The following is a 140,232-nucleotide window of genomic DNA, read 5'->3' as shown; positions in this document are numbered from 1 at the left end:
ATATCTCTCTTTTTGTTCTTTTCATTTTTATAACCTTAAACTTTTATAGTTTTTAATTTCTAATTTAACAATAAACCAACAACATTTCCACATGTATTTTGGTACTGAGATCCTGCCAGTGCTTTTCGTACTATAGCATATTACTGTTTATAAAAACCATTGCAAACATGTTCTTAACAAAGACAGAAAATTTGGAACCCGAATACAGAAAATATCAAGAACTAGTGGACGACGATCATTGCCTTCTGTTTTGCGTCTGTAGGACACCAAAGTGAATCTACGTGGAACCTCCATTACCATTTGTCCTTTCCCCCCCTAAAAGGTAGATGTGAATTCGAATTGATATTTTTTACTATTGATATCTTTATGCTAATTTTATTTATGAAAATTTTTATTTGATGAAATCAATAAAATGATTTATAATAAATTCAACATTTGTGTATTATTAAATCTATTTTTTTTATAGCTAAAGTGAGGGATATTATCAAATAATATTACAAACTTTTTTATACTATTAGTATATAAAAAATAAAATACATTAAGAATTAATTATAATGTACATTTACAATAACACTTAAAATCCTACTTAAAGTGAATTTTAGTTGATTAAAAGTATATTTTTAAATATAAAATAGACATATTTATTTTTTAAAAATGTTACATGAGAATAAATAGCACAAAAAAGGTAGGAATATTGAACATAGAAAAGTAATGCCTGTCATTCCATGTGAGATACCCACATAACTATTAAAAAAAGTCAAAGCTTAAATTCATTCAAAAAATGATTAATTACATCCTAATCACATGTAATGAAGAAAAGAGAAGAAAAGAAAAAAAAAATTCTAGTTAAGGGTCTTTGATTGGATATTTTTTTTTTACGTTTAATTATGAAAATATTATATTATTTTAATTTTAAAAATTCATATTAAAACATTGTAATTTTTGTGCAAATTTTTAGATGAGAAACAAAATAAAAATAAAATAAAATTTTTGCAATTTAAATAAAATATAATTTTTTTTCTCAAACGAATTAATTCTTAAATCTTATGAATTAATATTGTAGTAAAAAAATACAATTGATCCATAGATTTTCTTTTCCAATTTACGAGCATATTTTTCATAAATAATATAAAAATAAATAAATCTTCCAATTGATAAATTAAGAAGGACAAATACATCATTAATAAAAATAATAAAACAATTAAAATATATTTGAATTTTTAAAGTTTACGACATTGTGACGAAAAATATCCATTTATGTTTTACTATTTTTAATTATGAAATCAAAAAAAATGTTCAAACTTATATTCTTATAATTACGAAACCACATTCATTCACTTCTTGCTTAAATTTTTTATTTACAATTAAACTTTAATTTTAATAGTTTAATTAATGTATCATATCAAATATTAATAATATAATTTACATTAAATGATGCAAACGTTCCTTTTTGTGTGGTGTTTAGTCCAAACTTTACTCATTAAATTTAAACATCGTGTACATACTAAAAAAAAGTTAATAAATTACAAGCCCTTTTAATTTATGCTTATTAAATTATAATTTTAAAATTAAAATTAAAATCATTATGTAATCAATATAATTTTGGCTTTTTTTATTGTGATATTATCATGAAATATTTAAATTTAGTGTCACGATACTCAAACATGAATCTTTGGTTAAAGGATTCAAATTTAGTGTTATTCAAATTAATAACAAATTAGTGTATAATTTTGACTTTAAATAATTAGATCAAATATTAAAAAAGTAGTTAATATACAATAAAAATAAATAAAAATACTATTATATAATAATAAAAGTCAATGATCTATATTATATTTGATAAAAAATAAGAATATATAAAATCAAGTATTTTTATGAATACTTTAATTATAAAAAATTCTTCAATTTATTACTTAAAATATTTTTAAATATTTATCTAACCTTAAATAACAAAAAAAAACTCATAAATCGTAGCGGTAATTTAACTGTTAATATCTTTGGGTATTATTGTTTTTGGTGAAAAGATGGTGTATTAGCATTAGCAAGAGCATTTGAAGGACGGAGATTTAATCAGGTCGGATCGGACCCAATAATGAACCCCCATCCTGACACCGCCGTTGTCTTGAATTCATTCTTCATGACTAGGAAAAAAGAGATAATTAGTGTCTTTATATATTTTAAATAAAATAAAATAAGTTTTAGAAGTAAAAAAAATAAGAAAAGGAAGTAATTAATTAAAAATTAATGGGATAATTATTAAAAAAAAAATATCAGATAAAATTATCCAAACAATGTGTAGGCTAATTTAATTTGCCATTAGCCCATACTACTAACGGGCTTCTATTGTCAGAATCAGAACTGCTACCTTTCTTCTTCTTCTTCTTCATCTTTCTCTCTGTATAGTTTGGTACCACCGACTTTACCTTACACCACAGAATCAATCTCTTTTATTATTTATTGTAAGTCCTCTTCTCTCTCACTCTTCTTCTCTCGCGCCTTTTTCTGCTCCTTAATTTCTCTTTATTTAATTCCACTTGTTACATGCCAATCTCTTTTATGTTCCTGATGATTATTAGTATTTTTAATTTATGTATTGTACTTTATATTTTCTTCAATCCAAATGAGATTCACCTGTGAGGTTATAAATACGTCCATTGGTCTCTTTATTTACTGGAATTTCACCTTTCGAATCTGCAAATTGTATAGCGTATATTTTGTTCTTTTTCTATTGTGATTCGGTGATTGGAACTCTAAATGGTAATTAATAAATATTTAATTAACGTGTTTTTTTTTTAAATTATTTGACAGATTGGTCGATTTTGTGTATGAGCAGTTGTAGTTTATGTTTTGATTGATAAATTTGCTGCTAAGGATATGTGATTGTTGAAGCTAAAACTATAGCATGGATGAAGACTTTGTTGATGAGGCAACCCAATTAGAAGTTGCCGAGGAATCACAGCGCCAAAACAAAGATTCACCCCACCCGGAATGCCGAAAAATCTTAAAATCCCTAGAAGCCTTCATCCCTGTTAAGCAGGACTACTCCCAGATACCACCTCGGGAATATGATGGCATTCTACATGGTAAAAATGTAGTTGAAGGTATTGATCATGCAGATACATCACAGCATCCTCATGTAAGCCTTTTTATGGATGATGCTGATGTTATGGTTGAAGAGTTAACAGTAAAAAGTTACAATGGCTCAAGTTTGGATATTGGTACATCAAACAACCGAGAGCAGATATATAATCGGCAGAACCATTGGCAAAATCTTTATCAGCTAGCAAGTAATTCAGGAATTGGAAATTCACTAAGTGATATTGGAACCAGAAACAGTGTCCCAGCTACATCTAGTGCTCGGGAGGATATTGGATCCTCATCTTTCCCTGAGATGTTAGCTAGAAAATCTCTCAGTGATGGCCAGAGCAATGTCATGGAACACTTGGCATCTGCTGAAAATAAAGAGGGTGCAGGTGATGTTCGTCAAGGAACACGGAAAAAAATTATATCCCAATCAGGATTTGCTGAGTTTTTCATAAAAAATACACTGAGGGGTAAGGGTATTGTATATAAAGGTCCATCTTCTGATGGCTTCTGTGTTCAGTCCAGAGAGCAAAACTGGATGAAGATTGGCATTGATGCAGATCAGAATAGGATGAAAACTGGCATTGGTGCGGATCAGAATCGGCTGAAGACTGTCATTGATGCGGATCAGAATCAGCTAAAGACTGGCATTGATGCGGATCAGAATCGGCTAAAGACTGGCATTGATGCAGACCAGAATCAGATGAAGGCTAGCATTGGCACAGATCAGAATCAGATGAAGAATCACAGTGGTACTGATCAGAAACAGATGAAGACTGGCATTGTTACTCACTTGAACTCTAATCAATCAGTGGGCTATGGTTCCAAAACTGCAAAGTTTCCTTCTTATTGTGGTGCTATGCCTAGATCTGGCAGGTCTGATTGTGTTGGTGTGACTTTGAGAGAATGGTTGAAACACGGGCACCACAAAGCAAGCAAGGTGGAAAGTTTGAATATATTTAGAAAGATTGTGGATTTGGTGGACATTTGTCACTCTCAGGGAGTTGCATTGCATAACCTGTGTCCATCTTATATTAAATTGTCGCCATCAAACCAGATCATGTACCTTGGTTTACCTGTTCAAAAACAGATGGTGGATAGTGTTGTAAATTCTGAAGTTGTTCACTTAGATAATTCTTTTATTAGAAAAAGGCTGTCAGAGCAAGTAACATTTCCCTCCCTTGATATGGGGTCAAAGAAAAAAAAATTTAATGAGAATGTGAGAGTTACTGGTGGTGACTTGTGCCTCGAAACTGCAAGTGATAGGAAACTTCATAGTCATACAGTTGGATCACAAGATTATTACAATGAATATGAGGAAGGTACCCAATTTTCTAAATATAACATTGGAAGAATGTCTAGCATCCCTCGCGTATCTAATGCAGGTCAAATGCCATTGACTTCATGTGAAAAATTTGAAAATAAATGGTACACAAGTCCTGAGGGAGGTTACACAACATCATCAAATATCTATTGTCTTGGTGTTCTCCTTTTTGAGGTGTGTAGACAAGTTCATGACGCCTCTCCATTTTTTTAATGCAACTTTCATGCATTATTTTGTAACGTTTATTCCTCAAATTGAAATGTGTTTCTATGTATGAACTTAAGAAGTACAAATGGAAATATGCTTTTGTCTGTATACCTTCGAGCTCAATATGGCTTTCTAGCATTAGCGTTGGTTTGGAAACTTGTAAGTTTTTCCTTTGGTTTTTCACTATCCTGATATCTTCCTAGCAAGGCTCAAACCCAGATATAAAGTACATTTCTTAGCAAAGTGGTTGCTTCATTTCAGGTTGAATAAAAAACGTGTGTGGGAGTTTAGTGAAATTCTTTCCAGTCACTAAAATTAAATGATTGGTATAATTGGAAGCAATTTGATGCATAGCAAGTTCAGCAGCTGATTTTATTTGGGTCAATTTTTCAGTTACTTGGTCATTTTGACTCTGAAAGAACACATATTGCAGCCATGTCTGATCTTCGTCATAGGATTCTTCCTCCAATTTTCCTATCAGAAAATCCTAAGGAAGCTGGCTTTTGTCTTTGGTTGTTGCATCCTGAACCATCATCACGCCCATCAACAAGGTAGTATTGAAATATTATCTATCACAGTTAATATCAGATTTAATTCAATTAGCATTATATGAAAAAAGGATTTCACAAACATCTGATATACATATCTCAATTGTTTTTCTTTTTTTCTTTTTGGATATATGCTGTAAAATGGAAGAATGTATATTGAATAATGAAATCATGGCATGCTGTTATTATGTTGTTTTTCAAAGAGGTATAAGCATATGCATAACATGTCATTATTAGATGATGAATTATCTCTCATGTGATTATTTGTGTTATCACTCATAGGAACTTTATGCAAGGATCTCCTCCTCCCCCTTTCCTTGTCAGAGGGTTAATTTAACTAGAGAATGACACCCACATTTTTTCCATTGCTATTATTTATAAAAAAGTGTGTCTATGAAGCTATTATAGATAGAGTTGAAATATTTGTTCTCTGAGATGTCTTCTCTATCCCTTCGATATTACTAATTACAAAGTTAATAATGGTGTTGCTTTTTTTAAATTGCTTTTTCATTGAAAATTTGAAACATGGTGCATTGAAACATAGGAGGTTGCTTGGATGTTATATAGATCAGGGTCAAGGGGAATAAATGGGCCAACCTCTTGATCAGTTTAGTCACAGGAAACACATTTGGAAAATTTATTCCAGGAGGAAGAGGGACATGTATTGAGAAGGTACAGGGCTGGTAATTATGCATGAGTTCAAGGAGGGAGAGAGGGACTTCTGACTTATTAGGAGGGGAACTGGAGGAAGGGAATTATTTAGAAGGAATTTTTGGCATCTGGTTTGTGCCCTAAGCTCTGTGAGCTATGGGATAATATCTTGTCATATTTTTTTTCTGGGTTTTAGATATATTCCAGTGTTCCCCTGTTAATTTGTGATCTTTATCTGCAATATTCAATAAAGGTTACATTTATGAGTGGCTAGTTTTGGAGTCTCATAAAAATGATTCAGAGAATTTTTTAAATTTGATATTCTTCCCTTTCTGTTCTTGAGTACATATTTTTAGTAGTGTTTTAGTTAAATATGCTGGTGGACCAGTTCTTAAAATATGGTCTTCAAACCTGAGTTATAGTCTATTGATATGATTCTCTAAAGTTACAACTTCTGTTGCATAACAGGGAAATCCTTCAATCTGAATTGATTAATGGATTGCAAGAGTTGTTTAGTGAGGAATTGTCATCAAGTATTGACCAAGAAGATGCAGAATCTGAATTGTTATTGCATTTCCTCGTTTTGTTAAAAGAGCAGAAGCAGAACAATGCCTTCAAACTGGTAGAAGAAATCAAGTGCTTGGAATCAGATATAGAAGAGGTGGAGAGGAGGCATGACTCAAGAAAATCCTTGGTTTCCTCAGGCTTGCAGAATGATTACTCTTGTCAGAAAGAGATTATGCCTCTTAAAAAGGAATCTTTGAGTTTGGAAATGCTGCCCTCGATATCCCCAATCTCTAATTCAAATAAAGTGAGATTGATGAGAAGTATATGCCATCTTGAAGGTGCTTATTTTTCCACGAGATCCAAACTTCAGCTTTCTGAAACAGATGCTTCAACTCACCCTGATAAAGATATACTAAGAAATCGTGAGAACCAGAATGTGGCCCAAAAAAGCGAGGAACAACCTAAGAAAGATACTTTAGGGGTATTCTTTGATGGTTTGTGCAAGTATGCACGTTATTGCAAGTTTGAAGTGCGGGGTGTACTAAGAAATGTTGATTTTAACAATCCTGCAAATGTAATTTGCTCTCTAAGCTTTGACCGGGATGCAGATTACTTTGCTTCTGCTGGGATATCTAGGAAAATAAAAATTTTCGAGTTTAGTGCACTTTGCAATGACTCTGTTGATATCCATTATCCTGCGGTTGAGATGTCAAACAGATCAAAACTCAGCTGTGTTTGCTGGAATAACTATATTAAGAACTATCTCGCTTCTACAGATTATGACGGTATAGTGAAGGTATGTTTTGCACATTGAACCATTGTTTAATCATTGGAAGACATTCATTGCAGCATTCATTCATTACCTTTGCAGTATCCATCCATTACTTGTATGGAATTGATGCTTTTCGGATTCAAACTGAAATGGTTTACCTTAAGAGGGTCTACTCACCTTTTCACTTGGATTTTTGGGCTAAAACTGTGCCGCTAAATAGAGAAAATAGTGCTTATTTTCTCAAGATTGGTGGGTCTTGTCTGGAATCTAACATCTAGTCTCCGTTTTTTGTGTTGTGACTCAAACCAATTATCCCAAAAGTTTAGCTATTAGCGAAACTGTGGAAGACTAATGAAAGATTTTATATTACATTATATTTATATCTCTAACACACCCACTTATGCAAGAATTCTTTGGGCTTAAAGCGTAGATAATGCATAGGCCCACCTACCTTGTGCTGAAATTCATTTTTTATTAGAAAAGTGGGGAGACAAGGATCAAACTGTTGACCACTTTGTCATAACGACTCTAATAACATGTCATGAACTAATTGTTCCTAAAGCATAAGCTTTTAGGTGAAGACATGTGAGCAGTTTTATATTATATCTCTAACAATTTGATTAGCGAATTGTTAGTACCTTGACTGTATCATATCTGTTTCCATGATTTTCTAAGTGGCATATAAGATTATATTTTAAATCTGAAGTTTCAAGGGATGTCTATTTCTAACTGAATGGGTTGACTCCTATAAAATAGTACTTTGTGAAACATTGAAGCTGGTGAATATTTATAATACATATACGTGGATAGTGCAGTTTTCTATGAATTTAGAAAAATTGGGATTCTTTTGTTCTATTTTTAGATACAATGCATTCCTAAGTTAATAATAAAATAACCATCAGAATAGAGACTGGTGATCATCATTTACTTAAATTTAGCATGGCATCCATTCACTTGATTGTAAACCACTGGGCCCAATATTATACAGAAATGATTTTTTTTTCGGGGGGCGGGGGTTCTGAAAGAATGTAACCATTTCTTGATAGCTGCCATGCTTTGACTTCCTGCATTAGTCATGACATTGTATGATTTGATGCATTTTCAGTTATGGGATGCTAGTACAGGTCAAGAATTTTCTCAATTCACTGAACATGAGAAGAGGGCTTGGTCTGTTGACTTCTCTGCAGTATGCCCTACAAAATTTGCCAGTGGAAGTGATGATTGTACTGTCAAGCTGTGGAGCATCAGTGAGGTAAACCCCCTTTTTCATGTACAAACGCACACGTACACATTACACTATACATATGCATGTAAGCATGTGGATGTGCAGATTTTGCTTGACTTAAAGTTGGTAACCAGAGAAAAAGAAACTAGAGTTACAATGTAATTGAATGTTTCTTCTTTCTGAGCTTTTATTGTATTTATGACCTAAAACATAATATGAATGTCTGACCTTTTGATATTCACTGTTGATTAGGGGGATCATGGATTGGGTCGACCTGAGTTAAAAATATTGGCTTGGGTTGGGTTGATGAGTTGGATTGGTTTGAAAATAGATGAACTCGAAGCAATCAAGTTGGGTACTAGGTTTGGAAATTTCATACCTGACCCGAACCTTTTCAATCAGTTTGGGTCGTCAATGTTATTAGAATCTTACGATTCAATGCGATTCGGCTGGCTATCTATTCGTGTCATAAGATAAATTTCAAATGATTTTGAATCTTATGGTACATGAATGAGTTGGTGCAATTTCGTATCATTGATATTTGATACAAATCACACAATTCAACAATTCATTCTTTTTTCTTTTTTATCTCTTGAAAGAAATTGAGAAGTCATATATGCGTAAATAGTTAAATGAAAAGGATATAAAAGAGCGCTAGTGAACTTATCCTATATTTTGTTGTTCCGCCATTTTTTATTTGTGATTCACTCATTCAATGCATGCATTCTATTTGGCTGTTTCATTACTTTTGTTTCAAGACTTATAGTTAAGTTGTTCTATTTTGTTTCAAGACTTATGGTTAAGCTGTTCAATATAAATTATGATTCACAATTCAAAAATTAGCTTGACAATTTGCGATTTGAATCTTGATTTGATAACCTTGCTTTGGGTTCAAAATCCCCTCAAACCTGACCTGTGTTCACCCTTACTGTACATGAACATCAAAATTGTGATTTGTGAATTTCCACCCTTAAATAATAGTCCTTGTGATATGTATTGTATCAATTAGTTACTCCTCACAAAGCACTACAGCACTAATTCTGAATGGACTCTATTACCCTCTTGGGCCTACGTGTGTAAACCTTCAAAGGTTTCTCACTTTTGGGCTGATTCTTATCACCTTGATCACCTAATGAACCTTCCGTATTCATATCAGGAAGATATTGAATCTAAGAAAAAATCAGTTTTTGCTAAACCAATAATATGGAGAAAGGTTCCTGGTTAAATTGTTTTTATCTTGAGTTAAATATTTTTTTTAGTCCCTACAAAAAGGGCAATGTTAGCTTTTAGTGCCTAAAATAAAATTGTTTCTCTTTGGTCCTCATTTATGGAGATGTATCGTGTCACTTGTGTGTGGTCCTTATTTTCATAAACTAGGGACCAAAAGGAGATGATTTTTATAGGGACTAAAATTGAAAATTGCCCTATTGTAGGGACTAAAAACATATTTAACCCTTTTATCTTTATTTTTCAAAATAAATAATGTGGCAGTGGAGACCATTAGTCCATGAGCAGGGGGACAAATATGAAGGACCAAGATTTTCTTAATTGAATGGATAGATTTTGCATCACATTGTCTCTTCATAAGCTCAAGATGCTGCAAAAAATACTAGACAATTTCTTCCCAATAACTAATCAAGAGCTAATGCAGTACAATTTTTTTTCTTCCAGAGAAACTGTTTAGGCACAATCAGGAATGCTGCTAATGTCTGCTGTGTTCAGTTCTCTGCTCATTCCTCCCATTTGCTGGCCTTTGGATCTGCGGATTACTCAACATATTGTTATGATCTTCGCAATCTTAGAAGTCCCTGGTGTGTACTGGCTGGCCATCGTAAAGCTGTGAGCTATGTCAAATTCTTGGACTCTGAAACACTTGTTTCTGCTTCTACTGATAATACATTGAAGATCTGGGATCTCAATAAAACCTCTCCTGTGGGTGCATCCATTAATGCTTGCAGCCTAACTCTGTCGGGACATACTAATGAGAAGGTTTGGTTTTAAATTTTATAGCACTGGATGGAATTTAAGTTTTTGAAGTATGTAAGGTTTTCTTTGTCACCGTCTTTCAAATATCCTTTGGAGAATTTTACTTATTTGGTTTTAAATGGAGCATCAGATTATGGTTGATGATTTGAATAGCAAAATCAATTTTACGAAATCCAGATTGTTTTTGACCAAAATGATTTGTTTATTAGCAAACTTCTATGCCTTCATGTCAGAAATTTGATCTGTTTTTGTCATTAAACTGACAAATGTTTATGATTACTTAAATTGGTAAGCTGAAATTTTCCACCTCTTGACAGAATTTTGTGGGTCTATCGGTGGCTGATGGATATATTGCATGTGGTTCAGAAACAAATGAGGTATATACTAGTTTCAGTAGAACAATTATTTACTTGGTTTTAACTTTCTAAAATCGAACACGTTCATTCAATTAGTTATCTCGTTTAATTGCACTAATGTCAAATTATGACCAGAGTCACAGACCTCGAAATGGTCAGTATGCTAATTCTATTAAGCGACTTGTATATGCACCAATTTGTGTTGATAACCGTGACTAGCAACCTTACAATTTGCAATATTCAAAATTCATTTAAGGATAATAATCAAGATGGAGAAACGTATAGGTGGGAGTTTTGAATATTGAGCAGAAAGTTACGTGTGTGTGCTGGCATCAATCACAATTTATGTTCTCTTGCAGGTTTACACCTACTATAGATCGCTTCCCATGCCAGTCACTTCACACAAATTTGGGTCCATTGATCCCATTTCTGGTAAAGACACTGATGATGACAATGGTCAGTTTGTTTCAAGTGTGTGCTGGAGAGGGAAATCGGGCATGCTTATTGCGGCCAATTCAAGTGGATGTGTAAAAGTGTTACAGATGGTTTAAAGAAAAGGTTCCATGTGACGGCGACTTTCTTACATTTGCGAGTTCCTGGAGTTTTGCGCTTGTCACTCAAGCACTCTGGCCAATCCCATCAACCTGCTGGGAGCATATAAAAAAATTCTTTTGACATCTTGAGCTCTGGCTTATAATTTGAAGTAGAAGGGCTTCAACTTCGGCCATAATTGGATGAAGAAATAGATCTGCCATCTAAATCCTGATCTTTTTAAAAGTTGGATTCATCGTGATGTGCAACTCGGATTTCAAACCACAATTTCACATTGTCATATGTAGAAAAGGCTTGTTATACTTAAATATCGCTGGGATCAATCCGAGAAGCAGTTGAATATGAAACAGATTAAGCTCCACTTTAGATAAACTTCTCAACGAGAATTTACTGGAGAAGAAAATAAATCAAATTTCTCTTATGAATTAAAATTAATTTATGTACATCAGTCTTTTTTAGAAGTTCTTTCATTTAATTTTTCAGAAACTGATGTGCGTAATTTAATTTTAACTTTTTAGTAGAAATTTGATTCAATATCTCTATTTCTTCTCTTTTTTATTGATAAAATTATCTAAATTGGGTTTAATATTTTAGAATTGGGATGGCTGGTGCTAAATTGGTTCTTAGCTCGAGAATGTACCCTGTATCTATGCAAAGCTTGTCCGTGCCAATGTAAATTGTATTACTGTCCTTTTCAGATTTTTAAAATTTATGAAGGACAAGCAATTGTACGGTTATAGGAAAAATTGTAAAGCAACTCCATTACCATGAATCGAAAGCATATAAACTTCAGGTGTATACCTCCCGTTTTGTTTTTTGTCTCTGGGGCCACGCTACATCTCCAATGGTTGTATGAATCACCGTAGTGCATTACCTTTTTTTTGTCAGCTAAAAAGAGAATATATATATATATATATATATATATATTAACAAAGTCATATGCTTTTTTAAAGATAGATGATAGATGTAGAAGTTACAAGGAGTAGCTTTGCCATTATTGTGATTTTTAACATCCTAAATGTGTTACCAGACACATACTATTCTTGCAGGATTCACGTAAAATATAACGCAAAGTAACTATTAATTGTTCGCAGTTTACGTAAAGAATCCTAATCGAATTGAACATAATTGAATATGAGAAAGAGTATAACACGAGGGAATTAGAAAGGATAGAAGTTGGGGAGGCAACCTCCAATAATTTATGGCATGAATATATTCACTCAAAATTCAGTTGCTAAAGTAAAAACACAAGGAAAACTCCCCAAGACTGCAAAGAATACAACCAAGCATGAAACTATGTTTCTAACCTTCCCTTAAAAAGCTACATTTTTATGTTTTCCACTTACCTTAAGCAATCTGATCAAGGAAAAAGCCCTAAGGTATGATGTTGATGATGAGAGAGAGGAAAACGGAAACTCTGAGGCAGGTTAATTAATTGGGTTATGGTCTTGGGAGAATAATGCAAATGGCCGTTGCTACTTTTGTCTTCCAGTGATCCATCCCATTCTATTCTATCTTCAATATATATATTAAGTTATTGACAAAGCAAAGCCAAGATGGTCGTCATTCACAAGCTTACGTTTTTAGAATGAAATTAATAAGCCAAGATGGTCGTCATTCACAAGATGGCCGACGTTTAACGCCTATGCCAATTCGCCTAAAAAATTATGCTTTGATTTGTCTCTGGTTTATGGAAGAGGATACCCTAAAAAATTATATACTATCATCTAAGGATATAGTAGTAAGATTTTTCGATCTTGTTATTTAAATTATATTCCTGCTGTAAGTTGAGGTAATATTAAAGATCACATTTTTAAAATGTAGTAAACTGTTTAACGCTGGAAACAAAATGCCATCCATCACAAAACAAAATTTTCCTTAATTAAAATCTTTAATTAGATTGAGCAAAGTAAGCAAACAGATATTTCCTCTTAGATATATGTTTGGTTTTGTTTAATTTTGAAAGATTATTTAATTATTTTTTTATTTAAAATTATATTAGGTACATAGAGTTTTTTCGTACAGACAAAAAAAACAGTTTAATGTTTACTCTAAAACAAACTAAACTCATATAAATTTAAGAAGCTCCACTTTAGCATGTATATGATATATCTCTTTATTATTTTAATATTAAATAAACCGTTTAACATGTTGTAATTAAATATTAAAATTAATTTTAAATATATATATATATATATATATATATTCAATTATTTATTTATTTTTTATCTTCAAAATTTAAACACACTTCAAACATGCACATGATATATTCTTATACTTTTATTTTAACATCAAATGAATTACTTAAATTAATATTTTTTCTTTTTTTAAACTATCATTTTTAATATCTATAATTCTAACTCAAAGATTTATATTTTTTTAAATAAATTATCAATGGTTAAAAATAATAATACATCATAACGTAGATTATTTATTATGAATCTAAAATATAATTTATAAGTATAAAATGTTAATTAATTATAGATTTTAGTTATAATAAAATTTATATATTTATAAATATTTTTTTATTATAAAATTTATTTGTATAAATAAATATTTATTCTATGCAATTTACAAGTTAAAATACTAGTGTTAATATAGAAAATATTAAATTAAAAAAATAAATATATCTTTAAATTAGAACATACTTATTGAATATTTTGTTTTTATCTAAAACTGAAAATGGATGTTTATTTATTGAGTAAATTACTCTTATGTTCTTATACAAACTCCACTAAGATTTCCAAAAAGATTTAAAAACATAAACCTCCAACTCTTGAGAATCCATGTGAGTTAGTAGCGAGGCACCACATTCACTATTCAGTTTCTGCACCAGCTGAGTCTGAATGGATTCTTCCCAAACAAACAACCGATGCTTCTCTCTCTCATCTTCACTCTTTACATACCTCTCGCTGTCCATGCCCAATCCCTAGCTCCAGCAACCAGCCACGGTACGTAATTATAAATTCCTCTCTTTCTAGATCTTAACATGTGCTTGCATTGATTTAATTTGCCTTTTCACATTCATCATGATTTTCTTTGTTTCAGGGGCGTCCATAGATCAAGGGATTGCGTATATATTTGCTGATGATGTTGGCTTTGGCACTCACTTATATCATCCACTCCTCCACCTTCTGAGAAAGAAGGTGTTATGTTTATTATTCTTAATACAACTATTATTAGCCTTAGGAATCCTGGATTTAATTGACAACGTTATGCACAAATTTTTCCAGTGATGTAAGGGTACGTGTTTTTTACTGGCTTCTTAATGTCGCATTCTATTTGGTGATGCCATTATAATTTGTACATTCTTGTCATTGTTTAATTTCCTTTTGGGAATATTTGGTAATTTTCTAATCTTGCTTAGCTTCACGGGCCTTTAGCTAAAATTGATTAACAAATAGCAATCGGGATGAAAACCATTTTTTAAATGTATGCCGATCGATACTTCTTTTTAACCTTGTGAAATTTCGAAAAGAGATTAACTAATAGAGCAGGTTAGTATGCAAAACCCATAAAAATTAGCTATTTATATTGATGTTTTTATTCTAAAAATATATGAGATATATACATGTCTAGCTATTTATTGAAATTCATAAGCTGCAACTTTTTAATTCATTGTTAACCAGAATACTTATCCGAGCAGTAGGAACATGTACATACAGAATACTATAATCTCCACCTTGTTGAAGATCTAATAACTGTTCCAGAACAGTATAACACTGTAAATTGGAAAAATAGGCAATATAAGTCCCCTCTACCAATTACCGTCAAGCTGGGTACGTAGGAAACTGCAAACAACTAGCATAACATCGAATGGTGAAAGCCGTGTTATTATTTTGGTCATTTATTCAATTTTGCAACAAATCAAGCGACACAAATGTAAAAAGTAAAATTAAAAAAACAGTACATAGATGTTTTATGAATTTTATCGTACACTATCGAATTTTAAGACACAAGATAAAGAAAAAACTAATAATATTGGGTAGCAAGTTAACTTCTGTGGCAAAACAGCGACGAAGCAATGATAGCAAAGGAATAGAGTTAAGGAAGGCACTAAAAGCCAACTTTAATTTTAACATCAGCTTACATAATCCAATATATCCCAGTGTAAGTTGGTAGATGAAGGCAAAGTGATGTGCATCAAATCCAGAGAAGACAATTCCATTTATGAAACGTGATTTAGCATGTTTAGTTTTTTGGTGGGATAAATTAAGCCTAGTGAATCATTTGGCTCTTAGCACAAAAATTTATCTTCTTACGCTAACTTTACGCGCAAATAATATAATGACGAATGCAGCTCACATAATGTCACGTTTGTATTGCTTTTATGTGCTGTCCAGGTTTTGGCCATCAATCTTTATTACCATTTACCATTAGAGAAAGGTCAAATAAGGCTAACAAAGCATTTATTTTAACTCATATAAGCAAGCAAAACCTCAATTAACCATCAACAACCAATGTTCTCAACATGAAATATAATAAAAGACAAAAATGGGCTTTAGCCCTCCTCAGTAGCAAAAAATAAAATAAAAGACAGAAGACAAATGAAAATCAATGGACGAAAGACTCACTGGTCATTATTATAATTCTCCCCTGCTCTCTCAAGACAAATTTAACAACTATTTCAAAAGGACAAAAATGTCCTATCCTGACCATAATGTTGTCTCAGTGGGACATTATATACTCATACTAACTCACATACCATGATAACATACTAGAGAGAAAGAGAAGGAAATTTCAGAAGCCCAATTTGCTCAACTGATTGAAAATAAATATTTTTTTATTCATTCAAGCCCATGCAATATACAGCCTATTTCTATGGACAAGGTGAAATAACTGGTTATGAAAATGGTGCCCACGAATTTCATTTTGACTCACAGTAACTGCTCCTCAATCTTTATAACTTATAAGCAAGTTGTTTAATATTTTACCCTCTTATGCCACAAATCCTAACATCAATTTTTAGGGTTGTTAGCCCATATTTTTTGATGAGCTAAAAATATGCTCTAAATACGAATTTTGTTGGATACTGTTCGAATCGAAAAGAAAGAAGAGTCTATTGAAAGGGATTCACAGGTTCAAGGAAGTATTTACGAAATATAAGGCTAAGACAAGAAGGAGGGCTTCGAACCATTGGGCGATTCGAGCTGGTGTATGGTCGAGTCGAAGTCAAGGCAGCAAGATTTCTGGACTTAGCACAATTTCTGACAAAACTTCACAAAATCAGTTTGACTTCGAGCAATGTGGATAACCGTTCTAAGGAGCAGTTATGTGCATGTAAGGTGTACGTAGCAGGACACTTGGCATTAGGATAGTGTTCGACCGTTAGGGCAGTTTATTTTCGAATGTCTATATATAGCAGTTTTTAGTCAGATTTCGAGGTCGCAAATCATTTCTACAAAATCCTTATATACTCAAAGTATCCAGCGCAGAGAGAAACGAGTACGCAAGGAAAATGTATGATTGTGAACCATTTTAAGTTTCTGTAAACTTTACATTTCGAATGCAATGCAATTTACGCTTCACTTTATAATTTCTGTCTTTTAAATGGTTCATTCGATTGAATGAACTTGTTGAGCCTTTTAATTCTGCAATTTACCTTTCCCTTGTCAATTTACTTCCAGCATTTCGATTCTTTCAAAGAATTTTACTTCCTGTAAGTCTCAAACCAGTGAATGTTTGTTGCAATGATGAACATTAAAGGCTTCACATTTAAAGCAAACACATAAATGACATGCTCCTGAGATTCACTAGTTGGTCTCGCAAGCAATTAACTTAGACTAGCGGTTGTTTACCAAATTACAGCGTAAACAAATTGGCACGCCCGGTGGGACCGGTCAATCGTGTGTTTTGGCTTTAAATTATTATTAAAGTTTTATTTAGTGCAGTTGGTTTATTGCATTCTTAATTGTTTTGATCTTGTATGCATTTAAGAAGTGGGAAATCTGTTCCACACTTAACAGAATTCAAAACTCGTACAAGGATGGCTAGACCACCCCCAAGTAATCGAAACAATGACCTTCCAAATATGGAGGGGCAACCAACGCAGACATCTGTCAGTAATGCCAATATAAATTCCGGCATAGGAGCAATTCCTGACCAAACTGTTGGCACGATAAGTTCGACCGCTTCGACGGTTATGAATCAAACAGGGGTAACTTCTCCCATGACCAACATGACGTTGGCAAGTTCGACCACGTCAGCGTCTGCTTTTGCCCCATGGAATAACCCTAGTTTAGGGAATCCCAGTGGAAGTCCCTTTCGACCGCTTCAAAACCCTCTATATGGCATGCCTACATCTTTGATGGCAGGGTTGCAAAACTCTCAACCAAATATAGAGAATCTTAATATGTCCTCTCCATCAGGGTCTGTAGCGGGCAATCAAGGTAGGATAATTCCTCAACATTTAACCAATACATCCGTTTTGTCACTCAGACAACAAATGGATGAAAGTAACCATGATATGGTTAACATGTTAACACAACAAATAGGAACTGTTATTAACCCCTTAATTCAAAATACAAATGACAGTTACCAAATGTTAACAAATCAAATAAGTCGAATTGCTGACTTTTTTGGGGCACCACCCATACAGCAACCACCAATTCGACAGATCCAAATACAGGCGCCTGTCCAAGAGATACAGATGCCTAACAATCCAGGGATGCAAATGGCTCAAGCACCACAACCATTGGCTCGCATAGAGCCACCAGCCCAACAGGTCGAACCAAACCCTGGTATAATATTGGTAAATAGAAACCAAAATGCTGATGAAGTAATAGGGAATGTTCAACAAAACCGTTTCGATAGGCAGAATAACCTGGCCCAAATGGTCGAAACAATTCTAGTACAAAATGGTTTGAACTTGGGCTTACACAGGCCCAATTTTGTGTCCCCATTATCTGAATATGTGTTACAGACAGAATTACCAAGGGGTGTGAAAATCCCTAAGTTTACTAAGTTTGCAGGAGAGACAAATGAGTCCACTGTCGAACACATTGCTAGATATTTGGTCGAGGCAGGGGACTTGGCTAATAATGAAAATTTAAGAATGAAATATTTCCCTAATTCCTTAACTAAAAATGCTTTTACATGGTTTACAACCCTTTCTCCTCATTCCATACATAATTGGAACCAATTGGAGAGGATTTTCCATGAGCAATTTTATATGGGACAGTCTAAGATAAGCCTTAAAGAGTTAGCCAGCGTTCGACGCAAGGCACCTGAATCAATTGATGATTATTTGAACAGATTCAGACTCTTAAAGGCAAGGTGTTTCACCCAAGTCCCTGAACATGAATTAGTCGAAATGGCTGCTGGTGGCCTAGACTATTCGATTAGAAAGAAATTAGATACCCAGTATTTAAGGGATATGGCTCAATTGGCTGATAGAGTTCGACAACTCGAACGATTGAAGGTTGAAAAGGCTAGAAATTCTAAATTCCACAAGAAGGAAAAGGTTGCATATGTCGAAACTAATGACAGTAACCAGGAGTTCGATATTATTTATGAAGATATCGAAGACAATGAGGTTGATTTAGCAGAATTAAAACCTGGACCTCCTTATGTTTGTAAACTCCTTAGACCTTCCAATGGAAAAAACCCTGTTGAACCTAAAAATGATAAATTTGTGTCTAAAACTTATACATTTGACATAACTAAATGTGATGAAATATTTGATTTATTAGTCACAGATGGCCAGATTGTTGTTCCTAAGGGCTTGAAAGTACCCCCAATCGAACAACAGAAGAAAAGGGGTTATTGTAAATTTCATAATTTCCTTGGCCATAAAACCTCACGTTGTGTTCTTTTCAGGGATTTGGTTCAAAAGGCTCTCGACGAAGGGAGGCTCAAATTTGGTGAGAAACCAAAGGTTGTTCAGGCAAATGCTGAAACATCCAAAGCTGCTGAAACTCTCTATGCAGAACCCCAAGAAATAATGATGGTCGAAACAATGGAGTTCTCTCAGGTGCAAGTTCAGGGCATGTCTGAAGAGGATTACAACGAACAAATGAAGGTTGTGTATCCTCAGGCTGAGGAGGATTTAATTGATTTCTTGAACAGATGCAAACTCGGAAACAAGATTGTGATGCTCTGCCCTCGCTGCAGTGCAGTATGTGATAGGGAGGCTACTGAGGGCCTCAAAGAATACCAAGTTGTTAACAAGGGGGCAAGGCAGAACCAACGTTTCGATAAAGGCAAAGGAGTTATGGTGCAGTCGAACACTAATCAGAAGTCTGGTCAAAGGAATACTTTCTCTCCTCCTGGTTCAGTTCCGGTCGAAAAATGGATGCACCAGGGACTCATAAGGTTCAACAAAGGGGCCATGGAAGTAGGTGGTTCGAGTGGAACGAAGCAAATTGGCCCACAGGAGGCTAATAGGTACTCTTATAGGAACAATTACAGAGGAAAGAATCCTATGACGAGGACCCAATGGCGTAGGTTCCAGCGTCAGAAGAAATTGGCCCAACAGAATCTGCAAACGGGCCAGTATAAAGAAGTATCTAGGAGGCCAGTAAAAGAGAGACTCCTGCCTCCAGTGGATGAAGATAAGATGGAGGATGAGGATTTACTGGATTCTGAACCAGACTTTGATGTCATTTGTGTGGTATCTATCTTGCCATCTGAATATGATGTCCAGTCTGAAGTTACTGAGATCGAAAGTGAGTTCGATCATTTTGATATGGCTGACCCAAAGCCAGTATGTTACTATGTTATGAACAATGGCTGTGTGGAAGAACAATTAGCTTATTTCGAAAAGCCAGATTTTCAGATGAAAAGTCATCTCAAACCTCTTTTCATCAGAGCAAAAGTTGAGAATATTGGAATCAACAAAGTGCTCATAGATGGAGGAGCGGCTGTTAACTTAATGCCTCGATCTATGCTCCACAAGATCGGGAAACATGACACTGATCTATCTGCCCACAACATTGTGCTTTTGAATTATGAGGGTAAAACTGGCTATTCTTTGGGAGCCATTCAAGTAGATGTTGCTGTAGGCAGTATAGTTCGACCAACTCTATTCCTGGTGATACAGTCTAAGGCTAATTTTAACTTGCTATTAGGAAGGGAATGGATTCATGGAGTTGGGGCTGTGCCATCTACCCTCCACCAGAAACTCATTATCTGGAGGGAGGATGGGATTGTTGAAAATATAGAGGCAGATCAAAGCTTCTATAAGTCAGAGGTTGATAATGTTACTGCACAAACCTTTGACAAAAAGTTGGCTAACATAGCACCTTGTGGTGACAAGGAGGCTGTTGTCGAATCAAGTGACAATGTTATCCACTCTGTCAAACTCCATCCTACCTATGGGTTTATATGGGAGAGGGAGGAAATTGATGATGTTCCCTCTGAAGATGGAGTCATTCCACCAACTGGGTGGAATATATATGAAGATTAATATGACTGAGGCCACTGCATGGGCCAGAATTACGGCTTATATGGCCGAAAATAGACTAAATACGGCCTTTGAGGCTGAATCTCAACAAAATATGGCAGTTGAAGCCAAGATCGAAGATCATGAAAACAAAGAAACAAAGGATCGAAGACTGGATTGTATTTATGATGATGAGCCGCTGGGTTTTGAGAAAAATCCCATAAGTGAGGTGCCAAAGATGCAGGCTCAAGATCCTTTGGAGGAAATCGACATTGGAGATGGCTCGATAAAAAGGCCAACCTATATCAGTGCCAATATCACCTCAAGTCTAAAAGAAAAGCTGGTGCTTCTTCTTAGAGAATTTAAAGATTGTTTTGCTTGGGATTACCACGAAATGCCTGGGTTAAGCAGAGAAATGGTCGAAATGAAATTACCGATTAAGGAGGGAAAAAGACCAGTAAAACAACTACCAAGAAGATTCGCACCAGAAATTATGTTCAAAATTAAGGAAGAGATCGAAAGGCTGCTGAGGTGTAAATTCATCAGATCTGCCAGGTATGTCGAATGGTTAGCAAATATAGTCTCTGTCATTAAAAAGAATGGAACTCTTAGAGTATGCATAGATTTTAGGGATTTAAATAATGCTACACCTAAAGATGAATATGCGATGCCAGTAGCGGAAATGTTGGTAGATTCAGCAGCTGGCTTCGAATTTTTAAGCATGTTAGATGGTTATTCTGGTTATAACCAAATATTTATTGCTGAAAGTGATGTGTCAAAAACAGCATTTCGATGCCCTGGTGCTTTAGGCACTTATGAATGGGTGGTTATGCCCTTTGGGTTGAAAAATGCTGGGGCTACTTATCAAAGGGCCATGAATTCCATGTTTCATGATTTTATTGACACATTTATGCAAGTTTATATTGATGATATAATCATCAAATCCTCCTCAGAAGATAGCCATTTGGATTACCTTAGGCAATCTTTTGAACGAATGAGGAAACATGGATTAAAAATGAATCCATTAAAGTGTGCTTTTTGTGTGCGTGCAGGAGATTTCCTTGGTTTTGTGGTGCATAAAAAAGGCATTGAGATAAATCAAAATAAGACAAAGGCTATTCTTGAGACGAAGCCTCCTTCGACCAAAAAACAGCTTCAGTCTTTGCTAGGAAAAATTAACTTCTTGAGGCGATTCATTTCGAATCTAAGTGGCAAAGCTCAAATTTTTTCGCCATTACTTCGACTCAAGAAAGATGAACCATTCAAATGGAATGAAGAGCATCAAAAGGCTTTCGATGAAATTAAAGAATATCTGATCAAGCCTCCTGTGTTAATGCCTCCTAGTCGAAACAAGACTATGAAGTTGTATATTGCTGCGTCTGACAAGACCATTGGTAGCATGTTGGCTCAGGAAGACGATGATGGCGTAGAGCATGCAATTTATTATCTTAGTCGTGTACTAAATAATGCAGAAACTAGATATACTGCCATAGAAAAACTTTGTCTTTGTTTGTATTTCTCTTGTGCGAAACTTAAGCAATATATAAAGCCTGTTGATGTTTATGTATATTCTCATTATGATATTATTAAGCACATGTTGTCAAAACCTATTCTACACAGTAGAATTGGAAAATGGGCTTTAGCATTAACAGAATATTCTTTAACGTACAAACCTTTGAAATCTGTTAAGGGTCAAATTGTGGCAGATTTTATTGTAGATCACTCGGTGATCGAAATGCCGCAAGACTATGTCGATACAGAGCCTTGGATTTTGTATTTCGATGGTTCGAAACACAAACATGGAACTGGAATTGGAGTTTTAATAATATCCCCCAATAAAGTTCCAACTAAATTCAAATATAAAATCAAAGGGCTTTGTTCTAATAATGAGGCTGAGTATGAGGCTCTAATTACAGGCCTTGAAATTTTAATTAGCCTGGGGGCAAGAAATGTTAACATAAGAGGTGATTCAGAATTAGTGTTGAGGCAATTAACACAAGAATACAAATGTGTTAATGAACACTTAGCAAAATATTTTGTTATAGCAAGTTCTCTTCTGAATCATTTCGATTATATTAACATTGAGCATATACCTCGACAAGAAAACCAAGAAGCAAATGATTTAGCCCAAATAGCTTCAGGGTACAAAATGTCGAAGGAAAAGTTAACTCAGTTGATCGAAATAAAAGATAAACTGGTGTTACCAGAGCCATTAAGCACTAAATTGCCAATGCCAAAACTTGTGGGGGCAAGTATACCACAAAATAATGAAGATGAAAGCATGAATGATCTCCAGGAAAAAATTCAAATTTTGGCCATTGACAATATGTTAGATAATGATTGGAGAAAGTCCATTATTGAATATTTGGAAAATCCAATAGGCAATGTGGCTCGAAAGATCAAATATAGGGCTTTAAATTACGTGATTGTGGGAAATGATTTGTTTAAAAAGACTGCAGAAGGAGTGTTGCTGAAATGTCTAAGTGAATCAGAAGCATACTTGGCAGTTTCCCATGTTCACAGTGGGGCTTGTGGATCACATCAAGCAGGCCATAAAATGAAATGGCTTTTATTTCGACAAGGTTTGTATTGGCCTTCGATGTTAAAAGACCGTATAGAATTTGCTAAAGGCTGTCAGGAATGCCAAAAGCATGCAGGGATACAGCATGTACCTGCTAGTGAGTTACACTCCATAATCAAACCTTGGCCTTTCAGAGGATGGGCTTTGGACTTAATTGGTGAAATCAAGCCTGCTTCTTCTAAGAACCAGCGTTATATCATAGTTGGTGTCGATTACTTTACAAAATGGATCGAAGCAGTCCCTTTGCCAAATGTTGATCAGGAAGCAGTAATTAGTTTCATTCAAAATTATATTATTTATAGGTTTGGTATTCCCGAAACAATTACCACTGATCAAGGTTCAGTTTTTACTGGACGAAAAATGAAAGAATTTGCCCAAAAAACTGGCTTTCGATTATTAACCTCAACACCATATTACGCGCAAGCAAATGGTCAGGTCGAAGCAGCCAATAAGATTGTAATTAACTTGATTAAAAAACACGTGTCCCACTCTGCCTAGAAAGGTGGAATTAATGATGGGTAGTGGGAGATCGAGGCGACGGTTACCAGTACACGTGCCATCGTGTCGCCGTTCCAGGGAAACTGTTAGAAGAAGAGAAAAAATGTCAACTTCTCATCTTCCTTCGATCTCGAATCGAAGCAGACATTTTTTGGGGGCAATTTGTTAGCCCATATTTTTTGATGAGCTAAAAATATGCTCTAAATACGAATTTTGTTGGATACTGTTCGAATCGAAAAGAAAGAAGAGTCTATTGAAAGGGATTCACAGGTTCAAGGAAGTATTTACGAAATATAAGGCTAAGACAAGAAGGAGGGCTTCGAACCATTGGGCGATTCGAGCTGGTGTATGGTCGAGTCGAAGTCAAGGCAGCAAGATTTCTGGACTTAGCACAATTTCTGACAAAACTTCACAAAATCAGTTTGACTTCGAGCAATGTGGATAACCGTTCTAAGGAGCAGTTATGTGCATGTAAGGTGTACGTAGCAGGACACTTGGCATTAGGATAGTGTTCGATCGTTAGGGCAGTTTATTTTCGAATGTCTATATATAGCAGTTTTTAGTCAGATTTCGAGGTCGCAAATCATTTCTACAAAATCCTTATATACTCAAAGTATCCAGCGCAGAGAGAAACGAGTACGCAAGGAAAATGTATGATTGTGAACCATTTTAAGTTTCTGTAAACTTTACATTTCGAATGCAATGCAATTTACGCTTCACTTTATAATTTCTGTCTTTTAAATGGTTCATTCGATCGAATGAACTTGTTGAGCCTTTTAATTCTGCAATTTACCTTTCCCTTGTCAATTTACTTCCAGCATTTCGATTCTTTCAAAGAATTTTACTTCCTGTAAGTCTCAAACCAGTGAATGTTTGTTGCAATGATGAACATTAAAGGCTTCACATTTAAAGCAAACACATAAATGACATGCTCCTGAGATTCACTAGTTGGTCTCGCAAGCAATTAACTTAGACTAGCGGTTGTTTACCAAATTACAGCGTAAACAAGGATATAATATTTTTTTTATCTTTAAAAATGTACTAAAATTGAATACATTTTTACTCTTTACATTTACTAAAAGTTTAGTTCCTCTTCACAACTAAAAATACTTGTTTCTATTGAAATGTAAGGACTAAAAAAGTTATTAATTTTTATAAAAAAAAACTAAAATAAATATTTTAAAATAATTTGAGAGAAAAAATCATTTTTTTTACCGTTTTTATATTGTTAAATTTTTCTTTACATAGTTTGAACTTGTAACAAAGAACTGGCTGCATTATAATATTTCTTGAGTTTTTATTTTATATTTTTATCAACCATTTTACTATTTCTTGTGTGACACACAATAACTGAGATGGATTGCACCTTCAATCTTTTACACCAATTAACATATTTTTTTATGCTTACAACTTGATTCAATTAACTAACAATTATACAAATTATTTCACTCCTTCGCTGTCATTGAGAAAACATTTTGGAGAATTCATGATTCTCTTGGCTTAATTAAGTTAACTTTTTACCTGTTTTATGCAAAGAACAAGAGTTGTAAAAATAGTTCAGTGCTCTTTGGAGATGAGTGCTGTAATCTCCCTACTTAGCATGATGTGTAACTTTGTTGCATCATTACTGCTAAAACAGTATATTAACTCTTGTCTATCTGTGTTGAGTGTTCATCACAAATTAAGGTTTTTGGAAAAAGGAAAAAAAAAAGTTGAGCTAGACACTTCATGTGATATTTGAAATTATCATACTTATGATTTTTAATGTTTACAATTACTTTTACATGTACGTTTCTTAGGTAATAAATATTTATATTACTAAATAACTAAGGAGATTTATTATAGAGGATGTCAATATAATTTTGCTCAAATATTTTTTATCGGTAACTCATTATATATATATATATATATATATATATATATATATATATATATATGATATCGTTAATATTCTCTTTAGTTGGTATGCATTAACAACAACAAAAAATTAAACTAAAAAATCATGAATTCTTTTATTTTTTAAAATTTAATTTAAAAATATTATCGTATTTTATCAAGACACATGAAAATGCGAGAAAGTATATAAGTATTATTATGAAATTTGCATAAATTTATCAGGAAAATAAGATTTCTTTTTTGTTTCTTAGACCCAATTGGCTGTTTTATATTTCAACTCAAGTCAATAAAATCCCAAATGATTTCAATTAAAAATTCAATTAATATATATATATATATATATATATATATATAAATATATTACATTATTATCTAATTATAAAATGTTACATATAGCAAAATTATTAGCTTATATAATAATTAATTTAAAAATATATTTAAGATTATGTTTAGTTTTGATTATATATATATTTTTTTGTACTAACATAATATACAAATCAAAGTCGTTAAAAATACAATTAAGCCTGATATATATCAACCCAACCTCTGCTGGTCCGTCTGCTTATAAGGTCCAGCGTTACATGACTTTCTAGTCGATGGGGAAACGACACGTCAAATATTTAACAGAGACCATATCAGGAAAAACAAGCAACCGCAAGGATATAAACCCAACACTGTTAGGCCTGGGAGTTGATGTGGCTTCCAAGAAAATTTAAAAATAACTAGGTACACTCATATGAGTATGATGAACACTTGGCTAAAAACTTGACTTGAAACTCGTTTTTAACTTATTTGCGTTGTCCCATTCAATCTTTTTAACGTGGTAGGCCAGTAGTTTCTCACAAAACAATTATCATTATTTGTAACACCCCCCCACCCCCCACAAAAAAAAAAAAAAACATTTTCATTATATGCTATTAAACTATAGTGTATGAATATAATATAAGATTCTTCATTGATTTTCTGTAATAAATCGAATATGCAAGTATGTTTCATTTGTATTTTTTTTCTTATTTTTTAATTGAATCATGTGATTTTCCACTCTTTATGGGTCTTAAAAACAAATCTTTTAAAGATATCAATTAATAAATTAATAAAAAATGTACTGATAATTTTAAATACTACACGTATAAAGAATTCTCAATTTAACTCCTTAACTAATATTAGAATGCTAGTAGTACTATTTCCCTTTATCCATACAAAATGTTTGTTCATTAATAATAGAATAGGCTTAAAAAATTTGTCATTACTGTTGGGAGATCAACAAACAAGAATTGAGAAATTACATTAGATTTATCAAGCATAAGCATTTTCCCACAAATCACACAAATGTGATTATGTGAGTGGTATTTACGGGAAAAAAATAGAATTCTTTAACGTAACTCAATAATGCTAAAAAATGCAGTGTAGTAAACGAAAAACTCTATGCCCGTAATGTTTTCCTTTTCTATAACTTTATATAATCAAGAGAAAAATAGTTAATAAGAAAAGGAAGTGTGGAAATGAGATGAGTAATGTAATAAAAAAAAGATTAAAAAAATATATGAAAAGTGTCACTCCACTCTATCTAAGTATAAGAGTCTTTCAATTAATTTACACTTTTAAAAAATAATTAATTTAATTAATCATATTAATTTGTCAGTTGTTCAGATTATTATTTTAAATTTATTCTTTTTTATCTCTCTATCATTTAATTTTTTCTCACTAATATTTAAAAAGAAAGTAATAAAGATATGTAGAAAAAAAATAATTAATACATCTATAAATTAAAAATAAATATTATAAAAAGAAATAAATAAATTTCTGAAAAAATTAGAGATGAAGGATATAAAAAATACATGTAAAATAACACAACTGATAGTAAAATAACAATGTATATAATGTGAAAAAGTATTTCCATCTAAACTTTAAACTCTTAATCTTTTTTAAAAAAAAAAAAGAAAAGAAAACATCTTATATGCTTAATAAAATAATATAATCCTATTTGTTAGAATATTTTTTGGTAACTCTATTTGTTAGAGTATAAAATAACACAATTAAAAAAATAGATAAAAAGGATATGGAATTGTTTATTTCTGAAAATATAAATGTATATCCGTACAAGCTTAGCGGATAATATATGGTAAAATTGATAACATATTTATAAATATATAAGAAATAAAATAAGGGCAAATGCAAATTAATATCTTAACAAATGAGTTTAAAATTAAAAATATTTGTTAAAAAGTTAAAATTTATTATTAAAATATTTTTAATATCGGTTCCAAGAGAAAACTATATTTTTGTTATCATTTATTAATATATCTCGACTTGGTTTTTAATAACTTTATTTATTAATTTAGTTGAACTAATAACAAGTTCCATAAAAAAATAGGTGGGACTGGGGTCGCAATCACGTGGAGGAAACAATATTGATAGAGGTGGACGAGACGCGTGACACGGGGACCAAATGATCCCTGTCGTGTTGCCCAAAACCGTTAGATTGATTACATGTAAGGCTGCGATTGAGCCTGTAGGGGGCCGCAGAATAACATGGAAGATCCTCTGTATTTTTCTGATTCTCAATTCTGAATCCTTATTTGGCTTTTTACGGTTTTTCTGTTTCTATCTTAACCTGTGCCTGCTTGGACGTTATGATCTTCTTGAAAGAGCAAATTAAATTATAAATCACTATTAAACATACCCATCAGCTAGGGTTAATGACATGGAAAGTGCATATAACGACAGGGTGGGGGACCAAATCTGATTGATCGAGAATGTGAATACATCATTACAGTAAGTAAGCACCAAGTTGCTCATGCTGAGTTTCAAAAATCCCAGTTGTATTCTAGATAAGACAAATTATGCAGGCTAGGCCTTTTTCCGGATATATAAAAAATTAAAAATTTATATACTAGCTAGACAATGACATATCTGCGGCTTAACCTGTTCTTCACACATACACATATTTCAAGATCATAACCTTGCTGCACATGACAATCTTTGTCAAATTAGATGTATAGACCGGCATTGATCAGAGCTTAAGCCATTAAATGTGTCTCATTTATAATCAGGGAAAGAGACGTTTCTTCGTCGAGTTGGAAGAGCATGTTTGTTACTTTGATTTTTTATACTATAAGATCCATTTTCCATAAATTTCAACTTGTTCATCATGCATGGTCCATGGATCATGGATGAGGTATAGCTAGCTAGCTTTTCTGGGTTCATGGTATGGACTGCATGTATATGGGGGATAGGTTACAACAAATAAGACACAGCTTTTTTCGTGAGGCCCAGTCGTCAACAAAGTAATAATTTTTATATATTGAGTACCAACTACCAAGAAGCAATTTCCATATACTATATATATGGCTGCACCACAACAGCGTATACAATGATATGCACATTATACTAGGAAAAGGAAAATACAAACCCTTTGTCCTCTCCATATACAATGTTTTTTCCCGCGAAACAACGGCTTTCCCCTCTCTTCTTTTAAAAAAATAACCGAAAGCTGTTTTACAATCAAACTCATGATCTTATTTTGAAATTAATTGGATGATGCTTACATTTTAAACGGCTAATATGGAAATTGGACGATAATATGTACTGTAACTTATCCTAATTACTAATAAAGCAACATAATACGACAAAGAATTTAATGCGAAATGTGTTTCAGCATAAATGCTGTTCTAAGGTGAAACACTAGAGTTACTAAACAAGTAAAATAAATTTTACTACTATCATATTGGGTAGTTTAGTGGAATAACAATGACCTGTAACGTGTTTCTTCATAAATGCTAACTGTTTCGACCCGAAACATTTTTTTTTAATATACATTAGATGTATCCTCTTGCTCCAGCCACATAAACTAGGATTATATGAGTAACAATATTTTTAAAAATATTTAACGTAATTATCTGTACTCACATTTAAAATAATGACTTGAGTTAAAACAAATCCATGTTAATTGTTCGATGCTATTAATGTTTATATATATGTGGAGAATTTGTTGTGTAAGGTTTTGTTTGGCCTAATTTTATTTGGCTTAAAAATTACTTTAAACATAGTTAAATATAATAGTTTTAAAAATGATGTAAAAATTGTTTGATTTTTTTTAATTTTGAAAAATGAAATGAAAGAGAGAAAAAAATTTAAGATACAGGGACAAGACAGAAAGAGATAGCAGAGAGAGTAAGACTAAAAAATAAAATGAAAAAATATTTTTATTCTGAAATTACTTCATGCATCTTGTTTTTAACTTATTTATTTTATTTTAATAAAATTAAGTTGCTTAAGTTCTTAAGAATTTTTAAACAGTTGTGTTTAGCCAATTTTATATATACATAAAAGCTAAAACAATACTCGATAGTCGAAATATATATATGCTGGTATTATTTGCCTTTTAAAAAAGAAAAACAAAAAGGGGTACGCTCTCAAACTACCGGTCTAACGTGGTCCAAATGCAGTGACTACGAATATCTGCTTTTACCTTGTGCTAGTGCCATGAAAAGTATATATCCAAGTATTGTGCCACTTGCTCCCCTCTGTTTGTGTCAGATATTGGGTTCAATCCAAAGGCCGAAACGCATTTTCATGTTGCCTTCAATCACAATTTTTTTCCTTTTGCTTTTATTGGGAAGTTGGAAACAGGCCTCAATTCGACCGAAACACAAAATGAACTTACGTTTCGGCTTTTGAAGGGGGCCAAAAGTGTTGGTTTTTTCTCTTAATTGCTTTCCGCATAAAAAAGAAATGTAGTAGAAACGATTCATATAGTTGACTTTTCATGTTAGAATTTTATGTAGTTGACTAATTTCGCGTTATTCGTAGCGAACACAACCTTTTCTTTTTTCTGTTAACAGCCAAATTGAATTTGTTTCTTAAAAAAAAAAGTCCTTATCGATAATCTGTGAGATGAACTTTTAGGATCCTAAATCCTAATAAAAACATTGTTTCTTGTTTGTGTTGAGTGATGACCTATATATTAACAATGGGGGATTGTCATTGCACGTACCACAAACCAAATCGTTCCCTACCATAGTTTATTTTATTTTATTTTATTAAGAAAGTTGTTCACAAAGTTTGAATATCTGGTGAAGTATGTAGCTGCCAGGTATAAATTTACCCGAACAAACTCCGCCTAAACCAATACAGCTAAAATATCTCGACTGCATTATTGATCGTACAACAAACAGTTTAATTGTTAACCTTCTCTCAAAAATTCATTTATACTGGGTTATCGTTATACGGGCATGTGCCTGATATATAGTTTTGATTAAATACAACATGCATACCCATGCTTTTGTAGCAAAATACTTTTCGAATTGTGTCGTTATCTTCGTAACAAGAAGATTAAAAATCATAAAAAAGAGTTACTTTGATGATTTATATAAATAATTTAAACTGTTTAATTTTATAATATCTTGCTTGACTGCTCCTTATTTAAAACAGTTAATAGAAGAAAAGTTTCAGTTAAATGCAAACTTTAGATATCAGACGCGAGCCGAAAACATGCAAGAAATATATAGCTCAGTTCTAGCTTCATAAATTGAATATTCACTACCTCTCCATGTATTATATTTGTCTAATAAATATTTTTATTTTTTAGGGATGTGGAAATATCTAAACCAATATAACATTTCTTTAATAAAAAAATCTTAAAAATTAAAACTGAGGGAAAATCAAAAGGAGAATGCTTTTTTAGTATAAACTCAAGTTTGTGAAAATTTACAAAACAATGTGATTGGTTAAAAATGTTGAGCAGATACATAAAATCATTTTTTATAGGAACCCACCGATTATAGTTATTAATTCCTACTCTTTTGTACTTAATTTCATACTAATTTACCCACACTAAATAACATTAATAACGGTTAAATATAAACTATTTTTTATAATAAAAATATCTTTAAAAATATTTATATAACAGTTATTCTTGACTTAAAGATTAGGAATTGAATTTTTCTTATTTATGACTTGTAGATATGAAAAGGAGGGATTAAAAACAAAAACGATTCAAAAAATATTAAAAATATGAATAAGAAAGATTTTTTTTATATCAGACCAATTTCACTCTAACAACTATGAAAAAAGGGAGTCAAGCCAAGGAGAAAAGATATCTTGGAGACTCAAAATTCTATAATGAATATATCCTAAGCCTGAGTAACTATAGTAGATTTATATATCATTTTTTCATCTCTTCTCTTCTATGAGTTCGTAAATCCTTTTTCAAGTGTAAGACTCTTTATGATTATGAGGAGCTAAACCCTTAGTTACAGTTTGACAGACCTAAAAATTCAAAAAAAAAAAAAGTATTGTACACGTCTTATTTATCAATACAAAAAGGTATTTTCTTTTTTATTATTCTTTCTTATTTTAATTTCATGTATCATTCATCCTTACATTATCTTTACAGGTGCTCGATAGAGGGGAGTTTTGAATAGAAATATAAGAAAGGTCTTAGATACATCAATTGTAGAAATTAATCGCTTGACAGAGGATAATTTCTAATAAAACTAAAAGAAATGAATACCTTAATAAAATCATTGTTAGACATAAAGTGATTTCATTATGTCCATGCGTCAGGGCAAACATCTAGAATCATGCATTTTATCTATTGAGGCTTTGGAAAGACATTTGAAAGATATATAGATAAGATAGACTTGTCATCGTGAGATATTAGGGGCAAATATTCTAACAGATGTGGGTAGTAGAAAAAAAATTCAACAAATTGATAGAGAAAAATATAAAATAATACATCTTAGACAAACAAGACAGACTAGGTCCAACATTATCACATTCTTAATTTATCTTTGTCTTTGTCTTTTATTTTTCTTATCTTATTTTTTTTACCTTCTATTTTTTATCTTTATCATTTCTTAATTTAAATCTTTTATCTTATCTCCTATTTTTCTTTTGAATTCAACACTCCAACTTTCATGTAATTTAATACTTGTCACATTTAATACACTTACCAAGGAGTTACCAATCATTACTTAAATCAAAATGGTCAAATTTAAACTAGTCTCAAATGCCATTTTGAAATTACTTTTGTTTTAAACTTTTCATCACATGCAATGTAGGACTTGAACCAGTTACAAAATTGGATGGATGGACCGCACTTCCATTAGAAATAATTTTGTTTGATGCTTCCTGTTTAAGGACCTTCCTTAAAGGTTACAACTGAAAAAAAAAAAAAAAAAAACAGGCAAAACGGTAATTTTACTTTTTATGAATGTTGCCTGACCTGGTATAAAATATTGACTTGTTTGACATTGATGGAATTCCCGTAAAAAAAAATGAAAATCTAAATGTTAATTAGTATAAATATATAACATCATTTTGGTTTAATTACTACAAGTATAGATTTTATTTTTGAAGAAGGGATTTAAAATTAAACGCTTGCATCTTACAGTCGGGGCTCACGTGGGGACTATTAGTCCCCTAATAGAAACGCGTTAAAAAATTAATTGAATTAAATACTAAAACAATAACTTCTTTTTATTTACTGGAAACGAAATATTTCTACAACCGAAAATCATAAAATTAACCCTCAAGATGTGATTCTAGATAACGAAAATGATTTTTACCTTTTTCAACAAATATTATCCTGTAAGTATAATCCAGAAATCAAACCGGTCAGCATGCTAACACATTACTACTACCATAAAGTATTAATCTCAAACGTACTACTACGTACTAAAAAGGAATTAATATTAAAGTTTTAAAAATATTACAATATAATAGTTAAAAATAATTAATATAATAAAATGCAAAGCCTCAACCGTTCAAGGATTGAACACAATTACTACATCACTGTTACAACTCTTACAAAAACGACCAGAACCAAAAAAAACATCACACAATAAAAAAACGATTAGTGTTTACTATACTACTATTTAGTTCCCGCCGATACAAAATTTGCCGATTCTGGAGGCAACACAACGACCAGAAAACTGTGTTATAGAAAGAAGTGAAGAAATCAGAGAGCAAGGAGGGGATCCGAAACAAACAAATCGTCGATATCTTGGAAAAAGTCACGATTTCTGTTGAAACCAAAATCCTCACAAGCAGTGAGAAACTCACTAGACCAATCATCATCGTAGAACAACACACTCTCAGGCACCGGCGAAATACCTCGAAAGTCAAATTCTATTTCGCTCGGAACCGGAAATGGTGACTCAGCCTTGACCCTACTCATCGACACGGAGGAGTACTCATCGTCTTTTCCCCTTACGGACTCAGCTTCCTCGGACAAGGAACAACTGTGAAGCACGGAAGTGGGAGAAAACAGGTTATTGTTGTTGTCATTAGTTTCCTCACCGGAAGCGTAACCGTAACCGTTCGCCACCGGCGGAGGGTCTGTGTTGTGACACGTGGCAGGCGGTGTTATGAAATTGGTGAGCGCGTGGGGTCCACGCAGCCTAATGGCCGCGTTGTCGTACACCAAAGCAGCTTCCTCAGCAGTGTCGTAGGTACCCAACCATAAACGAACGCGTCGAGACGGGTCTCGTATCTCCGCCGCCCATTTTCCCCAAGGCCGCTGTCTCACTCCGCGGAATTTCTTGCCGTTGGACACGAGCCGAGTGTCTGAAGCTCTGCCTTTGGGCGTAGCGGTGCTTCTTCTTCGAATTCTCTTCCTCGAAGCGGCGCCGTCGTTCTCGCTGGCGCACGACGACTCGATAGAAATCTCGTTGACGAACTTTCTGTGTCGGTGGCGCGTGGAAGTATGCTGTTCTTCGTCGCTGGAGGAGTCTGTGGCCTCGGTGTCTGTGACGGTTATTCTGACGAGTCTGGGATAGGGGTGTTTGGGAGGGTCTTCTTCGGAGGGAATGAGTAGTTTGGAGTGGTGAGTGTACTTGGATGGTGGCGCAGTCATGTTGTTAGATTATTGGGGGTAGCATTGACGTTGAAAGGAGTAGTAGGGAAAACGGTGGAGTGAGGGAGTGGGTGAGAGAGGAAAAAGGGAAAAAGGATGAGAGAGAGATATTCCTTTGGGACACGGGGATGGAGAAGAGAATAAATAAAGCTAAGGTGAGTTTATGGATTGAATAGATGTGGTTGAGAAAGTTATTAAAGGAGTCGTAATTTCAAGGAAAGTTACGTTAAAAAGACATACTAGGAGTTAAGGGAGTGCAGAGTGAAGGAGGAGGGGACAGAAGGAACGAAAAAAGTGGAGCCACGTGACCCGACCCGACCCGACCCGACCCGACTCGATATCTGTAGCCTCAGCTCAGCCTGTGGGCCTAAACAAAAGCATCCAAATAAAGATAAATTTTCAAAAATAAAAACAGAGACTATCTTAACAGTGTCTTCTCCGGAAATGAAAAAAGAAATCACGACCTCAGCAAGTGCCTGTGTTTGGCGTACTTTTATATGTGTGGCTTTGAAATAGTAAACTAACGGAACCCTGATTGTTGCAGGAAAATCACAGCCAGTGCTGTACTACACAAAATTGAAAGGGTTGAAATAATGTAAACACGAGCTGAAAGGTAGGCTCAGAGATTGGCAAAGGTAAAGAGAGACTAGTACTCCACTCTGATGTGATTGAAGAATAATTGAATAAGTACTCCTTCTTTGGTTCCCCAAACCTATTTTATAGTAGGATTCAATACCTTCACTAGAGAGGAATGAGACTGAGACTCTTAATCATACTCTCTTTTTAATTTTTATTTTTGCGATTCACTTAAATTTTTAAAAATTATTAATTTTACGGAATCTCATATTTAAATCAAAAGGAAAAATTATTAAATGATAAATATGGCTCATAAAAACTCACGACTTTTAACAAATTGTAACCTATCAAATAAAAAATGTTTAAATTTTTCATTTACTAAATTAAGAGTCATATAAGGTTGGAAAGGGGATTTAAGATGCGTTCGTTTGCATCAAAAGAGAGTAAAATAACATGAGACTCACCTTTATATTATAATTTAATTTAATTAAAATTAAAATTTTTATCTCATTTTTTTTTCATTTCTTTCCTCTTTAAGGATGAAAAAAGAAGAAAGAAAGAAGGAGAGATATCCTGAGTTTGAAATAAAACTTACATACTAACTTTTGTTATAAAAAAATATTTACTAAATTATTTATGTATTTAACTTTAAATAAAAATCAGCTAATGTCTATACTTTTTAAAAATACAAACTATGTTTTCATAAATCAAACTAATACGTACAAGATTGCATAATAAAAAAAAAACCGATACAAGTTTCATTATTAGGTTCAAAAAAAATTCCCAGCGCATGAATTAAACAACACAAAGATTATTTTAACTTAATCATTAATTTCAAATTCAAAACCTAGATATGTTGTTACATCTAATGCTTAACAAGAGTGAAAGTTTCAACATCTATAATGGTCATATTTATCTAATTTGAGTAGGTTTACTTTTCACAAAAAACACATGTAATTTATCTCTAAAAAATATTACATATTAAAATAATTAGCTATATTTTTCACAAAGTACAATAAATGGTTTTTGGATGAAAAGAAACATAAATTAGTCACTTATTTAAAATTTATGATCTTATTAAAAGGGGTTTAATAATTTTCTATTAAAAGTTACAATAACATTACATTATAATTACGATAAAAATATATTAATAACACTTTTTCATAAAAAAGTACACTTATTAAAAAATTTATTTCAAATATATCATGTTTTATTTCAAGAATTATATGGTTGTTATGATAATTTTTTAATTTTTATAATTGATTTTTTTATCTTTCTTTATTGATCACACATTTATCTATGTTTTTTTTTATTTCTCTCGTTATTGTAAAAGAATATGCAACCTCCTTATGTATAAGTTTTCATATTTTAATAGGAGACTATTCTTCTTAACCTAAATTGGAGAATTAATTAGTAATTAGTAGTTCGGTGTACCTTGCAACAGTGCAACTGTTCAAGATACATCTGTTCTTATCAGGCAAATGAAAAAGACGACACGTGGGGTACGACAAAAGCCAGTCCAATCACGTGAGATGAGACACTTGGAACCGTATCAGTCCCCCTTTGACTGAAAATAAATAAGGAGCAGCGAGTTATGCTACTAGTACTTTAATGGAATTAAAAAGGTGTATTAAGGTGTCAATTATTGAAAAAATTACTATACCAAAATGATGAAATACTTCCTCGTTCCACATTATATAATTTTAGAGAAAAAAACATTGTTCCAGATATGTCATTTTAGAAAATTAATTCTATATTAATTTTTTTATAAAGACTATTATTAATAAATATTTAGCGAGAATAATATAGAAGAAAAATAAATAAGTCATCAATTAAAGAGATAAATAATATATTAGAAAATTATCTAATGTATTTTTTTAAAATTCAATAAATTAATTATATTTGTTAATTCTTGTGAAAAACCTTAACTATTATATATTTTAGAACGAAGGTATTTAATAGTAATACTATTTTTAATAAAAATAATACTTTTGATTTATTGAGTACTGTTTTTATTTTTAGTAATGTAAACTGATATGATGACATGAACAAAATGTGTGTTGCTTGCTAGTTTTTGTTTTGTTTTGTTTTGAAGAAATGGTGCACAGCACAAGTGAATGAGCATGATCTCGTAGTCCATGCATTGAGCCACAAAATACAGAGAAGCTCCGGTTCTTGTCATTTTGGAGCTTAACCGCACTCATATGGAAGTCAATGGGCACTGTGCCCAATATGTGCTTTGTTTTTACTTATTATCATAATGTTTCAGACCACCCGCGGATATTTAAACACGCTATTTGCAATCACTGGGATTCCTATTGCGACAACAAATTCACAATTAAACTAGTACTTCATTTGGTATCTATGTGTAAGAAAAAAAAATTAATTTACATTTTTTAAACCAATTAACTAATTTTATTAAATTGTATTAATCTGAATAAAAATAAGTTTTTTAAAAAAATTAATTTTCATTATTAAAACTTGATATTAATTATAAAAAAAGTTTTTAACCATTTTAAATATAATTTCATATAAAAATAATAAGTAATAAGTAATTTTTATTTCTTATAATTGAAACCAAACCGAGTAGATAGTAAATTTATTATATAAATGTCTTATAATTAGAGGAGAGAGTACGAATGTGTTTGATAAGATTTTGGAGAAACTTCTATTTTTTTTAACTAGTTTATAAACTATTTTAACTAAAATATATTTGTTTGATATACGATCGGTCATTTTATTCAAGTTTATTTGTTAAAAAGTGCTTATTTTAATAAAACAAATATTTTTTTAGTGTTTGTCAAAATTGTTTCTGCCAAATAAAAATAATTTTATGTTTCTTTAAGAAGTAAATTTTAAGAAGAAAATTATATTTTCTTATTAAACAAAATATTTTTAAAAAAACACTTATTTTAAAATAATATTTTTAAGTTTAAATAAACTGATCCCTTGTTTTAATAACTTGTAGCTTATTTCCACAAACTACTCAAGTAACCTATGACAATAAGCTAACTTATTTGCTGTTAGGTTTTTTTTATAATTTTATTCTCATTAATTTATTTAAAATTTTCTTTTACTTTTTTCTATAATTTAAAACCCTTTTATATAATTTTATTGTACTTGTCAATTGTCATTACTACATTGTTCATTAAAGTTAAAAATTATTTAAATCATATCAATTTTATAATTATATGTTTGACTTGCATCCAATTATTAGTAAAATATTTAAATATCAAAAATTGATTTTAAACATATAAGTTAAAAATAATTTTTTTAAAAAAAAAGAAAAAATGATTTAAAATAATATTAGTTTATGAAATTTTTTATTTTAAACCATAAGTAAAATCATCAAGTATTTAATATTTTTTATAATACAAAGTTTTAAAAATTATTGCCTTATGTTTTAAGATGAAAAAATATTAGCAATATATTAAAATATTAAAAATATTAAATTTATTATTTTACGTCATTTAATATTTATCGATTCTTATTAATTAAATTTATCAAACATATTAAATTAATATAAGCTTTCAAATTTTCCATTTCTAACATATACTTTATAAGCTTTTAACTAGCATTTATTTTATAGGAGTAGGTTGGTTCAAATGACGTTTTGGTTTTACGGTTATGTCAATTTGCCGCTAATACAAAAATAAAAGTATATATAAAATACGTGCAACAGTAAGTCTGTGCATATTTTTTAGGATTCAATATTGTTTGTTAAGAAAAAGTGAAAAACAACTGCACGAAGTTATATATCAAGGTCAGGCCAATGCTAAGGCGGTCCATTTTTTTTTTTTGTTACTTTGGTGGACAGTAAATATGATCATGTAGTATAAGTATATATGAAATTTGATTAAATAATTTATTTAAATAAATTATGTTGTTGATGACTTTTATGTCCTTATTATTGTAGAAAGATAAATATGTTTCTGTCTAAGTGTTTTATCTTTGTGTTCTTTTTTTGGATTTACGGGTGGTGGAGGCTGTAGCTGTTCGAAAATTGCATATCGAAGAAGTAGAATTGAAGATACTTTGTTTTTGTTGGAGGTTTGTTCGGCACAATAAAGCATTTGGTTGTGAGATAAGTTCTTTGTTAGTGACTTGAAAACTGTCGTATCCAACAACATTTCGGCCAAACCGTAACAGCATATGCCCTTATTACAATACTTGAAGACAAAACACTACAACCAACCTTGTGGTCAATAGGTACGGTGGAAAAGTCAAACCATTTTGAGTTGCGCGAAGATGAAAACCACATTTGAGACTAGTAGTGAATAACAAACATCAAAAGAAACACACCACGAGATACATATCGAATTACAACACTCTCCTATAAAATTACAATATTCTTGTCTACACTCTTTCTCTCTTATAAGATGTAACTAATGACATTATCGTAAACACAACAGACATCATGATCATTTATTTTATTAATAACAAAATAGTCATACACATTTTAAAAAAGTAAAATAATTGTATTATTATTTTATTACAGTTAAGGACTAACACTTTCCACGACATTTTTTCTTATCCACCAAAGACAAGTAAAATGAGTTCCACCGTAGTCCAGCCATCGTATGTACGCATCAGTTCTGACAGACTTTAACTTCTAATTAAATAATAGTAGTAAAATAGATATACACGATAAGTCGAATAGATTCCTAACGTATCTTCTTCTGCCAAACAGAAGAACTGACTATTAATATACATTTATAAGTACAACTTTTTTTAAGAGTTTACGTTAGTTTTTTTTTTATACTATCAACCAATTATATCATATTCTTAATATTAATTTTTATGTAAATATTATAAAGTCAAAAAATTTATTACATATAATTTAACAAGAATATAATTGTGTTTTTTTTTATCGGCAAAGAATAATTTTATTATAAGGTTGTACAAGTAATACCTTGCTGTTACAACACAGAGGCTCTGGCCATGTACAAATACATGTAGAACAATTTATTTTTCCAAAAGTATAACTGTTATTATATATATATATATTCAAAAGTAAGCAAACATAGATACATAGAGAACTAAATTTTTTTAATAAAAAATAGAGAATTAATCCCGTTCTAAAATAATTGACTAGTGTCTTAATTTATTTTATATAAACAAAATAATAAATAAATAAATAATAAACAATAATAATTTTATAAAATTAATCTTACATTGTTATTATTAATTAATTTCTAAATGTAGTAGTTCATTATTAGTATATAAGTAAAAAAAATAATTAATATTATATTAAAAATTTAATATGTTAATTATTATTATTTTAAGATAATTTTTTCTTACACAATATTTATAATTTGTATTCGATACTATTTTTTTTCATTCTACACAATCATTATAATAAAATGAAAAGAATAAATTTTAATAAATTAAAATTAGGACACATTTTAACCTTTTATTTTTGTCGAATCACGTTTTAATTGTGTTTTCCTGTCACACAGTAGTCTTATCTCTCGGGATATCCCATGCCAGCTACCGTACGTGCGTGATGGAGTACCACATAATCACAAATACATTCTCAGGGAAAATGATGACTTTAATAATTTTTATAATTTCTTTTTACAAATTACTTTTTTTATTAAATAAACATGCATGTCTATGTGGCGAATCGGGCAGATCTTTTTCAACAGGAGTCAGCCTTGGCTGTCATTCTCACCGCTTCTCACTTTGTCTCAATTTGGGATCAATAATTCAAATGTTTGTGTTAAACAAGATTATTTAATATTTATATAAAATATCATAAAAACCTATATTTTTTGTCATTTAAATTTATCAGTTGCTTCACTATATAATTTTAACATATACCTATAATTCAAAGGTATCTTAATAACTTTTAACCACCGTCTAATTTTTCTAACACTTTCAACTACTCTTGCCCTGCATAGACCTAACAACAATTTTATTCAGCCTTTCCTCTCGTTATATCCACATTATTTTAATGCATTATCCCAACAAACAAATAAAAACAATATAATTTATATAACTTATTTGTTATGTGTTTATGGTAATATTTTTTATTTATGAAAATACAGTATTTTTTTATACAACGATTGAACTGAAGTGCAAACCTGTAACCTCATATATACTATTATAATTTCTTATCACTAGACCGACCTAAATAAATTATAACATGCGTTTTTTTTTTAAATCACCTAATTAATTTTCTTTTAAAATTATATAATTAACATATTTATATAAGATAAAATGTTATATTTATGGGAGAACAACATCTAGCTAACTTAGTAAGATTTATTTGTCTGAGAAAATATTAATTGAATGCCAGGATGAGGGTTCAACTATAAACAACTCAGTGAATAGTTTTTTCTCCCATGGGATTGGAGGATAACGATGAATTACGATGTCATTTTCTCATGTAAGATTGACCTTTACATGAATAGTAATTTATGTTTGGACCTCCTAGTAATGTCTAACTTCAAGGTTGCCCTAGGAAACGGTAGCAATAAGTATGTTGACAAAAAAAAGGTAGCTTAAGTATTTCTTTTTGGTTTACCAACAGAAAAAAGTCATTTATTACTAGTATTTATAAAATTTATTATTAGCTAGCTTAGCATAATAGTAATTAATTTTTTTCTCTGAATTGCTGTCTCAATTTTTCTCTATATGACGAATGAGTTTTCAGTAATTTTTTTTTCGTTTGGTGACATACTCCTATTCTCAAACTAATATAATAGAAATTTAAAATTATGAACTACGCAACAGCTACAATAATCTCATTTTTAATCGTGTAATCTAGATTATGTTTGTAATCGTATGAGATAGATCATATACACAAGTCTTGGCTAATGCTCCCACACTAACTTTTGCATTTAAGATTAAATGGATTTGGATCCTTTCCATCGTCCCGGAAAGAATTCAGTTTACCTTAAGTAATCTGGTTTAAAAGTTTAAAGCTGATGAACTTTATATTTTTCGGCCTCGATGTTAGAGTAGTCAAATTAATTTAATTTTAACTCATTATTAATTATGACGTTGGACCATGCTTGAGACGTAAAATTAATTAATTGACAATTTTTTTGCAAATGAAAAAGCAGTTTCGTCTTGGAAAAGTAGACAAGAAGCATATCTAGCAACATGCGTGAATTTAGTAATTTTTTTTTTTTACATACAATTACATATATGCTTGATAAAAAATTATTGAGAAATTCACCAAGAAAGAAAAGAGATTTTTGGGGAGACTTACCACATCAAATCCGGCCACAAGTTAAATCCAATGGCGTCGAGTTGTTTTACTTGGAAGTTGGCGCGAAATTGCAACGTACTAAATGCTCCTAAAGAATACAGAAACTTGCATTTATTCTCCAATAATGTGTATATAATCATATTAAAAAAATCAAATACTAGTAATTTACAATCTATTTAAACACTTGACCTTACTGGTAAAAATAGGAGAAAAAAAGTTTTGCAATTAGTATCCAAGTCCTTAATGGTAAGAGTAGGGGCACGTGATGCGCCATAAGCAGTGAATTAGACAAGTAAAGTTAATAAGTCTCTGAGGGACCATGTGCTCCGTCTGCGTACGTAACCAGCCTTATTAGTTGGAGCTGCAAATTGCGCCATCTCATAATAACTACTCACCTCTTCTTGGATTGTTTAACATGCACAGCTTCAAAAATTAAACTGCCAGAGAAATTATATATCACGTTTCTACCTGTGTTTTACTATAAGGACTGTTGATTAACAAATCAACAGCTAAAATTACAATAAAAATCAACTATTTGTTTAATAAGCTTTAAGTATAGTCTCATATTCAATTTTATTTTTTTTAACGATTATCAATGTACTTTGTAATCTTGGTAAGTATAATATTCTCCTTGTTTTAAACAACTAAATCTCTCGTATATTGATTGTGTGAATGGTGGATAAATTAGAAAAACTACAACAACTAAAAGTTTAAGACTGATTTTGATAAGTTCAAAAATAATTTTTCTTAATTGAAAGTAATTTTATTTTGGCAGCCAAACATTATAAATTCGATTGAAACTAAGATTGATTAGAATAAATATGCATGGCTGACTATGATTAATTCACCACCAAAGAGAGATCACTGACTCATATATAATTAGAGCAAAAAACTTTTTTCCCCCACCAATATCATCTTAACTCGCGTGCTATAAACAATTATCAAAAGAAATACTAGTAGTACTGTACTACTATAATCTGTGGAGTTTAATTTTTTTTTGGTCTTATTAATTAATGTAAACTCAATTTATTTTCGTTATTCCCAATTATAACGGACATTGCTTTGGTCTAATGGAAAGTGGCAGGCCAATATATAAAAGAACTTGGCGAATCGGATACCCCTGTAATTTAAAGCGAACTGCATGCTCACCCGCGGCGATCGAACCGCTCAACTCATCAACTTAATTTCGTTTTAATGCTCTATTTTATCATATGATAAAAACATTAAATAGTTAGGAACAGCTGTTTAAATTATACTCCTAAATGTACTGCCTAAAAGCAATGGTGGATTCAAATTTTTAGTGGAAAAAAAATAGTCTAATATTTTTTGAAACAAATAATTATATAAGTATTATTAAAAAATTAAAAACAGTAGAATCTAAAAGGATAAAATGAATAAAATAAGTATCAATTTATTATTTTTTTATCTTTTACAATTATTTATATTCATCTTATTAAAAAAATTATCTTGTGAGAACAAAATTTATTTTTTATGAAGATAAAAAATATTTATTCAATATATTTAAATAAAAAAAATTTACTTAGGGAATAATTAGCCTGTTATCTTCCACGTACATCCGCCACCGCCTAAAAGCATTAAGTAGTACACCTAAATGTTTTACTGGGAACATGAAAAGCCTTCACAAAGAATTCAACGAGTTGAAGAAATAAATTATCATGGGCATGGACTTTTATACTACCTCATTCAACAAGAGTGATAATATAAATCGGAACTGAAGTGTCATATATATATATATATATATATATATATATATATATATATATATATATATATATATACATATAATATATCATTATTATTAAGGATCTTGCCTATAAAAAAACATAATTAAACGCCTTTCAGGTGGGGATGGATCAATTGTTCTGAGACGGCCATTCTCGGTTACTAATTTTGTATTCCAAATTCCATGGTCTCTCCCTTCTGTTGTTTCTGTTTGCTACTGCAAGGGGTAAAAAGAGAGAGAAAAAAAAGAGCTTTTTCTACATTGGGCCAGCCAGCATTTCTTAACTGGGCCAGCAGAAATAAAGCCTTTGTTCAATTTGGACTGTTGCTTCCCACACCTTCGGTTGTTGCGGCATCGAATTCACGGCCGCGCTCACTGGACCAGTTGAAGGTCCATAGCTCTGGACTCTGAGACTATAATGCTATCCATTTGTTTGTGAAGGATTAAGTGGAACTGTTCTCAACACAAAATTAGAACAATAGAAAGTTATTTCTTTCTTTTTAGATATATTTCTGTGATGCGTAGATATATAAATATGGTATTTTAAAAAATAAACACAATTATATATTATGTTGCATTGATATTAATTTTTTATGTTAAAAAATTATCAAACTGAAAATTAAGAAACATTAGATCATTGGCTATTTGGTGCTATTCTCCTACAGTCCTCGAGCCATCACTAACAAAAAAAACCTTGCTGAAGCAAATTGTTATTTTTTAATTCCAAAAGTAAACCAGTTCGAAGAGCAATTCCATACACATTTTCCCGAATTTCCATACAATTAGCTTTATATGACAAGCACAAGTGGTTGAGATCTCTTGCTAGAATTGGTTAAACGTCATTTATCTCGCTAGAGGTTCTAATATTTTGACATGTTACTGAATTTATACATCTTAGGCATAATCCCATTACGAAATAATGAACAAAAAAAGTCATGATGTTCCTTATTACTTAATATGCAGAGCTGTATCGTCATTATTATTGACCAAATGACCAGAAATGCACATACATTGAGTGATTTAAAGGCCTAACTACCAGAGAAAAGGTAGCCATCTACCTCTATATATTGCACCTCAGTATGAATTCATGCATCTATGTCAAAACTTAATGTGCATAGTAGGTGGACAATCAATATGGTTTCAGACACATGAATATTGTATTTGAACGGTTCACTTTTCAGACAGGTTAACAAAATGTCTAAGGAGATCACTATCCCAAGCTAATATTCCCACACGAATAATTTAAACGACAGACATTTATTTGTGGAGTATTGCGCAGAACTCAGCTACTCGGACCCTATTACTCAGTTCTTTGATTAATATTTAATACATGATATAATAAAATCGTCAAACCCTCTCATCGTAAAGGGAATTGAATTAAGTTACTTGTGAGTCCATCTTCTTCTAGTGTACTCATGTTTGCACCAAAGGGTACATGAAGTTTACAAACTATAGTTAAAAGCAATGATATGGTACCAAAACAAGCAACAGGCAACACTCTAGTTGCCAACTGCAATGCTATTGCTAGAAGCTTCCTCAGTAATGCATGAGATCGACTTGAAACTATATTCAACCTACCGAGAACTTTTCCACATCATATCAAATTAGTTTATCTAGTCTCCTTCAATACGTCGAGGCAAATGCTCCACTTACTGTGAGTTAATTAATCTACCAATTAATCCATACGAGTAACTCAATTCACATCAAGATATCCCCAATTATATAATCTACACGTACACGCATAATAGATTTTACACTTTTAAGCAGGTAAGAATTTATGGGTAACACTTTAAGTTTAGAACTTCTACACCACTTACCAAAAGAAAAACAACATGTTATGAGCTGCAACTCAGTGAATTTCCCTAGTGTTCGAAGCCTAGAAACCTCCTAAGAGAAATGTGAGGGAAGAAAAGACTCTATTCAATACATAACTGCTTATATACACAATATAAAAATGTTGTGATACCAAGGAAAATATCCAAAAGATAACAAGATAACAGAAAAGGGAAATTAAAGGCAAGTGACAGATAACATATCCTAAGCTAACCAATGTTACAAAGCCAACTCAGCAATCCTATAATAGAATTGGTTAAATACAATTATCTAAATACTCTCCTTCATAACACAACACGTTACAAAAATGATCACAAGAATTTTTAGCAAGTATGGTCATATTCAAATCAAAGGGCAACAGACTGTTCTAACTTCGATGTGGTACATTAATTAGCTCGTTGTTTCATTCGAGAGAAAAGCATAACTCCAGTAATTGTTCACTTTCCCTTGCGAACTTAGATTTGTGACTCTCTCAGCGCATTGTGTTTTTAGAGGTTCTAAAAATACGAAACAGAAAACACAATAGCAATTTAAGGATATAAATAACTTAGGTGACCAGCTTGAATTGATAATTTAAAGGGAATCAGGGAAATAAATGGTCACCAACTTTTTATGAGGAGAATGACAAAAAATGGAATCATAAATCATTTGGTTGTAGGGAGAGATGGGTCAAATTAAGGAGACCTGAAGCTCCACGAAAGGTGATCACAGTCAGAGAAAAATTGCAAATACAATAACCATCGCCACAATATTAATGAGTTTGGATCTTATCTCTTGTTATTAGCAAGTACTGGAATAATATCTCCCCAGGACAGACAATTAGACAAAAACACAATTACAAAATAAAAAGTTCTGTAAATAATGACAAGTCTGGCAATAGTTGTATCTCTATTTCTTTTTATGTCGTGTTGGAATTCGCGCTTTGATAATATGAGAAGATTGTATACCTCTTTTATAACATGACAACACTACCTGGTGTGTTTAAACTAGTTTTATTATTAACAAAGAATTATATTGTAGCGAATTACGTGTCATTTATTTGAATGGAACTTGACTCAGATATCTTTATAGGTCTTGAGTTTCAACATTATGAATAAAAAAAATCAGTAATAAGAAATAAAATTCTATTAAAAAAAGTCAATTAAATTTTTCAGCAAAATTTAGTTAGTTAAAAAATCGATAAATATTTTCACTAATAAAATAGTGAAAAAATATTATAGCCAGTTGTTTCATTAATAGGTTAATTTGCATGTGATCGGTAAGTGATCGTCACATGCATAGCCATAATGGTTTACAATTAATTTTGTTTAATTATGGTGTGTTCTAACTTCTTCGGCCATCTTATGTTTGGTATTAACATATTTTTCAAAAAAATATATTTTGAGGAGTAAACCATTTACTTTACTAATTATTTAAATATTTTTATCACCGTATTAATCATATAAAACTTAACTATCACAATGTTAATCCTTCAAATATGAAGTTCAACTCTATAAAAAAAGTGAAAATTTAATTGAGCTGGTTGAAATTTATTTATAATTGGTGAAAATCTATCATGTATTCTAATTTTTTTTCTTTTCATCACTTGCATGAATCTTGTAGTCTCATCAGATAGAGGATTTTACTTAAAGTTGCTTGTCGTAATTTACGGTGTCGAGAAGCTCAAGAATCGCAAGCAAATGGACATTTCTTAAGCCTCCACCAAATCACCAAATGCCAAAAGGACATTTAGTAAGCCTCCACAAATGGAAAAATAAAGGTCCATCAAGTTATAGAATGTCAAAATGGAAAATCACAAATATATTTTTAACAACTCGCTGGGGTTACGTAGTTGATTAACGAAAACGGGTCATGCATGCACATATGGCAAAATGAAGGAAACAAGCAAAAGAGGTTTGCATCCATGTCCCAGTTGCGCCCAAGCTAAAACACAAGCTCAAGGAAAAGATCGAAATGTTTCATATCAGGTTAACAGCTAGCAAGACAAATAACCACATGATTGCACCATGATCATGTGGTGCTTCCTTCCCTCCACTCATTAAAATTACAATGATATAAAATCAATTAAATTAGTTTAGCTTTTTTTTTTTTTCTTTTGTGGTAAAAGCAAATTTGCTGAACAAGAATTACAAATGGAAAAGAGGTGAAAAGAACCATGCTCTTGTTCAGAATTTGGAACAAAACATTTTCAGATACACTCAAATCAAACAAAGGGGCAGCAAGCAGCTCTCTTTTTGTGAAGGGGTAGAAATTAAGGGAGTGAGTTGTCAATATCACACTGAGGGGATTCATCATTGATCATTCATGTTAAGTGGTTAAAGGGGTCTGTGTTGAACTTTCCACTTGGTTCTCAGATGATATTGATGGCTGATTCACTACTATCTCAATCTGCCTGACATTTTCTATCATTTTTACAAGTTCTAACATCTTAGGCCTCTGATCAGGAACCCTCACCACACATGACATGGCTATCTGCAACATTTCCACCATCTCTTCCTCTATATTGGGATATCTTATCAGCTCTAAGTCAAACACTTCAGCTGTCCACTCCTCTCTCACAACCGAATGAACCCATCTCACCAAGTGCACAATCTCATCGCTACCAGTTGTGTAGACGGGGGATTTCCCAGTGAGAAGCTCTAGTAACACCACACCAAAGCTGTAAACATCAGAAGGTTGAGTCGCTTTCCTCGTGTCTGTAACTTCAGGTGCTCTGTAACCAGCGGCTCGCGAGATCGGTATGGCAACTGAACTCATTATGGTTGCCAGGCCAAGATCAGATACACAACCATATTGTTTACTATTGAGAAAGATATTTGAGGATCTGATATTGCCATGTACAAGCTTCCCCCCATTCTCACAATGAATACAAGCAAGGCCTCGTGCAGCACCCAAAGCAATTTTCATCCGATTATCCCAATCTAAAGGCACCCTATCCTCTCCTCTTTTACCTGAAAAACTCAAAACATATTAGTCTTTATAAAAGTTTGAACAGTATAGTTATGCGGTATGTACTAAAACAAATTTTTCACGACAGATTTTTTTAATTTGATACATTATCATCTTTGGCACGAAAACAAGGCAAGAGCTTCAAACTTGTACCCCGAAAGCATTGAGCTTGTTCACACAACAACACTCGACTTAAATACAGAACACCAGCAATGAGCCCTCCCTCTGAGAAATTATTACGTGGTCGTGCTCAATCTTTATGTTAAGTATTACCAAGATTTTCAATTTGTAAGAAAATATTATAACACTTACTACATATCATATAGAAGTTGATTAGGACCACCATGGTTCTGGACCATAAATTAATTTATCCCTCTGTAGAGGAAGTAGAGATCTTTTGGGCTTTAGAACATACTTACAATCAGAAACTATATTTCAAACTTCAAATCTTATGTTGTCCATTAAATATTTCCATAGCCGAGAGAGTGAGATGAAGCTTATCCAGAGACAAAATTTTAACTGGTTTAACATACCAAACATGCAAGCAACCTTTCCTTTGAATCAAAACCAAGAAGCAACAACCACATCCAAGCACCAAAAACTGTTGAACATGAATATTAATTTGAAAATGCAGAAAAACAAAATTATGTTACATACCATGCAACAAAGCAGAGAGACTCCCCTGAGTGTAGTAATCATATACCATGAGTTTCTCATCTTTGGAATAGTAATACCCCTTCAGCTCAACAACATTCTCATGTTTAAGATTCCCAACAACCTCCATGAGCTGGTCAAAGTCCTTCTTTCCAACAGCCACCTCCTTCAACCTCTTCACAACAACAGTGGTAGCATCCTCCAGCGCAGCCTTATACGCAGCACCAAACGTCCCCTTCCCCAAAACCTCAGCAGAAGCCCTCAACAAATCCTCCAAGTCAAACGCATAACTACACCCCTCAAAGAAAACAATTTTATTATTTGCATCCAGGTCCCTCGACACTACTTTTTCCGGAGACATATCTACCTTTTGCAACTTCAGAGCAAATGAATCTCCATTCTTCTTCTTTCTCGACCAGCACACAAAGATAAAACCAACAAATGCCGCGAGACCAATAAGAGAAGCAGCAACAATAACCCAAAACACCGTGGCCTCGCCGTGTTTTGCAGATTTAGAAAATGGAGCTAAAGGAGAGGTTTCAAGAGAGACATTGTTTCCAACGAATGCGGAGTTGGGAAACCTCTGGAGGAGAGAGACAGGGATTTGCCCAGAGAGCGAGTTGTTGGCGAGATTCATGGCAGTGAGCTGAGCCAAATTGGAGAGCGAGAGAGGAATGGTGCCGGTGAAAAAATTATTGGACAAGTTGACAACAGAGAGGTTCCTCCAAGCAGAGAAGTCCGGTAAGGGACCCGTGAAGTTGTTATACTGAAGATAGAGAAAGGAAAGGTTTTTGAGATTGGAAAAATCACAAGGGAAATGACCATTTATGAAGTTGGATCTGAGGCTGAGTGTTTGCAACCCCGTGACGCGGCTTATTGTGTTGGGAGGGATGGTTCCGTGAAACCCGAAACCTGGCAAGTGAATGGCTATAACTCGTGACCTATCTCCATTACAGGTTACACCGGTCCAGGAGGTACATGGGGAAGAGCTTGCGTTCCAATTCAGGGATCTTGAAGGAGGCAACTTTTCCAACAAGTCAAGCAATGCTTGCTTGTCTGAGATGGGCTCTGCTGCATTTGCTTGGAAGAGAATGAGAGAAACCAAGTAGATGAAGCACAAAATGCGTTCCATCATCCAGCAGAGAACCAGCTGCTTCTGCTGCACACACTCAAGCCAACCACCACTGGTTTTCTGGAAAACAAAAACAAACAACGAGACGGACAACTTACCTCCAAAAAGCAGAAGCGGACACACAGAAACTTGCATAGAAGATTGTGCCACCTATGTTTGTCACTTTTTGTTCCAGTAAAAAATAAAATAGAATTTCCTAGCACAAAGTTACTGGTAGTTTGAGTAAAATTAAGTTTTAATTCTTTAAATGTACTAGCATCGTATTGGAGTATACTACTTAAAAGAAGAGATTTTATTAAAAGTGCTCACCAGATTTTTCAACTTTCAAGATAGATTAATAATCTGACAAAAATAACATGGTGAAAAAGAAAAAGAAAATCTAAAAATTTATTGGAAGGAAAAGGAAAGTGGAGGCTGAGACTCTGCACTTGGCCCTATTGTCGACACATGTCGTTTACTTTATGTTTTTTTTGTTTTCCTTTCCAGATCTGCCTTCTGTTCCTCAAAAGTCATCCTTTAGCGGCATTGCGATTACCAAAAGGAGGCAAAGCGAAAATGAGTGAGGGAAAAAACGTACTACGAGTTATGATTCAAGAGAAAATATTGGCGATTGGTAGAAAGGTACTATAATATAGCATCCAATGCAAATGCTAACAGAATGCCTGTTTTTAACGGGGTTGGAAAAATTGGAGTTACAAAGTGAGTTATATGTGCTGGATAGTATTGGATTGGAGGTGAATGCCTCTGTTCCCGACCAAAAATGTATGCCGATCGATACTTCTTTTTAACCTTGTGCTGGATAGTTTTATGAATTAGGAGGTAAAATCCGAAAGTTAATGCAAGGGTCATGTGAGTGTGAGAAAATATATGAGTACTTTTAAGTTGAAACTATAAATAGGATTTATTTCATCAGGTGTAGGCAGTGGATTCCTTCAATCACCTCACTAACAAAAAATGGACTCCTTTAATTTACTGTCATCACTCTCGTCACCTGCATTTTATTCATCTAAAGGATGCTTGGATTGTCTTCTGACACGGAGTAGATTGTAACTACATTCATAAACTAATAATAATAATAATAATTACTTCTTATTTATAATATCAAATTAAAAGTGATGTTGTTTCTCTTTTTTGACTGGAAGACTTAATTTGTATTATCTCTTGCATTATTAGAAGAGAGAGAAAAGTTCATAAAAAAAAGGAGAGAAAAAATGTCAAGTAATTATAGTTTGAGAAAAAGATATGAATTTAGAAAAAAATTATTGTTATTTTTTATTATATATATAAAAATTTGTGCCTATATTTTAATTTTAATTATTATTTTTGAAAAATATTATGAATTATGATAAATTTAGTTATAGAATTAAAAATATTTATTTTAAATTATTATTTTCACAAAAATATTTTAAAATAATATATATATATATATAACTAAAATAAAATTAAACATAAGTATCGAAGACGATGTAATATTTTCTTAATATCTAATTGAAGACAATGTAATATTAGCACCTCTCGGAAGAGGAGAGTGTAATTTATTCAAAATGAAATGATTTTATTTGGAGAGAGACAGTGTGTTCTACTTAGGTCTGTCCTACTTGAACAATTTGCTTGATATGAGACATTTCTTGTAAAACACGATGTTAAAATTGAAATTTTAATGATATTATTTTTTTATTTGAACATGAACATGAAATTGTTTTTAAAAAATTCTGAATACACTAATTCACTTTTTGTAATTTAATTTATTATTTTATGTACCCGCTACCTTTGACCCCACCTTTGATCTTTTTCATGTCACCCCTTGTGATTTCAACATCCTCGACAGCAACAATCTTGTGGTCCCCTCCATGACTTATTCTCAGCAGGTTGCAATGCAGCATCACTACTGTACACCATGTCTCTCTTCTGGTTTAGTCTGAAATCAACAACAACACCATCTTGCCAATGGAAAATTACTCCTCCTCCATTCTTGTGGATAGCAAGAGAGACATGTTTCATTCCTTTTGGGGGCCAACAATGAATGACACCATCATGTTTGTGTTTGATGAACCCATTTAAACTGAAGCTGCTATGTCTCTTATTATTTCCCTATTATTTCATATGATTAATTTTATGGAGGGGGAACCAACTTCCACCACAAAGTTGGTGCTTGGGACTCCCTGCAAACTCCTTCTTTGGTGCATGTAAATTGCCATCAGATGAAACTATGGAGACAATATAGCAATACTATGTCTCTATGATAATGAATACCTTACATCACTTAGATAATTAGTCTTTAGATAATTAGTCTTTGATATATACATAAAGATTGTATGTATATATGTATATAGATTTATGATTAGCGAGGTATATATTATTTGTATGATAAGTATGTTTATCTTATAATTAGACTTTGGAGGACGTCCTCTTGATTAGCACAAATCATCTGATATATATTACCAGAATATTATTATAAAGAATATTATCATAAGTATTATATATTACTTACTTTGATGGCGTTATATATCTCTATCTTATACTTTGTCTTGAAAGTTGACTAAAAAAGTGCGCATCACAATTTATATTATATAACTCCTATATCAGTATGTAAGGTAAATAATGCCTAATGTAAATAATACCTACCTATATATAAATAAAACTTTGTCTTGAATTATTTCAAAAAAATTTCTAAATATACTAATTTACTTTCTGATTTTTTTTTTTAATTTTATGTACTCGATAAGCAATCACAAAGCATACTAACAAGTTTTTCATAACCATAAACTTTTCAAAAGTTAACAATTTCATGTACATCACTTACATGTGAAATTGGAAAGGGATTTTATTTTGAAAAGTATCCCTTTTATTTAAAGACATGCTTATGACTTATACTAGATTTACCCAAACTATCACTTGCTAAAAAAACAAACTACCACTTGCTAAAAAAAAATGCTTAGTGGTATTATTTTTGTTAGTATTTGTTTTCAGTCTGCATATAAATCCACTGCAGATCATGAACATGGAAGAACTGAGAGCTCCAAGCGGCCTGTCCATTCTTCTCCTGGTCTCAAGGTGATTGATTTTTCAACTGCTGCACCATCAACACATAGCATCTGTTTGTACTCTTCATCCCCTAAATCTACTATGGACTTGGATTTTCTTTCCCAAGGATTCCAAACAACTATGCAATGCCAAATCAAAAAATGATTTTTTAGTTTGTGTAAGGAAATGAGAGAAACAATCTAACAATAGTTTCTGATTTTGAGTTGGAAGCATTGTTTACAAAGAAACTTACCAACATCTGGAAGTCCTTCCTTTCGTATCACAAATGTTCTCTTCTTTTCATGGTCTAGAACAGCTACGGTATTGCTGGAATCAAGGTAGACCCGGTCTACCTGTAGATGAAAAAAAAAAGTATATTAAAAATGATATTAAATTGTTTATTTCTCTCACCAATTAATTATTAAAATATAACACAACTATTTTATTTTATTGTGAATTATGTTTATAAAGCAAGCACCTTCATGACCATGCCATGAATAGGAATTGACTTGAATTAAACATATGAGTTGTCTCACCTCTGATTCAAATGTCAAAGCATCTCCTTGTTCCGTGAAACGTTCTTTCTGGTGCAGATTGTCAAGATAGTCAAGAGTTTCCAACCCTTCTACCCTCACTTCACTGTCAACAGTAAACACAAGGTTATGTTTATGCATGACTTTCAACTCATTAAATATTCATGATTCTTTTTCACAATAGTCTTTTAGTAAATAGACCAATCCTACATACAATATATTTACAAATTATACAGACCTGATATCTGAGACGGAAAAATATGTATGATATGCAATGGAGAAACTAAAATTCTTGCCATTGACATTCCTGATGCGAGATGTCAAAGTCAAATTTCCATCTGCGGCCAAAGAGACCCTTAGGCGAAACTCGAATCTGATTAAAATAAGAAGTTAAAAAGGTGCATCAAATATTGTCATTCATTGAAACTGGAAAGAAATATCCTGCAATTTTATGTAGAAAAATTAACAATTACTTTGGCATATTGTTTTTGCTATCATATTTGACAAAATTCACTAGTTTTTTTATTCTTGTAGAGAGGTTGGGACTACAACAGAATGGTTTTCAATAAATCTTCCCAATTGATGTAAGACCACTAAATTCAAATGCAAAAAATGGGTCTGTACCTATGTGGCCATATTTTCATATCGTCTTCTGATGGTTTGAGAAGCAAGTCAATATAAACTTTTCCATTGAAATCTCCAGCAAGCGATGGAGGATCTTTCTCAATAAACCAGATTTTGTTCCTCGCAAATCCATGTTGCTCCAGAGTTCCTCGATTCCCAAACTGAAAAAAGTACTCAAATTCTACTTGCTATCTATCTATTTTATGTATTTCAGCGTTATGAAGTATTAATTAAATTTTAAAAAAAAGTTATACCTGTGGAAAACAAATTGGAATTCCTCCCCGCACGGCTTTGGGAGGACTAAAGATTGCCTAATTGAAAAGAAAGAAATATCATCAACAAAAAAATTCACGAAATTGATTCTGAGATTAAGAAATAACAGGGTCAATGTCATATCTTGATATAATGATAAAGAAGGTTATTAGGAGAATGATATTATGAATGAGTGGATTACCTTGTTACTTATAAAGAGTAACTCCTCACGGCGTTCTGTTTTCCAAGAAAGAACCTGGCCTCCTTGCAAACTAACCGTAGCTGAAGCTCCACGGTTGTTTCGAAGAACGAGTAGGGGTATTCCATTCTTGTCTTTGGTAAGTTCAACTCCAGCTGCGGTTGCGGTTGCGGTTGCGGTTGCGGCTGCTCTGTTATCACTTTCTCCGGAAGTGGTATTCATCTTCAATTCAAGGAACGGTGTGTCGTCTTGCCTGTAAGCTATGGACGTGAAAAATGAATTGGCAGAGGTTAGTGAAAGCAAGTTTGACGTGAGGGAAAAGGGTGAGCAGTCATGACTCTTGTGACAAAGCCCCAACTAACTAGTAACTACCTTGAGCGTAGATCCACAAACAAAACTGAAAAAAGACTAATCAATTTTCCGCACCGCCAGTTCCTAACCGCTACCCTTTATATTTCAGTTATCTCTAACGGATCAATAAATTTGGAATCCCAAGTCCAACACCAAGTCAATTCTAACGGGCATGCCTTTAGGAAAATGCTCTTTTGTATAAAATGGTACTATTATATTTACATTAGTATTATTTATCTTGATATAATTTTATATTTCTTTAATCTTATAATTTAAATATATGAATGCTCAGATTAATATAATATGTTAACAAATTGGATTGAACTAATCTTATTTCATCTCATATATTCACTTTTAATCCAAATTTTAAGAGAGTTAAGTGATGTTAAAATTAATAAAGTGTTATTTATCTAAAAATAATTTGTATTTGATAATAATATTTTAGAGCTATTCTTAGAAAATTAACTTTATTTTTTTTTTGGTATTGGAAAATTAACTTTATTTGGATAATAATGTAGCATTAATTTTAAATATAAATATTGTTACAAACTAGTACTCAATAATAATAAAGGGCGGATCTTGAAGAATAATTAAATAGGTTAGTTAAATGAAAAAAAAGTGATATACTGAAAGGGTCATAAACATAATCCTTAGCGTTATGGGTATGACTAGTTTCAAATTAGGCTAATAAACATTTTATAGATCATAAGATTATTTGGTTTAAAAGTCAGCAACAAGCAAGGGATCTATTGTCTATATAGGCGCGTTGAAGGGTTCCATGGACTCTGCAATACCAGAATTAACGACCCAGTTACGTGACAAATCAGAATATGCTCTTTCAAACCCCCAAGAGATTAGACGTGGACCTAATTGCATGTTTGATTCTATGTCTTGGACGTGAGTTTTCACATTTCAAACACGAATTTAATATATATTGGAGTATATCTCAAACATGAATTCTTCTTTCTTAATGGTTAGTTTGAAGTAAAGTTAGTGAATTGTGTGAAACATGTAAATAAGACCTCAAGTCTAGGTAAATATGCCTGTTAGTGCTGGAAAGGAGATCAATATACAATCCGCACTCAAGTCATACAGCAAAAATGGCAAAACATGAGATAGTGACTAGATCATTGCTTTTGTTGGATCTAAGCGCGAAATGAATTCATGTTTCATTTCGTAAATTACACATGAAAACTCAAATAAGATCAAAGTTGGGAATTTATAGTCTTTAAAACGAGGGTTTGGAGTTAGAAAGAAGAGAGCTAAAGGGAGAATGCCAATGGGGCACTTTATCCTTCAGAATAGTCGGGGACATGCTAGGTGCACCCAGCAACATTGCTGGTGCACCCAGCAATTAGGTGAATGGGCAAAATTGCCCTTGCATTAAAAAAGATAATTTTTTCTTCCGGAAGAACCTTCTTCCGGAAGAACAATTTGTGTTCTTTCGGAAGAACCTTCTTCCGGAAACTTTCCGGAAGAACTTTTTTCCGGAAGAACCTTCTTCCGGAAGAACAATTTGTGTTCTATCAAAAGAACCTTTTTTCCGAAAACTTTCCGGAAGAACCTTCTTCCGGAAGCTTTCCGGAAAAACCTTCTTCCGGAAGAACAATTTGTATTCTACCGGAAGAACCTTCTTCCGGAAAGCTTCTGGAAGAAGGTTCTTCCGGTAGAACAATTTGTTCATCCGGAAGAAGGTTCTTCCGGATGAACAATTTATTCTACCGGAAGAACCTTCTTCCGGAGAAGCTTCCGGAAGAAGGTTCTTCCGGTAGAACAAATTGTTCATCCGGAAGAATCTTCTTCCGGAGAAGTTACCGGAAGAACTTCTTCCGGTAGCTTCTCCGGAAGAAGGTTCTTCCGGTAGAATAAATTGTTCTATCGGAAGAACCTTCTTCCGAAAAAATAATTATTTTTTTTAACAGGGGCAATTTTGCCCATTCACTTAATTGCTGGGTGCACCAGCAATGTTGCTGGGTGCACCTAGCATGTCCCGAATAGTCGGCGCACTTTGCTTAGTCAACGTGCATGAATGTGATCGAAAAATGAATAAGGGAAATTAAAAAAAAAAATAACTAATGAATATCATTGCACGCAGCTAGACTAATTACCAACCATAAACCGAAAACTTGTCTCAAGCGTCCGAGGATAGTCCAACAGCGCCGGCCATTTTAGAGAAAAATATCGTATGATTAAAGTTGTGTATTCGTCTAATTAAAATAGTGTTTTTTTCTTTACAAATATATAGTATGTTTTGAAATTAAATATTTTTTAAAATTGATAATAATTTTTAAAGCATTAAATATATTATAATTCTTTACAACCAATTAATAATTTCCCCATTTTGAACGACCAATTAGAAGCAAAATCGAAGATCAGACTAGGTATAATAAAATAACGCGAGGTTGGTTTCGGTTAGAGCTAGGACATCGTAACTTTAATGTTTCGTATTTCTTAGACAGAATCGTAAGAAAAACTCCCCGTTAGATACGCAAATGAAAGTGCACTCTAAAATAATTTTTTGAGAAACTTCCCGGAAGTTGCTTCCAACTACTCCCGTTAACCAATTGAAGTACTGGGGAAAATGCCCAATTTCCACCTGAGAATTTACGAGGAAATTAATCCTTTTCTTTTCACCTCTCGTGCTAGAGTAACTGGGTATAAATAGGGACGGAAATACTTCTTATGATCTAATTCGCATTATTTATTATTGATGGTTTTTTTAAAGACATTATTGATGTTTTTAAAAGCTTACTCAACTATCAAATTTTGAAGTCTTTTAAAAAATCTTTTACACCTAGCAGTTAGTTGAATTTATTTTGTCTCTCAAGAATGTTCTTTAATTGGCAACAATGGACTAATTATTATTTTTTAAATGGGGAAGGAACAGTTTCTCAAAATCAGACGACCATGATGCAAAATTCTCAATACCTTTGAACATTCTGAGGAGCATCTAAGTATGTGTTGTCACAGAGGCATAGCTCCCCGCATTCAAGTGGAAGAATCAACTGCTGGTTGAAATTATCATAACAGAAAATCACCTAAGGTTAAAATGATCATGGAGGAAGTAACGGGTTTCTGTTAGCTATAGATCCTTCTGTCACTCTAATTGTCAGTGGAAAGTCGTCATACTGCTGCACAAATTGCACCTGAAAGATGGGAAGAAAACATTATATATAGTAATTTCATTTAGATGGAACTGTGAAAATCCATCTTTTGTGTACGAGTACATAGTAATTCTCTTTTGCTAAAAAAAAAGAAGGATGCATTAGTTTTAATACTTACCCTTTTCCAGCCTAAAAGCCCCGTTACCTAAGATTAGTACTACTTAATTCGTAACAGTTAACTTAATACACATCCAATGTGATTTGTTTGAGGATAAAGTATGCTTTTGGTCCCTCTAAAATATGTGAAATCTGGAATTGTTTCTTTCAAAGTTTTTCGTCCCATTTCAGTCCCTTTTTAATTTTAACATGTTATCCAGTATGTTAACTTTGTTAGTGAATTTGCTTACATGGTAGACTGGGTTGAACAGTGAACACAACTATCTAGTATATGTGAGAGAGAAGAGGGTAGAGAGAAATTGACCTGAGGACCAGGAGGAGCAGCAAAACTTTGTTTCATCAAGGTATTGTACATCAAGCCCAATAAACCATGATCCAATGCTTACATCATCGTGTGCATATGTACGCAGAATAAATCTGCAAAGTGAACATTTCATATTGATACCGCATTCTAAGGAAATTATTACAACCATACATACACACAAAAAGGAAAACTATACCTGTTTATTGAAACAAACTGAGCCAATGCTTTTGAAACGACATAGACCTCACCTGAAGCATGTCGAAAGTATCTGAATCAAACAAGCATGAATATGAATGTCAATAAAGAAAGTCCAAGAAAATGGAGAGAGAAACAATTTCTGGATCTAATAACATGATTTAGACGAAGTATTTTTATAGGAGTCCTTGGATAAGTTTTTAAAGAACACTTTTATAGCATTTTATTTTTAACTTTTTTTTGAAAGCTGAGGCAAGATCTAAGACAGTTTTTTTAATGGTTTTCTTTTTTAAAAAAACAATTATCTAATATTATTATAATTTTTTTACTTATATTTTAAATATACAATCATATTGAGGAAAACCATTAAAAAAATCTTATTCATCCGAGGCATATGACAATCAAGTGTTGTTTGATACTCATCCATGCATCATTCTCGGTGGAAATTGTCAGTGCGGAATTTTTATACATAAAAATCAAGTTTATTTAGCATTATTGATCAAAACTTTACTGCTGCATAAGCTCACGAAGGGAATTATTATCATGGGAATGAAACATCTTTTAATAAGGTATCAGTAGATTGGGTAAATTTTTCAGAAATAAATAAATAAAAGTGATAGCCTCATACAGACTGGTGCTTAGTAAAAACCAACTGGAAATTTCTTCCAAACACGGTGATATCCGAGAAAGAACAATTTTAACTTTATGATCAATATCTCACATAAAATAAAAAATTTAAATATATTTTTATCTCTTATATATACCTATATATACCTGACTTTTTCATTTGATTCCTCATTTTTTTTAAATAGACTCTCTCATATTTGAACAGTTTTATTTAAATTCCTACTGACATGTTTCATAAATTTCATAAATATTTAATAGCACGAAATTTTAAAAACAGTTAATATTTGTTTTAAAATTAAATTTAAATTTTCTGACACTAAAATTTCTCAGAATTAATTAAAGTAAAAAAAATTCTCTTATCATTTTTTTTAAACCTCACCCTCTCTGTCTCTCACAAGTTCTTCAATGGAGTGGGGCCCGCTGGGGTTCCCTTTCCTCCGGTTCATGAGAGCCGCTGCGATTTTTGAGACCCGCGAGCACTTCGGCCGGCGCGGAGGCCGGAAAGCGGCGCCGCCAGTCCTCTTCTTCCTCACGATCTCGGTGGTGGCAGTGCAAGCCAAGGTGGTCCTGCAATCCAAATTCCGGTAGCGGCAGGTAGTTGCACTCGAAGAGGTAGTCGCAGAGAGAGTTCGTTATTCTGACGAGATAATTTATATGTTTGAAACCAAAAAAAAACGAGAAAAAAATTTGAGGGAATAAACATAAACATAAACATTATTAGAAGACACACATTAGGTGGTCTGCAGAAAGTGGTATGGGTCTTGCTTCTGGTACAGGTGCTGCCTCTGAAGTTCCTTGTTTGTGGCCTTGGGTTTAAAAATACCACTTTTGCGCTGTTGGTTGTGTAGGACTACATGTTGAGAGAGAAACTGAATGAGTGAATTAAATGATTCAGGCGAATTTTAACAGCCGAGAAAATTTAAATTTAATTTAAAAATAAATATGGATCATTTTTTAGCACCATAAATCACACCATCAAATATTCAAAACGGACACATCATTACCTACCCACAGTGAGAATTTAAAATAAAAATTTTCAAATATCAAAAAAACCTGATAAAATGAAAACATTTATCTGGTGTCAAATATAAAATTTATATAACAAACATAAAAAACATACAGTTAACTCTGTATTACTTACGATTTTCCATCGCCAAATTTTCACCAGTCTGGCTCGAGCCATTTATGTGTCCTATAAAATAAGATTCAGACAGAGTGAGAAAAGTGAAGAAATTCTAATACCAAAATAAACTATTCTAATTTCCCAATGATGCATTTTGAAAATACTCACGGCTCAGAGAAAACTTGGCCTGATTTCATACAACCAATATAAACACGGGGCTTGTCCAAATGAGAAGTTAGCACTCCTCCAAGAGCATCTATAGAAGCAATTATTTCACATAATCAATGACACAGCAAAGAACCTACAAGGCTACAACAGCTAATAATGCTAAATCTAATTGGGGATTTAATCAATGCCATCAATTCTGAATCTTCACAATTTTCTAGGAATTCAAGAAATTTCTCTAACTTTGGGGGTGGGGTTCCAGCTCATCAACAAATTATCGGTACCAATAGTTTCCCTTGTTTGTTTTTCATGAATGGTATGCTCTCCAGTCTCTCTGGAGCTATAGTGCAAACTATGGAATTTTATATATGATTTCTTCTAATACTTAAAAACAGCTTTTTGCTTGCAGAAAACCTTGTGTTGTGTATATATACTAGAGAATTGAGATGCAATGATGCATTATATTTTAAAGTGCCCGACAGAATTAAGGACCACATACCAAGATTAACATAGACATCATCATTGACCTTGGCATAAAATTCAGCGTCCCAGTTGCCCACTGCATAAATGAAGAATGATTTCATCTTATTTGCTTTTTCTTCAGGTGCCTCCACTTGATTATCCTTTAAAGTAAATCTAAATGGCATCAGCATATTTGCTTGTTGCATGTATTAAATTATATGCATATAACTTCATGCCAAGCATCTAAATATCAACCAAGAGGCTTATCAAGACACACTTCAAATTTACCACATATATTATTATACTCCCCTGTCTTTGTCGTACCCCAAACTCTAGAAGTTCTCCAATTGGTTTATTGAATTTTCATATTCGGGTGTGATTGTTGGGAGGCATAGTCCTTACTAGCTTACAACTTATTGATTTGGTTTGATAAGTGCAGTATTCTTGTCCCTGACAAATTCGAATGCTTTTGTTTATCAGCCAATGATGTCCTCTTACAACCTGAGGAAACTTTAAATTGTAATTTACCAGATGCAGAGGAAGTTGTGGCAATCACTGAGGCATCACTTTCAGGTTCTGTGATAACATGTGGATCTATTCCTTTTTTTCAATAGCTTGGATTGTTATTATTATTATCAAATCTCAGGCTTATGCTTCATGATCCCACTTGGTGTAGTTGGTTTCTTCTTGTGTCTTAAATACTGAATATAATAAAAAAAGATATAAATATTTACACGTATTTATCTGCTAGGTATATGAATCTTGAGTGACCAAGGTAGTTAAAATCTGCATTTTACCTTAATTTCCGAAGGGAGGTAAAAATACGCAAATTGTTAAGTTGATAGAGATCCAACACGCCATTCCAAAAGTGACCCATTTTGGTGTAGCCTCCAATCCACCTTGAGCTAACTTGATCTCCATCATTAGTCCTTGCAAAGCTTGCTTCACCCTCTTAGTCTTGGATCTATGGTCCAATGTCACACAGAGTGTCTTTGGGATGGCATGTTGAATCTCTATCGCATATTCATAATCCATACTCCATAAAATGTCATGCCTCATAACCTATAAAGTAGTAAAAAACTTGACAATTCCAAAACACAAGTACGTAACACATTACATGGCATATGACTTCAAAACCAAATGCAAATACTAATACTTTAATCCTAGAATCTAGATGTGGCTGTGTTGGTTCGAACAATCAACAGCAAAAGCCGAAAAGTGAAAAAACCCAAACCTGTATAGCAAACTAAGGTTCGAACAGAGGAAGAAGAATGATTGGAGAATAAAGGAAGAACTGTAAAGGAGAACAAAGGAAGAAGAATAGCAATTAGGGTTCACCGGTTCACCAAACAAATAAAATAAGAGAATGCTTCCAACAGTGTCGAGGGTGAGTTGTATTAGAGTATATATACTCTAATAAGTTGAGAGGGAAAACAAAAAAGTGGGTCAGCAAAAAATGAATTTGGTCAAATGTTCAAATGAATCGCCAAAGAAATCATAAAATCCTATGGTTTTTGTAATTTTAGGATTTAAATTTCAATTTTGCTAGGATTTTACCTCATGTTCAATGTTAACTATAATTTGAATTGTTGAAAGGGATAAAATCATAAAATTGTGGGAATTTACGATTTGAATCTCGAGTTTAACTACCATGTCTAGTTTTTTAAATTTTAAGAAGAAATTGATCATTCAGTTTTGTAATAGTAATGTAGACTAGAAAGTAGAAACTAACATCAAATGGATTTTGTCCAGGTAATATAGGAATGGTAAATTTAATGGCAAGGATATGTGGCTAAAGAGATTTGGCCTTTCTGTCGTAATGATTGGAACTTACTCGTGAGTTTGTGCTGTGGTCATTCTGTGACTATTAGTACTAGCAAATCAAATCTAACTACATCAAAACAAGTCCAACTGGTGAATCCATTGTGTGATTTGGAAACACTTTCTGATTACCTTCATTGATTATGATTTATGGATGCTTTCGGTGGTAATCATGACACAAGAATCTTACACGTTGCTGGTTGAAAATGAATATGTCCATCTGCAAACTGCATCTTCTGTGCACTAAAAATGTTTTCTATAAATATTTATGTGCGAATTTAGCTGTCACACTTTGTGATACGGTTCTTATGATTACAGTATTACTTTTGTAGGCGATGAAGCTTCTCATGGCAATGATTCATCATTGGACATGAGTTGGTCAAAAGTTCTTAGAGTTAGGACCATACATATAAGTTCTCCAATTCTTGCAGGAAAAAGTCCCTTCTTTTACAAGGTATGTTGCTGTACTATGCCTTGTGTTGCTTTTCTACTCAAATTCCTTTGTTGTTAATTTGCCTTTTAATTCTTGAGGTTGTTTCCAAGTACTCCAACATTAGATGACTCCTTGCTTTATGCTTCTTGTAATTGTTTTCAAATGTGACAAGAGAGTCTAAGCAACAAAATGTGACTCTTCAAATCCATGATTCTGGTGATTGCAGGATGTGTAATATTTCAATGAGAAGAATATTAAGTTCTTTTTTTCTCTTCTCCAAGAATTGATTGTATGAGCTGAAGGTTTTTGTTGCTTTGTCCACCCTCTCCTTTAATTTGTAGACTTTATAATGCTTGTTAGTTTTTTAATGTACAACTGTCAGCTAAAGCATTTTTCCTTTTTAAATTACCATTGGATCAGAAGAGGCTTCCGTTATAGACCTACTTAATTTCATGTATAGTAATACTTTATCAAGATCGACATCTGCTGCTGCATTGGATGTGCTGATGATGGCTGCAGATAAATTTGAGGTTGTGTCATGCATAAGGTATTGCAGTAGGATGTTGAGGTTAAATTTTATACGAAAGAAAAGTTATTAAAATTTATTAATTTTAAAAACTATAAATCTATCTAATTATATTATCCTTCTACTCTATTGATAGTTTATTCTTTTGTTTAATAAAAACATCAAAACATAATTGAAAGCGTGATTCCTGTGTGCGTGCTTCACTTTAGACTAATTTGGTAACAAATTAAAATTCTGAGAAATTATTTTGGTGATAAAAATTCTTTAGAAAATTAAAGTGATAAAAAATAATTTTTAAAAGACTAATATGCTGAATATAATAACTAATATGGTAACAAACATCAGGAAGCACCACACAGCTTCACTTTTTTATCAAACAAAAACCTCAAACTATATGAAAACGCTACCTTCACTTTTTTTAAAATTTAATCACCATATTAGTCTTTTAAAAATTATTTTTTATCACTTTAATTTTCTAAAGAATTTTTATCACCAAAATAATTTCTCAGAATTTTAATTTGTTACCAAATTAGTCTATAAAAATCTTTTTAATTTTAATAAAGACTTGTACGATGATATTTTAGATTTTTGAAAGAGTAACTCAGTAACATCGTTAAATCTTTGAAAGAATAATTTGGTAATAAGATTTTCGAAAGATTAATAGAATACTAAATTTTAGGAGATTAATGTAATGATACATGTAGTTTTAGAAAACGAATTGATTTTTGGATCGATATAAGTTGGGACCATTTGATGATTGATGCTAGCTATGATTTTTTTGGTCGTGATGAGCAGATGATACTTTTTGACGGATGTCAACTTTGGTTTTTTCCATTTAATGTCGGTCGGTGGTTATTTTTGCCGACTCCAACAATAACGTTATCATTATGCTCTTTTCTTTACTAGTGGAGAACATGGAAATCATACATATGATCTCCTTATTTGGTATTTAATTTCTAAACTTTAGTGAATGGCATTGATTATATCTCTCAAATCAATATTCAAGATGCTCCATTAAGATATGATCCGTATGCAACTACTAGTTTGTTTATTTTTTTATAGAAAAATAACATTTTTGCTCCATTCGGATTTAATTAAAAAATTTAGATATATCTGGTTGCTCGGCCCTTCTTCTTGGTCAAGTTTTTATTTGATAAAGAGGAAGAAATAAGAAAAGAACAAACCTTCGTGGGCAATGCATGTTTCAACGAGGGTATGAAACGTGACCAAACCTCAACCCCACAGATCAGCAATAGACTGTTTAGTGGAGAGAGAAGATGGGAAGAAAATATAAGCTTTCCCAATTAATATTAAAGAGGGGATCTAGACAAAAGTTAGAGAAGAATTTAATATATTTTTTTCTCCATTTTTCTCTAAACCTTTGAACACTAAACAATAGAGGTGTGTATGATTTCTATTTCCAAAAACTCTTCTTAATTTTTAGAAGAAAAAAAAAACAAAGAAAACAGATATTTACACCAAATTCACGTCTCGTTATATGTTGCACTTGCATCCTTAAGCTAGTAACTGTTTCTGTTTTCTTAATTATTTAAACAATCGTTTTAGTTTTTAAAAACGCTTTTGTCTGTTTCGGTTTTTCATTTATTCCAAAAGGAGCAAAAATTTTGAATGCGGAAACTGCAGAGATGACTGCTAAAATGTTGTTACTGTTGACGAATCTATTGCCATTGCAGCGTTGAAATAGAGGATGCAAATGTTGCCCTAGTCGGCTTGTACTCCTCCACATGTAAGCTTATTACTTTTTACATAATCATTAAGGATCTCTTTTGAATAAGATAAATAAACGGTATAATAATATGAGATTACATTTTTATATTTTATTTTAATTTAAAAATATTTCATATTAATTCATTTTTATTTTTTCTACTCTACCTAACGGACCATAAATGAAGTGGAATGGCTTTTACACCTCATCCTCACTAAACGTTGCACTTCACAAAATCATGACAATATCATAAAAAAAAGTAGAATAATTATGTTGTTTATCTTTATCATAAAAAAAACTTTATTGGTAACTGCTTACTCAATTTTATAATCGCATGTCTACATGGCAAGGGTAACTTTAGTCGTGGTATATAGTAGTTTGTTTTCCTTTCTTAGTGATCCAGATTTTTGCTTTAGGAGCGTGCAACCGTTGCATATATTTATTTTTCTCTTGCCATGCGAACTTACTATTAGGATCCATTGCTAGGAACAAAATAAGTTGGTAAGAAACAGGGTAAATGAAAATAAGAAAGACGAATAAAATTATCTAAGAAATAGAGCGAAAATAAAAAACAATTAGTTTAAAAGAAGAAGGGAAAAAGGCAAATATAAAGAAATAAAAATATGAGAAATAAAATATAAATAATTAATAAACTTTACAGCTTTAAATTTTTCTCCTCTGATTCTTTTTTATTTCTCACTTATTTATCTTTTCCACGTTATTTCCCCTTTATCAAACAAGGGTACATCGTGTGTCCCGTTGTGAAAAATTAATGTTGATCTTAAGACCTTTCTAGAACTCGTGGTTGAGTACAAGAATTTAACTTTTCTAAAACTTGCTTTATTCCCTCCTATTATTCTGTATTCCCACGGAAGATGAGATTGTATCTTGTGTGACATAAGGGGTATCTGTGAAGCTACACATAGCTAACGAGTGAAACCCGGATTTTCAAATGGGTTATAATATTTACACAATAATAATTCCTCTTATTATCTACTTTAAAAATAATCAATCGTTTAAATTATATTCAACAATTTATTTTACATATCCAAAATAATAATAATAATAATGCCTTGACGCTTTCTCTCCCTATCCCTCTTTTCTTTTCCTTTTTTTCTAACATTGTTTAGTTGTGAGGAAGAAAAGGGTGAAATGAATAAGTGGGAAAAGAAAGTTAATATTTGAGAAATAGGTTAAAAATAGATATTGTTTTCGGACTTATATATGTTTTTATTCTGTAAGTGTTTTTTCATTTTTAATTCTTACAAGTTTATTTTTATAATTTTAGTTTATATAAGTTTGCATTTTTAAAAAATTTTATCTTTGTAAGGGTTTTTCTTCATTTTTAATTCCAATAAATTTATATTTTTTAATTTTAATCTCTTTAAGATTTTAATTTTTTTTTATTTATAGTCTCAAAAAATTCACGTGCTTAATTGAAAAACAAACTTACATGTTGAATTAATGAGAAAAGGCTCCATTGTTGTTTCTTTTCTGCATTTCCATCAACGGGCTTTCCGTGAGCTATGAAAATGTCGGAGCTGAGACTCTCCCCTTTTTTCAAAACTGGAATCGAAAACGCCTCTCTTGCGTGGCAAGTGCTATAAAACATCATGTTTTGCAGCAGCTTGCGTAAGACCACTCAGCAACTTCATGTACCACATTAAAAAAATTACTATTACATATGAATCTTTTCAACTGATGGCAGAGATTGTATCAGACGCCAAATCAAGTATTAGCACACGAGACATACATTAATCCATAAATATTTCAATCGTTGAGTAATTGCATGGGCAAAGTCTACAATTGAAAGCGTCAAGTTTCAACGTTTCAACAGGGAGACGAAAAATTAAATAAAACCAACAGATGATTTGCTGTCACCTCTAGCAGATATGGATGGCACCAAAAAAACCCATCTACAAGACAGATAATTTGGAGATATCTGGATAGCTTTTTTTCTATCTCCTAATCATTTTGCCTTATTCTCAGCCCTATTGCTTCACACGCTACAATCCTGCTGCTACAGGTCTTGACAAGAGAACATCATCAATTATTGCAAGGAATCCACCATGACAAAAGAGGGTACTGTTGATACTGAATCTCCTATGTTATGTGTATCTTTACACGGGTTCATAGAGGCCTAAGATATGTCCATCAATACACCGCATAGCTGCAACCTGATCACAGGAAAATCACATCAGACCTTATAAGTCCTCAGTAATATCAAAGCTATGAATGAATTACAATACCTTTCCATGGACCTCATATTTGATGGGTCCATCTAGTTCAGCTCCTAACGCCATTAATTTAGTTACTGTACTGTTCATATCAGGAACAGTAAATGACAGAAGCGATGAGTACCCTTTCTGTGTGGCTTGCTCACTGTGGAATTGAAAGTTAATCAAGGGTACTTTGGAATGAACAAATTATCGAACAGATGGAGGGCATGAGAAAAAGGAAGAGTACTTGGGAGAATGCATGAGGGCAAGCTTGAGAGAACCGGATTGGAGTTCGGCCCAACGAAGGCTGCAGACATTGATGCTGAAGTCCAAGCCTTCGGAGTAGAAGCGTGCGGCTTTTGGAACATCCTTGTGTAGTTGTAATATCCACCTGAACGACGCTGCCATCAGAGACACTGTCTGCGTTTCGATTTTCTTCTCAGACACACGTGTGGTCTGCTGTGCTGGATTGGATCTCACTCCCAGTCACGGTCAAGCCTCTTCAATTGGATTCTACCATTGGGCCCGCCCAATTTGGCCCATTTATATATTTTTTTCTTGACGATTATGACAGGACTTCATGATATAGAGATCTTCATGATTATTGATTAGCTTCTATTTTACCTTATTCTTTGTTAATTAATATATGTAAAATCGTTTTTAAAATATATTTCTCTTAAGTTTAAATATCTAAAATAATAAGTTGAGTGTACCTAAATTGATCATAATTAGGAACATTTTTTTATCGACAAATATTAATAATTAATTTATTAATGAAAAGAATTTAAACTCACAATTTTTTTCTCCTTCCATCGGTCATCAAATCAATTCTATAACTCGGAGCACACTTAAAAAAAATAAACAGAATGCTAGTCTATTATTTGAACCTAACCCCACAAATTAATAATTAATAATTGAACAACAAACTTATTTAAATTCTCATTCATATTTAGTTATCACTCGTTTTGTAAGTTTGTTCTTTAGAAACTCTTTTGTAAGTTATTCATACTATTTGTATGAAAACTTTTGTAGATAAAAAAATAACTTCAGATAATCTTCGTGTAAACTACTCTTGTAAAAAAAAAAAAAAAAAAACTACTCATGTAACTTACAAAAGGAAAAATGGTGATGCTGATGCCCAAACCAACATATATAATTATGGATTAATAATATTCATGAATCAATTCATGGTTGATCTTACTAACCCGCCAGCTTGAAATTTTGGAGCAAGCATGTCATAATAATAAAGAGATGAACCAAAAAAACTACTATCCAAAATTGTATATTGTTTTTTCACTTCTCAAAACTCGATCCGATTCTTTTAGCTACATGCGTGACGACATCTACAGTAGTACATATAGAATAATAAAACCCAAAGGAGAAATATGTTACACATACAAAGTAAAATTATGAACAAAGCAAAAGTTGCACCCGAAGGAAGAGACGAGAGGGAAGTGTAATGACCACCATCAACAGGATGCAAATTCCCCACCGCTTAGTACCTTTAGCCCGAATTCTCCAACATGTTATGTTTATAAACCACCTCTAAAAGGAACCTTTCAAGGCTTTTAAACACGATCTCTGCCCCTTGGACCTAGCTTCAAGAAGCTTTGCTTTCAAAGTATTACTCTCCTTTGACCCTGAAGGCACTTTGGAAGCCTCGGATATGTCAAGGTCTTGGGATGCAAGTTTTGCCATCCACTGCTTCACAGGGCTTGCCTGATTTCTCCATCCAGCATTGCTGCAAGAAGCCTCACCGTAATTATTTTCAGCGTGCATATTGCCACCTTCGGATGCCAAAAGCTGACCTCTTATGAGATTATCGATAATGTGATTTTTACTGGAGTTGTTCAATTCAGCGGGGTTATTTTTTCTTTCAGAATCATCATTTTCGTAAATCTCAAAGTGTTCAGACCTTTCAGATACAGTTCCTTCAACTGGCCTAGTATCTGTGATCTTCCCCTGATCTGCATCAATTGACTGGGACTTCTTATTTGAATCAGATGACATGGCCCAAGCCATCTGTTCTTCAAACTTCACTTGCAGGCTAGATGGGCTACGATGTTTTAACCCTTCTCGTGGTATTGGTTTTTTCTTTCTTTGGTTGGTTTTCGATGTCTCCTTAAAAATTTTGTCGACAGGCTCTTCTTCATATACCTTAGATCCCTTGTTGCTTGGCTTATTCAACTCAAAACAATTTGAATCACTGCCCACAGAATCATCGTCATCACCAACCTCTTGTGGTGCACTGACACGATCATTCAATGGTACAGATTCCAAGGAATTACGGCGATTCCTTACTGCAACATTTTCTGAACCCCTACTATTTTGTTTAGCTTTAAGGAAAGTCTCTATTTCAAGACTTAGTTTATCGACTATGGACTTGTCCGTAAAACCATTCTGACCTGCTTCCAGCTGCATTTGCATACGTTCATCCAGCCACGATTCAGATATGTGGAGGATCAAACGATCCTGATCAGCCCCTTGAACCCAATCCTTATCAGACTTGTGTTTGACAGTATGCACCTCCCGTTCGTATTCATTTATTCCCCTGGCAAATTCATCACATAGGTCCTCCAATAGTTTTCTTCTTGTTCTCTCTTGATTCAATTCTTTTACAGCGCTAGTCAGAGATGACTTCACCTCAGAAAGATCCCGAGCTAGTTTCCTGTGTATGCTCTCTGATCGTTTTCTTAATTTCCTCTCATCCTCAAGTTCATCCCTAACTGATTGAACGGCAGCATGGAGTCGATCCTGCTCCTTACTCTTCCGAACCAATTTATCCTCTGCAATTTGCTTCATCAGGTCATCAATCTCATGGCGATCTGCTTGTCGGTCTCGAAGCAACTCTTTGATCCGAACGCGTGCATGATCTAGTTCTGATTTTAATGCTTTTATCAATGAAATGTTAGAAGCATGTTGTTCTTCCAAGCTCCATATTCTATTTAGCACTTTTAGCAGTTCCGTAGATGTTTTGAGACTATAGTGCGGATCCCCAATCCTTCCCTTAAATTCCAAGGAACTAGTAGGAGTGGCTCCAGGATTATAGGGTGTCATCTGCAACTCAAGAAAGGACAAGCACAGGATTCAATAAAGTATCGGATATTTATCAAAACAATAGACAAGCTGCTAGAGTAAAGTAGGGATAAATATTAACTATCCTTCGTACACAACAGATGATGAATGATCAGCCTAGTATTTGCAGTAAATATTTGAGAATACACTCTCTGGCACAAGAAGGTAGTTCTAGCACTAATGTTTAGAAAGACCTACACTTCAGTGGGAATTTATTCTGAAATATATCTACAATTTTGAAATTGTTTCATTCTTTAGACAAACTTCATGATTTATTACATATGTTCTATTTATAGATATCATTCTGAAAAATTATTTTGGCAGCAAACTAAGTACAACATAGCTGTTATTGGTATGTTATTCGTTATATTATATAAAATTAGTTATTGACAGAATTTCTCTGTACGAGGGAAATTGCTTACTCATAATAATTTTTATTTCTCCCATGATACACTGATAGACTATTATCCAGAGAACTCCTAAAGCCTAGTCGATCTTGTACATTGAAATTGTGACTACTATGTATATATCCACATTATACAATTCCAAGATGCCAAATTGGTAGATCACGCAAAAGAAACATGTTTACTTTGAAGGATATTATCATGTGCCTCTTTATATTTAAGTTTTAATAGTGTTAGCCAGTACTGTAGAGAAGAAAAAGGAGGTTTGGGGCAAGGTTGATGCACACCTCCATGGAACTACCGTAACTTGCTGGAGATAAAGGTTGTAGTGCATGATTATTTCTCTCAATTGCCCGATGATGCTGCATTAGAGATGCTGCAACATGCCTCCTCAAACTGCTTGCACTAGCAGGCTGATGAAAGAGCAGAGAAATATCAGTTTAAATGACTTCAGATGTGCCTCTACAAATGATTCAAAAATGTCAATGAGAACTGCTGTCTCCATTACCACTCACAAGGTTAGAGGAAGTGCATGACTTCACATTACCATCTAAACATGTGTCAATGCTTATAGACGCAACACGGAATTAAAATTTTCATTTACAACTACCAAGGCAATTATTATCTGATCTTCAAAGAAGGCATCACGACCATAATCCAAAAAAAAAGTGAAAGCAGGTACTGATTACACAAAACGAAAGAGGAAGTTTTATGGGAAAATGTCCGTTCATAGGCAGCATCAGCATAAAATAAGCAAAAGAAATCAGGTACATTAAAATTCACCCAATTTAGATTCAATGTACCCTGTAAAAAACAGACAAGTGAGGAAGTTTTCCAAATAAAGTATAAATCGCAGATGCTGAAACAACATTTGTCATTAATATCATAAACGACAAGTCAACATAGATACTGTAAAGAGAGAGAGAAAAAAACTATTATTATTTCTTAACCTAGTAGTAGTAGTAGTAGTAGTAAACATAAATCCCCAACAGCCTTCAAGGATCATGAAGTGAATCTTGCATCGCCAAGAGAAAAGAAGGAGTACCTGATCGGGGGAACTGGGAGAAGCATCAGCCAAAAAGTTGGAGATGTCCGGAGCCCTGTCCTTATGAAGGATGTAATGGTGGTGGCGGCGAAGTCTGGGATCAGCGCCAGCTCCGCCGGCAGCAGCAGCGGAAGCGTTGTTAGCAGAACGATGATGATGCATTTGAAAGAGTGGGAAAGAGTGGTTGAATTCCCAGAGAGCCGCGGCGAGCTTTCTAGCAGAAACAGAAAGAACGCTGCTGCTATGGTAGTTGTGAGTGTGAGTTGGAGTGCAGGGGCCCCTACTTTTCCCTACCAATACCCCTCGCCTTAACTTTTCTCCCAATTTTTCCACCTTTTCCGCTTCACCTTCCTCGCTTTTCATCTCTCTCTACCACCTTTATTTATGGCTCTCTCTCTCTCTCATCGACTTACCTTTTATCTTTTCATTTATTATTTTCTTTTCCCTTTTTGTTATTGTTAATACACGTGGGTGCGTCTAATGCTGTGTCTGGCGTCGAAATTCATGATTCATTGCCTCACTGTCATTGAACCTACTCTCTCCTTTAATCCTAGTCTTTAGCTACCTCACCGGCGCATTCAACAATTATTATTAACCCACGCGCTCTCACCACCACCTTGCTTTCTTTTATTTATTTATTTGCTTCATATTAGACAATGCTCCAAGAATATCAATATTCTTTAACAACAGAAAAAATAACTTTAATAATTATAACCTGATCGATCTTATTTTCTTGAGACTCATTAACCTCTTGTTTATTTTGTAAGAAATAAAAATAAACTTCGTATTTACGTTATACTCTTATTTTTATAATTTTTAAATCAAGTCTTTTTATAATAATTTTATTATTAATCTAACTCTTCTTATATCATCTAATACGTGAATCAACTAATTTAAAACTATTCTAGATTAACCAAATATCTCATATTCAATATCAACTGTGTTAAACACTACTAGACAAGAAAACAATCACCTTATAAATTAATTACCTGAACGCGGGTTTTGTTTCCTTATAATACCATTGATGTTCCAGTTGAATGATGCACCCATTACGTTTGACCCTAAAAAAAACGCTAAGAGTTAGAAAACATTAATGACTTGACCGAACTTCTTATTCGTAAAATTACTCAGATAAAGTTTCTTTTTATGTGATTTTATTTGTAAAATGTATGAGAAGAAATAAGAACAACTACTATTTTTCCTAAAAAGGAAAAGAAAAAAACTACTGTTGACACGAGTAAAATTGTGCTTACAAATTTCAAGTTTTAAAGATAAAAAAAATATGGAGAGAAGAATACATCTTACTAAAAGTAACTATTCGAATTTTCTTACATAAATTAGTCATTAGTTAAATTAACATACAGGATGAATAACAGTAAAAGTATACATTGTAAACATATATTTACACTAACATTGTTGAACAATTATACTTATTTCATAGACAACTTTGTATATCTAGTGACATGTCATGTTGCTATGAATGGTAGTAGTAGCTAATTTAATAAGTATGCCAAAAATTTCAAACTTTCATTGGAAAAAAATACATTTATATCTAATAACCTTTAAATGTCATTGAGAAACGGCGGAAGGACCAATATTTATCTCAATAATGTTATTTTTGTTGAGAAGTAGATAGATATGTCAGACTTTAAACCTTGTTAAGAAAATATACATATTATAATATATAAGATTTGTTAACCTAAATCCATTTGTTTTTTATAATATATATGTTAGTAAATTATAATTAATCTTAAAATGTAGTTGAATGTAACTTGTTAACATACTTTAAAAAATAAGTAAGTATATATTAACAAATACCTATGAGATTTGTTAATAACTACGAAATTTAAATTTAAATGATAGTTAATTTTGGCTAAGAATAATTAAAATTTCTTTATTTTAATGTTGTTTTTAATAAAATAATGAGGAATTTAATATCATGTGAATTTTTTATTAGTAGGATTCAAAAGAAATAAATTACAAGTGTTTTAGAGAAAAATTAATGCAAAAACTTGAATAAAAAGTTGAAAACAGAGATAACTCGCATAGCGTACAAATTAGGCTCAGCACACATCCTTACTTAGTGGTCAAGCTTAAGCTTAACGTGGAAAAAAATCCACAAAGAAGCACAAAGGCACCCTTAGCACGAAATCTTGCGCTAAGCGCGTGAACGCCTCGTTAAGCCCAGACATTGTCGCGCTTAGCGCGTTATCATTCTGCTAAGCCTAGAAGGGGTGCGCTTAGCACGAGGTCGCGTGGATTTTAAGCTATCTCGGACCTATAAAATGAGTAGGAAGCAAAGGAGAAAGACACACCGAGACTTAGAGCTTTCTATTAAATACATCCAAAGCCTAAGCATCTCTCATAGGAAAAATCTCTTTCTCTAACCATTCTCTCATCTTCCTTTATCCATCTATTTTCTTCTTCCATCTATATTAATCCCTAAAGTGTAAAGTCTCTCATAACTATGAGAGGCTAAATCTCCTCTTTTGGGAGCCTAGCAACTAACACCCTTATAATGTAACTTCTTTTAATATCTATTAAAATGCAATTTTTGTTTCTATTGTTTCTTTTATGTTCTTCATTGTATTGTATGGTCTGATCATCCATGCATTTGTATAGGGATTATACATTGAAAAATGATAATTTTTAAAGATTTGGGAAATGACATATAAATAACTCATTGTTAGGGATAGAGTGATCTTGTTTTGCTTATGTATACCTCTCCAAACGTCATGTAATTTACTGTTTTGTCTTAATAGATGTGAGTGAAAATTGGAATAGAATTAAATAGAAAAACACATTAATATTGCATCAAGGGTGATTAGGCATGTTAGGCCCCAACATATTTAAATTCTAAAATTATCATTTACATTTAATCTTGTTTATTTTTACCTTTGATTTTCCAATTCCTTCTTTCTTCTTTATATTTCCAATTCGTTATCTTTTACTTGTAAATTGGATATACATAAACTTAAGTACAAATAAAATTCCTCTAGATTTGACACTCAAACTCTCGAGTAAACTTTACTGTTTAAAATGAATTGGTACATTTATCAACAAGTTAACACGTAAACCCATTTTTTTAGAAGGGATACCTTAGTAAATTATAATTTTAATTGTTCTAAAAATACATTTGGGTGCAAGTTGTTAAATTACACCTTCTAAAGAAAAGGGTTAACAAATTTCACATAATTAAATTTAAAAAGGTATGTTAAAGTAATTTAGTTCATCAAAATAGCCAACACGGAGTTGTAATGGACATTATATGGTTAGAATCTATTTTGGTTAGGAGAAAAGTGGAATCTATTTTGGAGAGGAGAATCAGAAATGTATAAAATAGAAAATTATATACAAAATTATAAAGTTATCTTGGTGATAAATTAAAAAGTGCAAACTCGAAAATGGGTATTTGCTGGTTGTAATAATATATTATAGGGGAAAATTGATATTTTTTAAAGCGAATAGAAAAATATAGTTAAAAAAAAAACAAGATTTTAAAATCACCTCAATTACAAGTTTATACGGCCATTAACTAAATGTAAAGAAAAGGGACAAACAAACTCGAAAGGAGAAGAGATGAAGTTTTAAAAGAAGAGGGAGAGTTTTCAGGAATTTCATACATACTATTCTTTTTCGTGATGTAATAGAAAGAAGAAAAAAAAAGAGATAACTTTTCAAGACTGATCAATGTTGCAATGTTTCTATAAAAGAAAAGAAAGAAGGATTTTCATATTTATTTGATTTATGTGAGATATCTTTTTAAATAACAATTAAATGTAAATCCTTATGGAAAAGGTTATAATAATTAAAATTATTCATAATTAAAAAAATCAATTACAGTGTCAATGCGTATATTTCACTCAAATTACAAGAGGTATTCCTCATTTTTTTAACCTTAAAAAATCTCTTTAACTTTTGTATTTTTATTGAAGTGACACCCCTCTATTTTAAAGGGTGTTATTTTCGTCTAGTTTATGGGTCATGTGGTTGAAATGTAATTATTAAGTTTTTTTTTTTCTTCAACATGCCTCAATCTCATCTTTTTCATTAAAACATGACACTTTTAGCATACCCTTCATCTTCCTCCTTTTGTACACACCATTCACACCATTGCGTAGACCTTGAGGGTGGTGTTTGGCCTCTCTCTTTTATTTTTCTCTTCTCCCTTTTCCTTTATTTTTTTCCTTCTTATCTAGGTCTACAAACCAATCCTCCAAACCAAGATGTAAATAAAAAATGAAAAACCCATTTGCAAATTGAATAAACCAAATAAAGTCTTGCATGGGAGAACAACGAAAATGAAACCCTCCATCATCGTTGGGACACGTCAGTGCTATATATGCAAAGGTGAGAAATGTTAACGAAATCTATGACAAAGTCGCGGTGCCATGTTTGCATTATATATAAAAATAATGGTAATGTATACTGATAATCCAAATTTGAAACGATAATGATATATCATACATAAAATGTTTAAAAAACACATGAGAAGATGCATGTGTAATATGTATAAAACACAAGAGGTATCAAATAAATATTTTCAAACGGATGGATGACTTGTGTAATTTTTATGAAAACACATGTAGAACACATCTGTAATGAAGACTAATTTCAAATTTCAACTTTTAAAACTATATTTAACTTAATGTTGTTATATAAAAGGGTGTCAAATAAATGTTTTCAAACGGAGGGTGACTTATGTAATTCTCTTAAATAGATGGGATGTCTCTGTAATTTATTCTTATAAAAGTTACCAATTTCAAAAATGTTAATTAAAATCATTAATTTAAATTCAAATACTATATATGCTTCATAAATAGTAGTTAGGATTTAACTTTAAGTAACACTAAAGATACTAATTATATATATATATATATATATATATATATATATATATATATATGAGAATATTCCAAATTAAATATGAGAATAGTAGTTAGGATTCATAAAAAATGTCAGGATTTTTTTAAAATATGAGAATATTTTAGAAATAATATTCCAAATTAAATATATTATTTACATTGGTTAATTTGTCAATCTCTTTCTTTCCTCTACATTATGAAAATGCTTAAAATTTGTTTGTATTTGAAAATATTTATTATTATTTTTATCTCTTTAAACTCATTCGTGCATAACACATGTAAATTTTCACTCTATTTTTTTTTTGCCTCACATTTCATCCAATAACATTTTTCTATATCTTTAATATTTAAGTCATAATTTAAAATAGAATTTGTCTATGAAAATAATTAAATTTAAAACATAAATAATCATCACAATAGAATAATAAATGAAAAAACTTTAAATATGGAGTGTTTATTTATTTATAAAAATAATAAATGGACAAATATTTTAAATTTTAAATAAAAATAAGTTTTGTAAAAAATTTAATATTAAATTATTTATGTATATAATTTAAAATGAACTTTACTAATGGAACTTAGAAAATGAGAACGAGGAAGCATTTAACAATACATATGGAATGTTCATTTATTTATGAAGATAAAAAATTGACGGACAAATTAATTTTAAATAAAATAGAAATAGATTGAAATAATTTTATATGACATTTATGAAACGTATATTTACATAAAAAGTTCAAACAATTAAATGGTTGCTAATAATAATTAACGGTAGTGAAATAAGAGATGAGATAATATATAAATAATATATTGATTAAAAAGGAAGGAAAAAAATGAAAGGAAAAATTACGCCAAAAAATTGAAACCTGTTCAAATAGTTATAGTCAATAACTATTTTTTATATAATATATTAATAATTAATTAATTTAATCGACTTGAAACTTGAAAGATTAAAATCACATATAAATAATATTATATAATAAAAATAAAATAAGATTATACGAGAATTAAATTAAGTATGAGTATTATCATTGGGTAGGAAATGTCAAAGTGAAAGGAAAGTGACATTCAGTTGAGTGCGAGTGGACGGACGAAACAATAGATAATACCAACGCTGGGCCCACTTTTATTAATTTAAATTTCAACACCGAGGCCACTTCATTGACGAAAAATATTTTATTTATTTATTGCGCTTACTTCCATAGGGTTGGTCGTTCTGTTTATAGTATACACATTTACAAAATTTAGGTTTCCTATTTTATGTTTTGTAGAAATTCTTCCGTCTCATTTTTTTTGGGTTAAATAATAAGGGTACTGAAATCAGATTAATTTCACTTGTGATATAATTGGTATTTATTTAATTTTTTTTATTAAACATATTATTCTTTCACGTGTAAACATAATAAAATTTTATATCATTTCTTAACACAACACGTTTTGAGTTAAATATAAATATTAAAAATATACGTATTTTACAAAAATAATAATTAAATGTATTGATTTCATAATAAAATAATTTTATTTAACTAAAATATCTTTCATGTGCGAAAAAATTTCATTGGACAGATGTATAAGTATATAACCATGTATAATTTTGCCAAAAAAAAATATAACCATGTATAACTATTTGGATAAATCAACTCATTAATTATTGCTTAATCATCATCTCTCGTTAATTATTATTGTCATATAATATGAAAAGAATAATAATACATTAAAGGCTTAAATATTTTTTTAGTTATTATAATTTAATACTTTTTTACTTTTAGTCATTATAAAATATTATTTTTTATTCATTACAAATTATATTTATTTTGTTTTCTATTCTTTTGATGTTTTAAATAATATTTTTTTATTGTGTTATCTAAAGTGTTTTAATAACTAAAAATAAAATAAACATAATTTATAAACAATAAAAATAAAAAAATAATTTTGCAAGAACCAAAAGAATTACAAGAAAAAATGTATTTAAACCTACATTAAAATATTAATAGAAGAAAAACTTCTACATTTATGGCCCCAGTGGGCGTGCTTAAGTGTATTTATTTTGCTCACGCAAGGGTGGGAGGTGGACCTGATCTGGCACTAAAGAGTCACTTTCTTTATACATTAATTAAATTATATAATTTTTTATTTTTATTGAATGTTCCTTCTTACGTAAGAGTGGAGAGTGGACCACAAGGCATTTCCGCCGTTCCTGATCTTAGCATTAAATTTAAAGGCTTACTTTAAAAAGCTGCCGTTCATCGTTAATATGAGAAAAAAATTGGAACGGAAAAAAGTTAGACCTATTTTAACCAATGTTTAACGGGCTGTTTACTATCACCGTCATCAATTATCTTTTATATAATATATTCATTGATTAGTGAAAAGATTAATATGGTTGCATTTGTCTATCTGTATTTTTTTTAATAATTTCTCTTATTACTACTATATTATCCGTAAGACTAAGGGTAGTATGCTGTATACTCCATACGATGGTATAGATAAAAATATGATACACAAAGTTCAAAATGCTACAATGATAAAAAAAAATTAGGTTAATTAAGTTTTTTATTCTCTTTGACTTTTTTTTATGTTTCAATTTTTAATCTTTTATTTATTTTTCATCAAAATTTGTAAACTTTAAAATTATTTATTTATTTTTGGTCTTTTATTTATTTTTATTATTCAAATTAGTCTATATTTTATTTATTTATAGTCATTCATTTATTTTATGCTTGGAGACTAATTTCGAGCAATGAAAATAAATAAGAGACTAAAGATGAAAAAAAAATTAAAAGAACTAAAAGTGCTGACAAAAAATTGGCAGATCACTAAAAATTGTCAAATATATATTTTTTTCATTCCATTTTGTTTAATGTTTAAGATTTTTTATACAGGAATTACGAATGTAATTAATATTTTTAATTTTATAAAAATTATATTATATAAATTCCTAATATATTCTTTATCATTCATGTTAATTAGATTCTCAAATTCTCATTCTCATTATTTCTCATCAAAACCTTTTTTATTATAAAAAATCACTTAAGAGTGTAATAGGGAAAAATTAATGGTTGTTTGATATTGTAAAATGATAATCAAAATGAAACAATTTAGTTTTTACTAAAATGTCAAACAAAATATGACAAAAATAAGTGTATACAAATTCCAAGTCCCCAAACCAAAAAAATGATATCTTGAAGACAACAAGGTTGATTACTTCTTAGGTTAAGAATCGTTTTGCTTGGTTTTGTTATAAGTTTTAAGGAAAACTATCAAAAGGAGGAAACTAACACGATATCAGAGGTTCAAAGATATTAGTGAGGGATTAGGAGAGCGGTTGATAGGTAAATTAGTATGATGTGTACATCAAATGTGGATGGTTTATTATTATTATTATTATTAAACTTTTGTTATAGTGGTAATATTTTAAGGGGATGTTTACGGTGTATTTCTATGGGCACACGTAATAAGAAGTTCATTGAAAAAATATTTATTTATTTCTATATTAAAATTTAAATACACGTGTGAGGTATATGTTAATAATTTATATGTAATAAATGTTTTTAAGTATCAAAATTATAGCATGGGGTTAAGTTCAAGATTAAAATATTAGTAAACGATTAAATTTAAGAATTAAAATGAAAATAAATTATTAAGTTAAGATAGTAAATAAGAAAAAATCTATTATTTTTAGACAAAAGTCTATTACTTTTAGACACATGACAATCACATAAAAATTATATAAATAATACATGATAATTGTCAATTATTATGATATTATAAAAAATACCACATAGACACATATCTTAAAGTTAATAGAGAATAATTTTGTTGATTAAATTCAAATTTTTTATACTTGAGAGATCAATATGTCAATATCACACATAAATAAATCGACAAAATTAATAATTAAATCTATTTATTGTTAAATTTTAATATCTTGCTATAAGTAAGGGTTAATGATATTAAAAATCAAATACACCACTCCATTTTAAAGATTAGAAAAGATATTTAATGTTTTTATAGTATCTCCATTCCTATTTATAAAATCCAATTATATGATACAAAAAGAGAAAGAAAAGTGATTAATTTAATTGATAATAATAAATTTATCCTTAATTTTTATGTTTTCAAAAGGGTTTTGCTAATGAGGACCCTTAGGGAATTAGTTAATGAACCAAAAGAGGAAAATATTTATTTATACACAGAAGAGCTTAAAAAAGATAATGAGTAACTTAAGTTTCAGACTCTAGATAAAAATATTTATATTTTAATTTTCTTAATCAATATTCTTTGAACATTAATATTTACTTTTTTAAAAATATTATTGTCATTAATGTTTTTTTTCTTTGTATGTCTCTCTCTCTTTTTTAAATGCACACCAATATAATATTTCTCTTATTTAATTAGGAATATTTTAATCTACAAATAAATAATGAAGGAACATAATAGATTATGTTTTATATAAAAGATAAACTTCAAAAAATTAAATCTTATAAATAAGAACCAAATAGTACTACTACATATTAGAGTATAAAATTATTTTAACTAATTTACACTCTTTGAAAAAATAATTAACTTAATCTTAGCACCTAATGAATTAATGTTACTTCTATTGCACTATTCTAACAAGAGAGAGGATGTAATTAATTAAAGGTATGATAGGAAATAAATAATTAAAAGAGGATTTTATAAAAATAGACTTATAATAAAGTAAAAATAATCTTATACAGGAACCGGTAACATTTAATGCAGAAAAATGTATTTAAAGATAAAGATTGGGCCCGTGAAGCAATATTCAAGTTTTTAAAGAAGGTCAAATTCACACTACACCAAAAACAAAAAGCGCGTATATGAATAAAGTACGGTGTTCTATTTGGTGGTCAACTCGGTGCTCTCTGTTTCGTAGTCGCAAGTAAGTAAGTTCTCTATTTTGCTTTGTGATTCTCTGAGTTTCTTTTTCCCTTCCCCTTTCTGTCTCCTTTCTTCCTAGGAATCACATCTGTGAACCATTAGGACCCGTACAAGTGAATCCGATTCCTCTTCTTCCTTCACCAACCATTGACGTTCAACAGGTGCTCTTCTTTTATTTGCTTCCTCTCTTTCTTTGGTAATCATTGCCTTTGGTTTAAAATATTCCTACCGATTATGCGCACTACATGCAACTAAATGACTGGTAATGCTGTGCCTCCTTTTTAACATGTTATCGTTAAATTCAGTCACTTTCCAATCAATTTACTTATTATTATTGTTTACACAAGACAAGTTTATTAGTATATTATTATTCAAAGACACTCAAAGGCTTGTGGTTATAAGACTCATAACAAATCGTTGAGAAATGAGTGATGCATTTTTCCAATACGTTCATCTTGCTGGACATGTTTGTGCGTTGCGTGAGTGACTTGTTTTGACTGTGTGGGAGAGGTACCGTCTTTGATAAGACTTGTTACCGTGATTTGGAGTGTGTTTTCAGTGAGGCTTACGGTTTTTATTTAATTTTATTAGTTTTTTTCTTTATTATCAGAGTTACATAATACTATAAGATTAAGATCCCTGTTTCTGCAGAAATTTAGGTGGATCTGCTGCTAGTTGTGGATTTCGGACTGTTGAAATGGCTTCCAATGCCACATCTAAAAATGCTTGCCCACCGCCAATGAAAGCCACATCAAACGGCGCGTTTCAGGGTGACGATCCTCTTGATTTCGCGCTTCCCCTTGCTATTTTACAGATATGCCTTGTTCTTGTAGTCTCAAGGGGACTGGCATATCTTCTTAAACCTTTAAGGCAACCTAGAGTTATTGCAGAAATCATTGTAAGTTCATTTCTTTTCTTTGAATTTTAATCAATCTAATTAACTTAGCTTATATTTTCTGGTTCATAATATAAATAAATAGCCAACAGGATTGACACATCTGATCGAGTTTTCCACTCTTGTGATTTGGATTCAATTCTCAGATTTCTCCGGTTCACAAGTGATATTTAAATTCTACTATAAATCCTCGCTAAGATTAGTGGTCTTCTTTGACCTTGTAAGGAGGTGTGCCTTCCCGGCTTCCCCTAAACTTTTTTCAATAAAATAATAAATATTAATTATTTGTGTTAGTAAGATCTGGTTCTTTTTCTCTGTTTAATGGTTACAAAGGAGTCCCTAGCAAATAGGGCTAAGAGAGAGTAATATGACTCCCTAGGGATGAAACCAATCATCATTTGCTTCCTAATCAAGTTGGATTGCTACTAGTTTACGAGGCAATTGGCATATGACAAGAGCTTTTTGTGTTTCATTTCTATATAATTTCAGTCTCTAGATTTCACTGTGTTTCACTAGTCTAAATGAGTCTCATATTTAATGTGAAAGTCATGGTGTAGAATGCAATATGACTTTAAACAACTCATAAGTCAGGGCAGATGTTAGAGAAACACACATGCCAAAATATGTACAATGATTTTAAAATGTGTGAAACTGCTATCGACAGGGAGGAATAATTCTCGGGCCATCAGCACTTGGACGGAATAAAAGCTATATGCAGAATGTTTTCCCACCCAGGAGTCTTACAGTATTAGATACTTTAGCAAACATTGGCCTTATATTCTTTCTATTCTTAGCGGGCCTGGAGTTAGATCTTAAATCTCTGCGTCAATCTGGAAATCGAGTTCTTGCTATTGCTATGGCTGGAATAAGCCTACCCTTTGTAATAGGAATTGGTTCATCATTTGTTCTAAAACAAACAATTGCCAAAGGTGCAGATAGTGCAGCATTCCTTGTATTTATGGGTGTTGCTCTGTCCATAACTGCATTCCCCGTATTAGCCCGTATTTTGGCTGAGTTGAAACTTCTAACCACAAATGTTGGCAGAACAGCTATGTCAGCTGCAGCAATTAATGATATAGCTGCCTGGATTCTGCTTGCTCTGGCCGTTGCCTTGTCAGGCCATGACCGATCTCCACTCGTGTCATTGTGGGTCTTCTTAGCCGGGTGTGGTTTTGTCATTTGTGCAATCCTTATTGTCCCTCCAATTTTCAAATGGATGAGCCAACGATGCCATGAAGGTGAACCAGTTGAGGAGGTATACATATGTGCTACATTAGCTGCTGTTCTGGCTGCTGGGTTTGTAACAGATGCTATAGGAATCCATGCCATGTTTGGTGCTTTTGTTGTCGGAATTTTGGTCCCAAGTGATGGACCGTTTGCCAGTGCTCTTGTGGAGAAAGTAGAGGATCTTGTGTCTGGTCTATTTCTTCCACTTTATTTTGTGTCAAGTGGATTGAAGACTAATGTAGCCACCATCAAGGGGGCGCAATCATGGGGTCTTCTGGTTTTTGTTATATTTACAGCTTCGTTTGGGAAGATTCTTGGAACTCTTGTTGTTTCACTTTTCTGTAAAGTACCTTTTAATGAGGCTTTGGTGTTGGGGTTCTTGATGAATTGCAAGGGCTTGGTTGAATTAATAGTCCTCAACATCGGTAAAGATAGAAAGGTATTTCAATTTTCTTGCGCTCTCACTATTCCCTATCATCAGTTTAAAAATGGTGCATTTTTCTAATATCATGATGAATATTTAACATATCATGCATTTGCAGGTTTTGAATGATCAGACTTTTGCCATTATGGTTCTTATGGCTGTCTTTACTACCTTCATCACCACTCCTCTCGTGACTGCTGTGTATAAGCCTGCAAGGAAGGGAAAAATAGTTGATTACAAATATAGAACAATTGGAAGGAAAAATGCAAATAGCCAACTGAGGATTCTTACCTGCTTCCACGGTGCAAGAAATATTCCATCAATGATAAATTTGATTGAGGCTTCAAGAGGAATCCGGAAGGGTGACGCACTTTGTGTGTATGCAATGCACCTTAAAGAATTCTCTGAGAGGTCCTCAACAATATTAATGGTACATAAGGCAAGAAGAAATGGGTTGCCATTTTGGAACAAAGGCCATCATGCAGATTCTAACCATGTTATTGTGGCATTTGAGGCTTACAGGCAACTAAGCCAAGTGTCTATTCGGCCAATGATTGCAATCTCATCTATGAACAACATACATGAAGACATTTGTGCAACTGCTGAGAGGAAGGGTGCCGCAGTCATTATTCTTCCATTTCATAAGCATCAAAGATTGGATGGTTCACTAAATATCACTAGAAATGATTTTCGATGGGTTAACAAAAGGGTACTTGAGCATGCACCATGCTCAGTTGGAATCTTTGTTGATCGTGGGCTTGGTGGTACATCTCATGTCTCTGCAAGTAATGTTTCATATCGTGTTACAGTGCTTTTCTTTGGTGGTGGTGATGATCGTGAAGCCCTTGCTTATGGAACTCGTATGGCTGAGCACCCTGGCATCAGATTGCTGGTTATTCGCTTTGTAGGAGAACCAATGAATGAAGGAGAGATTGTAAGAGTTGATGTGGGTGACTCCACTGGCACCAAATTAATCTCACAGGACGAGGAATTCCTCGATGAATTTAAGGCGAAAATAGCCAATGATGACTCCATCATCTATGAAGAGAAAGTAGTAAAAGATGGTGCAGAAACAGTTGCTATTATCTGTGAGTTGAATAGCTGCAATCTGTTTCTTGTGGGTTCAAGGCCAGCTAGTGAAGTTGCCAGTGCTATGAAAAGAAGTGAATGCCCTGAACTAGGACCTGTTGGTGGTTTGTTGGCATCACAAGATTACCCCACAACAGCATCTGTTTTGGTGATGCAACAGTATCAAAATGGGGCGCCAATAAATTTTACTATCTCAGACTCAGAAATGGAGGAACACGTACCTGATCGGGATTCGGAATCTGCTTAACGGTTCTCTAGGATCGCACCAACTTGTTTGGGAATTTCTCAACTCCATGCAGCTTTGCTTTATAGTTGTACTTTATACTTCAGAATTTTATTTTCCTTAGAATTGGAATTGATTTAGAATTATAATTTTTTTGATAGGACTCTGAGTTGTGCAAAGATTTATGGTGTAAAATTAGGATTCTAGCATCAATTTCAATTCTATTTTTTAGTTGTAAAATCTATAATAGTAATAAAGGGATATCCCACTGTATTCTCCACTTTTCTTTAGAATCCTTTACCTTTAATTGTTATTACAAACCACTACACTATTCTATTTCAACTTTCAACATTAGTTACATTGATTAAAAAAAATTGGACATTAGTTATATGAGTGTAACCTCATCCCTTTTCATTTTTGAAATTCATACTAAATTTCTTTTTTTTTTTCTTCAAATTATTAGTGGAATAAAGTTTGGGTTGAATGGAATTTGTTGGGACTTGGGAGTAGGGTAATTCCCTGCAGACTTAGAAAGAGGGAGGCTTTTATTTGGTAAGCCAAATTAAAGAAAGAGGGAGGTAACTGGTTTGATGATAGGAGATTTGAGGAAATTGAATGAGATCGATCAGGATCATGTTTATCTACACACAGAAAAGCTTGCCATCATTTACCCAACTTTCTGACCATCTCTTCGTTATGGTTTCAAACCTGTTGAATTACCAAACGACTAGCTGATGTGACAATAAAACTAATCACGTGATTTTAATCGGACTTGTAGTTGGTGAATGGGGATGCATTCATTGAGCAGAACAATGTTGTAGTGGCTTAAATCTATTTGCTACAATAGCAAGTAGGAGCAGTAGTGTAGTGCATAGTCTCGACCGGATCCTCCACCGCTCCAACCTCCAGTTGGAGAAAAAAGGTTCGTGAGCCATGCAAGAAGTTAGTTTTTTACTTTCACGACATTATATATAATGTTCACAACTCAAAGAATGCAACTTCTGCCATTGTGGGTGCACAGAATCGTCTTGGCTGGGCAGAACCATTTTGGTGACTTGGTGGTGTTTGATGACCCCATCACCTTGGACAACAATTTGCACTCGCCCCAAGTTGGACGCGCTCAGGGATTTTACATTTACGACAAGAAAGGCATTTTCACTTTGTGTTCAATTCCACCATGCACAAGGGTACCATAAACTTCGATGAACAAGACCAGAGACATTTCGGTTATTGGTGGGACTGGTGACTTTTTCATGGCAAGGGGAGTGGCCACTCTGTGGACGGATGCTTTTGAGGGTGAAGTCTATTTCCGGCTTCGAGTGGATATCAACTTATACGAATGTTGGTACGTAGCATAATATTATAAGCTCCACTCTTGTCTCTTGATAGAGGGATTTTTATGTAATGCAAAACTACCACACCAGTGAGTGGACTGAAAAACATGGTACCAATTGCAAGAACAAATTTGCCTACGTATGGTTTAGTTTAATTGTGTTTATTTAAATTTTTAAAAAATTTGTTACTTTGAGTAGGCAACATATATATTTTTTACTTTCAATTTAACCATTGGTTAAGGAACCCGAGAAGGCCACCTTCTCGCCAATTGGTTTCTCTTGATTTCTTTGTATCTGTTATCAAATATGTAAGTGTTTGATGAAATTTGTTTATGTTGGTTAACTTCAATGTGATTATGACAATGATTTGGAAACTTTATTTTTGTTAATGAAATTATTTTCTTTGTCATTTTAAAATGTGAATGAATTGGATTAATTATATAAATTACACATTGCATAATGCGTTATTATTTTGTTTACAAATATAACTATTTATAATTTAAATTTGTAATTTAATTTAATACACGTAAGGTCTAAAAGAATATAATCCTAAATTTTGTACACCCTTATTTAAAACTATATATTTATAGAGTTAAATAGTTTTAATAAATATATATATATATATATATATATATATATATATATATATATATATATATAATTTTTATAACTTAAATTAAGATAAATTCAAACAACATTGATAGTTATTTTTTTAATTATTCATTTTTATAGAGTTAATTTTTATATCATTATTCTTTCATTTAATTATTGGTTTTTTTTATCTATATAAAATAACATAGGACAATAATTATAATGAGATGAAAAAAAATACTTAATATGTGTACCATAGTAAAATGTTTTAAGTGTGGTCATTGAATATTGATGAATAATTATTTATTTTTTCAGTTTTTTTTTCTTCTTCTTAGTTTATTAATAACAAAAATGGATTCTTCTAATATATATAAAAAAATTCCAGTGGCTCTTGCTACTATAACCTCCCCAACCACGATTTTATATATATATATATATATATATTTCTAAATATTCAACCTCAAAATATTAAATTGGATTGATACTAGATATAAAAAAAGATAGTAAGTAATAGTAATAGGGGCGTGCAGCATCTCGAAAAGCCGAAGCCCAAATAAACTATAAGGGTTAGATGAAGTAAAGTTTGGGCCCAACAAATGCTGTAGAAACTGATCGATCAGTGGTTGGAAAAGATCATAAGGTGAATGGTGGCGCGGGGCTTATCCAAGGCAGCAGCAGAGCGAAGGAAGTAGAAATGCACTCTCACTCACACCCACATACCTTGCCACGCCCACATTCACTACTCCCTTCTTCTTTTCTTCTTCTTCTTCCTCCTTCCTCTCTCCGCATCTCCAACACTAAGAGGCTGCAATCCTCAACTTTCGCCCTCTCCCAAAATGAAACAAAATTCCCAACGCAGCCTTACAAGAATTCCAACAATTCGCCTCAATCACTTGCTCACATCTCCAATTGCAAATTCCCCTTGGCTCGGCCCCTTGTTTCTTCTTCTCATCCCCCTAGTACTAATTCATCCACCAAGCTTCTCAACTCTATGCTGCTCTTCGCCTTCCTCACACTTCAACCCTCTTATCCTGCACTTGCTGCTTCTTCTGACTTCTCCACTATATTTGGGGATATTGGTGACTTAAGCACAGGTTTTGCTTCAGTTAGGAAAATCTCCCTGTCACTTTTTTTTTTTTTTTTAATTACAATGCTTTTAAAAAGATAATTAAGCTTAATTTGAATTACCGCAATGGACAATGGAACATGCAGTTTTTCTTTACCATTACTTAAACATTTATTGTTAATTTGTTACCTGTTACTAGTTACAGATTTACTGTGTACTGTTATTCTTTTACTATTTTATGTAGAACCACTCAGAATCTTGGATATAAATTATTGTGCTGCTTACAAGATTAATATACTTTTGCTTCTTTTATGCTCTGTCACAGGCGTTTCTGCTAATATTTTTCTCTGAACTGGGAGACAAGACCTTTTTCATTGCAGTAAGTGTACATAAATCGCCATTATCACCAAGTAAATAGTACGACCCCCGTGATTTGGGTATTTGATGTTTTATGCAGGCGCTACTAGCAGCTAGGAACTCAGCTGGTGTTGTTTTTATTGGAACATTTGGCGCACTTGCGTATGTTTTATAGTTTCATGGTGATTTAGATGCCCTTGCAGTTTATTTTTCTCTTTGAAGAGAGTTTAATTTTCATGAACATTCATTGTTATACTCCAAACCGGTAAAAAATTATCTTAAATATGACTTTTAAGACTAATTGTTACAAAATTCAATTGGACTAATTTATCATACATGGTCATTTATAATTGGACTATAGTACTTTAGCTTCTGAATGCATTCTAATTAAATTCTATGTTTACAAACTATGCATATAAGTTGATGCAAACAATTATGCTGACAATATTTGCACAACTTAGAATAATCAAAATGGTGCATTTATACAGAATTCTTCAGGCTTTATGTTGTGTCTAGAAGTCAAATAACCATGTCAACATTTACAAAATGTCACTTTTATAAATGCCAAATATTTTATATGATGCATATATCTTCAGTTATACATACTCTTCAAATCATTAATATGTAGTATTTATTTGTCATTGGCAGGGCAATGACTCTGATATCTGTTGTCCTTGGACGAACCTTTCATTATGTTGATGAAATCTTGCCATTCAGGTTTTTTCTTTATTTCATATATTTATTTATGAACTGTGTTTATAAGCTGTTCTATGACTTGGTCATACTGGAAGAGTGAAAATAGGTCTGATCATTCTTCACATGTAACAAAATTACATTTTCATGCTAATTTCCATGTAAACAATGAAACAAAACGATGAACATTGTATAGGATTTTTTTTTTGAAAATGACTCACGATGTTGTTTTTTCAACTTGTATGAAACTTTGACCAACCATGAAGCAGTTTTGTCATAATACAATGTCAAATTTCTTTTGAACGCATTTTTAATCATTTGTAAAAATTGATTACTTTGTGATGGATACATGTCTCTAGTTTGTTGAAGTTCCTTGTTTTCCATAAATATCATTACTTTTCTTCCATGCCTTCCTTTGGGTTTGTGCCTAAACCATGTAACATGAAAGCATAATTTGACTACGAATGACTTTTCAAAAACTTTATCTAATAGGTTGCTTTGCACAGGTTTGGAGAAACTGATTTACCCATTGATGATATTGCTGCTGTTTGCCTATTGGTAAATATAACCTTCATGTGTGCTTAAATGCTTATAGACTATTAGTGTTTGTTATGGTGCAAATTATTTACATTTTCTGTTTTTAGATAAGTTATATTGAATTTCCTTCAGGTGTACTTTGGGGTCTCTACCCTGCTGGATGCCTCATCTAGCGATGGCCAAAAATCAGATGAAGAGCAGAAGGAGGTAAGATTTGGTATCTAATTATCGTTTAATGCAGCACAATGAGCTGGATACATGAATACTGGTTAAGCTCAGTTTTTTATTCTTCACTTTGAACTGGTTCACAATGTTTGGGGTTCACAATATTTTATAGGGTTCCTACAATTTAATGTTTCCTTTCTTAACCAGGCAGAACTAGCAGTTTCTGAATTTTCTGGAAATGGTGCTGGGATACTATCTGCTGCTAGCACAGTTGCCAGTACTTTTCTCTTAGTTTTTGTTGCTGAATGGGGCGACAAGTCATTTTTCTCCACAATTGGTGAGTTCTAAAGTTAGAAAGAATTATTGGCTCACAAAACATACTTTTATATATGGACCACTTATAATTAGAACACATCATTTTTGTCCTTATTAATATCATTTTTTTTATGATTTTACCTTGTGATTTTACCATTCTTCGGTTTGAAAGTATAGGAGACAAAAATCTTGCTCTGAAATACCTACTAAACAAACTAATGTATAAATAAATATTGACATTGACAAATCTTGAAGCTAATTTATATGCTTGGCCTTAAAAGAGTTGAGTGCCAATTGATTTGGATCAATACAATTTCAGTTTATATAATTTTCTTGTTGACTTTTCATTTGTTTCAAATACCAAGACATGCTATCTTGCTTCTTGTCATGCACTGAACTCACCACCTTTATCCTGAACTGTTTTTTCCCTACTATTCAGCCCTTGCAGCAGCTTCTTCTCCCCTTGGAGTCATAGCTGGAGCACTGGCTGGTCATGGTGTTGCAACTTTGGTAACTCTTTTTTCAGTAATTTTTCTAAATACCAATTGATACAACTTTAAATATGGTGATCTGCTCTTTCAAAGCAACAGTAAATGCCTTGTTTAACATTGACATGATAGTATTTAATATAAGCTTCTGGAACAGTATATGGAAATTGTATATGCCAAAATCTCCGACTTAAGGGCAACAAAGAAAAAGGAAATATATTAACTGGCAGTAAATACAGGCCTAGTGCAAAATGAGCTGCTGTAATTACTTATACCTATTTTCTAAGTGCTCTTTGAAGTTTAAACAAACACTTTTGAGATGGCTTTTTTCAATTTATTCTAAAACATCTTACTCCATAATTTAATAACCAGATAAAACAGGTCTTGTAAGTCGTAAGCTATATTTTTGCTCCTGATAAGTGATAAGCTATATTTAATACCCACAACAAGCTCAAAATAAATAAATACTGAAAACGAGGCTATCCAAAGAAGACCTTGACAATTTTGGAAGAGTTTAATTCATGTATTTATATTTCTTGGACTGACGGTCTTTTTCTTCCTTATTCACACATTTTATTTGTAAATATCTCTGGGCTCTATTCTCAATGTGTCTTTTATATGCAGCTAGCTGTACTTGGGGGTTCTTTACTTGGGACGTATTTGTCAGAGAAGGTAACTACTTGCTTATAACCTCCATTCCTGATATGCTGTATTTTGTTGGTTCTGACCTCATGGTTCTCCCTATTGAGTAAGCCAACCGGACTTTATAAATGTGAAACTCTCTAGACATATGCTATCATCTCAAGCAGATAACTAACCAATTTAACCAAAAGGACCTAATACTAGGGAACATAGCTGAAATTGAGTTATGGTGTTTAAAATTATTTTCTTAAATATTGCTACTCATAGAATCTGGCTCATCTGGGCATAATTTTCTGCCCTGGAATTCCACTATTCAAGCATAAAATATATATGATTGCTACGAGCAGTTCAGTGGCATGTTAGACGTTCATCTAGTGGGACCTTGTTGGGAGCGAACTTGTTCTTTCACCCGGATAATATATAACCAACTGAAGTCTTCATGCTAGTTTGGTTGATTAAGACTTAAGAGCACCTTATTTTAAGAGTACGAAAATGCTAATGCTCTTCTAACCACATTTTATATTCTGTAGATAGTGCACTACAATTGAAGCTCAGACCTACATTTGTGTTTCTGTTTTGGAATATTACCTTTATGCAGCTATAAACTAAAAACATGGGTTTTCATTCCTTTTGAAGGTTATTGCCTACATCGGAGGTGTTCTCTTTCTCGTCTTTGCCGCAATAACCTTATTTGAAATTGTGCAATAGGGGTTAAAAGAAATGCAATATAATCTCCGTGCAAAGGGTTCAAGAACGTAATGACCTCTAGAGTTGTATGATTCTGCACTCTCCATTTATGGCGGCTACAGAAGGAAAACAAAATGTACTATAATCCTGCATCTGTTTTAGGAATAGACTTTTACCTTTCAATGCAATCCTCATAAATTATGTCATGCTAGTCATTGAAATTTTGTAATTTCATTTTAAACGAACATTTTAATTAACATAAATTATGTGAAACATGATTTAATTGTTGATAATTATTCCGTGTATTATACTGGTATTTGTAAATGGACATGAAATGTAAAAAGTATTATATATTTTAAGAAACTTTTTATCATTCGTAATAAAAATGATCAATTAAAATATAAGAATACAGGTGTTTAAAATTTTTAATTTGGAAAATTTTAAAATTAGTTTAGTTAGTGGAATGTTATTTTAATAATAATTTATAAATGTAAGTCATTATATTTAATGCGGAGGTGTGTTTTACGAACATACTTGGGGTGTCAACTAAGACGTTCTATTAAAGAAAATGAGTTAATATTTAAATAAACTAATAAGAGGATGAAATATAGATTTAGGAACTATTTTTAATTTTGTTTATTTAAAATATTAATATAAGTTGGATTTCAAATTCAAGGAATAAATTTTAGCATTTAGATAGGAGGTATTAAACTTTAGCATTTTAAGCCCGATCGAACTTGGGATAAATCAGTTTATTTTTGATGATGAATTAGAAGCTTAAGACAAACAAAAAACTTTTAACAGTTACAACTTTTAATATTTGATTTTAAAATCTTCAAAATAGTTTGGCACAGATAGAATAATCATAATCAGTTAGGATGCTCCATCACAATTAAAAAAGAAGACTTAATGGATGGAGCAACGTGAATAACAACAAATTATAAATTCAAAGATGTGTTTTTTTGTTTCATTAAATTAGTTACAATAGTACACTTAAAAAAAAAGTTACAATAGTGACTAAATACCGCCAAATTTAAGGATCAAAATGTTAGCTTACTCATTTTCTTGATAAAAATCGTTGACTTTTAAATTGAATAAAATATTAAATTAATGGAAGAATTTTTTAAATTTGTTTGAATTTGGATTATCTTTACAATAGTGATTTAATATAAAATCAAGATTTTTATAACAATGTTTTACAATTTTATCTAATATGACATGTAAATTTTTTAAATAAAGGTTTTTAATAAAATACCCTTTATGAAAATTTTAAATGAAACCAGAGTCTTTTAATAAAAATATCTCACGACAGATTTAAGCTTAAAAGTAGAGACTACATATATTGTTAGCACGAGTAAATCGATTTTTTAAGTGCATGTTTAAAATGACGGCACAATGGAGAAAAAAATATCGTGACTAATCCCAAGTCACAACAACATATTGTTGTTTTTCAAAATTTACAATGATATCATAATTTTTGGATTCAATTCTTTGTCAAATCTAAACATACAAAAATATTAGAAAAATACTCTACACACTCATTCAAATATACTTTCTCTCATCAACTTAAATTTATTAAAAATGATAAAATTTAATAATAATTTTTCTTTTTTGATTTTATAGTTTTTAATAAATTTTAATCAAAAGAAAATGTATAACATACTTAAAAAGTGCATTTCCAACACTTGCACCTCTCTTAAACATCCACTAAGTAAGTTCTATTAACACTTTGATAGATGATTAATAAATATAAGATGAATATTTCTGTTTGATTTATTCTATGCTTAGAGATCATGGATTAATTGATTAAAAAAAGGTTGATAAGTTAAAAATATGTTTAACTTAAAAAGATGAAAAAAACTTGCTTAATTTTCAAGGCTAAAAGAAACTACACCAAATGAGTTGTAAGTGCGGCCAGCCATTGCCTGAAATGATGATGGCTTTGTCGTCCGATCATCAATGTCTTGTGTCGCCCTCCTCCCTTCCTTTTCTTCATAAAAAAATCATAATCCGAATCTGTCGAAAGTCAAAACCCTAGAATCGTTCCCCAAGCTCTGCGGAAACTACATAACTAAATCACTTCAAATTGAGGAATTACTATTAATTACTGCGAGGTATTAAATCTTAATTCCTCTTTAATTCGCCGTTGATCTTGTTCATGTTATGTTTTTCAAATCAATCATTTGTGTGCCTTTTCCATCTCAATCTTATTTATTTGATTTGCTGAATGAACTTGGAGCCGTTAACTGATATATATTGTTTTCTCCGCCTCAGCTCTACGCTTAGTAGGTTATTTATGTTGAGCGAAGGATTCCCAATTTCAAAGTAAGTATGGAAGATACCTGGCTTTCACTTTCCATATAATTTCCTCAAAGACAAACTATATTTTGTGTTAATTCAAATTCTCTGTTTCTATTTTATCTGTTCTGTTTGTGCATGCTTTGTTTGTTTTATTCATCATATGTATGCTTGAGTACTTTATATTTTGGTTTGTTGTTTTTCTGGTGTCCATCTAATAGGTAAGGAAGTTGAGATACTATTGGAGTTAAGAGTCCGTTTAGTTGGTTTCAATCTGTTATACCCACCCTGTTTTAAGTGGTGATTCAGAAGTGCAAAAAGGGAAGAATTCAACCAATATATTTTTCCAGTGCATTAGTCTAGACCCTGTTAGTTTTACTTGTAATGCAGTATCAAATATTTGAGTTGCCACTTTGGGGGAAATTTTATATAACTGCCACTGTAGCATTATCCAATCAGCCCCCTCTTAGTATGTAACTTTCCCTTGTGGCAGCTTCTGAGAGAGTGAGTATCCATTCCCTATTGAATTGGCTTGTTTGGGGGAGACTATCAACGATCAAAGATTTTCTGATCATGTTTTGGCTTGTTGGGGGGAGATATTACATTTCAAAATTTTAGAGAATAGTTAATAAAGATGTCATTGTTCAAAAGGAAACTTCTGTTTCTTTTCTTTAAAATAACAGTCCCTGGCTCTGATACTCAAAACTAAAATGGGGAACATGCACAAAGAATTGATTCTCTGGTTTTCATATTGTTTTTCTTATTTTAGTTTATTGAGACTTGGATATCTTTTTCAATCAATTTTATTGTTTAACTGCTGAGTGTTATCGATCAAAAATATCAATTTTAAATTATTGTTCTTATTGGATCAAGCAGTTTTCTTTTTTCCTTTTTTATTTTTATATTTGTGTTCTTTTGCCTTTTGATACTGTGTGTTTGGTAGTTGTTATGAATGGAGTTGATATAAACACAAAAAGGTTGCTCTTTATTCTATTCTTTTAAATAAATTGATGCTCAAATACACCAAAATGTGACTGAAATCATTTTTATTTTGGAAGAAGTTCTAGTGCTAACCATGTGGTATGTCATGAACAAGATGATTGACCTCCAAGCTGGGTTTTCGAAGGATTCAAATCTTGCTGAATTAAGGTGCACCCACAACAACTGATAATCTGAACATCAGTTTAATCTTCTATTTCTATTAGATGGATCGATGTGATACTTCTGGATTTGTCAGTGGGGGATGCATTTTACCCTTGTAATCTAACCTGAATTTTGTAGATATCCAATTCTTTTTATGTGGAAGTCAGGCTAGTGTTCTGTTGAAATTAAACAATAGGTATAGAATTAGACTGTCAATGTCTCATGGATGTGAGGTTCCAGAACTTGAGTTTCACAGCTAACTGTTCTGCAAATGCATTCAAGATTTTGGGTAACTCAATGCAAGTTGAAGTAAGGGGAGCTGATTGTAGTACAAATAATATCTTACAACTTGATTCCCATGGTTCTTCAATTTCAAAGGGAATGAAAAGAAAGTGGGATTTAATTGATGGATGTATGGGTCTGAGCATTGGCTCTTCTTTGTCTCTTGGACTTTCAACAAGTTCCTCGGACAGCAAGGAGAGTTCAGCTACTGCTTGCACTGCTTTGTCTTCAGCCAAAGAGATTGATGAGGAATCGTCCATGCCTATGGATATTGAACTGGACTTTACACTTCATCTTGGCTGCGAGAAGGTAAAGAGCCCAAAAAAACTTGCTAGTTCAAATTTGAAGATATTTGAGTTGCAGCCTAAGGTTGATTTGGAGTTGAGCCTTTCCACACGGCCCTCTGAATCAGATATTACTAGTGTTTGTCTAAGTCCTTCTCAGGCCCCATCTTTCCGATTGAACATGGAGACACCATTAGTATTCAGCAGGACACCAAATGCTGATGAGGGATCAACTTCATGTAGATGGAAACCAGGGCTTGTTTCACTTAATGCAAGTGCTAGTGTAATGTTAAACCAGGCTGAAAAGAAGTTTGATCATAATCCCATTGTTCTAGATCTCTCATCAACGAGACCAGAAAGTTCAGTCACTAGTACTTCCAGACTAACACAACAGAAACAACCACTATATTGCAATAGCAATTCTAAGACATGTCAAGTTGAGGGATGTGGAAAGGGAGCCAGAGGTGCTTCTGGACGTTGTATATCTCATGGTGGTGGTAGGAGGTGTCAGAAACCTGGCTGCAATAAAGGAGCTGAAGGCCGTACTGTATACTGCAAGTCTCATGGAGAAGGCAGGGGATGCGAATATCTTAGTTGCACTAACAGTGTAGAAGGACATACAAATTTCTGTATTGCTCATGGTGGTGACCAGAGATGTAGTCATGAGGGTTGTTTCCGAGCTGCCAGAGGGAAATCTGGATCGTGTATTCGGCATGGTGGTGGCAAGAGATGTGAAAGAGAAAATTGTACTAAGAACTCAGAAGGCTTACCAGGTCTGTGTATCTCACGTGGTGGAGGGTGTAGATGTCAAGCTTCTGGTTGTACAGAAGGGGCACAGGGAAGCACTATGTTCTGCAAAGCACATGGTGGGGGAAAACGCTGTACAGCACCAGGGTGCACCAAAGGTGCTGAGGGGACCACACCACTTTGCAAAGGCCATGGTGGAGGAAAATGCTGTGCAGACCACGGTGGTGGAATTTGTACTAAAAGTGTGCATGGAGGTACCAACTTCTGTGTGGCACATGGGGGTGGAATGAGGTGTTCTGTACCTGACTGCATGAAGAGTGCCAGGCAACAAAGCGATTATTGTATATGTCATGGAGGAGGCAAGAGATGCAAGTTTGAAGGGTGTGGAAAGAGTGCACCAGGTGGCACTGACTTTTGCAATGCACATGGGGGAAGGAAGAGATGCTCTTGGGGCCATCCTGGGTCAGAATATATCAATCAACAGGGTGGCTCTTGTAGTTCATTTGCAAGGGGGAAGACAGGTCTGTGTGCACTTCATAGTGGGCTAGTACTGGATAAGAGAGTTCATGGAGGTGTAACCTTGGGACCAGTTATTCAGGATAGTCATGTTAGTAAACTGGATGAACCGAAGCAGATAGTCATTAACCAAGATATTGACGTAGATATGATGAAAATGGGTAGCCCACGGGCAGCTGGTGTGATAACTTGTTCTGATGTTAAACTAAATGAAGTTGCAAGTACTCGTCTCCCATCTGGGGAAGATGGTCACACACCAATGTCAGTAGCAGTTCCTGAAGGCAGGGTGCATGGTGGAAGTCTGATGGCACCGCTGATGGGGAGTTCTGGCCTTGGTACAAGCAGTGGGAGAGATCTATTGAGTGATCAATCTGAGACAATTAAAGCTGGCATCCTGCCCCAGTAAAATTTGAGGCTAGTTATTGCTTTTGTTGCCTTGCTCTCCCTTGTTGGAAAGTTGTATCTGCTTGTTTTCTTTGAAGTTCGATTGTTGATGATTGGAGTTGTCGTCTGATATCTGTTAATTGTTAAAACGGAGAGAATATGTACGTTGTTTGACATACTTAAGGAAGGGATATAAAGGTATTGGTGTTTTTCTTTCCTTCCCCATTTCATCTTCTGTACATATTATCTATCATTTGATAAAACGTCTTGCAGTTTGTGACAGCAGGTTGCCTTGTAAAGTCTGTCAGTGTGACCTTGTATTCTGTCTGTAATAAGCCTCTTTAGTCTTTACTGAGTGAGATCAAATATGTTGTGATAATAATTTAGCTCATGGTTACTCTTTCATAACTGCATGACTGGCTACATAGGCTGTGCTTACTCCCGTTTGACAATTTCAATTGTTATCATATTCTGTATTCTCCTGCAACTAGTTGTGGGTAGTTTTATTCTTAAATTATAGTCATTTTTTTAAGCGTCTCATGGAAGTCGGAATGTTGGAAAAGAAGTAAAATCAATAATGTAACTGATTGGATCGGTAATTATATATATATATATATATATATATATATATATATATATATATATATATATATATATATATATATATATATATATATATATATTATAAGTTAAATTACATGACAAGCATAAATGGCATTGATTTATTAACTGAAAAAGTACTTTGGAAAACAATTAACGATATTATGTATTATCAAATATTTACTATGAAGTATGCAAGTTTTTATATACTATGAGATATACAAGTTTTTATATTAATTGAAATGCATAATACACTGATCTTAGTTAATCATTAAAATTTTAAGATATTACTCTACAATGATTCATATATTATAGCAGACTAAAATTATAAAGAGTTTTGTTAAAAACGTAAAATGAAATTGGTCAAAATATAATTGGAATTAAATAACAAATATATTTCTAAAGCAACAACAATATATGAATTCTATCGAACATCATCGGATGCTTCTTGTTACTTGGAAATCTTTTCGATAGTCCATGACAACACTGCCCAATCCTTAATCTTACCTACTAACATAGTAAAATTTGAATGTCATACACAGAATTGTATTGCACCTTTCCTTCTATAACCCATCGTTAGGCTTGAACTTGGCCATCTTGGAAAGCTTATCAACTGCCTCTATCAAATGGTCAACTCTTGCCACAAACTCCACGAGCGAGAAAGCGAAGTTAGTCAATGACAAAATTGCAGTACTCTCTAAGGCTTTCGCCTTTCTCTCCCCAGCTAACAACTTAATGTTTTTCTCACTATCTTCTTCAAAAGCATCCACTTCTCTAGGTGGCCAAGAATATAGTCTTTTCAACTGCTTCCTCGTTATCTCATGATAACATTCTACTTGTTCTGCCATCTCCCTTTGATACGGTAAATGGTAGAAGATATGTGAAATATTGTTTGCAAAGGACTTTGAAGAGTTATCAAGGATAGGGGGTTCAAAAGTGGATGTCAGTAGATAAGAATATTGGAAGTACATAGAACGTTGCAGCCTCTTAATAGAGCTATGAAGCCTGTTAATATGGGAATTTTTCAGACTCCACTCCATGCGGCTAATGTCTCTTCCCAAAATCCTTACTATCTCTGCAGCTTGGTTTGATGCCTCTTGGATTTCAGTTTGGAACACAACCCGCAATTTGTAGGGTACCTGAAAACCAACTAATAGTTAGAAGATTTTCACTACATTGAAGACATAACTAATGCCTAATTAATTTAGTTAATAATAATAATTTTATCCTAAATTTATTTTTTTTTCTAAAATTATTAGTGTCATTAGTACTTTCATTTCTCTTTTTTTTAGCATGGTTTATTCTTCCTCTTCAAATGAATTTTTTATCAGTATAATTAGTTAAAGATATTTTAATATAAAAATAATTAATGTAATGAACAATATGAATTGAGACATTGAGTCTTATAAAAAGAAATCAACATCACTTTTAAACTGAGTTCTATAAATAAGAACGGATAAGAACGGAACGAGTATAATTAAGTTGATATACAGCACTTTATTAAGAGTATGAATTGAAATATACTCAAGTTTGTTTTGTTAAAAGAGAAAAAATAAATTTCATGAAAAAACTCACATAACTATCTCTTGGGTGAAAGGTGAATTCACCAAGTATCCGACATGCGTGGTGTAGAGGAGGACGAGACATTTACAAATATTCTTATTGATTAATAGGACACAACTTATTTATCATGCAGTCACGTCAAGATTATATTTGAACGCGGCATGCACACCAACAGCTAGCATGCATGTACACACGCTAAAACAGACAAGAAGGAATAAACCTGAATTTCAGCGTGTACAATGCTATGGAGTGCCATAACTTCATAAGCACAGTATCGCAAGACTGCCCCAACATTAACATATTGTGCCCATGGATATGAAATGTGCATGAATCTACCATGTGGTGGTTCCCATTTTGCTGATTTTGCCTTTGCAATCAAAGATCAAGGACAACACATTATTTTCGATCCGCAGTTGAAAACTGAAACCTGAAAAAGTGCTACTATTAGTATGAACACATACCAGAGTCTCAAGCTTTGACCCTGAATTCAAGCTGCTTTGACATCTCTTATAAGCCGGTTCGTCTGGAAATGCATCTATGCTAGCCATGGTGACTTTAGACTTCTCTGGTACATCTTCTAAATATTTCTTGACACATTCTGATATTACAGAAAGATAAAAACATAATTTGGTACCGTATATATGCTGCAAATCAAAAGAAAACTATATAACACCTTAAAGGCTATATTCCAATTTAATTAGCTTTTCAAACAGAATATATTAATTGATTAATAAGTCTTTTTTTTATACAACTATGATAAATCTATTTTTCCATTTTTATTGGAACTTACCCTCAAGTGAATCTGCCACTGAATGAAAGTTTTTGACCAATTCTTTATGTAACTGGTCCCCAGCCCATAGAGGAAAAATAGAGACATTGACCAACATTGATATTATTCCTCCAATGGCGATGGAATACAACCGATCGAACATAGTTCTAATTGGATTTCCCATTCGATAGTCAGAAACTATGATCAAGCAATAGGTTAGCAGTGCCACCCTAAACCCGTACTCATACTGCACAAGCGGTGGCCAAGTTTTCATGTACGAAGTTATGACGGCTGCATATCAAAATACCATATATATGATTAAGACATGTACACCATTCACATTCGTTACTTTTGGAAAATACTGAACGATGTCACACTGTCACATTCATAATTAACCCACGTACGTCCGTCTTATATTTATATTAGTATATGACAAAATTAGAGAACATGTAATTATAATTATACCGATCATGAAAATACTAAGGCCAATGATAATAGGCTCAGCGACATGGCCACAGGATAGTGCTGTCTCAGCAACAACAATGGCCAAGATTCCCGCCACCAAGGTTCCCAGTGCTCGATTAAATCCTCGATTAAACGTTGCTCCTTTAAAATTCACAACCATGTACCCATCAAAATCCAATATACAAAATACATGTACACATTGATATATAATACATTATACTTAGATAGTTAGATGTATATAGCTAGCAACATACCAACAGTGTCTTCGAATACAAGGACAGCAGTGAGAATGGCCCATACAATATTTGGCCCAAAGACTTGGCATAGGGCTTCAAATAATATAAGCAAAGACACAAGAAGAACAGCCAGCCCAGCTTTGAGTGCAAATATTTCTCTACCAGTGTCTTCCTTGCAAAAATCCCATACACTCTGAATCTGATCTCGAAGCCAAGCTTTGTTGGCTCCAGATTTCGTGCCACTCTCATGCAGCTCAGGTTTAGTAGGAATGCTAATTTCAATGCTCTCCATTTTTGTGTTCAATCCTCACAATAGGTACAAGGCTCTTGCCTGTATATCAAGCTAGAGCCCCTTTACATGTAAATTAATAATATAACTAAACTAGCTAGTAAAACAAATAATTAACAAGAATGAATAATATGGAGGAATTAATCAGCTTGAGTCGGGTATATATAGATATGTATTAAGATGGAGCGAGGAAAGAAAGAGAATAGTTTTAGCAGTAAAAGGCCTACTAGGATATATCGAATAGAAGATTTGATACGATAATAATTTTAGAGAAAATGGAGCTGAAAACAACCTCTATATAAAGAAGATGCTTATTAGCCTCAACAATACTCCATGCATGCATGGATATGAAGAATTAGAATCGGAAACTTCAACCAAGCTGTTTCTAAACTGACAAATAATAGGGAAAAGGGAAAAAAAATAATTAAAGCTGTATATATGTGCACACAAATTCACATACGTTGGGGTCCATGGAAGTACAGAGCGAAAACTGATTACTGCATGTCAACTTTCTACTTCTATCGAAGGCCCATCGTTATGACTAACGACTAGAGACATGATTACTGGATCATGCAGCTGCTTGAAATATTAAAAAAATAATAATTTTAGAAATACAGTCGCATTAAATATTTTTTTAAAATATTATATCATCTATAATTATCTTATTTGATTTGAACAAATAGTCTTCCCTTAATTAAAGATACATGTAGTTTGTGTAAAATAGAATATTAATAACACAGGTTATCTATGCATTCGTTTGAATATAATGAAATGATAAAGTCTTCGTGTTATAACCTGAACAATGTTATAACTGAACCAGGGGAATTAACTGTGTAAATTTTTTAAACAAACTAATTCATTATTATTATTATTATTAGTTAAAATCTCTCTACCTGTAACTTTTAAAAGAAAAAGGCAAAAAGAAAAAAAATCAAAGTAATAATAACAATTATATTTTGAAAGTTCATGAAAGAAATTAAAATAATTATATATTAAAAGATAATTTATGATTAAAAAATATATACACCAAATAATTGTAAACCCCTTCAATTATATATATAAAAGAGAGACGCGGGAAAAGGAATATATTCAAGAATGATTTATTCATGTAAGAAACCCTCGTTTATTAGGAATATCTTCTTCCCTTGACAAAGACTTCCATAGTTCCATGTCTCAAATTTGTTCTGTCCTGAGGGGAATGGAGATACCCAAGTTGTTAACATAATAACGCACGAATTTTTTAACCCACCTCATGTTCACTTATCTGCCGGGTTCTCCACTTTAATTTATGCGATCATCTCCGACATTAACACTGGTCCAAGTTGCCTACTCTTTCTCGGATATATGATGTCATATATTCCCTTTCATATTCCTTAATTGTAAGATATTATTCCATTATTCTTAATTACAAATATAATATCATGTTCCTAATTTATACATGCATATACGAAGCAGTCACAGAGTTTAAGAACTTTAATGGTCTTTGATTTTTCATTATTTATGATATATATGCTGTTTGGTTGGAAGGAAATAAATCAGAGCCAAAAACATAGATTTTTTTTTTTTTAAATCTTCCTTAACTTTTAGGAGGTAAGGAAGGCAAATGAAGAAGAACCATCTTTCCTCATTCAGTTGTTCTGCTTTCCAATATTGGGGAGATTTGGAGAAGAGACTGTATTGACTAAATTGAATAAACCCTTCTTATGTTTTAAAATTCAAGATTATAAGAGTGTAAAACTAAATTAATTTTTACAATCCTTCCCTTTTTCTTGTAAATCAAACAAGACAAGCGTTATTTCTTTTTTTTCTTCGTTAAAATTCCTCCTGTTATGCAAACAAAATATCTAATTAAAATCTCTAAGTTTTCTTTCTCCCTTAAAATCCATCTCCTCCTTTGAACTAAACAGTTCATTAAGGTAATGCATATGTTTAAAAAACAACAACTGATTACAGTATACCAATTCGCAATATAAAATACCCATTAAAATCGGCCTAGTAATAAAATATTTAAATAATATGCTTAAGTTTGATCCTCATTACTTTCCATTGCACAACATAAAAAAAATTACATGATAATTAAAATTAATAATCTCCATAAATGCTAACTACACTATACATTAATAGCTAGCTAATATATTTATCAGTGCATCTATGTCTTATGAGTATTATTATAAAAAAATTCATTAATATTTTCTTAATGTTTTTTTTACTGAACTATTTTCTTAATGATTTAAAATGATAAATAGTTTGAAACAGAAAAATATTTTAAAACTGATAAATAAAACGAGATAGATGGAATGCTTTTTCATAACTTATTTTTCCTATTATATACACTATCTTTTATTTTATTTATTTTTCTCTTAATTATAACAATATGTGCAAACTTTTTGTATAAATTAAAATGTCTTATCAATTTATGGAAGTGTAAGCCAGCTGGTATTCCCCGAGACAGAAGTGATCGCCAAATTCATCCCATACTTTATGAGGCAGCATTACATGATAATATGCGCGCAAGATATATAAACCTTCACTGGTTTTATTTCTATTTGAGAGGTGATCATCACATACAGCTAATTGCGTCTTTCTTTCTCTTTTTATGGTGAATCAGCGCAATGCTTGTTATTAATGTTATTTTCACTAAAAAAAATTATAATTTTTTATAATTTAATTTTTAAAATTTTGTATTAAATCACTTATTTTTATATACTTCTCTCTTTGTAATAAAAAGTGTTGTGAGAAATTTTAAAACAGCTTTATAATTATAATTACAGTTTCATATGCATGCATGCCAGTGTCGTATTCCAATTTTATTTCAGCAATCAGTATAGTAATGGATGGATAAGAAAGCATATGTTATATTCGAGACGGAAAAAATATTGGAAGACATTTACGAGGTGACACGAGATTAAGATTCGGAATATGTTCATCTGTGGAATATATATGTGGTTTTGGTTTCCAGAGTAACTGTTGTTCAAGTGACATGACTAGCTAACCTGTGGCACTCACTCGTGCTAATACGAACTTTATTGGTGTGAACTGTCTTAGCGAATATTAAGTGAGTGAATAGCACGAGTTAGTGAGTTAGTGTCTTGAGTTAGTTAGGCTCAGCTGTTACAAACGGTTAGCATTTCAGTTTTCTGGTATAACAACCAGCTTAACATTGCTTTCTCTTTCCTTCAAGTGTATAAATATTTCACGTATACTATAATGAAAAACATGCAGTCATTTGGTCACTTTAGGTACGTGAACAGCATCATTTTCTCTCTCTTCTTTATGGCCATTAAATTGTTTCAGAAACTGTGAAACAACTTTTAGAGTATCTTCAGCTTCACTTTCTGTAACACCAAGATCAAGCAAGACACATGCACTGACTATAATTATATGTCAATTAATTGGCTGAAAGCAAGGTATTTCTATAATTATAAATCATGGATTTTTTTTAAAAAAAATCATGAAATTAATTTATCAAGTAAAGATCATTGAACTAATTTTTATTTCTCTCAATAAAATCTTCAACATATGATCAGAAAATCGAATTTCTATCCATATGTATAAAAAAAAAACGAATTGTCTACCAATTGTATCAGACCTTTTCAGTATTCTATAAAAGAAATCTTGTACCAGATACATTGTACCAAAATATCTTATACGAGATATAACCTTTTGGATGTGAAATTAATTTTCATTCGAGGATATTGACTGCTGCTCCCTACAAATGCCCTTTTGTATGGTCAATCATGATCTCGTGTAAGTCCCTTAATTACCTCTTGAATCAATCTTTGTGATCACGAGTATTCGTATACATTCTAATCATACAAGGTATTATGGAATATATTTTTACTTTTTTGGGAATAGAAAATTTTAAATTGTTCATTCAAACTTCAGAAACAGAAATATATAATCACAAAGTGAAGAAGTAGAAGAAAGACTAGGGTAATGACTAGATATGATCTGATGCGAAAAAATACTGTCTTTTGATTGCCAGGTTTGATAATATTGGAAAGCCAAGTTGGTTGAGATTAATTATGATTGCCAGTTTTCAGAGGTATTTACAGCTGCAATCGGTTCCAAATATGTTGGCATTCTTAAAATACAATCACATGCACGGGACCAAGAACAAGAAGACCAATGAATCCAACACATGAACATGTTCAGAGAAGGCATTAATAATGTGGAAGTACAAAGAATTAGAGTTTCTGCCTTGAGACTGGATATAACTAAAGGCTTAATAGATTTAGGTTAAATAGATTAACAGCACCATTTTAATTAAAGGCTTTTCTAAGTATATGTTGCAATGCAATTTTTAAAATTAAAATTTCATTGTTTCAGTTCCATTTTTCCCCATATGGAACTTTTGTGAACAGACTTCACCAACAAGCGAGTGATGAGTTCAATGGTCAAGCAAGAAAGTCTTTCATGAATCACCATCGAGTTGGTCTTAGTCCCTGATGGCTTGGGACCTGAGGGTGACAAAAGTGATATAGGGAAGCCTTGTGTTACTATGTTATGGTGGTGAAAGCCTTCTCTGCCATGCTTGAGAAGCTCATAGAAGATATTCATTTGAATGGTGCCTGGTGACAAAATCACATGCATAGTTGCTGATGTGACTATGGGATGGACATTAGAAGTTGGGAGTAAGCTAGGAATCAAAAGAGTTATCTTCTGGTCTGCATCAGCAACTATGTTTGCCTTGCAATATAACATCCGTGTGCTCATGAAGATTACATCATAAATTCTAATGGTAAGTACTCACATTTCATTATCCAATTCTGATGGTCCTATTTTCTTTAGAAAAACTCCAATGGTTGAGAAAGTATTCGAGAGGATTGTAGTTTGGTTTTAGAAAGTTTTGGAGCTAGGTTATATGTTGTCACCACTCTTACATTTTGCCTCAGTGGACAAGAGGAGAAAGGGAGCTCAACCGCAAGATGATTATAACATGAGAAAAACAAATGTTAACTTTTTTCAAATATACAACATGTGTTGTGAAGATGTAACGTGCGTGGACTCTCATGTTAGTTTGAATGAATAATCTTTTTCACGGATGTAAATTTTTGCCGAGTATAGCAAATTACAAATTTTATCTTGATAGGAGTAGGACGTGTATTTTTCTTTTATTAAATTGAAGTAGTTAATGGTGGGGTTATAATTATCCTTTTTGTGGTTTAATTTTATCTTTATAAAAAGAATTTTAAAAAAATTTAATTTGATTATTCACATGAATAGTCAAGAAAAATTAAAATATAAATATATTAATGATGAGAGAGATTATAGAAATTAAAAACTAATAAAAATATTTGAAAAGAGTTAAAGCATGCTTGCTAATTTTGAAAAAGTATATAAATTTAAAATTATTGTAATCTTATTAATTAAATTAAGTATTCCTTTCCAAAATAAAATAAAATAAACTATTTTTTAATGCTAGTGAATTACTAGTAGTTAATTGGATCTAATGAAAGGATTGAACGGGGTATTTTCTATTTCCTGTTTTAATAAATAACTATGTAAATAACACCATCTTTTTATTTTATTTATTAATTTCAAAGAAATATGCAAGAAACGGTCAGAATAAGTTTAATTTGTTACTTTCCCTGTTTGTTAAACAAAATATTAAAATACAGAAAAACTGTCACAAGAGAAAACAGCAAATTGTGCATATTGAGAAGAATGAGCATCTTCAATTAGACATGGCAACACAACCCGCACCCGTCGGGTTCCACCCGCCCCCGCCCCGATTTTAACGGGGAAAAACCGAATTAACTGGGTCTGGGTGCGGGTGCGGGGAAAACCCGTGGTTTTAATGCGGGGCCGGGGCCGGGGTCGGGGGGTAGTCACACCCGCCCCGCACCCGTATACGTGAATTTACCAAATTACCCTTATTTTACCCTTAAATTAGCAAGTATATATGGAGAAGGATCCTGAAAAGTGAAAACCTAATTTCCTTCATCACTCATCAGCCTCCTCTGCGTGCGTTGCTTCCTCCTTCTTCACTGTTCACCAAATCGCAGCCCTCTGCTCAGCCCTCTGCGTTGCTTCCTCCTTCATCACTCATCAGCCTCCTCTGCGTTGCTTCTTCCTTGTTGTTCGGTGCAGGTCCGTTTCTTTCTCTCTCCAATTTAATTGCTTTAATTTTAATGGAATTTCAGAGTCAACTTGTTTCTCCCTTCTCCGCCGTCCACTGTCGCTATTGATTCTCCTCCGATTACACTGTGCTTTTTTTGTTAAACTGTAAAAACTTGACTTCACTTCTCTGCATCTCTTCAACCACAACTACAATAGATCCATTTTTTTTTTAAATAATTATGAAGGGATAGAAAATATATCAAGAGGATCTTATATGTGTTGAGCTAGCTTACCGTCTTCCTGTTCAGTTTTTGATTGTGAGAAGTTTTGTACTTGATAACTTTATTTACTTAGCTGAAATGAAAACGCAACGGCGAGGCAAGTGACTTTTTCGAAGAGAAGAAGATGATTAATCAAAAAGGCTGAAGAACTCTCAGTTTTGTGTGATGCTGATGTTGCTCTCATCATTTTCTCTTCTACTGGCAAGCTCTTTGAATACTCTAACTTAAGGTCTTTCTTTCTCTCATGAATGAAAATTAGAGTTAGAACAATGTATTTTTTGGTACTTTTAATTTTTATATTCTTAAAGTTTATGTGTGCATCAATGGAAGCAGACTATAAAAGATGAAAGGAAGTCTATAAATACATTTTCAGAAATAATGAAAACAATGTTTTGATATTTATTAAATTTCTAAAAATGCTAGATCTTTTTTCAAAAAATGGAGAAAATATTGATCTACATTCTCTTATGCTTATTAAAAGTGAAAACAAACACAGGAAACATTTTTTTTTGTTTTTGAGAAAACAAACACAGAAAACATGAAAAGTAGACAAACTCCTATGTTGTGCATTTGTTTAGAACTTTTTTTTTCAACTTTTATTTCAGCTAACATTAATTAGAGTCCCTTTTCCTGTGTTAACAAGACATGGTTGTATGTAATCTTGTGACGGAGTGTCATGTTCTTTTTACTAGTGCTGAGATTTTCAATTGTAATTTTCTGAAGTTGTTTGATTAAGTATCTAAGATAACTACTTATCTTAGCATCATTGTGCAAAGTGATGAGATTGACATTTTGAATCTAAGTTATTTACTATCTTTTGCTGCTGCCTGTCCTGTCTTAGTGTGTACAATTTAGCCAAATAAAAAACTTATTATGTGCAATTAGTTTGAAGAGTTGGGTTCTTCCTTCAATGCAATCAATGTTTAATTTGTGACCTGTTTGATGGCTCTAACAGTAGCTTGTATAGAATTTCATAATTTATGTTAGTAAGTTAAGAATTACCATGAAAAGCCTTATAATATAACTGGACTCTTACTATTATGTTACTATTAAAGATCTTTTTTTTCGAAGAAGCTTACTATTATAGGTCTTAACACTTTCAAATGCTTCAGATCTTATTATTTAACAAATAAACTTTGCATTATTGATATAATTCATAGTATTATGAAATTGAAAGTAAGCATACTCAAACAAATATGATGAATTTGTCTAACATCGGAATATGATTAATTTGATTGCTTGTGTTTGTGTTTTATCACTTTATTTATATGTTCCATTTCCATTCTCAACCCTTATTGTTTTATCTTTTTGGTCATCCATTACAGGGGATAGTATTATAAGCATAGAGACTAGTGATTAGTATTTAAACTTGAGCCAACAATTTAAAGGTGAGTATTACCAAGGTCTACATTATTGTTTAAGCATATTTCAACTGTCCCTTTTTCCTTTTTTTACTTGCTCAATGTTGATATTGCTGTAATATTCCTATCATTTCTTGCTTCATTAGGAATTATTGAAATGTGACTCTAATAGATTTTTTATGAATTATTGGTTTTAGATGGCAAATGAAGGTACCTCTCAACCACAATGTCCACTCATTTCTCAAGGAAGTACACATCATCCAACTCTAAATGAACAAGAAAGTTCACATCAACCAACTCCAAATGGACAAGAAAGTTCACATCAACCAACTCCAAATGAAAGTGCTAACCCGTCAATTGTTGCTCCTACTCCCACAACAACCGATACTATGGAGGTTGATAGTGCAGCAACACAAAACCGTCCAAAAAGGCGTAGAAGTGAAGTTTGGGATCATTTTGAAAAGATCATTGTTGATGGAAAAGTTAAGGCTAGATGTAATTATTGCAAGAAAGATCTTGGTGGATCATCAAATGACGGGACATCACACTTAAAAGGACATTTATTGATTTGTCCTCACAAGAAGATTTTGGAAGGTAAAACGGATAAAGGACAGACATTTCTTACTGCTAAAACTTTGCAAGGTAAACAAGAGTTGGGTACTTGGAGTTATAATGTTGAAAATGTTAGGAAAGAGCTTGCACATGCAATTATTTTGCATGAATATCCACTTTCGATTGTGGATCATATTGGTTTTAGAAGATACTCAGCTTCTCTCCAACCATTATTTCAAGTCCCTTGTAGAAATACTATAAAAAAGGAGATACTCAAAGTGTACGAATGTGAGAGATCATCAGCTTTGAAGTTGATAGAAAGGCTTGAAGGAAGAGTGGCCATTACTTCTGACATGTGGACTTCGAGCAATCAAAAAAGAGGGTATATGGCTGTGACTGCTCATTACATTGATGGAAATTGGACTTTGCATAGTCAGATTTTGAGGTAATTATATTTTCTTCAAAAAATAGTTTACTTATGTGAATGTATGTATGTTCTTGAAAATTTAAGTTTCATTAGTACTCTGTTGCATGCATTAATGTAAATGGTTTATTAACTTTCTTATTTAAGTTTCATTAATATTATAGTGAATCTTATTATGTTAGGTTTATTTATGTTCCTGCACCTCATACAAGTGAAAGACTTAGTGATGTGTTGGTTGAATGTTTGATGGATTGGAACATTGATAAAAAATTGTCTACTATCACTTTGGACAATTGTAGCACAAATGATGCAATGGTTGAAAAAATTAAGGCTAGGCTGAAACCAGATTCACTATTAAGGGATGGGGCCTTACTTCATATGCGTTGTTGCGCACATATACTAAATTTGATTGTAAAAGATGGCTTAGAAGTTGTGAAAGATGGGGTAGAGAGGATCCGGGATAGTGTTGCATTTTGGACTGCAACACCTAAAAGGAAGGAATATTTTGAGTCGACAGCGAATCAGTTGAAAATCTCTTGCACCAAGAAATTGGCTTTAGATTGTCCGACTAGATGGAATTCCACTTACAAGATGCTTGAAGTTGCCATTTTGTATGAAGATGTATTTAATCGATTAGCACTTCGGAGAAATGGGTACACTTGTTTGCCAACAAGTTCACAATGGAAATTTGCAAAAGATATTTGTGAAAAATTGAAATTGTTCAACTCTATCACTGAAGTGTTTTCTGGCACTAAGTATCCAACTGCCAATGAATACTTTCCTAAGATTTGTGAGATCAAAGAAGCAATACTTGAGTGGATTGAATCCTCTGATGAATTGATAAAAAAAATGGCCGAGAACATGTTGGTAAAGTTTGATAAGTATTGGAGTGTGATTCATGAAATAATGGGTGTCGCTGCTGTTTTGGATCCTAGGTACAAAACTGATTTGCTTGAATATTATTATGCAATCTTCTATGGAAATGATGCTGATCATCAAGTTAAGTCAATCCGACAATTGTGTTATGACTTGCTTTATGATTATCAATTGAGAATGAACAATGATTCTAGTGGTGATTCTCAAATATTGGAAGCTAATGTTGGTAATGTTGGCAGTGATGGTTTGAAAAAATTTGATTTGTTTGTGATTAAGAAAAAAAGAGCTAGAACTTCATATGTTAGAACAGAGTTGGATGTTTATTTGGATGAGGAAGTTTTACCAAGAAGTCCAAATTTTTATATTTTATTGTGGTGGAAGTTGAATAGTGTCAAGTATCCAACACTTCAAGCAATTGCAAGAGATGTGTTGGCGATTCCTGTTTCTACTGTAGCTTCTGAATCTGCGTTCAGTACCAGCGGTTATATTGTAAGCCCTCATCGAAGCCGACTTCATTGGACCACTTTAGAGGCTTTGATGTGTGCTAGAAGTTGGTTATGGAGTGCTGAGAACTCGGGTAAATTTTTAATTTATTCATTTAAATATGAATGTATTTGAATTAGTTAATAATTTTGTATATTTTAAAGATTGTCATTGTTTATATTGTGTTATATTGATAGGTAATTTTAATTCTAATGTGGGAAATGAAAATGCTATTTTACTCACTGAAATGGAGTCTGATGATGAAGGTATTCTTTTTAAAGATTGAATTAAATTTGTCAAGTTAAATATTTATATTCTAACTTTTATTTTTCAATATAGGTGAACCGACAGAACCATTGATAACTGACGTTACTTCTGTTGCAATCTCCCGCCTTGAAGATGATGATTTTTATTAAACTTGGTTCATTTGGAACTTTTTTCTGTTTTGATGATTTGAAATACTTTGTTGTTTTGAATATGTATTGGTTCCGAGCTAGAATGATATTGAGAACGAACTTAAAATGTTATGAGCTCTTTGGAAGCTTTTGTCGTTTTGAATATGGATTGGTTATGAGTTGTAATAATATTTAGACAAAATTTGAAGATGTTCTAAGCTTGTTAGAAGCTTTTGTTTTAATTATCTTCTCACTAAACAGGTTTTTTAGAAGCTTTTGTTATTAGTTCTTTTTGTTACGGTGAAAAAAATAATTTTTTTTACTACAATTTTCGCGGGTGGGGTTGGGGCGGGGCTGGGAAACCCGTCCCCGTTGGGGGCAGGTCTGGGTGTACAATTTTTATCCCCGACGGGTTTGGGGGCGGGGGCGGGGCTGGGTACAGTGAAGCGGGGGCGGGGGCGGGGGCGGGTATGTTAAAACCCGCCCCCGCCCCGCCCCGTTGCCATGTCTATCTTCAATGGATGAAAATGTCACTGCCAAGTAGCGAACATGCAGTGGAACTGGAACATGAAAACAAGCATCTTCAAAGGTGAAGTAATAATCAATGACAGTGTCAAAAGAATGAGGATGAAGGGCCCAAATGTAGTGCCCTTTGCATGTGTCTGCCAGCAAATGATTTAGTATAAGAATAAAATGGTTTCGTATATATTATTTTGAAATTTTCATGTTAGATTCAATTACATATTTTTCTTTTAATTTGGAGTATGTATAATTTCAGTTTCTTAATTTATTTTAGGCCAAATTACCTATTTGGTTATTTATCTTATTTCTTTTCTTTGTTTTAATATTTTATTTTTTGAAAAGTTAATTTTATCCTTTATTTTAAAAAAAATCAAAATGATCTTTTTATAAATTTAAAGTTAATGTCGTTAACAATAATCAAATACTCATAGTTAAAAATTGTCACAACAAAAAATAAGGAAAAAGCAACAATACATTCATAGTTTCATCTTTTACAAACTATAACTTCCTTTTTTCCAAATCAAAAATTACAAATCTCACAATTTAATTAATGATTCAGCTTTAGTATAAGATCATCTACATAAAATTTAATGTACAACTTACCTTTCCTATAACCACGTGTATAACATACTCTTGATTTTCTCATCTCAACGCACAAAATTATTGACTCAGGATCTTTTTTGTACCTAAACCTTAGGAGGTCACTAGATTCAACAAGAATGTTGATTCTCCAACGAGATTATCTTGCAAGACATTGTAATGGGATTTTTTCCCTCATCATTTGAACAAGAACGGGAACATCCACTCAAATGAGTCTTTATTCTTTTCTTCGATTTGATTCTTGAAGGTTTGATAACTTTTTAAGTTGAATTGGTTTTGCGATCTTGAGGATTTTAATTTGGGTGTGAGATTTGTGATCTCTAATTTGAGAAAAGGAGACTAAGGTTTGTAATTGATGAACATCACTTATTTTTTCTTCTTATTATTCATTTTGCGGCAGTTTTTAATTACTGATATTTGATTTTCATTAACGGCTTTAATTTCACATGAACGGAATGGTCATTTTAAGTATTTTTAAAAAGATAAAGGATTAAAATAAACTTTTAAAAAAATAAATAAAAGACCAAATAGATTATTTGACATTTATTTTAATTAATTAAGTGGATCTATTTTAAAATTAAAAGTCTTAATTAATTTAAAAAATAATTCAATCGAAAGAAAAGATACAATTAATCCTTTTATTACAAGCCGAAAATATATCATTATTAAAAAATGTATGTGTGATTATTTATTTTATTCTAAATAAATATATTGAGCATAGGTAGATGGTAGATGTGTTAGTGTTAAACTGTTAATTAATTAATCTTACACGACACGCTATCCATTAATGCGTCAAAAACCGAACGTTCGATTGAGTCATCAAAGTCATATGGTTTCACGTTTCAGTCCTGATCGAGTAAACACCAAGAAGCAGCAGCGCAGTAACGACACCGTTTCGATGGGGAACTGTAACAGCGAAGCCTCTTCCCAAACTCAGCCACATTCCGATCACCATCCCCAACCACGCTCCAACTCCAACGGCATCACCGTCCTTCCTCCCAATTCGAAGCCCTCCGTTGGCCGGGTCTTGGGCCGGCCCATGGAGGACGTCCGCTCCACCTACACCTTCGGCCGCGAACTGGGCCGCGGCCAATTCGGCGTGACATACCTTGTGACCCACAAACACACCAAACAACAATTCGCGTGCAAATCCATCGCCACGCCCAAACTCGTCCACCGCGACGACTTGGAGGATGTCCGGCGAGAGGTGCAGATCATGCACCACCTCACCGGCCACCGCAACATCGTGGAGCTCAAGGGCGCTTACGAGGACCGCCACTCCGTTAACCTCATCATGGAGCTCTGCGGCGGCGGCGAGCTCTTCGACCGGATCATTGCCAAGGGCCACTACTCCGAGCGCGCCGCCGCCGACCTCTGCCGCCAGATCGTGACGGTGGTCCACGATTGCCACACCATGGGAGTGATGCACAGGGATCTCAAGCCAGAGAACTTCCTGTTCCTCAGCAAGGACGAGAACTCGCCGCTTAAGGCCACGGACTTCGGTCTCTCCGTGTTCTTCAAGCCCGGTTAGTTCCGTTCCGTTTCGTTAATTCCCCTTGTTACTGTGTGATGCGTCCTGTGCCGGTTCTGAATGAACCATTTTCAGAACAGGCGACGTGTTTAAGGATCTTGTCGGGAGTGCGTACTATGTTGCTCCTGAGGTGCTGCGTAGAAGCTATGGACCCGAAGCTGATATTTGGAGTGCTGGGGTTATATTGTTCATTTTGCTCTCCGGTGTCCCTCCCTTCTGGTCAAGTAAACCTCCCCTTCATGTAACCAATTTCATATTTCATGTTTAGTTTATTACTTGTTTTACTGTTTTATTTAGGATTTTAATTTTGTAATTGAGATTATTATCCTGCATCACAATCTGAGCCTGACTTTTGCTGTAATTGAACATTGATGCGTAAGTAACTATATCTGCGTGAGATTTAGGATGTTAAATGGTTGTACATTTGTTTTTTGGTTCAGATTTTTTAGGTTTGATTTAGTTCATGTGTTTTAGTATGGAAATTTCCTTTTCTTGTCATTTATTTGCTGCCTTGCCTTGATGACAACAATAGTGTGCCTTCCTACCTTTCTCTTACTATGTTTTTGTCCTTTGTATGAAGAAAAGGAACAAGGTATCTTTGATGCTATTCTTCGTGGCCATATTGATTTCACATCAGATCCTTGGCCTTCCATATCGAGTAGTGCCAAAGATCTGGTCAAGAAGATGTTACGAGCTGACCCCAAACAAAGGCTCTCAGCAGTTGAAGTCCTTGGTAAGTTTAACTCTTCTTGTAATTGCAAAAGTGATAAGAAATATATCTAATAACATTTACCATATCTTGAGAGTTCTAATCTGTGGGATGCATAACAAAGTGACAGTGAGGCTGAGAAAACTGATAAGAAATAGGATATTTATTTTGAAAGAAGCTGTCACTAGTAACTACTCATTTGATTGATCCATGACGTTGTTAAGGATATGAATATAAATGTAGTACCATGTCTTGTTCGATAGGATAAAGAGAATCATGAATTTTTATTTCACATCTTAAAATATCTCTATTCGCTTAATCCCCTCTCAAAAGGAAAAGAAATGGTAGGTTAGGACATGTGTATTTATGCCAATTTTTCTTCATTGTAGAAGTCACGGAAGATGTGTAACTATTTCCTGAACAACAAAGCTTTGTTCCTGCAAATTACTCAAATTTATATTTTCTTCTCTGCCCCATGTATAATGTGCTCTTTTATCTCTCATCACAACCCTGTTAAAGGATAATTTTTCACCTTTGCATTTTCTATTGGTTCTGAGAAGTAGTATGCATCATTTTGTTTTGTGGTTAACTTTTTCTTTTGAAAGTGATTGCCACCTTGTCTCCCATTAAAAGAGTGTAACCCAGTTCACGAGGATCTTTCATAGTGGGGTATATGGATAAATGCAGCCTTAGCCCCCTCCCCAACTATGAGAGAGGTTGTTTTGTTTTTAAGAATTGCACTTGTGATGTGATCAGATCACTAGGCAACACTTTACCATTGTGATGAGGCTCACCCTCTTCAGCAGGGCTGTGGCAACTGTAAGGCAGTTGCCTTAGAATCTCAATCAAATATTTTTCATATTTTTTATAATTAGGCGATAAATGTTTTTTTTTTTTATCAGCAAAGATAAATTATATATATAAATAATCAAGTACCAAAGGTACAGTGAATACAAGTAGTTAGGCTATAAATGTTATTTTAATATGATATATTATTTCATTAGTAAAATTACAGAGTTTTAAGATTTGTAAATCATTTAAGTGCAATATTATTATTTATTTAAAAAAAAGGTTAAGAATAATTTTGCATCTACTTTGGGGCTCTACCTCCTCATCTCACCCAAAGAAGACTATTAAAATTAGTATTGGACTTAAATTTCATGCATAACTTTATAATCAATAAAAAAAATATTTTAGTGAAAATGTTAGTCATTAGATCAGACATTTAACTAAATATTATTTTCATATTGATTATTTTGTATACATATTAGATCAATTTACTTCTGTTGAAAGTATTTTTGAATCCTTCAATTGAAATCTTTGGATGAGGATGAATTAACAAAAATATTATATTAATCTTGAAAAGAAAAGATTTAAGTTCTAGTGAGTATTATAGTATTAAAGATATTGATTTATTTTTAAAAATGATAGTGACAACAAAAGAAATTCATATTCCATTAGAAATGTTAAATGACAACATTTTTTTTTTCAAATACATGCATTGGTTCTAAAATATTATTTAGAATACATGTAACAATGAATTGACATTACATGCATTAATGACTTTATTTAAAAAAAAATGTTTTCATATGATTGGGTTATGCTCTTGTTTGTTAGTTGACTTGCTCAAGCAACATGACAAAGATAATATATTTCTTATGCATACACCTGCACAGATATACAAGTGTGCTTTCTCTTGTTCTCTTCTCTTTTCATTTTTCTCTGGTATGGAGCATTTGAGCCTTAACTTTCTTGGCAATTTGCCTATTTGAGTCAACCAGTCATAATAAAATGTTATATATAAATATACTCCAGATCATCCTTGGATGAGAGAAGATGGAGCATCTGATAAGCCTCTAGATGTTGCTGTTTTATCCAGAATGAAACAATTCAGGGCAATGAACAAGCTAAAGAAAGTTGCTCTGAAGGTAAATAATCTTTTATCATCATTTTTGTTGTATTGATCAATATTTTCATAATCAAGCTTTTAGTGTAATATATAGAGTTACCATTATGCTAAAAGCCTCAAGGATTGAAAAAGGTATTTGTCAATCAAAATGCCAAATTAGAAACTAAATAGGGAGAAGGAATTCATAATTGAATAAGATCAAAGGATTATATATGGAAGTTCTTTTATTTTCTTACAGGTTATTGCTGAAAACCTTTCTGAAGAAGAAATCATTGGCTTGAAGGAAATGTTTAAATCCATGGACACAGATAACAGTGGAACAATCACTTTTGAAGAGTTGAAAGCTGGTCTGCCAAAACTGGGTACTAAGGTTTCTGAGTCTGAAGTAAGGCAGTTGATGGAAGCGGTAAGATTTCTTTTATTTTGTTTGATTATACCCTAGCTTGGTGGAGTAAATTTTTGGTACTTTTGTATTACCTACTCCCCTGCAATGAACTTTACTTCATTTGGTAACCTTTTTTTAAAAAAAATTTAAATAAAGTTAAACACTAACGTTAACTCTCCTCTGCTTTTATGCTCTCTCTTGATGACCCCCCTGATATATGGATAAATTCATTCTCTGCAATTTCACCCCTTGTCTTGATGATTTTATGTACCCAAACCTTGCTTGTGAATTGTGATTACTGATTAAGATGACAGTTAGTCCTTGAATATGCTGTACATTTACAGAATACCCTTATTGTCCAGTGAAATTTTAATGATCATATTGGTATAACAATGCTGGGAAAATAGTTGGATTATATCTTCTGAGCTGCTTAATATTGTGTGATAATAAGTTTACCATTTCTCTTGATTTCAATGATGGCTTTTCTTCCACTATGACATAATTATTTGGTTCTCAGGCTGATGTAGACGGAAATGGGACCATTGATTACATTGAATTTATAACAGCTACCATGCACATGAATAGAATGGAAAGAGAGGACCACCTATATAAAGCTTTTGAATATTTTGACAAGGATAGAAGCGGGTAATCTCTTTATTTGGATCAAAATCATCTCATATCATTTACTAATTTGATAGGGTCATGCTAAGGAGAAAGACAAAATTAAAATTGAAGAGTCATACAAAAATAAAGATGGGTCTTACTATAGTTTTTTTTGTCTCTCTCGGTGCATGAACATGACCTCATGTTAGTGAATATCGAGAGAGGATACTGGTCGTCTTTTTTTTTTTTTTTTTCCTTGAATCATATGTTGATTTCATGTACTTGCTTCTGTTTTCATAGGTACATCACAATGGAAGAGTTGGAATCTACCCTTAAAAAATATAATATGGGTGATGAGAAAACAATAAAGGAAATCATTGTGGAAGTCGATACAGACAATGTACGTTGCTTCTTTCCTTATCCTTGTTCTCATTGATGCTTATCCTAGAATGACATTTTAGATGTTTGTATATTCTCTGTTTATGTGTTATTTTAATCATCCATCCCCAAATTTGTTGCAGGATGGAAGAATTAATTATGATGAGTTTGTAGCCATGATGAGGAAAGGCAAACCAGATTTAGTAACCAACAGACGTCGCAAATGATTACGTTGATCATAAATTGCCTGTCTAACTGGGTTCGTAGACAGACAGGAGGAGGCTCAGGCTCTACACGTTTTTGTGATACGGAATACGTTGCATTCAATTCGACACTCTTTACTCACATGTTGTTTTTGAGAGCTGTTCTATAACAAAGTATTTCTGCTTCTTTGCCTGCTAGTTTGCGGGTCTCGTGGGACAATTTACTCTCGAGTTTGTAATTTTTTAACATAGGGAATTAAATTTTAACTTGGCTCTTTAGTAAATGATTTTTTCCCTTCCATATAATATATGTTTATTCTGATTCCTTTTAAGTAATATTTATGTTGCAGCTCTTGCATGTACCATTGAAGTATATTAATATTAATTCAGAACAAACATAATACCAAAGAAAAAAAAAATAGAATCTGACTTTGGTAAGCAACTCAGTTTAGAAGATAAAGTAATCTAGTCATATAAAAAAAATCAAGAGTTGATTTTATATTTGTATATCAAATGTGTATATGTGTAAAAAATTCAAATTATTGTTTGATTTCAATCTTCTCATGTTAATTTTTAATTCTCAAAATAATTATTCTTATATATATATATATATATATATAAACTTTTAAAAGCTATTGTTTTTCTTCTTAAATATAAATTTTATATTTTTTACTTGATTTATTTGATTTGAATATACGTATTTTTATATCATTTTAAATATTTTTTTAAATGTGTGTATTTTATATTTTATTTAAATTAAAAAATGAAAAAATAGTACCAAATAGTTGTTAGTTCCACTTGGGAGGCAATTCCATACAGTTGCGGATTTAGAATTGGATTCCATGCATTCACATGTTAATGTATGACACCATTGGATAAAGAATGGATGATGCAATTTTTGAATATACTATACTTTAAGGAGAATAAAGGCAAAATCAAATGAGTTATATTATCTTCATCCAATTAACTGAATACGTGAATGCGTCAAACTCCTTCAGCCACTGCATTCCATACATGCATCACGTGCCATACAGAGTCCAAACATGGTGGATCTGCATGTACCAATCAAAGCAGATTCCGTTTCTGACTTTCAGTGGTAAATTGTATGAGTTTGTGCCGTTGATATTTAATCAACTCCTATACAAATAGGAAAGTGTGCCGGTACTGAATGCAAGTAGCAAGCTACTTGTTGAATTTCAAGATGGATGGTTGATGCATTGTCCCCTCACTTGCCAATTACAGATCTTGTTCCAGCATTAAAATCAAATAAAAAAACTCATTAGTACTAGAAAGCAGTACAAATAAACTTTTCTTTTACAGAATAACTACTTGTTGTAATAGAGTAGATCATATATGAGTACTTTATTTTTAATTGCATTATTGTAGAATATCATATGACAAAAAAAAAAAAAATACTAATAGTTTAAAAATGAAGAAGAGAGAGGGCAGAAAAAGAAACTGTTAGACCGACAAATAAACCGTTAAAAGAATGACACGTAACAGAATGGACAGTGTTTTTCCCTCATTGGAAGTGGAATGGCCGCTCCACAAATAGCGGGAACCCTGCCATCCGCTGTAAACTAAAATTTCCCTCTCTTTCCTGATCCGTTCATTTCGCTCTCAAACACCATTCACACAAACGCTTCCTTAAAAAAAAACTACTTTCCCTGTTTCTCTTTCAATTTTTCTTCATTCCTAGTACGTTTTTTTCCCCATGTCTGGGATTCACAGATTAAGTTTTGAAAAAATAAAACAGAGGAACTTGTGTTAATCAATAGAAATAGAAGATACAAAAATTTGTATTGATGGAACAGAAAAACGTTTTGTTATCGGCGTTGAGTGTTGGGGTGGGAGTTGGAGTGGGAATTGGTTTGGCTGGAAAAGGCGTTACAAAATGGGGTGCTAATGAATATTCATCCTCAAACGGCGTTACTCCGGAGAACATGGAGCGCGAAATGCAACGACTAGTTGTCGATGGCAGAGAAAGCAAGGTCACTTTTGATCAATTCCCTTATTATCTCAGGTATTTTCTCATACCAAACCTTTCCTCCTTTTCTAATATGCAATACTATGTGCCTCCAAACACGCATCGTCCTTTTTAATTAGTCAATTCATATTCTTTTTCCTACACGGTTGGAATTGTATATTTACTCGTGTTCATACCATTGAAAATTTAGTGCATCAGTGTTCTTATATACATGCACTGTCCCCGGATTATAAAAAAGAGATTAATATTCTCCAACATTCTATAATTTCTACTATCCTGGTTATAGAGTAATTATGTTATCGCAAAATTTTCATTTTCTGGAAAATCATGATTTACTTGTTATGACTATTGTCTTTCTTTTAAGATTTTCGTGCTAAGTCTTGTTCTTTTCTATTTGTCTTTATAACTGGGAGTATTTTGTAAGTTATTTTCTGCCAGTCAATAAATTACACGTGGCAGAAAAGAGTTAGAGATGATTTTCCGGATTAGTCTTGTATGTTACTAAATTGTATCATGTACGTTAAAAAATTATTAAAAACTATAAAATTATAAGTGAAACTTGGTAAATAAAAAGTGAGAGTCCTAAGATTTATGATTTCTATAAATGTTCAAGTGTTAAGTGCTTGTTAACCTTTCTCATTTGACCAAATATCTAATGCTACAACTTTTTTAAATTAATTAAATTTCAATCTCTGTTCTGATATTACCCTTCCCATTGTATACGTGATGACAGAGAGCAGACACGGGTATTGCTAACAAGTGCTGCCTATGTCCATTTGAAGCATGCGGAGGTTTCTAGGTATACACGGAATCTTGCTCCTGCAAGCCGGACTATTCTGCTTTCAGGGCCAGCAGGTTAGTTGGACTATGCTGTTTTCTGATGAGCCTAACCTAATGTTTCTACTTTCTACTATCGCCATCAAACTCATTAAATTTTTCTCCCCTTCACGATGTCTTACAGAACTTTACCAACAAGTGCTTGCCAAGGCTTTAGCTCACTACTTTGAGGCAAAGTTGCTTCTGTTAGATTTAACTGATTTTTCACTGAAGGTGGGTATGAAAAGTTTTGCTGTCATTTAATACTTTCTCAAGTCAATTATGTCCATAATGGTTGATTTGTCATCTGTGCAGATTCAGAGTAGATATGGTTCTGCCAACAAAGAATCTGTACGCTCTTTCTAGTTTATCTTTTATTGCTTTTACTTCTAAGTATTATAGATGAGGATGTCATGCTATTTTTACTTAACACTGGTGTTTGATTCTTTTTCCTTTGTTTCTGATTGCAGTCTTTCAAAAGGTCTACCTCGGAGACAACTTTGGAGCGGCTATCTGACCTATTTGGGTCATTTTCAATCTTTCAACAGAGGGAAGTGCCTAAAGGTACAAATTGATGAACGTTTTCTGATCTAGTGGGGAGAACTTACTTCCAGTGTGTTTGGGCACACATCTAACTTCTTGTTGCTTCTAGTAGATGTAGAGAGAGAGTGGAGGTTCCAAACACACACGACATAATAATAGCCAAATGCTTTATTAATCTATCATACATAATTTTTCAGCCTTGTTCTGGTTTCAAGAACAAGTTTTTTAAATTTTATCAGGCGAAACGTAAATGTTGATACTTTCTTGTTTTTACTTTATGAAAGCATGCTTCAGAAATTCAGGGTTTGAATGAATTAGGCAGGGGGGTACAAGTAGCTTTAGATGTGGTTGTTCCACGTGTTGTGAAGTTTTAATAGCTACTGGTTAATTCTGGACATTAGCATTTCCCATCTGATGCGCATTTGCTAAAAACAAACAAAACCATATCTCTAACCAGAAGCTTTTATTTGCAGGCAATTTCCACAGGCAGTGCAGTGGCGTTGACCTACGGTCATTGTAAGAAGAATTGATGTTTATCATATGACTATGGAAAGATATATAATTTCCCTTCTAGTTTATTTATCCTATGACTGAATTTTTACCTTTTCTTTTGCAGGCAGGCTGAAGGATCTAGTAACCCTCCTAAGATGCGTAGGAATGCATCAGCTTCTGCAAATATCAGTAGCCTTGCTTCACAAAGCAATCCTACAAATTCAGGTTGATTCAAGAAACATTTCAAAAGATTTGTTAAAACTTAGAACTATTAGTTTTCCGTGATTACTTGTTATCATCTGCTGGAGATTTAGTTTTACACAGAGAACCTGATTTAGCCATGCTATGAATGCCAGCAGCATGAGTTTGAGAAAAAAAGGATACTATGTCATCATGTTTTCTTGAATTAACTTTAAACGCATACGTCAAAGTGATGCTTTCTAATGTTGTGTTACAATTTATTTGTTAATAGGATTGGCTTGGTACATAAATTATTTGTTTAGAGTGAAAACTAGTGTCACTTTGGATAAACTTTTCAACAAATATTTGTAGGAAAAGAAAATAAGATGAATTAGGAAGGTAAAGTAAATTAAACTACTCTCATAAGTTAAAATCCACTTATACACTTAAATTTATGGAAAGTTTTAATGGGTGGACTTCTAAGAATGTTGAAGAAGATAAATTGATTTTAACTTGAAACATATGTTTAAATTTTACCTATTTGATTCATTTTATTTTATTTTTTCCCTGTAAGTACTTATTAAAAAGTTCATTTAAACTGAGCTCTAGCACAATGTTAAGTCATATTCATATCAGTTCTGAATCACATTGTTGCTATTCTAATTTGGTCATGTTCTCTCATGATTCCGTATATCCTTCAATCTACCTCCAGCTCCTCAGAAGCACATAACCAGCTGGCCTTTTGATGAGAAGCTTCTCATACAGACTCTTTATAAGGTAATTTTTATTTATTTATAAATTATATTCCTACTCATTTCTACATATTTTTCTACAATTAGGAGAAAGATAAGAAGGAAGAGAAAGTGTGGAATAAGATTAGTGATGTGATGGAGAGGTAGAGGGAGAGATAGACAAAATGAGTTGCAAGAAAATATTGTGGAAAACTTATATATATATTTATATACAGATTTTGGCGTTGAAATTAACTTGTCTTTTGGAACTGAACAAGGTTTTGCATGAACAATGATTTGAAAAGTAAAAATTTCACTTGCAGGTTCTAGTTTATGTGTCAAAAACCTATCCCATTGTTCTATACTTGCGGGATGTTGACAATTTGTTGAATAGATCACAAAGGATATATAACCTATTCCAGACAATGCTGAATAAACTACATGGACCAATTTTGATTCTTGGTTCACGAGTTCTGGATTCTGGTAGTGACTACAAAGAAGTGAATGAGAGACTTGCTTCCCTCTTCCCCTACAACATAGAAATCAGCCCCCCAGAAGATGAATCTTGTCTTATGAGCTGGAAGTCTCAATTTGAAGAGGACATGAAGAAGATACAGATTCAGGATAACAGGAACCATATCATGGAAGTGCTTGCAGCCAATGATCTTGATTGTGATGACCTGGATTCCATCTGTGTGGCAGATACAGTGGTTCTCAGTAACTATATCGAAGAGATTGTCGTGTCTGCAATTTCTTATTATTTAATGAATAGCAAAGATCCTGAATACAGAAATGGAAAATTGGTTATTCCATGCAATAGGTGAGACTGGCAACTTTAATTACATGTACTATGTAAATTTATGGTACTTACTTATTGTTTGTGAAACAGTTTGTCCCATGCATTGGGTATATTCCAGGAGGGGAAATTCAGTGTCAGAGATACATTAAAATTAGAAGCCCAAGCAGTCACGTCTCAGGTTTGCTCTGCATGACATGAATGTGCATTAAGTTGTGAATAATACCTACCGGGTACTGATAATATATGTATATTCTTTTTCTCTATTTTTGTATCATCTTGGATAAAGCAGAGAGAAGAAGGAGCTCTTGTGGAACCAGAAAAAAAGGCAGAAAATCCTGCTTCTGATATAAAGGCAGAATCAGATACATCATCAACTTCAGTGGTAAAAACTGATGGTGAAAATGCAGTTCCTGAATCCAAAGTTGTAAGCCTCCTACTTTGTTTTTGATCAATAGAATAGCATTGAAATCATGCATGCAAGAGGCTTACACAAGCATAGCATCCTCTCCCTTTTTATTGTTTCTGTAAATTATGTATATAATTTCAAGCATTTTCTATTGACATACAGGAAGTTCCCCCCGACAATGAGTTTGAGAAGCGAATAAGGCCTGAGGTAATACCAGCAAACGAGATTGGTGTGAAATTCTCAGATGTTGGTGCCTTAGATGAGACCAAAGAGTCGCTTCAAGAACTAGTTATGCTTCCTCTTCGAAGGCCGGACCTTTTCCGGGGAGGCCTTCTAAAGCCTTGTAAAGGAATATTGCTATTTGGGCCTCCTGGCACCGGGAAGACAATGCTGGCAAAGGCCATTGCGAGCGAATCTGGCGCAAGTTTCATTAATGTATCCATGTCTACCGTCACCTCCAAATGGTTTGGTGAAGATGAGAAGAATGTTCGTGCTTTATTCACACTGGCCGCCAAGGTCTCCCCAACTATTATATTTGTTGATGAGGTGGATAGTATGCTAGGACAGCGGACCAGAGTTGGAGAGCATGAAGCCATGCGGAAAATAAAGAATGAGTTTATGACTCATTGGGATGGACTTATGACAAATTCGGGGGAGCGCATCCTTGTTCTTGCTGCAACCAATAGGCCATTTGACCTCGATGAAGCAATAATTAGGAGATTTGAAAGGAGGTATGGTATCTCTATGTTTATGTTTTCCTCTTTGATGTAAATTTAAATCGAGGGAGGTAAAAGCAGATATGAAGGCTATATATATGTTCGTGACAATCTGAATTCCATGAAATTCAGTAATAATATTTGATCATTTGTGCTTACTATAATGCTCATCTTTTGTTTACAGAATTATGGTAGGGATGCCATCTGTGGAGAACAGGGAAAAGATTTTGAGGACTCTTTTGGCAAAAGAGAAGGTGGATGAGAAACTTGATTTTAAGGAAGTCGCAACTATGGCCGAAGGATATAGCGGAAGTGATCTCAAGGTTTATACAATTCTTTAACTATTGTACTACGGAAGTAACTATCGTGTTACAATCTAAAAATAAATGCTTTCACAGCTTCTGATGCGCAAGTGCCTAACTCATTTTTCACTGTCGCTAATTGTCAAATGCAGAACTTGTGCACAACTGCTGCTTACAGGCCTGTTAGAGAGTTAATTCAACAAGAGAGGCTAAAGACTCTGGTAATTTTGCTATCTTTTTAAAGATCTAATGTAATCATGTGATTATATGATTATCATGGCGATTTCTCCATTTGTTTGGGGCAGGAGAAAAAGCAGCAGGGTGCTGGAGGACAGAATAACGATGTCCAAGACGCTCTGGATACAGAAGAGGAAGTTCAACAAGAAAGAGTTATTACCCTTAGACCTTTGAACATGCAGGACTTCAAAGAGGCTAAGAGTCAGGTAAGACTGCTCTATTACTAGTAGATTTACCTTGAATTTCGTCGCATATGCCTTGTATGAATTAATCTAGTGACATACATGATGATAATATTGCTTCTTGGAACGCAGGTTGCCGCAAGCTACGCAGCTGAGGGGGCAGGAATGAATGAGTTAAAGCAGTGGAATGAATTGTATGGGGAAGGCGGTTCAAGGAAGCAACAACAGTTATCATATTTCCTATAAAAAAGTTACGGAGGGAAGAAAGAATTTGTGGCTGCATCCTTCTAGTTACTCTTGTTCTATGAATGGAAGTGTGAGGAAAAAAAATTTACCTACGAGGCATCCATAGGGCAATCAGGAGTTTGCCAGTGATATACAATTTGTGTATAATTTCCAGTAGAATCTAGTTGCTTCATATATAATACTCGACTAAATGTATTGGCCACGTTTGGTATTTTGCCCGTAGGCTGTCATGTGAATATTGTTGTTGTAGCTAATTATGCAGCTTATGTTAGACCCATAGAATGGTGCTTTCACGGTTTGTTTGTAGGTCAATGAAAGAAGAGGCAATGTTTAGTGGCATTATTATCATGACGATGGTTGAAGTTGCTTTTATGTACATTAGATTAAAAAAAACAGGTCAGTGATTCAATATTATAGCGAGAATTTCTATTAATTCGATTTGTATTTCTATTCAAAGTCTCAATAAAAATATTCTTCACCTTTTGATTTTAAACAAGTGTATTTGGGGACTTTAGGATCAAAATCCTCTAAAGAGTTTAATGTTTAGCTTTCGATTGATGACTTATCAATGGATGAAAATCTTAATTCTTTTATTCGATTAAGATCAAAATCCTCTAAAGGGTTTAATGTTTAGCTTTCGGTTGATTACCTATCCATGATGGATGAAAATCTTAATTCTTTTATTCGATTAAGATCTTAATTCATGGATGATTTTTTTTATTTGGTATAATCTTAATTAAGACCTTAAGTTCTCCAATAATATCTTAAGGTATTTTTACAAATTTCAATTATTTGGATCGGTTATAAGAATCAATTAATATTTAATTATACTTAAAATTCATCATCCCTTTTCAAAAGTAAAGTCTACGAAGATCAAATTTAAATATTTTTTGCAAGTGTTATCAATTTAGTAATTCTTGATTTACAAACAAATATGAATAATTATTTTTGATTTAGTCATCACACACACAATTGTTGGTATGATAACTTTATGATTTTGAATAAAATATAAATATTTGTAAGCAAGACATCTATTTGATTTATTCTTTAAAGGAATTTAATTGTAAATTTATCAATCTAATCATATCAACGAAAGCAAACAGAAAGAATGTGAAGAAATTAGAAAGTTAAAAGAAATTACAAAAATCTAAACAATTCATATGATAACGGCAACAAAGATCAAATGCATTGAAATTTAAAGAAACCTTAAAAGAAAAGAAGGATTATAAATTGAATTGCAATAATTAAAAGGAAATCAATTAAATTGAGAAAATGTAAAATGTGCAATGATATCAAAAGAAAACTGAATTTATTGGATAATCAATAACTTGTGTTATTTAGGAGAGTTTAAGGAGGAAAGAGAAGATAGAAAAAAATTAATACGACTTAACTAAAGAGTACTTGAAAAGTAAAGTACTCGAAAAGACGTGAATTAAACTAAAAAATTATATATATAAAATTGCTTTTATTCTGATATGAGAATTGAACGTCTATTTTAAGCGAGGTAATGACAAACCAAACATGCTGACAATATATTATCATAGCATATATATAATTGGCGGAGACGTCCATCTAAACTTAAAGATGTTATAAATTACGTTACAACAGATGATGGATCTGAATTTGACAGGACATTGATGGCATCAGACTTGTGACTATCGAATATTTATCAGCGCACTAATAACCTGCAGAATTCAAACATTTCAGTCTTTCTGTATTTCTTTCAAAGGTGTTCTCAGAACCTTACTCAAAACCTTGCATCAAACATTGCATACAGTTCCCTTCTCAACAAACAAGACCACCTGATCTTCTTACTTTTAATAAAGCACCGGCAAGCGTGAAACAAAACAAAAGTTGTTTTCCAAATATATATATATATATATCACATCACAATATTACTATATATAAGGTTATTGTCAGTTTTGATACTGAAGCACTTCATTACCTATATAGAATGATGTCAAAAAGTTACGGCTACGTCTCAGAACAGAGAAAAGGTTTAATTATTCGTTTTGTTGTTATATTTGCCGCAACTTTAAGTTTTAGTTCCATGTAAGAAAAAAATTGTTAGTTTTAGCTTTTATAGGCATATTAAGGATTGATCTTTGTCATTAACTTCGTTGATGATATAACATGTGTTTAAGTTTTATATACAAAATTTTAAAAAAATTATAATTAGAACTATTTAAAATTAAAATATCTAATTAAATATAAGTTTAGAAGTTTGAACTCTAATCTCTTCCATCCAATAAACCACGCTGAAGTCTAAACCTTAATCTACGGAAAAATATTGTCTTCGGTATTAGAGAGGTCCAGTAGGATCAGAATTTTGTCTTTTATTGACCGGGGGAACCTAGAGTTACGCAGAGATTCATCTGAAAATCAATCACAATAAAAAAATAAAAAGTGAGAGAACATGAAACACGGCTCATTAAGCCTCTTCGTCAGTTACCATTTGTGAAGAGAAAAAGGAGCTTGAGGACGAACAAGCTCAGTTTTCCTTATTTTGAAATTGAAACGTGCATGGCAGAGGCTAAAATACTGTATGACTCATTTTACAAATTATTTATTTAAATAGATCTGTTTTGAAATTATTTATTTTGTAGGTCTTTTTTTATATTACAAGGCGCTTCTCCATTAAACATATTCTCCAAAATGGTGACAAGTTGCATGGGTTAGAAAGTGATGATCTGTCACACACGACCATAAGCTCAACAAAAATAATTTCAAAACAAATTCATTTAAATAAATAATTTGTAAAAGAAACCTTTGATATTTTTGCCTCATGACACATCTCAATCCTTGTATACTACTACTTATTACACGTTGGGAAAAATATATGTACTGATCGTTAGTTAGAGTTTTTCTTTTAATGAATTTCTTTATGCACACCAAAATATAATTAATAGATCGACTAGCACTCTGGAGTTGTCTTCCAAAATCACTAGTTAGTTGACACTGTGAACACTGAATTGGTCGGACATATAAACACGGGCGATGATTTCTTATAAAAAGTAAAAATCATAAATTTAGATTATACGACTAGGTGTGATTAAAATTAATTAATAATTATTAGATGATTAATTAAAACATTTATTTTAATTCTAATTATTGAAATATAATATCTGATACTTTATGTTTATAATTCTTATTTTTCACAATAAAAATACATTTTCATATATTATGTTAATTAATTGGTGTACATAACCATGATGAAAAACAAAAGACAATAGCGAAGATTGAGGAAAAGGAGAAAAAAAATGACGAGTCAGAAAACTTTATATACGAAAAGAAACTTAGTGGACCAGAAAGATACCAAAGATTGGGATTACCGTCATCATTTTCTTATGAGTTGAGCATGAAAGTCCTTGGAATGCGAATTGGGTTATAAAAAAAAAGTGCATAAATCTACAAGTAATTTAGTAGTTACACTTATATACATTCATTGTTTTAGATTGTTATTTTTAATTTAATATATTCGTAAGAGTTTAATACGTACTGAAATGAGATCTAATTAATTAATACTATTAATTAATTTTTATTCTATTTATTGTGTGTTTTATACATTAGTATTAATTGATTGTCTATTGATAAAATAAAAACTAAGTCTACTGAATTGAATTAGACTTTGAATTTAAACTCAAACTACGTGAATCACTTGCATATATGGGTTGTTCCAGCTCTATTTATAAACAAAGTCCTCTGTAAATGAGTCCACCAACTTAACCATCAAACTGCAACACTGAAAAGCTAACAAGTTCAACCCATCTATATATACAACTAACTGTCAACTGATGTGAATTGTGATAAATATTTGTTTTCATTTACGCTTGAGCATGTTGCGTACGTGCGTGTGCAGGGTCCAGTTCAGAGATCGTGCATTATGTTGCAGAATTTTTATGTTTACCAGCAAGATCTTCAACGCATGTAAATTAATCTGCCAACAAACAACAATCGGGACCTTAAAATCTCTAAAGTTTTTTCTTTGCTTAATTTTCATCTAGATTTTGATCTAAAATCAACAATTAATTGCCAACAAAGTACATTTTTTTTTAGTTTATATCAAATGGACAAATTTTAATTTTAATCCCACTATAATTTTTTTCTCTGTTTTTCATCTCTTTAAATTTTGATATCATTGTTTTTTTTGTCTCTCTAATATGAACAAATTTTGATTTTGATCTCCATATAACATTTTACTTTGATTTCCATTCCGTCGAAATATGAAATTATTAGTAGTATTTTTAACACTTATTTTCTAATGTAGATTTTTATAATAAAAAAATAAAGAAAATCTCATGTTGGCATGATATTACAGTTACTCCTAAGTATCCATTAGGATGAGTAGGGACCAAATTAATAATTTTAACTTTTTTAAAATAAAAACCAAATAATTTTGTTATAAAAACTGAAATATATGAAATCTTTGCTCATTTGACCTGCATTAAAAATATATTTAAATAAATGTTAATTTATAAGGACTCTTCCCTAAATAACACGAGAGTTTTTCCTTTTGAAATATCAATCTTTTGAATTTCTCCCAACAAATTAATTATTCATGGAATAACCCAAGTGTGAATGCGTGTGAGTGTGAATAATCAACGCAGCAATGCCCTATATTCTTCATGAGCAATTTTAACATCAACATCTTCCTAACATTCATAATTTATTCAACTTAATAGAAAGAGATTAATGCAATCCCGAGACTTTAAACAGATCCCCATGCAATAACTCTAATTAATAATTGGTAATTATTTCAGCTAGGCTCAAGTTGCATTGAACCTTTTCTTAGTTTTGGTTTTCCTTTGTCGGAGTGGCATTATTGGTTATACCCATTTTGAGATCCTTTTTCACTTCAAATTAATATCATTAACATGCCAAATAAGCTATAAAAAAATGGTTAGACTAAAATGAAAATATAGAGTAGATGGTCCATAGATCAAACGGTAGTTGGTAGTGAATCAAACCGAAATTCACATGAAACCACCTTGGCCGACCCCAGATATAGAGTAGATGTGTTGAAACAGGAATAAAATGTCAAAGCATGAATTAATTATGATGTTGCGATGGCAGCTACTTTTTGGTGATTTTTTATCTGATAACTTTAATAAGTTAGAATAATATATAGAAAAGCATAGGTTTCATGGACTTTTTGACTAAACTGGTGCTTTGAAAATAACCTGTCCAGATAAGTTTTTTTTTTTTTTAACTTAAGGTCACTTGTAACATGCTGCTAAGCTAGCTAGGAGACTTTGTATTATACATGTTTTTAGTCATGTTATCAACTTAAATACAACATATGCATAATCAGTGTAAATTGTTACCTAGAATTCTGCCTTTCTCGTAAATCTGTACTTAATTGAATATCCAAAAAAATAAAAAATAAAAAGTGTATTTGGTAGGAAGGAAAGAAATAAATGAAAAATATGGTGAATAAAAATAGGAAAAAGGAAAATAAAGCAAATTGTTTTTTTTTAAGCCAAAAAGTAAACGAAAATATGTGAATATAGATGAGAAATAAAGTGAAATACCCAGCATTAGCAAGAAAATGAGGAGCCCTATTAAATGAGAACTACATTAATTTAAACATTATACAATTACAAGTGAAGATACAATTATTTTTAGAAGACTTTTGTTTCCACATGTTATTAAATATAGACTCGCCTTATTGATTTTTTTTTTGTATTTATCATATCAGTGTTGAAAACATCTCTATTTGATAAAAAGAAAAGAGAAATTATGAGAGGAAAAAATGAGATTATTTGGTAGAGATGTATTAGATAAAATATTAAAAAGTAACGAGTTCCGGCCCACTTAAAAAATAATTCCTTGCTGATCGGCACTTGCTCACGCATGGTGTGCTTCATCGATCAACAATGTGATTTTTAGTGGAAAAACAATTGGTTTTTAGTTTCAAAATAAATTACTTTATTATTTTTCTTATTTCTCTCGTACCAAACATTGTTTGGGATGTTTGTTCTCCTCAAGTAAACCCCGATTCTTCCGGGATAACTTAGGTTGAGTTGTTTTGTTATTTTTCGAATGAATAAAAAAAATGTTCCCGAAAGATTAAGTTTACTCATATGTATCTAATTATTAAGCGCTTAGTTTTCCTTGCTGTATATTTTTTCTTACAAAGTAATTTCAACTTTGATAAATTATAAGAATAAATATTTGGTCGCATTCCCATATCAACAATTCTCTGACGCCCACCTCGCATAATATTCCTACGTTCTTTCTTTCTTTCTTCATTTCATGAACCAACAGTCCAACACTACAGCTTGAGTTAAATTTGATATTTGGTTTTTTTTTTCATTTAAAGAATTAAAAACAATAAATGCATTTATTAATGTTAAAAGCAAAGAGGAAAAAAGCATTAGATGCAAATAGGAAAAAAAAAACTGAACCACAAAGAATTGTAGGATAACGGGTAATTACTAATATGGGGTTTATGTTTAAAACTTATTAATATTTAAAATTCTTGATTGACAATCTAGGAAAGGAAATTATCTTTATTTGGATTCTAAATTTGTAATTCTAAGATTTGACTATATTTTTTTTATCAAAATAAAGGAGAGTAAAATAATGCATGAAATAAATAGAAAAATAAATAATACATGCATCTTTGATCTTGAATATCAACCTTTATGTCTCATAATCTGGACCTTATAGGCATTGTTCTTGATCTTCAATGTTCACTATTATACACACTAGGTCTAATAAAAAAATATACAGTAACCGCAAATAAATTTAAAATTAAAAAGTTATATATCACTGTCTGTAAAAGAACTATTTTTCTTTTCAAGCAAACAATCTCGGTGTTTATTTTTTTTTTTTTTTTTTTTGCAGTTAACCCTATGTCCTTATATTTCCTAGACTTGGACTCCTTCATATCAACTCAAACTTGAAAAAAGAATGTCAATCCTCTCAAATTCATTTTCGCTATATATATCCGACTCCTAAAACTTGGAATCCTATAACATCGATTTTAACATATTTTTCCATACTTGAATTCCTTACAAAATTATATTAACAGAGAGACGACTAAAGGAAGAATTGGTGTATCTAAAGAGAGCTGAGATTTCCACAACATAACAGTGTTTAGTAGAATGATTTATAAGGTATTATGATGGAAGTCCTAATTTTTCTTCCCTGTATGCTGGAAATGGAGGAAAGTATGGGTTGAGACTCTATTGTGTCACGTGAAATCAAATGCAATTTTACATAAAGACTAACTCCACCTAACAATATACATGGCTACGTGTGAAATTATGCCTCATGTAAAACCACAAAAGTTAAAGATCGAAGAAATTAAAACAAGATCCTTAATTTCCAACATAAACTTCAATACTATATATATTCTGGTTGATTAATTTTTTTGAAAGTCTTTTTTAAAGGCAATAATTTTTGTAAGGTTTAGTTATTTATTTAATCGTATAATTATAAAATAATCTCTTTCAATTTTTTTACTTGAAAACTACATCTTTTAATTCCTATACATATAATTGTTAATCCGTTTTAGTGACTACACATATCATTTTTGTTCTTACTGCGAACACTAAAAGAGATAAAAATAAGGTGTTTGGAATAGAAAGAGATGTTTAAGTATAGAGACTATAAGAGAAAAAATTTAAGGAGATATTTAAATATAGAGACTACGAGTGAAAAAATTTATAACTAGGACTAGTATTAATTTATTTTTTTAATGTTCTAGTTTGGTTAAAATACTATAATAGGGCTCACCCATGAGTGAGCACGGCACGTGAGTTATCCATTTGTCTTTAATATACGAGTGGCCCACCTTTCGTCCAATTTTAAATTTCAGTTTCTTGGTTCAACAGCTACGTAGCATCTTTCGTAAATTATTACCATAAATAATATTACTACTCACAACTCACAAGGGACTTCAACTCGTCGGAAAGATCTCAATTTGAGTTATTCTAATGTTCTTTTGAAACATTATTTTAGTAATCTTCTTAAGGCTGTGAATAAAAATATATTAAATTAAATAAATATAAATTTGTATTATATTCAAGAGATTTAAAAATATTACTTTCTATTAAGCATATACGAAAATCACTAAAATAGATTAGTTAATAAAACTTATTTTTTATATGCAATGGTTTACCTTAAATTTCTTTGTTATCTTATGACTAGTTTAATTTTTTATAACTTGTTAAGTTATGAATGATTATAATTTTTTATTAATATGAAATGATTATAATTTTTTTATGGCAAACCAAATTTTTATAATTTTTTTAAAAAATATAAATTTCCGTATTTGACATTTTGGATAAAAAGGTCAAACAAAAAAAAAAACAGGAAACACAGAAAGGCAATGTTTTGGGGAAAAAGACAGAGCATCGTACAGTACAATCTGAGTCGAGTCCGGACCCTCATGGAGCGGCGTGTACATGGGCAGCATAGAATGAGAGTATATAAAAAATTAATTTCATCTCTTTTCATTTTCACAACCATCTTATTATTTTATATCAAACATATCTTAACATTAATAAAAAAAATGAATTTTAATTGTGTAATTACATAAAAATAGTTAATATTAATTTTATTTTAATCTTATTTTTTCTTTTAATTCCTTTATACTATTATTAATTCAGTTTATAAATTATTTAAAATGCATTAATATGGTCTTTAAATTTTAAAATGCTCCAATTAGATTCTTCAATTATTAAAAATATACCAATTAAGGGTGGATTTGTTTAAAATTAAATAATAAATTTTTAAGAAGTTTAGCTTCATAAAAAAATATAAAAATGCTTGTTTTAAGTAAAATAAATTTAGATAAATATATAAAAAAATCATAAATCAACCTAATTTATTTAAAAAACACTTATTTTAAAAAATAAGTTTAAACAAATTAACCCTAAGTCATTTTTGTCATATTTATTAATTTGAGTAATGAAATTATCTTGTATCACTCTCAATTAAAATGGTCATGTCAAATAATACATGTAAGATGTATTCAACTTAACCTTGTTAACATTAAACTTACAAAAGAATTTAATTAATATAATTTTAACAATTAAAAGATCTAGTTAAAGCATTTTAAAAATTAAGGACTAGATTAGTAATTAAGGATTCACAAAAACTACTTATAATTAAGAATGACAAAGTGTATCTACACTTACAAACACTTACAAGTACTTACAAAAATATTTAAAAATTGAATAAATAATTACTTACAATATTAGAACTAGATACGAGATGAGTATATACCTATAAATTTACACTGATATGAGTACTATAGTACTCTAATCTCTACTTTCAAATAGCATCACTGTCAAAGAGTGAAAAAAAAATCATAAATTCTTATGTTGAATGATTATTATTAGAGAATGAAAATTTTTAATTAGAGTTTTTTTAAGCGACCAAAATATTAACTTTAATAATGGTTAGGTTGGGTAATTATTTTTATAATTTTTCTATCACTTAAATTTGGATGAATTAATATTATATTTACTTGTTTTTATAATTATGTGTGTATGCTTTTAATATTATATTTAGGTTATTTAAAAATACATTTTTATTATAATTATAGTAATTGCTTTAATTAATTTTTTTTATTAATTTACTATTATTGATCATATACATAAGAAAAATACAAATCACAAATATATAAATATCCAATAGATACAAAAATCAAAATTAAAATTAATATATGTGCATGTTTAAAAACAAATACTATAAACTCCTACCTAAATTCTACCAGTTATCATCTCTATTAGTAATTAAGCCTACATTCTATTTAGGCCACCCGTAAGACAAGTAATAAATAATGAAATACCACAAAACAAGCTCACTTTAATTTCATATATATATATACACACACAGAGGAAGTATACTACTTACTGTTACTACATTATAAAATGAAATATTGAATGGATGCGGATAATGAATAGTATACAATACTACCCCACCCCCGCGTTCAGAACACACTATTTTTCCTACAAAATTTACTCTCTCTTCCCTTCGTATTTATCTGACTGAGGTCACATGACTACCCTGCAACTGAGCAATCTGACAAAATTTAATAAATAAAAGCAAAGGAAACCACTTCCCCCTCTCTTTCTCTCTGTTTCCTCTGCCACTCCCCATCACTATTGCAAACTCCATTAAGCAAAAACAAAATCATCCAAATCTCTCTCTCTCTGTGCCCACTTGTGTATACTGGCTCTCCCAACCATGGAAGCTTTCACCTTGCTCAAATACTGGAGAGGCGGCGGTGCTCTCGGACACCCACCTTCCTCCGACACTCCCTCTTCACGCACCGCCACCACCACCACCATCCTCACCGCCGTCGAAAACGAAAATGCAACCGAAAGCGACGACGACGACGACGGCCCCTTCTTCGACTTAGAGTTCACCGTCCCCGACGAAGACGCTCATGAAAATCCAAACGCGAACCACACCCAAGAAGAAGAAGATGAAGATATTAACATCGAAGAATCCGACGGCGAGAGAGAGTTTAAGTTCACTCTCTCCCCTTCGAGCAACGACCGTAGTGATCCGAACCTCTCGCCGCTGTCTCCTTCGGACGATCTGTTCTTCAAGGGAAAGCTGGTGCACGTGGACCCTTCCGAACCTAACTCCAAGCCTCAGTTCACCGCCTCCCTCTTAAAATCCGCCACCAAATTCCGCGTCTTCATGTTGGGCCTCAAAAAGCCCAAGCCCAACGACAAAGACTCCAACAACGGTTCCGATTCCGCAATTCCAGAGGCCCACAAAGACAAGAAGCACTTCACCGTCAAATTCAAAGTCGAAGAGGTCCCCATCGTCTCTCTCTTCAGCTCCAAAGCCAATAAAAACCAGAACCAAAAGCAAACCTCAGAGGACAAACCTTCCGAAGAGAAACGCTTCTCCAAGGAAGTAATGCACAAGTATTTGAAAATGGTCAAGCCTCTCTACATTAGAGTCTCGCGCCGCTACGGCGAAAAACTCAGCTTAAACCCCGCCGCAAAAGCACCGCCTCCGCCGCCCACGGCGGAACCAGAAGGTGTTAGTGTTGGTGGCGGCGAAACAAACGTGAAGAGTAGTACTCAAGGCCAAAAACTACCAGCAGGGCTTAGCGTTGTGTGCAAGCATTTGGGGAAAAGCCGTTCAGCATCTTCGGCGGTGGCGGCGGCGGCTCCTCCGGCGGTGTTTGTGTCTTCGAAACGACGCGATGATTCGCTGTTGCAGCAACAGGATGGGATTCAAGGCGCCATTTTACACTGCAAGAGATCCTTCAATGCATCCAGACCTGGTAGTGCAGTAACTCATTTTTTATTTTCTTTTTCGTCATCTAATGATTATAGTTAATTAATGTTGTGCGTGTACTTGCACTTGTACTTGTTGAAACAGAGTGTGAGTCTTCTCAGCTGCCGCGTTCTGTGAGCCATCCATGGGACGAGATAGGCATCAATGAAGCCAAAGACAAGCGCCTTTCAGCATAGAAAGCTTCCTTCCGGCGGTGTCAGTGTGTAAAAAGGAAAATTTATGTTATTACTATTAGACTATATTTTACACTCCAATGAAGTGAAAAAGAAGATGATAAAAATAGTAAAAAAGTAGAGTCGTGGGCCAGCATGATTTGTTCAGTTCAGATGAGTGAATGAAGCTCGTCATCCATTTAGCTTAGTGACTCTTTTTTTTTTCTTTTTCTTCCTTGGTAGTGTAAACTGTAAAGCTCTTTCCGATAAAGCCAAAGAAGAATCAGAGCTTTTCCGTGCTTGTTTCTCCTGGACGTATCTCTCTGTATCTATATGTAATGTAGTAGCTACTAGCCAGGCTAGATCAAATACCACCCTAAATCTAATCCTTGTGTACAAAGTGCTTTGCTTTGGTTGGTACTTAGATCAAATACCATTGACTTGATTCATTATTTGATTTATTTCCCTTTTTTATTTGATTCACGAATCTAATGTTTTGTGTCGATATAATTGGGTATTTTAAACCTGGTCTAGCGGTCAAGGTGCGGGAAGAAGCAATTGGCTCAACTAATAATTATTGCAGTTGATTTCATAAAGTTTGAAACTTTTAATAATATGAAGCATCATAGTTACTCGAGAGAAGGGAAATGCGGTCAGAGAAGTGGGAAAGAGAGGGACATGAGCAGTGAAAGTTAGATTTTCTTTTGGGGGAAGAGAGGAAAAGAGTAGTATTTGACTGAGAAAAGATGGTGTGGTGAGGAGGGTGGATATGGAATTTTACATGGGAGTGTGTGAGAAGGAGCCATGTTCTAATCTGTGCTGTGAATACTGGTTTGGGTCTTTGGCTCTGCAATCACATGTGTCTGATGGCTAGCGGGTATCGGAATTGG

The 140,232-nt window shown here is 32.5% G+C and overlaps 13 protein-coding genes, 1 long non-coding RNA gene and 1 pseudogene across 27 annotated transcripts; 9 read left to right on the top strand and 6 right to left on the bottom strand.

The window, feature by feature from the left end:
- The first annotated feature begins 2,326 nt into the window (after window positions 1–2,326).
- On the top strand, window positions 2,327–12,010 carry LOC114425311 (protein SPA1-RELATED 2-like). Its single transcript, XM_028392197.1, has 8 exons — window positions 2,327–2,459; window positions 2,809–4,582; window positions 5,009–5,166; window positions 6,283–7,117; window positions 8,199–8,345; window positions 9,990–10,307; window positions 10,622–10,681; window positions 11,020–12,010. Exons 2-8 carry the CDS (start codon window positions 2,903–2,905, stop codon window positions 11,209–11,211), a joined length of 3,390 nt encoding a protein of 1,129 aa, XP_028247998.1. The 5' UTR covers window positions 2,327–2,459; window positions 2,809–2,902; the 3' UTR covers window positions 11,212–12,010.
- Window positions 12,011–33,291: 21,281 nt separating this feature from the next.
- LOC114425305 (ethylene-responsive transcription factor CRF2-like) lies at window positions 33,292–34,697 on the bottom strand. The gene has a single exon (XM_028392185.1). The coding sequence runs from the start codon at window positions 34,427–34,429 to the stop codon at window positions 33,533–33,535; it is 897 nt and encodes a 298-aa protein (XP_028247986.1). The 5' UTR covers window positions 34,430–34,697; the 3' UTR covers window positions 33,292–33,532.
- A 13,040-nt stretch (window positions 34,698–47,737) lies between these two features.
- Window positions 47,738–51,439, bottom strand: LOC114425237 (probable inactive receptor kinase At4g23740). The gene is made up of 2 exons (XM_028392077.1): window positions 49,408–51,439; window positions 47,738–48,752 (listed from the first exon to the last, which is right to left on the bottom strand). Exons 1-2 carry the CDS (start codon window positions 50,669–50,671, stop codon window positions 48,109–48,111), a joined length of 1,908 nt encoding a protein of 635 aa, XP_028247878.1. The 5' UTR covers window positions 50,672–51,439; the 3' UTR covers window positions 47,738–48,108.
- Window positions 51,440–53,263: 1,824 nt separating this feature from the next.
- LOC114425269 (putative glucose-6-phosphate 1-epimerase) lies at window positions 53,264–61,830 on the bottom strand. Of its 4 annotated transcripts, none has more exons than XM_028392126.1 (15): window positions 61,714–61,830; window positions 61,218–61,305; window positions 61,068–61,118; window positions 60,657–60,776; window positions 60,306–60,563; window positions 59,301–59,372; window positions 59,105–59,217; window positions 58,448–58,665; window positions 55,172–55,428; window positions 54,972–55,028; window positions 54,718–54,878; window positions 54,332–54,466; window positions 54,097–54,199; window positions 53,814–53,913; window positions 53,264–53,699 (listed from the first exon to the last, which is right to left on the bottom strand). In XM_028392126.1, exons 8-15 carry the CDS (start codon window positions 58,467–58,469, stop codon window positions 53,530–53,532), a joined length of 1,005 nt encoding a protein of 334 aa, XP_028247927.1. In that variant the 5' UTR covers window positions 58,470–58,665; window positions 59,105–59,217; window positions 59,301–59,372; window positions 60,306–60,563; window positions 60,657–60,776; window positions 61,068–61,118; window positions 61,218–61,305; window positions 61,714–61,830; the 3' UTR covers window positions 53,264–53,529. The 4 variants fall into 4 exon arrangements, with proteins under 4 accessions (XP_028247927.1, XP_028247936.1, XP_028247945.1 ...); XM_028392135.1 differs by having other exon boundaries at window positions 59,301–59,352; XM_028392144.1 differs by lacking the exons at window positions 60,306–60,563; window positions 60,657–60,776.
- A 294-nt stretch (window positions 61,831–62,124) lies between these two features.
- LOC114425301 lies at window positions 62,125–64,367 on the top strand. Its single transcript, XR_003669211.1, has 3 exons — window positions 62,125–62,249; window positions 63,830–63,951; window positions 64,157–64,367. It is a non-coding gene; the product is annotated as an uncharacterized LOC114425301 (long non-coding RNA).
- A 3,471-nt stretch (window positions 64,368–67,838) lies between these two features.
- LOC114425291 lies at window positions 67,839–68,953 on the bottom strand. Its single transcript, XM_028392163.1, has 3 exons — window positions 68,649–68,953; window positions 68,432–68,564; window positions 67,839–68,359 (listed from the first exon to the last, which is right to left on the bottom strand). The coding sequence occupies exons 1-3, from the start codon at window positions 68,807–68,809 to the stop codon at window positions 68,303–68,305; spliced, it is 351 nt and encodes a 116-aa protein (XP_028247964.1). The 5' UTR covers window positions 68,810–68,953; the 3' UTR covers window positions 67,839–68,302.
- Window positions 68,954–69,636: 683 nt separating this feature from the next.
- On the bottom strand, window positions 69,637–73,429 carry LOC114425231 (uncharacterized protein At5g41620-like). Its single transcript, XM_028392064.1, has 3 exons — window positions 72,926–73,429; window positions 72,168–72,293; window positions 69,637–71,458 (listed from the first exon to the last, which is right to left on the bottom strand). The coding sequence occupies exons 1-3, from the start codon at window positions 73,286–73,288 to the stop codon at window positions 69,947–69,949; spliced, it is 2,001 nt and encodes a 666-aa protein (XP_028247865.1). The 5' UTR covers window positions 73,289–73,429; the 3' UTR covers window positions 69,637–69,946.
- A 9,155-nt stretch (window positions 73,430–82,584) lies between these two features.
- On the top strand, window positions 82,585–86,836 carry LOC114425161 (cation/H(+) antiporter 18-like). Of its 5 annotated transcripts, none has more exons than XM_028391972.1 (5): window positions 82,585–82,693; window positions 82,795–82,853; window positions 83,344–83,590; window positions 84,252–85,253; window positions 85,357–86,836. In XM_028391972.1, exons 3-5 carry the CDS (start codon window positions 83,390–83,392, stop codon window positions 86,572–86,574), a joined length of 2,421 nt encoding a protein of 806 aa, XP_028247773.1. In that variant the 5' UTR covers window positions 82,585–82,693; window positions 82,795–82,853; window positions 83,344–83,389; the 3' UTR covers window positions 86,575–86,836. The 5 variants fall into 5 exon arrangements, with proteins under 5 accessions (XP_028247773.1, XP_028247764.1, XP_028247757.1 ...); XM_028391963.1 differs by having other exon boundaries at window positions 82,588–82,697; XM_028391956.1 differs by having other exon boundaries at window positions 82,684–82,853.
- Window positions 86,837–87,183: 347 nt separating this feature from the next.
- On the top strand, window positions 87,184–88,014 carry LOC114398190 (annotated as a pseudogene).
- A 1,089-nt stretch (window positions 88,015–89,103) lies between these two features.
- On the top strand, window positions 89,104–93,791 carry LOC114425261 (protein PAM71, chloroplastic-like). Its single transcript, XM_028392114.1, has 10 exons — window positions 89,104–89,580; window positions 89,867–89,920; window positions 89,999–90,060; window positions 90,547–90,615; window positions 91,098–91,149; window positions 91,261–91,335; window positions 91,501–91,630; window positions 92,048–92,118; window positions 92,721–92,768; window positions 93,375–93,791. Exons 1-10 carry the CDS (start codon window positions 89,170–89,172, stop codon window positions 93,444–93,446), a joined length of 1,044 nt encoding a protein of 347 aa, XP_028247915.1. The 5' UTR covers window positions 89,104–89,169; the 3' UTR covers window positions 93,447–93,791.
- Window positions 93,792–95,295: 1,504 nt separating this feature from the next.
- LOC114425197 lies at window positions 95,296–99,593 on the top strand. Of its 6 annotated transcripts, none has more exons than XM_028392043.1 (4): window positions 95,296–95,539; window positions 95,700–95,750; window positions 96,820–96,872; window positions 97,005–99,593. In XM_028392043.1, the coding sequence occupies exon 4, from the start codon at window positions 97,089–97,091 to the stop codon at window positions 99,099–99,101; it is 2,013 nt and encodes a 670-aa protein (XP_028247844.1). In that variant the 5' UTR covers window positions 95,296–95,539; window positions 95,700–95,750; window positions 96,820–96,872; window positions 97,005–97,088; the 3' UTR covers window positions 99,102–99,593. The 6 variants fall into 6 exon arrangements, with proteins under 6 accessions (XP_028247844.1, XP_028247852.1, XP_028247836.1 ...); XM_028392051.1 differs by having other exon boundaries at window positions 96,785–96,872; XM_028392035.1 differs by having other exon boundaries at window positions 96,782–96,872.
- Window positions 99,594–100,090: 497 nt separating this feature from the next.
- LOC114425253 (aluminum-activated malate transporter 9-like) lies at window positions 100,091–103,106 on the bottom strand. Its single transcript, XM_028392102.1, has 6 exons — window positions 102,731–103,106; window positions 102,477–102,617; window positions 102,033–102,302; window positions 101,704–101,840; window positions 101,463–101,609; window positions 100,091–100,818 (listed from the first exon to the last, which is right to left on the bottom strand). Exons 1-6 carry the CDS (start codon window positions 103,002–103,004, stop codon window positions 100,243–100,245), a joined length of 1,545 nt encoding a protein of 514 aa, XP_028247903.1. The 5' UTR covers window positions 103,005–103,106; the 3' UTR covers window positions 100,091–100,242.
- Window positions 103,107–115,309: 12,203 nt separating this feature from the next.
- On the top strand, window positions 115,310–120,612 carry LOC114425246 (calcium-dependent protein kinase 1-like). Its single transcript, XM_028392088.1, has 8 exons — window positions 115,310–116,084; window positions 116,170–116,313; window positions 116,670–116,822; window positions 118,614–118,726; window positions 118,946–119,113; window positions 119,610–119,737; window positions 119,996–120,095; window positions 120,217–120,612. The coding sequence occupies exons 1-8, from the start codon at window positions 115,346–115,348 to the stop codon at window positions 120,298–120,300; spliced, it is 1,629 nt and encodes a 542-aa protein (XP_028247889.1). The 5' UTR covers window positions 115,310–115,345; the 3' UTR covers window positions 120,301–120,612.
- A 1,244-nt stretch (window positions 120,613–121,856) lies between these two features.
- LOC114425145 lies at window positions 121,857–128,351 on the top strand. Of its 2 annotated transcripts, none has more exons than XM_028391938.1 (16): window positions 121,857–122,299; window positions 122,997–123,118; window positions 123,225–123,313; window positions 123,395–123,430; window positions 123,550–123,643; window positions 124,096–124,138; window positions 124,239–124,339; window positions 125,007–125,071; window positions 125,349–125,845; window positions 125,915–126,002; window positions 126,111–126,248; window positions 126,393–126,961; window positions 127,131–127,269; window positions 127,401–127,469; window positions 127,554–127,691; window positions 127,800–128,351. In XM_028391938.1, the coding sequence occupies exons 1-16, from the start codon at window positions 122,082–122,084 to the stop codon at window positions 127,911–127,913; spliced, it is 2,520 nt and encodes an 839-aa protein (XP_028247739.1). In that variant the 5' UTR covers window positions 121,857–122,081; the 3' UTR covers window positions 127,914–128,351. The 2 variants fall into 2 exon arrangements, with proteins under 2 accessions (XP_028247739.1, XP_028247747.1); XM_028391946.1 differs by having other exon boundaries at window positions 121,858–122,299; window positions 126,114–126,248.
- Window positions 128,352–137,877: 9,526 nt separating this feature from the next.
- Window positions 137,878–139,799, top strand: LOC114425136 (probable membrane-associated kinase regulator 2). The gene is made up of 2 exons (XM_028391926.1): window positions 137,878–139,176; window positions 139,275–139,799. The coding sequence occupies exons 1-2, from the start codon at window positions 138,117–138,119 to the stop codon at window positions 139,364–139,366; spliced, it is 1,152 nt and encodes a 383-aa protein (XP_028247727.1). The 5' UTR covers window positions 137,878–138,116; the 3' UTR covers window positions 139,367–139,799.
- The last annotated feature ends 433 nt before the right edge of the window (window positions 139,800–140,232 follow it).

This window comes from Glycine soja, chromosome 1, assembly GCF_004193775.1.
Source record: "Glycine soja cultivar W05 chromosome 1, ASM419377v2, whole genome shotgun sequence".
Lineage (NCBI taxonomy): Eukaryota > Viridiplantae > Streptophyta > Magnoliopsida > Fabales > Fabaceae > Glycine > Glycine soja.
This window is presented reverse-complemented; position numbering and strand designations above follow the sequence as displayed.

Bases quoted from the DNA above. Each gene is read 5' to 3' on its own strand.
- LOC114425311 (XM_028392197.1), top strand. From the start codon at position 2,903: ATGGATGAAGACTTTGTTGATGAGGCAACCCAATTAGAAGTTGCCGAG. The intron at 8,346-9,989 runs GTAAACCCCCTT...TTTTTCTTCCAG, and splicing joins AGCTGTGGAGCATCAGTGAG to AGAAACTGTTTAGGCACAAT. The intron at 10,308-10,621 runs GTTTGGTTTTAA...ACCTCTTGACAG, and splicing joins CGGGACATACTAATGAGAAG to AATTTTGTGGGTCTATCGGT.
- LOC114425305 (XM_028392185.1), bottom strand. From the start codon at position 34,429: ATGACTGCGCCACCATCCAAGTACACTCACCACTCCAAACTACTCATT.
- LOC114425237 (XM_028392077.1), bottom strand. From the start codon at position 50,671: ATGCAAGTTTCTGTGTGTCCGCTTCTGCTTTTTGGAGGTAAGTTGTCC. The intron at 48,753-49,407 runs GTATGTAACATA...TGAGTTTTTCAG, and splicing joins TCTCTCTGCTTTGTTGCATG to GTAAAAGAGGAGAGGATAGG.
- LOC114425269 (XM_028392126.1), bottom strand. From the start codon at position 58,469: ATGCTCCTCAGAATGTTCAAAG. The intron at 54,467-54,717 runs GTACAGACCCAT...TATTTTAATCAG, and splicing joins ATGAAAATATGGCCACATAG to ATTCGAGTTTCGCCTAAGGG. The intron at 54,200-54,331 runs GTCTGTATAATT...TACTGTTGACAG, and splicing joins TTTTCCGTCTCAGATATCAG to TGAAGTGAGGGTAGAAGGGT.
- LOC114425291 (XM_028392163.1), bottom strand. From the start codon at position 68,809: ATGGCAGCGTCGTTCAGGTGGATATTACAACTACACAAGGATGTTCCA. The intron at 68,565-68,648 runs GTACTCTTCCTT...TCAATTCCACAG, and splicing joins GCCCTCATGCATTCTCCCAA to TGAGCAAGCCACACAGAAAG. The intron at 68,360-68,431 runs GTATTGTAATTC...TCCTGTGATCAG, and splicing joins AATATGAGGTCCATGGAAAG to GTTGCAGCTATGCGGTGTAT.
- LOC114425231 (XM_028392064.1), bottom strand. From the start codon at position 73,288: ATGAAAAGCGAGGAAGGTGAAGCGGAAAAGGTGGAAAAATTGGGAGAA. The intron at 72,294-72,925 runs GTACTCCTTCTT...CTCTTTCATCAG, and splicing joins CTCCCAGTTCCCCCGATCAG to CCTGCTAGTGCAAGCAGTTT. The intron at 71,459-72,167 runs GTGTGCATCAAC...CTTGAGTTGCAG, and splicing joins GTTACGGTAGTTCCATGGAG to ATGACACCCTATAATCCTGG.
- LOC114425161 (XM_028391972.1), top strand. From the start codon at position 83,390: ATGGCTTCCAATGCCACATCTAAAAATGCTTGCCCACCGCCAATGAAA. The intron at 83,591-84,251 runs GTAAGTTCATTT...TGCTATCGACAG, and splicing joins GAGTTATTGCAGAAATCATT to GGAGGAATAATTCTCGGGCC. The intron at 85,254-85,356 runs GTATTTCAATTT...ATGCATTTGCAG, and splicing joins ACATCGGTAAAGATAGAAAG to GTTTTGAATGATCAGACTTT.
- LOC114425261 (XM_028392114.1), top strand. From the start codon at position 89,170: ATGCACTCTCACTCACACCCACATACCTTGCCACGCCCACATTCACTA. The intron at 91,631-92,047 runs GTGAGTTCTAAA...CCTACTATTCAG, and splicing joins GTCATTTTTCTCCACAATTG to CCCTTGCAGCAGCTTCTTCT. The intron at 92,119-92,720 runs GTAACTCTTTTT...TTTTATATGCAG, and splicing joins GTCATGGTGTTGCAACTTTG to CTAGCTGTACTTGGGGGTTC.
- LOC114425197 (XM_028392043.1), top strand. From the start codon at position 97,089: ATGGATGTGAGGTTCCAGAACTTGAGTTTCACAGCTAACTGTTCTGCA.
- LOC114425253 (XM_028392102.1), bottom strand. From the start codon at position 103,004: ATGGAGAGCATTGAAATTAGCATTCCTACTAAACCTGAGCTGCATGAG. The intron at 102,618-102,730 runs GTATGTTGCTAG...TGAATTTTAAAG, and splicing joins TGTATTCGAAGACACTGTTG to GAGCAACGTTTAATCGAGGA. The intron at 101,841-102,032 runs GTAAGTTCCAAT...CTGTAATATCAG, and splicing joins AGTGGCAGATTCACTTGAGG to AATGTGTCAAGAAATATTTA.
- LOC114425246 (XM_028392088.1), top strand. From the start codon at position 115,346: ATGCGTCAAAAACCGAACGTTCGATTGAGTCATCAAAGTCATATGGTT. The intron at 116,085-116,169 runs GTTAGTTCCGTT...TTTTCAGAACAG, and splicing joins CTCCGTGTTCTTCAAGCCCG to GCGACGTGTTTAAGGATCTT. The intron at 120,096-120,216 runs GTACGTTGCTTC...AATTTGTTGCAG, and splicing joins TGGAAGTCGATACAGACAAT to GATGGAAGAATTAATTATGA.
- LOC114425145 (XM_028391938.1), top strand. From the start codon at position 122,082: ATGGAACAGAAAAACGTTTTGTTATCGGCGTTGAGTGTTGGGGTGGGA. The intron at 122,300-122,996 runs GTATTTTCTCAT...ACGTGATGACAG, and splicing joins CAATTCCCTTATTATCTCAG to AGAGCAGACACGGGTATTGC. The intron at 123,119-123,224 runs GTTAGTTGGACT...GATGTCTTACAG, and splicing joins TCTGCTTTCAGGGCCAGCAG to AACTTTACCAACAAGTGCTT.
- LOC114425136 (XM_028391926.1), top strand. From the start codon at position 138,117: ATGGAAGCTTTCACCTTGCTCAAATACTGGAGAGGCGGCGGTGCTCTC. The intron at 139,177-139,274 runs GTAGTGCAGTAA...TTGTTGAAACAG, and splicing joins CTTCAATGCATCCAGACCTG to AGTGTGAGTCTTCTCAGCTG.